Here is a 143,417-nt window from a genome sequence, read left to right on the forward strand (position 1 = left end):
TTTGAGGCACACTTCTATTGGCGGCTGAGAACATCCCTCAGCCCCATTGTCGCTATTGCCAAGGGCATCTTTTGCAGAGAACCAGCTCGTTGTCCCCACAACGGGACAGTGCTGAGGCTGGAGGCGCAGCTGGTGAAGCAGCCCCTGCTTCACCTCGCCTTCGGTGAGCCCGCTTTTGGGAGCAGGCTGCTGGGCCCTGCAGTCGAGATGTCGCTGAAGTGATTCAGGAGTGTGTGTGTGTCTCTGGGACATGTGTGCTGGCTTACAGGCTCTGGAAAAGACCACCCATGGGAGCCGGTGCCATTGTCAATGTCACGGTATCATCATCCCAACAGCATACGGGCTGGTGAATGAGGCTCCAAGGCAGCCTGGCCTGTCTTAGAAACCAAATTAAATTTGGAAGAACTTTTTAAATTAAGAAATAATTAGAGTTCCACTCCTGCCATCTGGTTTTGCATGTTTTTGGTATGAGTTTTCAGTTTTCCCACTGCAGCCGTGGGACTTGGAAAAATAAAAACCTCTTTAAAGAGCTGAGACAACAATTTCAAGTGCTGGGCACTTACATTAAGTATTGTGAAACCTAAATTGCAAGAGCTCAGCACTGCTGACGATTACTTTCAGACCTGTGTCACAGAAAAGGAGCGAGCACACAGCTACCTGATGCTTCACTTTCTCAACCGAAACAAAGATGTTGTGAGTCAGAATGAAATTTTCCATGGAGAACTTTTGCATGGCCATTAATACCAAAAACTGCTGAGTGTTTTGGTTTGGTTTTTTTCCCCTTTGTACAAGAGCCTGTGGTGAGCGTCCATAGCATGGGCTCTGTGGGGGCTGGTTGGTTTGGGGGGGATGGGATGGTGAGTGTGCTGCAAGGAGGAGAGGTGGTAGCTTCGCACACAGGCAGTTTCAGAAGCGCAGCACAGAGGCGGCATCCCTGGACCTGCTCTTTCAGACCGACATGAAGCCAAAGGGGCAAATCATGGCTTTAACAGCCAGCAGGATGCCAAGTTCTCCAGAGAAGGGCTGCGCACTTGTCAGACCCATCTCCCTCCAGGTTACTCCCCAGGGAAAAGGGACATGGGGCTGTGCCCAGCCCTGCCCTGGTCATCCCGGGGGGTTCCCAGCCTTCGCACCAGGGATCATAGAAACATACAACAGTCTGGGTTGGAAGGGATCTTCAACGCTCATCCAGTCCAGCCGCTGCCATGAGCAGGGACATCTTCACCAGCTCAGGTTGCTCAGAGCCCCGTCCAGCCTGGCCTGGGATGTCTCCAGGGATGGGGCATCCACCACCTCTCTGGCCAACCTGGGCCAGATGCTGAGCACTGTGGGCTCTGAAAAGTGGAAAGAGGAGGTGAGAGAAGTCCTTTCTTCTCCTCCTTCTTCTTTTTTTCTTCCTTTTCATGCCCCTTTTTTCCTTTTTCTTTTCCTGGCTGTGGCTGGAGGCCATGGGCAGTCCCATCCCGCAGGCTGGATTTCCAGGGGATGGAGCGTGCAGGATAGCTGGCCTCGCCACGCAGCCCTCCGTGGTGGGGACAGTCAGGGCAGCACATCAAAGGGGCAGTGTCTGCTCCCACCACCCCCATCTCGTGGGGGGCACGCTCCCAGCCCCGTGGCATGGGACCACCCACACCGCCCCATACATCAATCAGCCCTGGCTGAATTTCGCCACTGGCCACCTCCCTGACCCCGCTATCTCCCTCCTTTTCCCCTGGGATTCAAGTGCAAATGCCTCGGGGCTGCGGCTGTACAGTCCGAGCACCTCGAGGTTCACCCAAGGCTGATGTGGGATCTTCTTCCAGCTGCGAGACTGCCATGTCCCGGCTGATTTACAGCAGGAAACATCGACCTGCGGGCTAACAAATGGCTGAATTTTTTCCTTTTTTTTTTCTTTCCCTCCCTTCTGATCAACTATTGCAATAAAACTACTTTCATTTTTTTTCTCCTCCTTTGTCCCCAATCGATGCCCGAACCGCAATATTGGTTAAAAATATCATCTGTGAAAAGAAAAGGCAAATAAATGAGCACATCAAAGGCAGCTGCCTGGGGCCTTTGGGTTGGGAGCAGAAACGGAGCTAGGCCCTGGGTCCATTATCTTGCTGATATCTAATGCCACCACTTCAGAGTGTGAGAATGGAGCCTTTTTTTCGCAGCCGAGCACACTGGCCTCGCTGGTGTTTGGGAGCACAAAGGCCGTCATCCACCCCGGCTCTCAAGACAGACTGTTGACATGTTGCTCTCAGATTTCATTCCTGAAAATCTGGAACTTTATGCCGAACAAATAACATGATCTTTTTCCTTCATCTGGAAAGGATAAAAACAATTGCTGGCATTTGGAGCAGATTGCTCTTTCTTTTCCTCCCTCCTGGCTTTCCTCGCAAGCCCCGACTCGCTCCCCGCAAGTCACAACTCGCATATTTTCATCTGAAAACTTTAAACCACGGGGGGTGAGGGGCGAGAGAGGAGGGGAATGAAAAAGAAGATTAAAAAAACCCCAAAAGATTGTGAGCAGCACCGAAATAACCATGAACGTCTGGCAGCCCGCATGCCGCCCTGGCCCCAACGTGCAGGCGGGATGGCATGAAATGCAGAGTTTGGTGTTTGGAGGGACACAGGCAAGGGCTGTCCGTGTTCAGCCCCCCAGCGCATCCCTGCTGCGGGGTGGATGGTGCCCTGCTGCGGGTTATCTGGTGGCATCCGTGCAGGGCTGGGATGGCAGAGAGGGTTGTGCCTTCCAAGCCCCGCGTTGTGCCCTCTGATGGGCATCACACCGGGGATGGGCACAGGAGCTCTGGCCGCTTTGCTCTGAGGTGGTCTGGTGAGTTGTCCTCAAGCAGCAGGGCTTGAGCCGGCAATCACACTGCGCCCTGTTCATCTGGGCTGCTCCTTCAAGGGATTTGGTTTTGGCATGACGCTGCCGAGGAAAGGAGCCGCATCAGCCCATCCAGCCGTGCTGCCAAGCCGGTGAGTGGTGTGTGCGCTGCCAAAACCTCCTGCCGCAACCCTGCTCGTTCTGAGGAGGTTTTGTTTCCTGCCACCTGTGTAAGCACACACATTTTTCACTGTGTTTACAAATTATTTTGAAATAGCCTTTAAACAGAATGAAGGGAGTGCTTCGGGGTAAAAACAACCAAAACAAAACAAACATTATTTTGTCATTATTTATTTTTGTTAATCATTATATTATTGATACTGTAGCATTGCACAGAACAGGACTGGGACAAACGTCACTCAGCGCCTATGCTTCCCCTGCTCTCTCGCTGACCCATTTTGCCTCCCACGTCCCAGGTGATTTCAAAGGGGTTGGCCACTTCTTCTCTCACCCGCTAACAAAATCCTCAAAGGCACTGATGCGCAGCCCTGCTGTAGCGAGGCAGATGTCTGCAAACGAAGTGCTGGCTGGACCGGTGCCCGAGTGGAAGTGCTTTGAGGGGAATGAAAGGCCCTCGGTGAAGTGCTGGGTGCAGTAATTAGGATCTCTCCCTGTCAAACTCGCACTGATCATCCCAGGCCCTAAGGAACCAACTCTGACCTCTCTGCTGACCATCGCAGTGCGGCTCCATCCCTGAGCAAGCACAGCTTGACCTGCAGCACAGCACCAGCGCTGCTGGTGAAAACCAGCCTCCCACCCCGAAGGAGAAAATACCATTAATGGTGATTCCTGGCATTGGAGGGGACCAGGACGATCTTGCTGACAACTGCAGAGCAATGCGCTCCCTTTTCCCCTGGCCCTGCTCCGTGGGTTTTTAGCTGGCATGAGGGAGCTCAGGCAACATGTAGATATTACTCATTTTTAAGCAGTGCCAATGGGCTGGGTTATCTGCTGCTCTGACCATGCCTCTGTCCCACTCTCTCCTTTCCATGGTAGGACACTATTTCCTTCTGCTCCAGACAGCACTTGGGATTGTTGCCCTCTGCCCCAGGTCTACAAGGACCAAGGCCACATGGCCAGCAAGGCCACCAACATCAGCCAAGGCCATCTCCAGCCATGCCATGCTGGCCATGTTTGCCGAGAGCTCCAGGGCCTGCCAAGAGCAGGGTATGTTTGCGTACAGCAGATAGGCGAAAATAAATATCGGGTTTGAACTGTGGCCAGAGAGTTTTAGGTTGGCCATTAAGAAATGCTTTTGTGCAATAAGATCCTGAGTCGGTAGCTGGGACAGGCTGTGCAGTCTTGATCAAGGAGGGATTTTGAGAACAAGGAGAGAGGGGTCAGCACAAAGTTGGTCCTGCCAGGCCAGGGAGGGAGGCATCAGGTATCTGAAGCTTTTTCCTGTCCTAATCTCTGCAGCTCCGGGCTTCTCTGAACCCATCAGCTGGGTGATGTGCTTATCTTTGGAGTGGGAGACTGCACGTTTAATGCATGAGGCTAACCCGAGTGGACAGGCTGGAGTGTGTGGGCTGGCCACGCCACCGCTCCCAGCACCCACAAACCTCACTCTGCCCCTGTCCTGCCGGTGCCCACCCCGTGCCAGGCTGGCACCAGTACCGAACCAGCTCTTAAAAGGGGGAAAAAAAGCAGCCCAGGAGGTGATGCCTACTGTAAATACAGCCCAGAGCGCCTGGGGGAGGGCTGATCAAGGGACTGCCGCTTGGAAGGGATGGAAATGCAGGAACGACTTGTGGGTTTGTTGCCTCTGTCATCCCCAAATTATGCTATTCATCTTCTCCCCATCCTCCAACTGCTGCTCCCTCCCACCCCGCCCCGCTCCATGCACTCCCGCCCCCTTTCATGTCTGTAAGAAGATTATGCGAGTGTGGATGGAGAATTAAACGTCATGGCTGTAATTCACACCGAGAAAGGCCTGTGTGGGGCAGACACAGGGTCCCCGCAGGGTCCCATCCTGCCACCCAGCCTTCCCAGCAGCAGCCAGCCGTGTCGGGAAGCCAACACCAGCACAGGATGCATGACCACCCGGGGCAGGGAGGACGGGGATACATCCCTGGGGATACTGGGCTGTGGGAAGGGATGTGGATGAGCCGGTGAGGATCCAGGTTGCCAGCCCAGCTTCCAGCATCAGTCCGGTGAGCCATGTGGCAGCCATTGGGGAGACACAGCCCAGGGATGTTCTTTGTGTCCCCGTGGTGGGGCAGCGGGGAGGAGAGGAAGCCGTGGCCAGCTCTGGAATGATGGTGACTGACGTTTGCTTGCTGGGAATCTGTTGGAGAATATTTTTATCCGCTGGGTGTGAGTGTGCTACACGTCAGAGCCATCTGCCACACAGTCATTTCTGGGAGAGCTGGGATGCACAGGCATGAAAATCTGTGAAAGTTAGTGCATTCCTCTGCCCTTCAAGGCTGCGTGTCCCCAAGTCTCCTTCCTGTGCTGTCCGGGGACAGAGCTGGGACAACTTCTTGTCCTGCTGGGGGAGAGACAAGCACTTGCATTCTCTAAAATGGAGATGGTCTTGAGCTCTGCACAGCAAGCCCCTTGCATTGCAAGCCAGTTCAGATACAGGAGGCTGAGTGAAGCCTTTACAGCAGCTTCATTGCATGCCCACCTTGTTGCCCTCGCCCGTAGCCTGTTCCCTCCTGCGCTCTTAGCGCCTTTCCATCAGTTCAGATTGCTTCGGGAAGTGTGCTCAGCACCTCGCACCCTGTCGCGGCAGAGCCCGACCAGCATTGCCCCGTCTTGCAGAAGGCAATGAGGAGGTAACCCCCACTTACCCCAGAGCCGAGCAGTTACTGTGGGAGGTTTCTGTTTGCTGGACACGCTGAAGGAGCCCTAGGATAAAAATAAGTGATAAAAATAAATGGAGACATCAGCCCATGCTGAAACACCGGATCTACTTGCCTTGAAATATCAAGCCGTTGACATCCGAAACCCAGATTCAGAGCAACATTTTGCAACTAGCAGAATCCCCCCATCCTTGTGACAGATGCTCTGGATCAAACACAACCCAATTTGTGGCATTTGGGGTTTTATCAAAGGAAACTGTTACCACTCGAGCCTTCTTTGCTCCAGCCCGACCGCTCTGCCGCAGGAGAGCGAACGCGCCTGGTTCGGGTTTACAATGAGCTGTCTCCTGCTGATGAGCTGTAGCTGGGAAAACATGCCTGTCCAGTTCCCTTTCAACACTTTCTAAACTCCTTGTGGCCCAGGCTTTCCTGCCAGAGTGTAGGATTTAATCATCCTTAATGATAGCCAGCCCAAGGATTGCATTCAGCCAGGTTTTCCTAAAGGGCTACATCTGAAATCTTTATCTGAGTACAACCCCCCAGTAAATTCCCTGATAGATGACTGGAAACACCAAAGGGCTGCAGCAGAACTCTGGCCAGTACCAGAATTAAACTGAACCAAAAGCTTAAGCCATTGTAGGACCCCAGCGGGATTTTTGGATGTAATCAGTACCACTGCTGGGCTTGGCGTTCCTCTCTGCTGCCAGAATTTGTCGGTGCAAGAGGAATGCCCTGCTCCCACCAACCTGAAGTTCAGATCAATCCAGCAAATCCTATGCAGGTAGGAATTACTGTTATTGATTTTTAGTGTAAGCTGATACATCACCAGCATGGACTTGGTTGATACTGGTAAGATTTATACTGATTTAACTGCACCCCCATGAAGGGTTTGTGCCAGCTCCTCTGGAGCAGATTCAAAGTGGTTTTAATTAAACCGATGCAACTTCATCGTGTGGACAAAGGCTCAGGCAGGAGCAGCATGGCCTGTGCTGAAGAGGAGAGGCAGCACAGGGGAGCAGGCTGGGTCTCCTCTTGTTTCTCCTTTCCTATCTTTCCTTCTCTCCAACAAGCTGGAAAGCTGCAACTTTTCCACTAAATGAGATGACGGAAATTTGAAATGCCAAGTTGTGCAAGGCCTGTGGCATATGCTGGAAGAGGCTGGGTGCAGATGCAATGCGGGTGATGTCACCTTGTCTCTGTCTCCTGCACCAGGGACAGTGACAGCTGCACCAGCTGGTCCCCACCACAGCCGGCTCTGCCCAGACCAGGGGTGCACACATCAGTGGGATACGTTGGAGTTCCCCCCAAATAGCAGAGGAGGCTCACAGGTGGGTCTGTGAGTGGGCAGAGCTGAGACGGGTCCAGAAGCCCTGCAGGCAGCATGGGCTCAGCTCCCTCAGCAGGGAGACGAGATGGGGACAGCAGCCCCAGCATCCAGGACCATCCTGTGCCACCAGGGCAGGCCTCCACATATCTTCTAGGGCTGGAGAAGAGACACTGACTCCGGGGACAGAAATAACTAATGGGGAGAGAGGAGAATTTTGGGGGAGGCTGGAAGTCAGAAGTTTTTGCCCTGAAAGAGAGCTTCAATGTCTTTTTAAAACTAAACCACAAGTTTTCCCATCTGCTTTTCTCCATTTTATTTTCTTCTGGGAAGGGGAGACAAGTGGGGAAGGGGAACTGCTGAAGCAGTTTTGGGTGAGGGGGCTGGGGAGGTTCTGCCAGATTGGAGAAAACATTGGATAAGGGGAAAAACTCAGAGACAAATTTCCATTTTGAGAGAGGCTGCTTTCCCATTCCTTTAGAAAAAAAGTTTTTCATGAAAAATTTCAGGCAGTCCCATTGTCTTGCTGCAGCCTTTGATTTAACTACTTGATCAAGTATTCGACAAAACCCTCCGTGTTTTTTCAGGACGTTTCTTAAATCCTGCCGAGGTATGGGATTATGAGAAACAACAAATGGCAAGCTGTCTCTAACCCCACAGACTTTCTCACTCTCGTTTTCTCTCTCACTTTGGAATAAAAAATGCAGTGCTCCCTGCTGAGTTCTCTTTAAAATTCACATTGTCTCTTCAAATAAAGGCTGGGAGGGTGAGGTAGTGCTTTGAAAACCAGAACTCAGTCATACATTGCAGGGCCAGATCCTAGAGGATTATTCTCTCTCAGGACACTTTATAACTTCATGAGAACTTCTGGCCTGGCTTGTCTCACCAGCTCGGTGTGAGTGGCCCCAGCGGATGGCAGGGTGGCTGAGATCCCTCCACCCCTTTCCAGCAGGGTGGCTGGATTTGCCCCGGGAGACTTTTTAAACCATGATAAAGCAAATTCCAGCTGTGGCCCCTGGCATGCCTTGGCCCATTTCCCGTGCAGGCGGGGGATGCTCCCTGCATCCCTGCTGGAGGGGAAGCCCTGCCGCCGCAGGGCCCTCTCCATTGCGCCGGCCCAGGCTGGGCTGCGGTAACAGACAGCGCTTTCTGTTGCTTTTGGTATAATTCCTCGACTGCGGCAGCCTGTGCTGCCCTGGGGCTGTGGTGAGCTGCCGGCATCGCCCCCAGAACGCTCAGAGCTGAACGAACCTCTTGTTCCCATGAGAAGTGCTTGGTGGGGCAGTGTGGCTGTGCTTTGCTGTCAGCGCTCTCTCGACAGGGAAATGAATAGAGGGTCTTTTCCTCTCAACCCACCCGGCGTTTCGCTGACAAAAGCTTGAGAGCAAGGGGGTGAAGCTGGCAACTTCCTTTGCTTTTGTTTCAGTCTGTCCTTCCCCAATGCAGCAATGAGAGAAATGAGTATAATAAAGGAGCATATTGAATGTAAACCACTGCACGTGTATTTAAACAGTGCTATCGCCAGGCCATTACACCATCATGGGGCAAATTACACCGTGCCAAGACAAGGCACTGGGCACAGACATACAGATGCTGCAGCAGGACAGAGCTGCCAGCACAGTATCCACACCCTGGGACATGGACACCGAGACCTCACCATGCCAGACAGGGAACAAAGTCTCCTTAAGCAGACCCTTTAAGTGACGTTACAGCTCCGTGAAATTCTGACAGCGCCTGTCATTCTTGTAGTACCATTTCTGTGATTTCCAGTAAACAAAAGCAAGTAGTAATCGTTGGGCAGAAATCCCTGGTCCAAGGTTCTAGCGTGGCTTGTATACATTTATGCATGTGTCTGTGTGCTGGGCCAAGGTTTGAAGGAGGAAAGGTGGCTGGAGCATTTTGGTGTCTGTGTTCCTGAGGCCTCTGCCTTGTCGAACTCTTGGAAACAGAAAATCAGTGTAAAAAACAGTTTTGACGAGTCTTTCATGCACGTAGTTCAAACCTGTCACAGCGATGTCAAAATTAATCAGCTCAGTGAACCTATTACACCTGGAGCAGAGCTGAACAATCCACAGCTCCAGCTAAGGAAGAACAGCCAACCCAGCCCTTTCCAACCCCTACTAGGGAATTTCTCTTTCCCTTGTGGGGCACTCCGGAGTGGGGGATGGATGGGAGCCTGGATGCCAGGTGGGAACTCCCCGCGGCCGGGGGATGCTCAGACCCGGCTCCAGGCTGGGGCCAGCCTTGCAGGGAGGCGGAGAGCTCGGAGTCCCCGAGCTGGCGGGGACGTGGCTGCGGGCAGAGCCCGGGGCGGCGGTCCCGGGCCGGGCTCCCCGCGGGCGGCGGGCACAGCGGGGCGCGTCCCGAGGAGGGGGCGCCCGCTTGGCGCCCGGCCGGCGGCGGAGGGGGCGGGCAGCCCCGGCCTCCGCTCCGCCTCGCTGGGCGGGCGGATCCCAGCTCCCGATTTTCGCGGGAGCTGCAGAGGCTTGTCCGGGCCCTGCGCGATCCTGCTTGGCTGACGCCCTCCCCGCCTCCCTCCTCCTCCTCCTCCTCCTCCTCCTCCTTCACCACCCCATGTGCTTCCTGCCGGGCCAAGTTTGCAGAGCGCCGCCGCACGCCGGGCCAGCGGAGCGGAGCCGCAGCGGAGCGGGGTGCACGGCGGCGGGCGCGGCTCCTGCGCGGCGCGGCGGGGCAGGCTCGGCGGGGCAGGCTCGGCGGAGGGCCGGCTCCGGCCTCGGGGCGTTCTCCCCCGGCCCCGGCGGCCCCTGCCCGCCCGCACCATGCCGCGGCGGCGCGGCTGCCTGCCGCCCCTCCTCTGCACTTTAGCCGCCCTCAGCCTGCCGCTGCTGCTGGCCGCCGAGCCCCGCGCCAAAAGTTGCTCTGAAGTGCGGAGACTCTACGCCGCCAAGGGCTTCAGCCAGAGCGAAGCGCCCAGCCACGAGATCAGCGGTGAGTTGCGGTCGTCGCCGCCGCCTTTGTCCGTGCTCGGCCCGGGCCGGCGGGGTCCCGGGTGCGCGCCCGGCTCTCCCCGGCGCGGCTCCCCCCGCAGCGCGGGGCACGGCGCGGAGCGGGGCGCGCTGCCCGGCTGGGCTCCCGGCACTCGGCTCGGTTCTCCTCCCCGCGGCTCGGTGCTTATCCCGGCGCGGCAGCGCGGAGCCCGGCGCGCTCGGCTCCGCCGTGCCGGGGTAGCGGGCGGGACCGCGCCTGTTGCCGGCTCCGCTCCCCGGCGGTTTGCGCGGCGGCGGGGCGGGCGCTGCCTGCCCTTGGGCTGCCTTTCGGCCCGGCGGCGGGCGGCCCCGTCCCGCCCCAGGTGCCGCTCTCCCGGCAGCCTGCTGGCGAGGGGACGGAGAAACGGTTTGTCTGCTCTTTTTTTTTCTTTCTTTCTTTCTTTCTTTCTTCCCTTCTTCCCTCCACCTTCGTCCGGAGGTACTTGTGCATCCAGGGGACCGGAGTGCTCACAGCCGGCAGCAGTAGGAAATGGTAGCTAATGTACTCACACCCAAAACATTTTATTCTTTTTGTTTCATCCTTCATCTCCCTCCCAGGGCCGCTGCTTTTATTTCCCCTTCTGAATGACCTACTGGACCGCATTCTCCGCGGAACAAAGGAAGTGCCTTTTTAGCTGGAATCCTCGGAGACCACCAAGGACTCCAGCTCATGCACTGCAATTTTGCACTACTTTCAACAATAACAAAAATGCATGACTGAATGGCTCAAAAATGTGGAGTGTTAGAGGCATTCATTTCAGTCTAGGACACTGTCACAACACAGACAGACCCCGAGTAAATACCTTTAGACTGCTAAGATAGAAGCTGGGGGTAATCTTTACCATTGGTGTGCCCTCCAGATATGCATACATTATCCTTTTCACTGACAAAACTAAAATGATTTCAGTCGGTTGTGCTTTTATATGGTCAGACTAATGATATACGCTTAGCCTACATCTGTTTGAATAAAATTGCTGGTCCGTTTACTTCTCCAAGAAATATTTTAATGAGAAACGTCTGACTGGTTGCAGTTAAAATACTCTCTCCTCTTTACCCTCCCTGCTTCGTAAAATGGTCTCTAATAAATAGGCTTGGATTTGATTTGGGTCCAGCCCTCCTCGGTGTAGGATTAGGACGTGAGCAGGATTCCTCGTAAGTCTGGAAGGTTTGACCCAGTCCTTATTTCATATATTATTGTTCAAAATGACTCGGTGGGCTTTGGAGGATCTTGGGAGTAGGTCATGATGACAGGGCTTCCATTTGAGGCTTTAGAGCAGTTGTTGGTTTGACCCTGTGCTTTTGAAATGAGGGGTCAGAGAAATGTGATGAGCAAGGTAAGATTATTTGACAAAAGGAGGGCTTTCCGCAATGACACGCTGAAAATACTGGCTGGGTTATGTTGCTGTTCCAGGGGCGCGGGGAGTCTGTCTGGCCTCGCTTGGAAAGCAACAGGTCTTGCAAACTTATGTTCTAAATGTCATCCTGCTCTGCAGGGTGTTTCGGAGAGGATGGTGGCAGTCTTTAAAGGAGATGCCCTGTGTATAGCTTTAAAGTGTGGTGTACCTCAAGTGTGACTGCACTTAAAATTAAACCTGGAGTGGGGTGCTACACCTACTGCAGTTTCACATTCCCCTGGCAAATGCACGTGGCTTTGGTGTGTGTGTCACTGTTCGTAGGCTCTGGATCCCCTCTTGTGCTGCTCAGTTGGTATATGCAGATGGGAACTGCTTGTCCCACTCCTGGTTTTTAACTTTCTGAGTGTGTCCTGCTTCACCTGCCAGTGGCTTTGCAGGGTCAACACAGAGAACAGTGTGCTGTGAGCTGGGTGGGAAATGCCACCCGTGATAACGCTGGAGGCTGAAGTCTGACACCAGGGTGAAAAGTCTGTGGTGTGTATTGTGTCTCAAAACATGAGTCACTTGCCAAACCTTTGATTTCAGTTGGTGTTTCAGGTGATAGCAGAGTGGTGTCCTTCAGCTGGGTAAGTGAATTGGGAAGGCAGTTGCCTGGGAGCCTGGCTAATCAGTGGGAACGAGATAAACGTGTGTGGGAAAGAGCTGTGTGTTTGGAAGAGTGTCCCATTGGGCTGATGGTGGCAACTGGTGATTTCTGCTTGATAGTACCTCTCTGTTTGCCAGAGGGTTCAGCAGGCTTTGATGATGATGGGATAATGTAGGAAATGTGGTTACTACTGGCATGAACTCAGGTCCGAAGTCCATCAAATTCTTCTTTGGATTTTTGTACCAGTTTGGTGGATTGTGCTTTTTTCTCCCGCTCTCTTACAGAATTGCTTTAGATCACAGCGTACAGACAGAAACTTCCTAGCGCCTTTCCAAAAAGGTGTCCTGAAAGCTGTGGTAAATCAGTTTCTGTAAGTGTAGTGACTTCCTTGTGGTCCGAGCGGGGATTAATGATCGTACAAAATGCTTTGTCGAAGGGAAGCAGCGCGGCAGCGTGGGCAGCTGTGCCCCTGCACCGGCTGTGAGGCAGCGAGCGAAGCTCACCCTCGCTGCACGGACGTGGGGGCTGTTTGGGGGATTAGCAGCATCTCATGTGGATTTTTTTGCCACATTTATGTTCTTCTGGAGCACTAGATGTGTCCAGCTTTTTTTTTTTTCTCTTTCAAGGCAATGCCTATTCCAGCAATCTTTTTATCTGTACCACTGCTATTTCAGTTACATTTTAAAAGGCTGTTCCTTGTCCATAATTACCCAAGAGTTCCATATAATATTTGTTTTGGACAAGTTTAGGACCTAATTAGAGTATGCATACATGGGCGATGATACCTTGCTGAAGTACATAAGCATTTCTGAAAAGTGCGCAGCTGATCAACTCATTGCTTGCTTGGTAAGAGGTATATAATGTGTTACTTGTACTTTTATGTTAACTTGGTGTTAGAGGTGTAAAGAGATACAAACGGCTTCTACACAGATTTACAGGAGCAGTAAGTCGTAGTCCTTCAGAACTGCCTTGTATTTGAGTGATCTCTAATAGCTTCTGCACCTATAGCCCTGTGATGTAAATGTTGCAAAGCACATGGCAATGGTGAGATGCAATCTTGCTGCTGTTGCTGGAGAGATCAGTGCTTGCGTAGAGCTGATGTAGAGGGTTTGTGAAACTTGACTCTTGATAATGCCTAGATAGTAGGTGGTTTGGGAAGAGCACCAGCCTGTAACTGGTTTTAAGGTTACTTTAAAAGTTTCCTAAGGAAAGGGCACATCTGGGGAAGGTCTCAGTGCTACAGCCTGTAGCGACTCACTTTGTTCAAAAGCTACCTGGGAAGTGTCGTTCCTTATTGAATCCCCAGGTGTCTCGGGGCTGTGGTGGTGATGGAGCAGGACTCCCTGAGAGTGACCATCTGCAGGGGCCACTTACGCTGGTTGGCCTGGTGTGGCTGCAGAAGGAAATGCAAAGTGATCGAGTGTCGGTTGCATGTGGAGACCCACAGTAGGTGGCTGTGATTTAAAAACAAAATACCCCAACATTTCTTTCAAGAGGCTTCTTCTTGCCCTCAGGTGTTAAATGGATGGAAATTCCTTCCCTTTTCCTGCTAATTGGAAGAAATAGATGTTTCTTTTCCTGGATTGAAAAGGCGGGGGTAGGGGAGAGAACTCAGACTTACCTATTTGTGGAAAGCATTATCAATGAACCTGTGAATTTCCTGCAGAAGTGTATATACCTGACTGTGACTGGCACTGCTCTCCTGATTTTGTGGCGGTATGGGGACAGGCTTGAGGGAAAGATCCCCTGTTGGGGAGCACAGAGTGAGCCTGGAGCCTTTGCAGGGAGCTGGGTGCAAGCACTCTGTGTTCAGTCTTAGTAAAGATGCTCGCTGTAATCTTTGTATTTAAACCAATAGCTACATTTATTTGTCAGGAGCTATGAAGAATGATTATTTCACCATCACAGGGGAAATCGCTTGGCCCTTGATTTTGGACTAATGGGATTTTGCCCAAAGTAACTTTGTTTGTGTGCGCTGATGTCCTGCTGCTCACTCGTCTCAGTCATGTTGATGTTTGCCAGCTGGGTGCCGTCACCAATGCGTCACCCAGGTGTGCCACCTTGGTTGGTTGGGAAGGCTGCCTTGTTGGCACTGCTGGTTTACATATAAGCTTCAGCAAATGCTTTCTCAGTTTTTCATGTGCTGCTCTTCCGTGCGGCCTGTTCCAACTGAGAAATGGTTTCTGGATCTCGTCCAGGTCTGTGTTACTTGTGTTGTCTGGCACTGCTGAGCCTGTTGCAGTCCGTTTGCACAAGACAGCTCCTGGGATTTTGGGGATATGAGAAGTACTAGATAATGCCTGGTACTCCTCGCCAGTTGTTTCAAGGTGTGTAGCCACCTGGCCACCAGCTGCAGCTGTTTGCAGTGGCTCTTGTCCAGCGAAGGCAGTGGTCCTTGGTGGGCAGGGTGGTTGACCACCCGCGGGTGGGGAATTGACCATCAGAGAACATCCTTGTGGCAAACGCAAGTGCTGACATGGAAAAGTAAATGAGAGAATCGCTTGAAGTATTTTTAGCTGCTTCTAATGTCATTTAGCAACTGGAAACAGCGGGAGGGGGGAGCTGGCAGGGTGCAAGTCACCCGCAGAGCATCATCGAGCAGCCAGGTGGCCGGCGCTGGTGGCCGGCTGGCTTGGTGAGTGTTGGTGAGACCCGGCGGTGGCTCCTGACTGACTGACGGCTCTGGGCGCTGCTTGCCTGGGACTCTGCTTTCTCCCTGTAGATCTGCAGCGCGGGGTTTTGTTCGACTGCAGCAGTGTGCCGTGTCTTAGCAGCCGGCAGCGTGAAGCATGTGGTTAGCAGCAACTGCTCGCAGTGGTCCGGGCTGAGTGGGAGTATCATTTTCCTTGGCAGACACTTCATAGAAAGTTCTGTTTTTTCTGCCAGAATAAGCAGTCATTACATTCCATGCAATTCATAGTCAAATTATTATCTATTGTTAAAATTGCCTTAATTATCAGATGTTTCCTTAGACATGTAGCTGTTTTTTAAAAGGCTGAATTGAAGTGTGTACATTGTGCAGAAGGCCAGAGCTGCACAATGTTTTCAGTACTGTTTTGTAGTTTCAGGGAGATTTTCTGTGGCTTTCATATGTCAACAGGCTTTTTATTCTCACTGAAATGGCACCGGAGCAAGGCCAGCGTGGCAGCGAGGCGCTGGGTTTGCCTCGGGTCTCTGCCTCTCCCTTCAGCTGTGGTATTTATCCTTGGTACTGCTGGACCCGTGAAGTTCAGGCTGAAGCATCACAGCTGCATGGGAGCAGGAGGTGTGAGATGGTTCTGACGGGACAAGGTCCCACACAAGCATCTTCTGTCTTGGATATGCAGGTGGCACCTGGCCAGCAAGGCTGGGACCTTTGTCAGGAGGCTGGAAGAGTTGCAGGTTATTTGGGATGGTGGTGTCCATCCTCTCAGCCTGCACTGTAGTGTTGGCTCATGCAGGCCCCACCATCATGGTGATGTGCAATGGTTTGCCAACCCTGGGGGCACCCTAGAGTCTGTGTGGATGGAGGAGGAATGCCAGTGCTTCTTGAGAGGTGTCAGACTTGTTCTCACCTCCATTCTCTTAGCTGTTCCCCTGATAAGTAAAGGAGTGCTATGGATGTACCTATGTGTGTGTTGAGTTGTATGGGCTCAATCCTTCACATCTCCTCACTGCGGGTTTGGGCAGCACTATCCCATCCTTTACCTCCTTCCAGAAGAGTAGCGACCCTCTGGGACCTGATTAATTGCCTTTTATTTTTTGGCAAGGACATTCTTGTTAGCTGAGGGGGTCAGGGTGTGTGTCTCCTCCCGGCGGCCTGGGCTGAGAGCCGGCTGCCAGCCCCGTCTCCAGGGCAATAACCTCCTCACATTCCTCAAATTCCTCCGGCTTTCTCTTTCTTTTGAGATTATGAAGATAACTTCCTTCTCCCATTGCTAAGCAATGCAAGGGCCCAGGAAAACTCTCAGATTTCCCCCTTGCTCCCTAAATTACCTTGTGTGGTCCAAGATGCCCTGCAGCAAACAGCTCCAGTGCCCTGGAAGGGGCAGTTTGTACGGTCAGCTGGGGTTTGTGCATCCCAGGAAGAAAGCTACTGCTTGTATTTTTTTTAATTGCCAAGCATTTTAATTAGAAGAGAATGACTTTGTTGTAACCCTGCCTCCTGGTTTGTTAAAGACTTTTCCTTAGTGTTTCATGAAACTATTTTGCCTTTCTAGCAGAGATTTTTGGGCTGTCTGTATTTTTCTTTGGCCGTGCAGCCCTGCAGAGGCTGCAGCTGAAGCACCATGTTTGTTCTGGGGGATTTTCTTCTTGTTTGCAAACCTCTGGTCCGGGAAAGGCATTTGGATAAAAGCAGTGTGCTGGGAAGAGGGGAGCCGCTGAGGAGGTGTCAGGGACTTTGTGTGTGGGGCTGGTGGCAGCCACGTGGGATGTCACCAGGCTTTGCCCTGGTGATGCTGTGGCTACGATGGTTTTCTTAGGATGGCTTGCAAACAGCCATGGTTGGTGCAGACGTCTTCCCCACTGATTTATGCCTTGTGGTCTAGCATGTCTCGTGTCTGCATGGCAAGAAGGATGGGATGGGATGGGGAGGGGCTGGTGGTCCCCAAGATCATCACTTCAGGGGCAAAGTGTAGTGGAGATGATGCTTGAAAAGTGTACAGAGGGGTATGCACTGGGTATGCACCTTTAAGGGCTGCCCAATATTGATTTTCATGTGAAATTAGAATTATAGTGCCTCTTTCCCAAGTATTACCTAATTTCTCCTCTTGCCCGCCCCCAGAAAGCACTCTTATGAATACTTTTTGTTGTTGTTCATCTTTTAAGGAAAAAAAAAAGTTTGTTTGCCGTCGTTCTACTTGTATATTCAGTGGTTTATGCAGTCGGTGGTTGATGGACTTGGACATGTGTGAGGGGTTTCTCACTCCTGGTTTTGGTGTAGGAAAGGTACATGGTCAGCAGAGAGAAGCTGCCCTGAGCAAAGGATTTTGAAAGAGTATTCCTCTTACTGTTTCCAGTTTAGAAGCTGAGAATTGTCTGGATTTTAAGCAAATTCAGATGGGAGCAAACAATGACGAAATGTTTAAAATATGTTTCAACATTTTTGTGGGAATAGGAACTGCTCTTATACAGGCGAGGCTGCAGCTTTCAGGAGGTGAAAATATGTGCCCCTTACACATTGTCAGCATTGTTGCTGCCTTTCTTTTTTTTTCTTTCTCCCTTTTTTTTTTTTTTAAATGCTTATAGGAAATTGGCTTTGGTAATTGAGTTTCTACAGAACCACAACATCCAATAGCTGTTCCTTTCCAGGGGTCACACTTAGGTTAGTTTAAGTAATGTGCATTCAGTTTAACCTCTTGTGGTTTGTAGTGCTATTCTGGAAATTACTGGTGATTTGGGGTGTGTTAGAGTGACAACTTCACAGGAAAACCCCAAATGTCAGGGTGTCTGGTTTTCAGAGGGCTCTGACCGCCTGCCTTGTGAAAACCAGGCACCCTGTGGTACGTCCCTCGAAGGGGCATGCTCACGTTGGGAAAAGTGGTTAAAACCTTTACGGCCTGTTGACTTTCCTTTTGAAGGAAGCCGAAATGACCATCAGTGAATTGTTTACCTATGTTGACGTATAATATTCTCCCACATTGAAGCACTGTGATGCTGCGTAGTTCCGGAGAGCCTGTGCTGGATGTGCAGTGCTGGCTCACATCACCCGGTGTGGCCGGTCCCCTCGCAGCATCTCTGATGGAGGAGCAGCAGTGCTCTGGACCCCCAAATCCTTGGGATTTTGGGAATTTGCAGGCAGCAGAGGGCCAGCTTTAAGAAATTATGAGGTGGGGCTTTAGCTGGGTAGCATTGACACTTTGGTATAAAAAGCTCTGTGTTGCAGGCTGCGATGACAGGAGGTGATAAATCATTCTTGGCTGGTGCTGCAGGTTCTAATAACGGTGTTTTAAAAAGATTACACAGGTTTTAGTACAAACTTTTTGCTTTGTACTCTCTTCTTTTTGAAAAGCAGAGCCTGTTTTGATTCAGCGTTCTTGGAACGTAAAGGAGGAGCCAGGATTTTTACTGGGCTAAAATGCAGCTTTTTTTTTTCCTACAAACATGAGGATCTTGTTGGAGTGTCTTTATAGTCAACTGGCTGGCAGTATCCCCTTTACAAGGGAGCTTGCTTGTTTGTTTTAAAGGTAACTTTGTCCTCGGGAAGATGAAAGAGCAAGCAGCTTCACCCAGCTCCACTGGGCGCTATTGGAAAGAAATTTGTGATGGGAAGGGACTTTGCGTAATAGCAATAAGGAGGGGAAAAGTAACCTCCTGCACCCTCCCTGGCTTTCCTTGGCCATTCCCATGGGAGGACAGGGCATTTATGTAATCAAAGAAACCAGCACAGTTATAAGTCTGATGGAGAGCAATTCCCCTACCAGATGTGTGGTCACCCAGGAGCACTTTACCTTTTCTCTGTGTAGTATGGGGCAGATTTTTTTTGGTGGTTGTTTTTTCCCACCTGCCAACCTTTGGGTGTCTAAAGTGTGGTGGCTGGCAGGTTGTGGAGCACAGGGTGCAGGACGGGTTGTCAATACATCAGTGACAATGTCCCTCTGCCAGGGCAGAGGCGCCGGGAGCAAGTGGCCAGCGTACAGATCGGAGGCCAGAGCGGTGGTGTCGCTGGTTTGGTTTGGACTGGAGGAAAACAAACAGACTTCCTCCTGAGTTTTGGCTGGGTTCGGAGATGGAGCTGAAGGTGCCATAGAACTGTATGCTTTTCTTCTTGGTGGGGGGAAAAATGGCTTTGATAGCATCTGCTAATGATTCAGTGCTGTTTACATAATAATTGTGGTTTGCTTTCATTAGCTCTGATAATGAGATTGCTTTCTTCTAGTGCAAGCACTTGCTGTTTGGTTTTACATGCTCCTGCCCCCCAAGCGTGGTGTGAGGGCTTTAAGCCTGGCCTGGCTTCCCTTCCCTGGCTCCAGGCGTGGAAGAAAGCTCACAACTTCTCATTGCAAAGGAGAGGAAGCGAAGGGGGCTTGTATCACCGGGGCAGCTTCTGAAAGACCCAGGTAGTGGTTTGGAGCATCATAGCATCTTAGAGTTGGTTTCGAATCCATTTTGGGTGATTTCTCAGTACCGCGCTTATCTTTGTACTAAACTCTTGGATTTAGCTATTGGCAAGGAAGGGAATCCGCTGACCTGCTTCCACTGGGAGGAAGATAACAGGTCCTTTTGGCTCTGAGATCCACTGCATCAGAAACACTAATCTGTGACAGCATACATCATGGGTATTATTCATGTATGCAAAACTACTGGATTAACTGCTGCAGCCTAACCTTGGTACAGTGCGTGTTTGCTTCCCATGTCTGAGGAGCTGTGGATGGTGATGTTGCCGTAGGACACGCTGCCAGCACCTGCCTCCTCGCAGCATCTCGCAGCATCCCGCCATCTGTGCAGCGGTGCCGGGGAATCACACCCACCGCTGAGCTCTTATTAAATAAATAATGGCATTGGGAGGAAAAAACAATAGCGTGAGCACTACCTTTTGAAAAGGTAAGGTTGTGTGTCTTTTGTTGTGTGGTGTTCGCGTGGGTGTTTTGGTTTTTTCTTTTTTTTTGGGGAGGGGGGGGTTACTTTTTGTTGTTTGTTTTTGTTTTTTTATTCCTTTTTAGCTTAATGGCGGGTGCATTATGGTTTTGGAGCAGCCCTGATGGCAGAGCCATGGCTGGCACAGGACGGGTCCCCGCTGGGCAGGAGGGTGGCGGGCTGCATGTGTGGCTTTGCAAATGCCACTTGCCCGTCCCAGGGGACGCACACCCTCTCCCCTTCGGCTACAAGTGACTGTTTCTTTAGAAACATACCCCAAGTCATTTGCTGCCAGTGGTAGATTAAGGGTTCAGCTGCTGGAGGGAGGGCCTGGGCAGAGGATGAGTTGACCTTCTCCTTTACAAAACAGAACTCTTTTTCTCCTTGGGCTGGGGAGGGTAACACTGCTCTGGGACACATGGCTTCTGCTAATTAGCGTGAGTTAATTGGGACTGGCTGGAGAGCTGTGGCTTGGTGGACAGAGGAGGCTTGAAGGGCTGTTTCTGCTCTGTTGTATCTGGCCTGCCAAAGGGTTGCAGAGATCCCGGTGGCAGGCACCTAGCTAGCAAAACCCTGTGTAACCCAGCTCCATCCTTTATTAAAGGCTCCTTTATACCACTTTTTTGCCGTAACCCCCACCAGAACAGCCAGTCTTTTCAGCAGCCTGATACCTCCCTTACCGGGAAGGCTCCTGTGCGGGGAGCAGCCGGGCTGGCACGGTTCTGCTCCAGAACAGACCCAGAGCTGCTTTGAAAACACTGTCTGTGAGTGGGTGAGGATGCCAGGAGAGCCTGGTGCTCCGGGTCAGCCCGAAACCAGGGATGAGTCCGCTTGCCAACCAGCCAGCTCGATGGGATGCTGAAAAATAGTTGTGGCGAGTAGGGGTTAATTCCTAGGTATCAAAATATGCACAAAAGGTTAAATGAGACTTCCTCTTTGTCAATGAATTACGGCTTTAAAATATTTGCATTCTTTCCTGAAAGATTTAGGAATAATTATATAGCACTCAGGAGCAAGGCATTGCCAGATAAACTTAACAACTCTATAATTTGTACTCGAGGCAGGGTTTCCTGTAAATGATAGCTTTGTTTAATGTTACAATACTGCTTCCAAATGTTTGCCGCGTATGAATTGCCAGCTAAACTGGACTTGTGAATCTGAGAGAGTATTTGTTTGTTTGTTATTGCAGACAATAAAAAACTGCCGTATTGGGCTAAAACTTGGCATCTCCTTTAAAACTTCTAGGCATCCTTCCCCAGGCAGGTTTGGCGGGGTGGGCAGCCTGTGTAGGGGTGCAAGTGGCTTTCCGACTTATCCGTACAAAATCCCTGTGCTGCTGTAGGATCTCCTCCTGCTTTGCATTTTTCTTTTTGTGGGGTTGGGAAAGGAACGCTGCAGTCGCAACACACATACTTTATTTCCATTACTCAAAGCCGGAGTCATGCATAGTTACAGCCAAAGACACTTCAGCAGCTCTGGGGATAACAAGATAGCTGACAGACTGGAATGCGGATTTATCAGGGGTAAAAACTGGCAAAATTCCTTATTTCTGATTCTTCTTTTTAAATAGACCCTTCGTGCTCCTGTTGCATGAGCCCCACCGTGAGTTTTAACCCCTTGTGTTCTCCCAGCTGTGTCTGGGGATGTGCAATGGAGCCGCCCATATGTCTTCTGGGATTAAATTGCTCAGTCCCAGTTAGTTCCTGGGTGTTGTTTTTAAACTATGAAGCACTTCCAGAAATGTTTTCAATGGGTTTTTATTTTCAAGTGCGAGCCTTTGCACCAGATGTGTGTTCGAGTGACCACAGAATGTAAATTTTACTGTATGTTGCCTTTGGACTGGCAGTTTGGGAGGCTACCGGGCAGTTAACATAGGAGGATTGTGCCATGAAATCCGCTTTCTTGGGATTTGATTCATATTAATTTATTTCAGCGCAAATCTCTTTATTGGCCTCAGTTACATTTTGATGTAGGGCTACTTTTCCTGTGCCTTCGTTAGGACCTGGAAACATTTGTATTGCTGTGAGAAATAGGTCATCTTTGGCTCTATGGCTTTTCGGTAATATATATATATTTTAATATTCTGAGACGTTAAGCAATTTCTTTTTGAGGAGGCAAGTTACAGCAGGACAAGCGCACTTGGAAGTTAAATAGATTAAGTGAAATCCCTCAATTCCAGGAGCTAGGTTCAGAAGGCAAGTCAAACTGTTTAGGGAAAGAGTTTCAAGTTAAAATTTAACTTTTCCTCAATTGTCTGCAAGCAGCTCATGGTGCAGCAAGACCTGCCTGGTGCCAGCCCAGCACAGGAGCCCGCCGAGAGGGCTCTGATGTGGCCGTCTGTGGGGTGGGTGGATTTGGAGATGGTGGTTGTGCCTGTGGTTGTGTGTCTCGACCGGCAGAGAACCAAGAGAATTTCACTTTTTTTATTGGAAAAGGAAAGGATTGCTCAAGGATTGCAAAACGCTTTGTTTTGGAAAAAATGTCATTGTTTGAAAATAGCATCAGAGCAGGAGGGGGGCAGTTCCGAAGCCTGCGGCAGTCTTTAAACTGTTTGTACATGGGGGATCTGGTGAAGCTTTGAGGCTTCAGTATCAGCTTGGACTTTTGTCCCTGCCTCTCCCTTTGGTGTTGAAGGATGGGAAAGTTTTTATTTTCTTTTTTTTTTCCTCTCCTTTAAAAAAAATAAGGAGTTTAAAATAAGGAAAGTCTTGACTTGTGGGCAGAAATGCTGATGTCTGCCTACACTGGAAGTATGCAAAACCTGGTCATGGTCAGCACTTGGGCTGTCGTGGGAGGGGTGCTGGCTCCTTGGTTCTTTCCCCTCCATGTGCTCTTTGCCTTGTTCCCGTGTTTATCCCTTTGGTTGTGCCCCAGCCATGTGGATGTGAACCAGCGTGGCCGCTCACCACTTTGGTGCCGTGCTTCTTGGCCTCTTTTATCCTGGTGCATCTGCAGAACAGGCTCATCCTCACGGTGGGAAGCTGCTCTGGTCACAGCCCAGTCACCCACTGGAGACACCCAGCCCACGTGGGAATGCCACTGATGGCAGCCCCTGTGACAAAGCCTTGTCTCGGCCCTGCACACGTTGCTTCGTGCCTGTCTGCTGTGGGGACTGCCCGTCTCTCCCTCAATTTTTTTATAGTGTTTTTGCTAATTGAGGGTGCTGAGATGGTGCTGCAGTGGCAGCAGGGAGAGTGGGAACCCTTCTCCCTGCTTGGGAAGGAGTTACACAACTGGTAAATGCCTGCCATCCTTCTAATTGACCATCCTTTCCCTGGGGCTCAGCATGCTGGGGGCTGATTACCTTCCTGCCAGTGGGTTTTGGTTGGTACCGCCTGGGAGGTAAAGGTCCTGTTTACACTCACTTCTCCCCGTAGGTTGCTCAGGGCCACGCTTAAGAAGACAAAATAAACCCATTCAGTGCCCACCAGTACATCCTGGATGTGATTGTCCCCTGATATGATAAGATGCTTTCAGCCAGGAGTGTTGTTTTTCCGCCCTGCTGAAGCGGAGGGCACGGTGCTGGGGCAGCTGTTTGCACAAGCCCAGCTGCTGTGCATGAGAGGGATCAAAATTTGGGTCTGCAGGCAGAAGGTCTCTGTGATACCCAGGCTTGAGACCTCCCAAACTCGCTTTTTCCAAAATACCAAAGAAAATGTGACCTTGCATTGGCTGGAGGGGAGGAGGCCTGCCTGGATGGGTGTAGCGTCTGCTGGTGGCTGCAGGGGACATTCAAGCTTCGAGCCCCTTTCTAGGCTAGGGAAGGGGTTTGGCAAAAGTAGAGGCAGGGCCTGGGTGGTTTGTCTTGCACAGACAGCGTGAGCCGTACAACGTGTGGGATGGACAGAGCCACCTCAGATGTGGGAAGGAGAGACGCGGTGTTCCTGTGCAGGGCAGTGCAGCCCCGTTCCTGCTGCCGCTGCCACTGCTGGCTCCTCACTGAGGCCTTGCTCTCCCCATGCAATTAAACGTGTTTGAAAGAAGGGTAGGAAAACCAAAAGGGTTGTTTTAAAGGATGCAGTGACCTCCTGTGCTCCCTGTGGGCGCTTGTCCTCTGCAGTTGCATCCTTCATCTGGGGTGCTGCTGTGCCTCCCGGGAGGATTTTGCTCTAACTTGGTGGTGTGGAAGCTGGCTTGCAAATTGTTGAAAAGATGCTGAGATTTATCTATGCTAATGGCAGGAGGAGGAGTGCCCATGTGAACCTGCTGGCAGATAAGGCTGGTGTTCACAGCTGTGGAGGGGAGGGGGGTAGATAGGGTGTCCTGGAGGGGGGCGAAGGAGGAATTTTTAATTCTGTGATACCCCTATCTTAATCCTTTCTCCCCTCTCTCCCACTCACTCTGCCTTGCCTCTTCCAGGGTAGATTAAACTACTCAGCCTCGCCTTTTCCACAAATACTGGCAGGCTGCTGATCCCAGGCCTGGGGAATACATTGGGAGTCTGTTCCAGCAGCGGGATGGGTTTTTGGACATAGGTCGCGTTTTGCTGGCTGAGCACAGTGCTTTGCTTGTGTGAGCTGGGTGGCTTCTGCAACAGATGCCCAGGCTGTTTAAAAAAAGAGAGAAAAAAGTAAAGCTTGGTGGGAGTAGCAGGCAAAGGCTTAAAAGCGCATTTTTCAGGTGAAAATCTTATTTACAAACCCAGCCATAGTCTTAGCTCAGATATGGCTTGTTCAATGGGAGATAAAGCTGAGACGTGGGCGGTGTTGGTGATGGTTCAGACTGTCACCGGTGCTGGGGGGTTGCACTCCTGTCCCAGTGCCGCTGCTTGCAATAGATGTCCCCGGGTGAGGATGCATCGGGCTCTGCCACCATGTCATCTCCTGGTGGGTGTCCTGCCTGCTGTGCCCGGGGTGAGGCAGAGCTGGGGTTGGTGCCTCCTTGCTTCTCCAAGGCCTAGAAAGGAGTCTGCTTGCCCCCCCTATCTTTTTTCCAGGGGCGCTAAGCCCAGGGCTGTGCCACTTGCTGGAGGAAGGATTTCCACCCCCAGTTTCTCTCTTCCCTCCCTGGCTCCTAGCTGTGCATGGTGGCCCAATTTCAGGGGCATTTCAAAGGTTTTGGGAAAGTTATACCTTGGGTTTTTGGCACTGGACTTCCCCGGTCTCCTGTTGTGCTGCTTATTTGCCTTTCTCAATGTGATGTTTCAGGCTCAGCCGTGTGCGTTTTTGGAGGTTTGACTTACTTACATGAACGGTTCTCAGAAAGTTCAGCTGAAAAGCAGCTTTTCTTCCTGGGAACAGCCAGGAACCACTAGTGTGTGATCTTTGTGTATAAAGTTGTCTTTCTCTCCCTATAAACAGTGGCCCTAGGATGGATGTGCTGTGGACCTGTTTAGATTTAAATCTGACCCACCTACTTATTTTCAGTGCTTGGCATCCCCTTTGAGCAACGTGTTCTTTCCTGCCTTTTGCAGTAACACATGGTGTGAGTTTTTTAACCTTTAAAATTGGAAAGTCCTATCAAGTTGTGGTGAGCTGCTGCAAACAGGAGCATATGATTTTATTTTTTTTTCCACCCACAATATCATATACACAGATTGCTCCTTAATTGCCCATGCAGCCTTTCTTCTGATGGCTTTACAAGCCAGGACCTGATAGGCACAGAGTGCCCATCGTGTGTCCTGCCAGCCCCTGGTAGCTCTGTCTGTGGGAGCGGGTGAGCTGGGAAGCACTTGGGTATGCCTTGGTCCTCCAGCTCCAATGCAAGAGTTGCTGGGAGATGAAGCTCTGCTGGCTGTCCCTCCTAGAGCCCTTCATCTGAGCTCGTTTCCCCAACCCTGGTTTGCATCAGATTGATGTGAGCTAATTATTTCTGAACCCCCTTTAATTGGTGCCTCTTTCTGCTCCAGCTGAAACTGGGAAATTGTTTCTACAGTTGTGAGCAGGGGGAAGACGTCAGGCAGAGCAGCATCACCCCTGGTTCCCTCCCAGGAAGGCTGGATCGAGGTGCTGGCAGCAGTGCTGGGGTCACTGATGAAGCAAGAAAAGCCTTTGCATGCTTTTGTGGGCAAGGCTGAAAAATGCAATGTGCCACAAACCTGCTGCTTTACTGGGTGTTTGCAGCATGCATGTGTGTAATGAGATGAAGTGCAGGTTCCTGCAGATAAACTCAATGTTGACTTGTGTCTGTGATCCTCTGGAAAAGCATCTCTGGGTTGATGGTAGTGGCTCCTCCAGACTCTTGTTCTGGAAAAACTGTTCTGCAGTGGGAATTCCTGGCTGAAATATTTGGCCCAAAACTGGGAGAGGCTGTGGAGAGGGCTTTGCGTTGAGCGAAACTGGGGGGGACAGCCATGGAGCTATAAGCATGGAGCAGTGTGGGTGCTTTGCCTTCCCTTTGGTGCCAAGAATGGTCTCTGTGTTTCTGTGAAAAAGCCTTGTGGAAAACTTTCCGCTTATAACTGAAGTCTCATTTATGTCTGCCCAGGACTTTTTCTTGGACTGAATTTTATTTTCTAAGCAAATGAGACTTTTTGGTCCTTGAGCAGCAGGGAAAAATACCTGTTCCATCAACTTGCAGTCCCGCAGCCCTTGTGGAGCTGGTAGCTGGTGGGGGTTTGTGGCGAAGGAGATGGTTTATTCAGCAGGAGCTGTGTAGGGCTGAGCAGGGCAGTGGGCAGTGGAGCTCTTCTGAACTGTCTTAGTTTGTGAGCCTTCAGAAAATTAACTTCCAGGGGGGCCAACAGCCCCCTGCAGTGCCTGCGTTAGGCCACTGCTGTGTGTGTGTTTCCATGGACCCTTACAGTTGTCCCCAGACCACAAACCGAATATGAAATACATCATAAGAGCCAAACTACCTTGGGGGAAAAAAAAAGCGTGGATGTGAAATGCATTTGAAAATCTGGCCTTTTGTGTATCATTTTTTGGAGTCTCTTAACCTGCTCTAAATTCTTAAGTTATCTGGGCTGTTAGTGTGCTTGGCAAGCTCTGCAGGCAGGGAAAGGGCTTATTAATGTGGGCTTTTACATAGATGAACGTGGTTGTGAAGTACTATTGACACATGGAAATGTTGGTGGATGCTTAGAGAAGAATCAGCTTTTGTGATAGCTCTGTGCCTGTTCCTTCTTTTGGATATCTTTACAAAACCCAGTTGTAGCAAAGCACATCGTTTAAAAAAAATGCATATTTCTGTGGCTTAAAAAGAGAGAGGGCTGGAAAAGCAAACCCCAAAACACACACACACACCTCCCCCTTCTTACTAAAAGTTTTGCACACATCGGAAACAAAAGCATCAGCATTTGCTTGTCAGAGCTAATAAAGTTTGCTTGGATCTTAATTTTTCTGCTTGATTTCACAAAGTAATTGAAACTTCCTTTTTGCTGCAAGGTCTTTTTTTTTTTTTCTCTCTCTTTAAAAAATATTCTTAAAAGAACATCTTTTGGTCAGTGAGTTGATGGAATTTTGCTCAGAAGGGAGACGCGGTTCAAGCGCAATGAACGCCTGGTCAGCTGGAGCTTATGGGACAAATTACTTGTGTCTGCAAGTCATTCCTCCAAGTTGAAAACCACCTAGACCAAATAAACCTTGAACTAGAGGTTTTATAGGAGCTTTTGAGCATGTAAGTGAAGCTTTTGTGATGGCAGTGATCTGATAAAACCTTAAAAACCAGGTTTCCCATAAAGAAAAGTAGTAGTTCCACTTGAGGTGATAAAACCCACATCTGGTAAGCTTTGCTTGCTACCTCCTGATGACCTGTGAAAGAGCAAACAGTCCCCGCTCCAGAGGAGAGGACGCCAAACTGCCAATGCCGTAGCCTTGCCGTGGGGTGGACACACCAAAAAAAGCTCATTTGAGTGCAAAACCGGTGGGTTTTTGAAGAAGGAGCATCTTCCAGCTCCCATTTGGAGTTGCATGACAATGGTGTGTTGCTGCCTGCCGGCTGGCACAGGGAGCTTTAGAGCTTGGGATGAGGAGGGGCCGAGGTAATTGAAAGCAAACAAACAGCGAAGACAAAAAAAGAAACATAAAACAGCAAACCCAAAGCCACAAATAGAAAACAGACCTTCCAGACTGATTAGTTCAAATTTGTTTATTTGAAGTCCCAAAAGTTCGTATTGTTGCTCTTTTGGGGTGTCTCTCAAATTTGGCAATATGTTAACCGTGTGTTTTCAGATCGGCTTTTCCCAAGACGGAGCCTGTTTTTTGGTGTGTTGTTGTTGCTTTCAACTTTAAATTGAAAGGGGGATGTCAGGCTGCAAAGACTCATTTGTAATCTTGACATGCAGGTGCTGCTCTTGAGAGAATTATACTCTGCACAAGTTTTGTGGAGGGTTTTCCTTGGGCGTGTTAAAGAACAGTGAGCATTACGACAAGTTAACGACCACTGCTTTTCCCCCTCCCCGTGTCCCTGTTGGAAATAGGTTTAGGAATACTGATGCACTTATTGGCTTTGGGAAGCAGCAGAGACCTGATAAAGTCTGGTTTTACTTTTGGCTTTTAGGGTGTTTTGGACTGGAAGGTGCTTCCTACCTTCAGTAACAGATCGGTGGAGCAGCTGTAATGTATATATTTTTTACAGATTTGGTTGAAACACCTCTGAGCGCCCGGACAGAGGAATTATAGCTCCATTCTATTAACTGTTGGCTGTTAATGAGTCAGGTCTAAATGCCTTGATTGTGCCTGAGGTTTCTAAGCTGAATCCTTTGCATAGCATTGGTATGGCAAGAATGCCTCCCAAGGACAAGCAATGGCTTCCCAGTGCTTCTGCTGTGCCTCCCCAGGAAGGAGTAAGTACATTTTGGGTCATGCTGATACCATCTCGTGCCTTGGTGCTATCAAAGGGGGTGGAAGCTCCCTGCTGCTCCCGCAGCTCGGCTCTGATGTTCTCTCACATCCAGGCACGTTGTTTATCTTTAACCAAAGGCTTGGATAAGCTTCCAAAATAAATGTATGTAGTAGTCCAACTCGGTCTGCTTTGGCGGAGGTTTTCTGGAGTGACTCAAACGTTATAAATATGAAAGTAGCTAGACTTCAAATGCTGCTTTTGGATGAAGTTTTTGTAGTTGTCTCCTAAAGCAGCAAAGGGGAACCTTTGCTTGAAGGACTTTTTTTTTTTTCCCCCTATTTAACCCCTCCCCCCTTTCTCTTTTCATCTGCACCCTTCGTTCACATCTTCCTTCCTGATTAAGAGCTAATCAGCGAAGATAGATGAGTCCGGGAGCGTTGTGGCCCTTGGGACCGTGTGGCTCTGGCAGGTCAGGAGCCGGGAGGCACCGCGGGGTCACCGTCAGCGCCGCGGCGGAGGCTGGCTGAGCCGCGCTCCAGTGCACGGAGGAATGCGGTAACAGGATTTAAAGGAAACGTGCAGAACTAACGAGGATTAAGGCTAATTGTCTGCCCCATTCCTGCGAGGGGCAGCAGGATGTGGCCATGTGGGGAGCAGCCCTGCTCTACAAGGGGAAGGTCTCATAGTTGGGGTCTATTTGTTGGAGGACTTGGGGGGGTTTGGTTGGCTTGGTTGCTGTATGGAGAAATGGAAAATAGTGAATGGCAAAGAGGGGGGAAAAAGAAAAAAATTCTTCCATAAAGACTTCAAGGCTGTTGGAGCAAATATTTCTCTAGGTGATGGGAAACTTCCTACAAGTGAATGATTCTCGCCATGCCTGGGCTCTGTTTTTGCTGGTGTTGCACAACTGTTGCTTTGTACAGGGAGCTGATGGCCCCAACCTGCTGAATGCTCCTCCTGGGGCTGAGCTAAGGCTGGTATGAGGCCTTTTGTTGAAGGACTTTGTGTACCAGTGAGTTTGAGAAATAGTGTGATGCTGTTAGAGGTGCTTTGGGGACCTTACCTCTCCTTGCAGGTCAGGCTGGTTACTTAGGTCTTGCAGAAAGGCAATGGTGTGTATCCCTTGGCTTGAATAACAGGGGTTTTGGGCCGTGAAGGCACTTGGAGTTGGTCCTCAGCGAGCCAAAGGGATGTGAAACACTGGCTGGAGCTGCCCGTACATTAAGTGGGACCCAAGGGAGCTGGGTGGCCAGACTAAAAGCAATAATGACATTGTGTTTCTGTGTTTTGGGGAAGATTTGTCTCTGCCTGCAAGGAAGTGAAGTTTGCGTGTGGCCCAAACGGAGGATGGAGGGACAATGCCCTTTGGTGCCCTGGGTACCAGCAGGACCCTCTGGGCTGGCAGCACCCTGACAAGGGCAGATGGGTCTTGGGCATGGGTTGTGCAGGGGCAGGAGAGGGTGTCTGATTTCCTAGCATGACTCAACTCTTAGATTATAGCTGGACTTTGCTATACCTGAACTCTTAAAGCTTTCCATCTTTTCTCGTTTATAGTTTCAATTACCAGCAGTCGTAACTCCTGCCCTAAAAAAAAGCCCAATCAAGCAATATTCTTGCAAATTGAGAAAATGGAGTATTTCTCCTTGGTGCAGAACTTTAGCTCAGTTTTACTCCCACCCCGAACGAGGACCCTGGGGACAGGTGGCCCTGGGTGCTGCGGTGTGGGTGGCTGGTGGCACACGAGGCAGCAGGAGGGAAGGAGAGGAGGAGTTGATGCTCTGGTCCGAAGTCTGAGCTGCCTTTTCAGGGTGGGAAGTGCCCTTGGCAGCTGCTTGGGGTTGCATGGGTTGTTCTGTCAAAGCAAGGGGAGCAAAAATAAACCTTCTGTCCGTGTCACCTAGGACTTCTGAGTGGCCCTGGCTTGTCCTGGCTCTCTGCTGAGCCTCTGCATGCTGCTTACTGTCCTTCCTGCCCAAGCCACCCAAGGCAGGGTGAAGGAGCATGTCCTTATGGATGAAAAGCATCACCCTGCCAATTTCCAGATATTGGGGTGTGTTTGTACACTGCCTTTCAATGTAATTGTTTGCAGCTTGGTGTTTTGGTTTGGTTTATTTTTCCCCCTTTCCTTCCCTTTGGTGTAAAGTTGGTCTCAGAAGTGCAGCAGGTTCCTCAGTGCCTATTTTGGATCCCACAATAGGGAATTAATCTCTCTGGAAGTTAATTAACATCTCTCGTGTTCCAGTTGATAGAAAACTGTTTGTATAAAGCCCAGGGTGTTTTTTTTAAATTTTTATTTTAAGTTGAAAACAGGAAATTGTGGCTAAATTTCACGAGCTTTGTTTCTTATGTAAGGAATTAAAAACATCTTTAGGTTTTGGGCCTTTTTTAAAAATTTTTGTTGGGGTCATAGCTGCCAGTTCACGTGCCTTTAGTACTTTTATTCCTGTTGATGCATTTTTAACAGGTGGCAATGGCCGCTTTGTGTGATGGTGCATGCTTGGTTTTGTTTTTGCAAGCAGGAAAACTTTACTTCTGTCTAGCCCCTGTGTAGCTGGAGACATTGGAAAGGTGGTGTGTTTGGAGAGCTGACTGCACGGACACGGTACCAACACATCAGGACCGTGGTCCTTGCCTTGATATGCACTGGTGCCACCATTTGGGATTATTGCAGCTTTCCATGGTTGTGCAGCTCTCAGCTGGGGAGACCTTTATCAGACAGAGTGACTCCACGAAGCCCTGAACACCTTTTTTGGATTTGTTTTGGTCATTTGTTCCAGAACACAATTTGTACCAGCCCCAGAATCACTGGGGCTGCATGACCTCAAAACATTGCTGAAGCTTTCGAGGTTCATCTACTGCCAAATCTGGGACTTGCCAGCAGATGACCGATCCGTTGGCACGAGTAGGTGAGCCTGGGTGCATCTCACAAGAAACTACTGTGCGGCTCTGAAATGTGGTTTTGTGCATTGACGCTGGAATTGGCCGAGTTCAAAAAGGAAAGATGGGAAGGGGGGGGAAATACTGGAGAAGTGTTTGCCTGCCTGCGTGTGGTGCCTTCCCGAGCTCGTGAGCATCCCGGGGGTGCCCGGTGCGGGGTCTGCGCCGCGCATGGGGATGGGGGCTGGAAGTGGAAAGGGAAAATGCTGCTAAGAAGGAGAAAAATTACAGGTCGAACGACAGCCTTTGTGGCAGAATCCGTATTGGTTAGAGCTGCTTTTTTGGCAAATAGCCCCAAAGCTTTATGGGGGAGAAAAAACAAACAAAAAACCCTTCAAAAACAAACATACAAAACAACGACAAACAGGCAGGTTTTCTGGATTTGTTTCGCCCTCTTAATGGGGAATTTGAGGGAATAAATGAGAAATCTCACAAAGAAAGTGTCTCCAAGCCAGCTCTCTTCTATTTACTGTTCCTTGTGCCTGAGACTCCACTAATTCTGTGTATCTCCTGTTTCCAATGGATTCTCTCTCTTTTTTGTTTATTTTTTGTACTTGTGGGGTTTTTTTGGGTTATTCTTGTAAAATCTACTGGATTCTGTTGAATTGTGAAGCCTGATCACCGGCTATGTGCAGGGGGATTTTTGTTTGTTTTTTTAATTGACCTAAATTTTTACATATAGCCAGAATTACTGTCTTCAAGTGTTAGGCTTTCTAGCTGCTCTTTGGTGGCCCATGGAGGGCCTGTCTCAGCTGTCCCGGCAGTGGGTCTCTTATTCACCTTGTCTGTCTGTCCTCCTCACCAGAGAAGTGGAAAAGAACAAAGATAATTTTCAGCATAACTTGTCCATTGTGTAACACCTCCCATTTAAGGCAGGTAAGCAGAGACATGTTATGAAAACTCTTTCACGCCTAAAGAATTCAGTGGTAATAAGGAGAATTTGCATTTCCCAAGTTCTCACTCAGCAATGTCAAGTAGGGTTTTTTGGTTTTGTTTTTTTAATTAAGAAACAACTCTTGGTTTTCATTGAAGGTTGTTATCTTAGCTAGAGCCAGGGAGAATCCTCTTGTTAGCCAGAGCTATTTTACTTTCCAGGCTTGCTTAAATAATAAGTTTAATTATGTAGTATTTTTTTTCCTTGCCTTATTTGTATATTCAGGTCTTTGTGTGGTTTCTTTCTCTTTTGATGTTTGTAGAAATGCATTATCTTCATCTGTCTGGTTTGTGTTTGGTGTGCCACTAATTGACTCAATATCCTGTTTGTTGGAATGAAAGCATGCTCTATCATGACGTATTTTTCCAGGGTGTAAAAACTCACAGTATTTGGGCCACCCTGTTGGGAAGGAAATTGTTGGTTGCACTGTGGAAATGAAACAGCGATGGTATTTTTTCCCTCAAGTGAGTAGGTTTTAACTTTAAACGGACTCTTAAAACCCTGCTGGAGGTGAGATCCTGCCTACTTCTCGCTTGGACGTCACCTGCAAAGGACATAGTCCTGGGCTCAGATGTGCTCTAGAGAGTTTTGAGGTTTGGTTCTTGGGGATGTCCACCTGAACCTCTCCCTTGCCCAACCTCAACATGAGAACTGGGCAGGAGGGGACCTGGGTTGACTGGTGATACTTGTCCAGGGTGCTCTGCAGAGGGGAAGGAGGTCTTTGTCTTCTCTTTGGGGCTCAAGAGCTGTGTTAGGAGTGTGGGAAGTGCTCTCCTGATCTGCCCCTGCCCTGGAGGGATGTCCCAAAATCACTCTAGTTGGCCTCAATGGACCGTTTGCCCAGACTCGGTCCTTCAAGGACCTGGCTCCATCATGAGCCCAAAGAGGAGCTTTGTGGTAGTGACTTGGACGAGTGGAAGGCAAGAGCTCTTTTTGTGTCCTAAGTTGCTCTTTCCAGTAGAAAATTAAGGTTCCTAATGTGCGTTTGGCTTAATGTACACACATGGATATAAATCTCTCTTGTTCCCTTCGGGCCCTGACCCTCTTGGCACTAAATTTGGGAACCTGGAGCTGTCAACAAAGCAAAATGGAAAAGTAGAAGCCAGACAGACCTTGGTTGTGTATGGTATTTTAAGTAACTGTAGGTACGCGCTATGGAAATAATTAGGATTATTTGTTGTGTTGAAGGGAGGTATGTCACTGAGGTATTGTGTGCGCTGGCGTTCCCCGCGCCTGCAAGATGGATTAGCAGCTGAGTTAACAGATGCAGTAAAGCTCGACTGAAAATAGTTCACTGTTGTTAAGCATAGGTGAAAGGGCTTTGGTGTGTGTATCAAAGAGTGTATTTTGACTGCTTGACAAGTTTGCAAAAAGAAAAAAAAATCAGTATTATAAGCTTTCTCTGTGAGTCTGGGGAATTTTCTGTACCGTTAGAGTCATCAGCGAAAAACTGAAACGCACATTGATTAATAACCTAAGTGGAAGCACAGGGGAAGCAAGTGGCTTCAACATTAATAAGGCAAATAAACCATTTATATAAAATGGTTGCTAATTGAATGGGGTGTTAAATATGCTGCATGCTGGCACATGCTGCCAAATTGCGGTACTTCCATAATCCCACCAGTCAGCTTTGGAAGCTGACTGCGAGTGAGGTTGTCTTCTGGGCTAAAACCACCTGGGGGGCTGGAAAAAAGGGGTGCAGGTGGGGACGTGCATCTGTTATGGTTGAATCCAGGACCAGGGCTTCTGTGGCTGGAAGATGATGCTGGTTGCCAATCTCCACAGTGAGGACCTGGGTTCGGGTACGCGGGGTGCTCGCGCTCTCTTCTGGTGCTTTTCGGGTTTCAGATCCCAAGGGGAGTTGCAAGTGTTTGAGGAGAGAAAGAAAGGGAAGCTGACTCTGGTTGCATGATGGTGGCCTTCAGAATGGGAAACGGTTCATATTGGAAATGGGGTGTGTAATCTTGTGTCTGGTGGTAGATGTAGGGAGGAGGCTGCACAAAGCACTTCTGGAAGCGTGCAGTTGAAATAGTGGTTTGGGCTGGGATCATCGGAGGAGGTACAGCTCTGAATGTCCCAACTCGCTCTGAGCTGCTCTGACCAGAGGGTACCAGCAGTGCTGGATCGTTCGCAGGATGCGAGCTTAGAAACTTCTCTGCCCTTGGTGGGGGCATCACCTCCATTAGCAGGACATCAAGGCTGTTTTGCACATCTTCCTTCCTGGCACGTCACCATCTCCCCAGTAAAATAAACACAAGTGCCACAGCAGCACCCCTTTAAAAGCAAGCAGGGAGGACTGACAGCTTGGTGAAAAAGAAGCTCTCTGATAAGAGCCATCAACTGAGAATTCAAGTTTGCCCCTTACGCCCAGCAAAAACCATGTGTTTTAGCAGTGTGTGTGTAGGACAGCCTGGGGAGAGGCAGTAAGGTCACTTTTTTCCCCTCACTTTGGTGTTTGCGGCTTAGTGTCATTTCACCTGGGAATATTTATATGCCAAGATGCATATCTGCATTTCTGTAGTGCTTTTCATTAGCGAATATCTAAAAGCAGTATGAGCAGCGCTGAGAGTGACCCAGCCTTGCCTTGGGGTACAGGGACTGTTGTGGCTGTGGGTTGTGACAAGAGCCTGTAGGGGTTAAGGCAACACGGTTGCAGATGGGTTAGAGCGAGAGCTCATGGGCCATTCCTGTGGGTGCTGAGCATCCCCAGCTCTTTGTAGCCAGGAAAACAGCAGGTTTGGGTATTTTTGGGTACAATTAAAGGTGATCCGATTGGGTGGATGATTTGGCAGCCTTGTCTGTCTCAATGACTCCACCGGAGTCGATCACAAACTCGTGCTTTTCTTTCTTCTTCTCACCCCTTATTAACGTGGGGCCGGAGCAGCGGAGCTGTGCTCAAGAGTGATGCTAGTGTTTCTTGTCATCTTTGTTGGGGGTTTTGTAAAGCCTCGGTAGCATGTCAATTATATATGATGGGTGGAAGCCTAATATTCTGTGATAATTAGAAGGCAAGTCTAGTGTGAAATCGGATTAGAGCCCAGCATTACAGTCCAGGATTCCTTTGGTAGTTGGTTCAGAGGAAGTCATAAAGCTCTTTTAAAGATGACACAAGCCAATGTGTGCTGGAGGGAAGAGGCAGAGCAGAGCGCGAGGCTGAAATGGTGGCCCCCGCTCACCCTCCCGTTCTTCACCAGCCCAGCTTACCCCAGCCTGTTTTCTCATGTGGGAGCAAAGTCCAACAGTAACATCTCAGACCATAAACTGCTTTTGGCTGGCTCACCAAGCTGCAAGGAAGGGCTGGACTGTGTGCGGGAGTGTCTTAAAGGAATTACCACCCCGCCCCCCTCTCCGCCTAGCAAACCACTCCTGAAAGTTCAGCTAATTCTGCAGCTCGAGGTATGAACTTGGTCCAGGTGAGGAGAAGCAGGCTGGGAAGGCATGTTAGACATCTAGAAACAACATATTGAGAAGGTCTTGGAAAACTGTTTGGTGAAGGGAACTGCTTGTCAGGATCATGGAGCTCCCTAGTTTGTGCTGCACACTTACTCATTTGATGAAAACTTGTTTTCCAACACATTGCAAAATAGGTACTTGATTTGGAAGAAACTCTGTGTGCCCAGAGTCTGCTAAATGTGGTGTTTCTGTAATGGCTTAAATCATAAGTTTGCAAGATTACCTTTCTGAGCACATTTCCTTGGATGTACAGATGGTAACATCGTGTACCATTGCATTTCTATCTTTAAACCACCTCCTCCGTTCCCCAGAGGTGTGCTGTTAACTAGCCAAAGAGCAAGCTTCTTTTGTAATTTTGTCCCTTATTTATCTCTCTACATCCATATGTAATATAAAATAAAGTCTTGCTGCAACGAACCATGGGAAAGATCTGCTGCAAATCCAGGACTAGCTGCAGCAATGGTGTGCATATGTGGTAGATATTTGGAGTCTTTCTGTGCCACTTAAGCTCTTTTTGCCATGCAGCTCCCAACGTGATGATTGCATGCTCTGCCAAACAATTCAATAAAAAACCTAACTTGAAAGGAAGCTGTGGCAGAGTTCTATTTTTTTTTTTGCTCTGCTCACATGGTGATAAATTACAAAAGCTGCTGAGTCTTTAACGCTCAACAGTAGATGAAGAGTTGCCTTGTATGGGCATTGTTTGATGAGTTTTAGCTTGTGAAATAATTATTGCCGAATGTGTCCTCTACAGCGGGTGCACACCATGAGTGTTCTTTGCATAACATACATAAACATTAGATCTATGTTTAAGTGTGCCTAAATACTTACGCTTTTCACTCGTTTTCCTTAGAGGAGTTCACTGCCAGCTGGAAAGATGAAGAGTGTTGTCTTTGGTCTTGTCTCTAGGTCGGTGTTTTCTGTGTGTGTAACTGGTCCATGCTCAAATGGACAGCTGGCAGTGCCTGCTTTCCAAGCTTCACCATCTTTATCCCCCTGCACACCATGGTTGTACCACTGTTGTGTTTTGAAGCTGTTGTCCGATAACGCTATGCTTTGGGGTCTGTCTGTGGAGGTGTAAGCAGTTTCCAACACGGCAGCCGCATACTGAAGAGCCCTGTGATGGATCCACCACCCAAGCAGGCAGTGGGATGCTGGCATGTTGCGTTGTTCCTCCTGCAAATTCAGGGGTGGGATGAGTCCCATGGATGGATACTGAACGGATCAGCTCTGCCAGCTGACTGAACATGAAAGCTAAACATGAGATTTCTTGGTAACTGTGTCAGTGCCTGTTGCTTTGCTCAAGTGAGGATATACTCTCAGGGATGTGGAAGTGTTAAGGACAACTTTCCTCATGGGGAAACAGGGGCCCACAGTGTCTTCCAGTGACTTTCTATTGGTATCTCCTACTGTGGTGTAAGAAAACTGCAAGAAAGGCAGCTCACAGCCCTAAACCTTTTTATTTGGTGATTGGTTTTGTTTGTTTGGTGGTTGTGGTTTTTTTGTTTTGTGTTTTTTTTAATGCCGGGTAATACAGTGCATCCTTCTACGATTGGGACTGAGTAGCCAGAGGTCCTCAGCCCCAGACAGAGCTAATTCTTGATCACAGGCCAAGACCACATAGTACTGACATGACTGAGAAATATCTTCCATAATTAGATTGCTTGGTCATTCATTTTTGAATGTCTGAGTTGCATTTTGGAGCGTAATTTCTTAATAATCAACCAACTGGGATCTGTTCAAGCTTGATTTACTATCAGTAGTGTTCTCCTTGCTCGGCTTTGCATGTGTGTCCCAAGGCGGCACTGTGCAAATCTGGGATGAGGGGAATCAAAGAAAAATGATTTTACTGTGTAATGTTAGGGGGGTGGTAACTTTAGTTTACAAGTATAAATAGATACAAAAAATATTACTTGTTTTTGTGAAATACATTGGGCTTTTATTTTTTTATGGTAAATAAATTGTAGGAGTTGTTAAAAGCACCGTTTTAGGATTCCAAGGGCATCTGTGGACAATTTCAGGAGCATCTTCAAAGTATAACTAGGGAAAGAAATCCCACTATCAGTAGGTTTGAATTTGCCAAGTAAGGTAGAGTTTTACCCCTCCAACACAGAAGAATGGTGAGTATGTGTGTTATAACCACCAAACACAGGCATACGTCATGGAAAATGGTACTGAAATAATGAAGTGCATCTGAGGTAAAATATTTCTAACATACTCCTGCTCCATAAGAAATTTTGAGAAAAACACAACTGCTTCAAGACTTTTGAAATTGTTTTGATGCCACAAAACTGTCGCTCTAGCTGTAATTATCATTTCGCTGCTGCTTGTTTCATGTTGTGTCAAAGAGCCTTAGTCCTGTATTGGAAGCAGAGCAAAGAGATTCAAAGTGAAACAGAGCGGTAGCACTCGGACACTTTCTTTTTTTGATGCTTGCTGGTAAGGCAGGCTCATAGAGGAGTCCTCAGGTGTGCTCCAGGATGGGTTTGGTGGGCAGGATGCAAAAATGCCTATTTCTGTCTTTTAAATGACTTATCAAGCTAAATGGAGCTGCATCCTTCAGTGCTTGCACCCCTTAATGCTCCTTCTCTGAGATGCGAAGAAACAGGCTCCATGGAAGAAAAATGTATCTGTAAGGAGACAGCAAGATTTTGCAGTGTTTTCCGAAGGCTGTGCCTAAGCTGTGCTGCTTCCCATAACAGACTTTGAGCTTTCTGTAACTCTAAAGCAGCGGATGGTCTTGTGCAATAAATTAGCTGTGGCAGCATTATCTGTCGGTCAAGGTCTCTCTCTAATGCCAGGGAAAACAAACCCTGTAGTGCAAAATGGAAAGTAGATTTAGGAGGGGGGGTTCTTGGGAATTATTTATATAAATATTTATCTATATATAATAATATATTTTTTAATGGTTTTTCAGTGTCTGAAAGGAGAGATACTAACATTTCTGGGTGAGAAAATGATGCAAAGGTTCAATAGCTGGGCAAATGATGTTGTTATGAGATATTACACAAGGCAGGCAGAGCAGCAACTGCTTGCATTAGTCACAGGCAGGCTATGTTTTGCACCATGCCAAACCTGCTTTTTCTCTAGACTGCGTTTGATGCTCCAGCAGGTAGGATGGCTCTTCAGTAAGTGCATGGTTCCCGGCCTGTTGTGAAGAGGGGGGCTGACAAGTCCTTTGTAGCTCTTGATGTGAGTCGCTGAGTCTCTGAACCTCTGGTTGGAGGTTGTTGGTTGCTTCCAGGGTGTGAGCACGTAGGGAAGAGCCTTTGCTGCTCCATCTGCTTCCTTGGGATGAAGGATAAGGTTTGGCAATGGGGCGTGAAATAGAACGCAGCAGCTTACAGGTAGACTCTGTCTTTTGAAATACCACCTGACTTGAAAGGATGATTTTCTCATCATTAACTGCTTGTTTTGATCACATCTTCAGCATTGACAAGGATTTGCACAGTTTGCTCAAGTTTGAACAGCTTTAGCATCAACAAACCTGCCTGTGATGGTGCTGCATTGTGGGACCTGTCGTAGAAGCTGGGGCTGAGGGTTCCTATGAAAATAATTTGTCTTGGGCCACAAAACTCACCAGCAGCATTTCACTGGTGGTGCTAGACAAGGTCAGCTTCATCCTACATTGCAATGAGATGCTCTCAAAGCAGATTATATGGGGTCAGGTCCTGTGTCGAGATTGTCTGTGAAATTCTGAAATGCAGCTATGGTAGATACTGAAGCACTTTGGTTGCTCTGACCAAGCTAGATTGAGCCAGGTGACTTTTAGGAGAGAGTTTTCTTTCAGAGTGAAGGAAGAAAAATCTGTTTGAATTCTCCAAAAACAAACACTGAATTTTTCCCAGGATTATGTCAGAAAACTGTAAAATGAGGAGTTGGTAAATACAGAGCTTTTTCGTGAGCTCTTGCATAGAACAAATAGATTTTAATATCTGTGATAATGTGCTTCCGAGAGAGATTATTTCTCCTGTAATAACTGGAGGTGAGGTGGTGAAGAAGAAAGGATTTATCTGTACCAAAAGAACCATTGCCATTGATACTGTGTTGTGTATTAACTGAATGAATTAGAAGTAATTAAAATTCTCAGCAAAATCTTTGTGGAAGATAACATAGTATGTACAGGTCAATCTGCTGGTTCTTCAAATTACGCTGTGCAAGATGAGTATCTGTTTATTCCATTTATTAAGTGAATAAATAAGACACTTTTTAATGTTCTTGCAGAAGGGCAAGGCAGGGTGTTCACATGTGTTGCTCTAGAGTTCCTCTATAGAATCAGGTTTTGTTAGGCCAGATACTGGTCCTGAATTTGCAGCGAGGGAGGGTCTCCTTGGGAGATGATGCTGCAGGTCCTTGCAAGCCAGCGTCTTTGCCCTTGCATAGAGAATCCTTTTAACTTGGGATATTTTCTTCTCTGCTTTTCAGGTGACCACTTGAAAGTCTGCTCACAAGGCTACACATGCTGCTCTCAAGAAATGGAGGAGAAGTACGGTCAGCAAAGTAAACACGACTTCAGAAATGCTGTCGTAGAGCTTAGCAATCACTTACAAACCATGTTTAGTTCCCGATACAAGAAGTTTGATGGTAAGTGCAGAGACCTTGAACTTTCTCTTCTTGGGATAAAATGTAAAAAATCCCCATCCTGTTGTTCTCTATGAAGTTGTACTACTCTGCCTCCCCCTTTGCTGGGGAAGTTCATGACTCCTGGCTTGTCTTGCAATCCCGTGAGAGAGAAACATTTGCTGATTATGGCTGCTTTTTTCCCAAAGAGAGAGATCTTTCTTTCTGATTAATCTTGTCAAAAAAACGTTTTGCTCTTAATGTAAGATTGCAGTTAGTTTTGTTGGTACATCTCTGCAGTGCGTGTAATTGTAACATGGACATCTTGTGGGCCCGATCAACAAAATTCCTGATCTTTCCCAGTACGTTGCGAACAGACAGGATTTGTATCCATCTCACTTAGCCTTTAGGACTAACTAGAGCGGCAGATAAATACAGAGCTGGTTCTGTTCCGAGGCCGAGGGTTCAAGTGTGATGCAAGGGCAGGAGCAAAATGAACAGAGTCTCTGCTGAATTGCCATCGCTCGAGAGACTCTAACTGCTGACTGATAAGCAAATGACTGGTCTTGGTGTTGCCTTTGGATCTGCAGTGGTGTTTTGTCAGCCTGCACCTCCATAGGCCACACTGGGCTCATGGGAGTTGCAGGAAGGAATTCCCAGAGGTGTCTGACTCACACCCTTCCAGCGTTGCCCACCGCTCCGTTGAGAATGCTTTGGTACATCTCTCTTGCAAACAAGGGGAGTCGATGCCACAGCATGGGGCACAGCACCCATCTGAGGTCTGAGCAGCATCTCTTGGTTGTGCTGCTGAGCTCCTGGCTGTGGCAGATCCCATGGGGTCTGCAGGCACTCGGTGCTCCCGGTCACTGCAGCCCCTGTGCCTGGGCATCAGGTTCCTGCCTGGGTTGTCCCTGTTGGCTGGGGAAGCGAGGTGACACCCACATGCACGTGGAAATAACTGAAGAGGAAAGTGGACTGGCTTGTTGAGGCTTTTGTTCTGCTTGTACATCATCATCATCACCACCTGGTAGCAGAGAGCAATTCCACTGCACAGCTCCTCTAGGCCTTTTTCTCCTCTGTTTGGTCACTGATTCAACGTGGGTTTTCTACTAATATCCTGAAGTCTGTGTGTTGAACCTCCCAGGAACTTCCTCTACTTTACTGTAACAGGTAATAGCCCCTTTCTTTCAAGAGGTATTGGCACTCAGGTGAGCAAAAAAGTCCCTGGGTATGAAATTGCAGTGAGTCAAAGTGGAATTACGTAATCATCTTGATAGCATCTAAATCAACTAGCTAAATATTTCCCTCTTAACCTCTGTTGTCTCTACCTGCTGGTACACCAAGGGGTAATAGAGAGAGAACCAAAGTGTCTAGACTTGCAAGCTTATTAAATGCAGAACAAGACACTTAATGAAATCCAGCCCATAGATAAGCTCTTTCAAAGAGACCAGAGGAACTTCACCTTAGATGAACGACGAGGCTGTTTGAAATGCTGCATTGAAAACAAAGAGCATGCACGGTTCGCTGTATTCCCTGACGCGGTGCAGACGTATTGCAAGGCGTGTCTGCCCGTTCGTGGGATGAGAGATGGCTGCAGGGCTGCACGATGGCAGGGGATATTAAGCTAAGCTGAGCTGGATATCTGTCAAAAGCACAAAGCTTCAAAATGGGTGAGCTTTTACAGGAAGCTCTGTAGGAGCTGTTTTGTTTGCGCTGTGTGGTTTTCCCATCAGCCCCTCGCAGTGTGCCCTGTGCTGGTCTCATCCTGATCCTAGCCCTGGGAGTCCTGGACAGGCAAATCTGGAAGGGGATGGGGTGATCCTGTTGCTGGAAGCTGGGTTTGCTGTGCCCAGCCTATCCCTGAGGGGTGTTTCTCTGCCCTGTACGAAACTAATGAAGGAGAATTAGCAACCTCCTCAGCAAAGCCTAATGGCCACGTCTTTGAACATTTGTGAATATCAAATCTCAATCTTCATTTGCTGCAGACAAAGCTGATGTAGGGTGGCTTTTTTTGTTTGTTTGTTTGTTTTGGTTTGGTGTTTTTTTTTTTTTTTTTTTAATCTTACCTGGGGTGGAAGCAGAGATTAACTCATTACCATCCTGCATCATTTACCTCTTGGAAGACTTTTAATCGTGATGCCTCTTTCCTTCCAGCCCCATCACCTGGTGACACCCCTCTCAGCAGCACTCTTGCTGTGGCTGGGGCAGGCTGGGGAGTCTCCTCTCTGAGGTTTTCAGACCCTCCTGCAAACATTTTGGAGCGCCATGCCTGATAGTTGTGTTGGTTTGTTTCTAAGAGCCTCCTACTGACTGACAGGCTGATTTGTAGTGTGGTTATTTCCTTCCTTCAGTCCTGGTGCTTGGTCACTGGGTTGGCTGTGGTCTGTTCTGCCATGCAGCTTTGAGTTTTCCTTGTCCAATGTAATTGTTCCCCCTTTTTTTGGGTGTAATGTGCCCAGCCATGAGGAAAGGGAGATGATCAAGACCCATGTTTGAAAAGCGTGTGATTCCTTCCAGAGCTCTTTCTTTGCGTGGGTCCATGCTCTGATTTTAGCATTTGCAGCTCTGTAGAGCTTCCTCATTGCTCGTAGCTAAATCTGTTCAGATGAAAATAAAGCAGACACAAAATGAGCTGCGCACCTTCCTCTGTTTAAGGAGAAATGCTCTGTGCTACAGCTGTGTAGAAGGACTGAGTAGAGTTATTGCAGAAACTGAATTCACTTCACTTAACTGGTCTCCCAGCAAGGCAAGCGAATGCTCCTCTTGCAGGCTGACACATCCCTGTGCTGCGAACAGCCCCTCCAGGGTGCAGCTCAAGGAGCAAACTGTGTCCTCCAGCTCTTTCAGAATCTTTGTCGCGTGTTCTCTGGCTGCTAATCTCTCAGCCTTGACATTCAGGAGGTCCCAGAGGAGAGGCGGACCAGTGCTGCCTCTGTTATGTGCTTGACCTTTGCAGCAGTTGCTGCTGCAAAAGGACAGTAGAAGTGGTGGCACATCCCTTGGATGGATGCTGGGATGCCCCGTGGCTTTTGCATCAGCTGTTGCTGGAATGCTGTGTGCTGTCGGAACTGTTGCCAGAATTGCTCTGATCCGACACCAAAGCCGTACAGAAATGGATTATCTCCTCTTAATCGGGAGCATGGAACAAGCTGCTGATTATCTGTCCCCAAAGGGCTGGCCAGAAGTCATTTGGGCTCCTAATGCATAACGTGACCGTGTCAGATCCTCCTGTGCACGTTTGGTTTGCAGACTCTGGGGGAAGACTAGAGCTTGAGAGTCCTGTCTTTTTGATATCCTGTCTAAACATTTGCTTATGGTACAGCTATGTGTGCTCCTGGGGGTCTCTCCTGTTGTGATTTAAACCACTAGCCCAATCCCAGTGTGGCAATGAGATGTATCTTTTCAGCAGTAAGGGAAATGCTTTTTAAATAAAATAAAAAATACCTTGGGACTTGTTGGATACCCCATTGCTAGATGTTTTAAGAGGTGAAGATTTGCTGTTTTTTTCTGGCATACATGTTCTCAGATTGCATGTTTATTGAGAAATTAGTGAATGGGATTCTCTAGCCATGTAAGCATCTCCCTCCATGATAATGACAGCCATGGGAAAACCACAAAGGTGTGTGACTGTGAGGACATCTCATGCCACAGAAGCAGCTACAGCAGTCAGGGAGTGGAGTGTTTAAAATCTACTTTTGCCTTGTCTCATCTTCACTAGTTAGTGCCCTTGCCTTCCCTCTGCAAGCAATGAATAACAGTAATAGGATTTATGGTGACATTAACACTGCATAAATGGTTGGTCCCATTTATTAAACTCCAGCTTTCACCTCTTTTGACCTTTTTGGCTGAAGTTTTTCCACGCCAGGGTCTGTACTAGCCAAGCAGTGCTTTGGGGAAATTGCTCAGCTGTTCTGAGGAATTAGAGCAGGGACGGGACATAGCTCATAACTCTTCTTCAGCATTTCCGCTGTTGTGTTGCTTCCTAGATAGGATGTTCTTAGTTTTTTCTTATTTAGAGGCTGCTGAGCTTCTGCCCTGTGGGGCTGAGTCCAACAAGTGACTGTTTCTTCTCCTGCCCCTGCATTTAACAAGCACTTTTGCTGTTGCACTTAAACCATGTCTTGTCCCTTTCTTCTGCACCCTCTGGATGGAGGTGAACATGAGATGGTCTGTCCCCAGGCTGGGCTGGGAGGAGGTTTGGTGTTCCCAGTGCCCAAGAGACAGAAGGATTTTTACAACGTGGTATAGCCTGAACCAGCATCTGGGAAGCTATTAAATGTTAGAGTCCCATCTCTGGTCTGTTCCCCCTGAGATGTCCGTTAGTGTTTAAGATAAAACAAATACAGAAGTGTAAAACAAAACCCTTTTGGGACAATGAGTGGAAAGAAACTGAACTCAGAGCAGCTGGAGGTGGCCAAGGGTCCCTGAGACCTGGATGCATGAATAACTTCCAGTCATTGGGTTGTGGCTGAGTTTGAGTGTCTAGTCTGGGGGGACATTGGCCAAATACCTTCCAAACTGCTGAAACTGAGGAAACCTCCCCCTGTAATCTCTTTCATTTCTGAATTTAGATTTTGTTGTTTGGATACCCCTTGCCTTCCAGCTGCTGTCTCCAGCTAGGAGTTAGCAGGGATGTGTGCTGGGACAGGGGGATGCGTGGCTGAGAAATAGTAATAACTAGGAATGACGCAGGAGGGACAAGGGAAAGCTTTTTGTGCTCTCCGCTGCTCTGGGCTGTGTGGAGGCAAACGGTGAAAGATGAGCCCCGCAGGTGCCCAGCCCACCGCTCCTATAGTTAGAACCTGGCAGACCATGGGGATGCTCTGCCTTACGGAAATAACTGCCCTTTGGGGACCTTCATTTCACATTTACTCTTTTATTGGAAGCTGCCTGCAGGAGCAGAGTCCTAGGGCTTCATCCTTCTTGTGTGCCAGGGTCCCCAGGCACCCAGGACCATGGGGTGAGTCCTGTCTGCTGGAGTTCTGGGTGTTGTGACACAGCAGGAGTGCTGAGAGTAGAGACCTGGTTGGACCTTCGATGCTTGCCGGGCCAGAGTCATGTGGTATTTGTGCATCTGAATAAATCTGTGCAATGGAGAGAGCTCTACCATTACAACCCATCCTCCAGTGAGTGAGCTGATGATGACTGCATCGTTAACATACAAATAATACAGTGGTTTTGTCTGTCTGCTGCCACTCGTGTCTAGATGAAGGCGCAGCCTTGTTCTTCCCTCTTCAACCTTATACCAAACCTTATATCAACCAGGGCAGAAAACAGTGGGAAGGTCCCTCCAATTTTACAGTATAAGCAGTTGCTGAGAGCCAGTCCTTTAGACTTAGTTTCAGACCTGTTCTTGCCTGGGTTGACGAAGGAGTGATTTATGAGAAGCAGGAGGGAGCAACCACCAACACACTTCTGTTAGGAAATCCCACTTGTAGGCTTTTGTTTTTGCTTTCCCACTTGCTGCAGCAATAATCAAACAAATTGTCTGCTGTCTGTACACTGGAAGTTTGTTTACTTTATTTTTCTTTTAACTGGCTCTTCTCCATCTGGAGATTTTTAAGGGGGTGCATGAACCGCTTTGGTTTTAGTGTTGTTTGTTGAGAAAGGTGATGGTTTTCTGACAATGGGGGACCAGACCTCTGTTTTGGGAGCCTCAGAAAGATCCTGTTGTCAAGTCATCCCAGAAGGAGGAGATCTCAAAGTGGGGGAAGGCTCCTGTCCTGTAGGTTGGGGTGGGGAGGAAGAGAGACTAGATTTTGTAATTGAGCAAAGGCTTCAGTAACGGGCAAAACCACTTTGCGTATGGGCTTGGAGGGATCAGTCAGTCTTCTGCATCTCATGTCCAAGTAGTTCTGCTGTTAAGATCACAAGCAAACTGTTTTTGCCATTTTGGGTTTTTTCCCAAAGCGAAGATGTGGGCAGCACGCCTTATACTTGGCTACAGGAAACGTGCCGGGTGCTCTCTGGTTACTAATTGCTGTCAGCCAGTCAATGAGCTATTGTTTGTCTGTTTAAAATTAACTCTCTCTTCCTCCTTCCTGCACAAAGAAGCCACCTAGCCTATGCATGGGCTCCCATTGGAGGGTCTTGGGAACTGCTCCTCTGGATGCCCTTTTTGTTGGTGGTGTTTTGGGGTCCCACGAAGGGCTTGGGAGTGTGATATTGCACTAGTGCAGAGCTGGAGCTATAAGTGTTAAATGTACTGTAATGTCTTAGAGTCCAGCTGTTTGCATGCTGGATGAACAAATAAGAGAGGTGGCCCTTGCTGGAAGAGCTCTCAGTGCAAACATAATGAGATGAGGGGAACTGAGGTAATAGGAACAATATAGCCACCCCCACCATTCAGCCTCACGAGTCCTCCTCAAGCTCTGCAACAGCTGTTGTAGGAAGGGAGGCTTGGAAAAGATGTATGTGTGAAATACCTTAGCCAGTGTCCCAGAAAGCTCCACTGAACGGGGCTGTGGAGGAGGCAACTTGAAGGAACTTGCTTTCAGATTTTGTGGGTGACATTTGCTGTTTCAGGGTGGAAAGTTGGTGTGTTGGTACCAAACTGACCTCAATCAGCAGGCTAAAGCAGCTGGGAAATTGTAGTTGTGTTTGAAAGGCCGGCTGAGGTTGAAGAATGAGTGCGGTGAAAACTAGATGGGGTGGAGAGTGGAGGGAAGAGCAAGCAAATGGAGGGAAAAGAAGCAGCAGCAAGGGAGGTGTGCTGGGGAGCATGGCCGTTGAGTCATGGTCACGAGGAGGAGGATGGAAGCACTGGGGATGAAGGACCTGCTGCTTGAGGAGATGGCGGCTTGGGTGCAGCAGGGAGAAACCCACTATAGCCGACCCAGAACGGGACGTGTGAGCAGTGACAGTCCCTGAGAGCGGGAATGAGGAGTCTGCAAAGTCTGGACTCATCCTCCTGCATGGGAAACGGCAGAGCGGGATGGACCAAGGGCATTTCTGCGGTTGCCGCTTTCCTAATTCGTGGGATGGCTGCTAGATGCAGCAGGATGTGATGTGCTGCTGTGTGATTCTTGAACCACAGGTGGCATTCTCCATCCTGTTTCTATCCCCCTCCTCCTTCATTGCTTCTTATTCCTTTAACGAGCTGGGTCTCCGTGAGATGGCAGTGGTATCATGCTGTGTTTTAGCTTCTTCCCTGCTCTTCTGGGCTCCTGCCAGCCCCAGGGTGCAGATGAGGATTATGTTTTTGCGCCCTCAAGAAACAAGAAGTTCTAGGAATCCGTTTTTTTGGTGGTTGTTTTTTCTCCTGTGAGGCTGCAGACCAGTTGTTATTGTCTTGAAGCCTTTCGCTAATCAAGCGAAGTTTGGGGAGATGATGATGTGCCTCCCAGCTGTCCAAGGCTCATGTGTTGGGGCCGTTGCTGTGACACTGGTGTGATTTGAGCCTGTACTACTTCACACTCCGTGGAATAGTTCTTCCCATGTCGGTAAGTGCTAACACATGTTTGAAAACAGGACAGAGGAACGGCTTGTGGATTTGCCCTGCCCTTCCTGAGTTCATATTCAATAAATGTGTTAACACTATGTATTCATCGGTTTCTCAACACTTCTGGAAAAAGGTTGTTAAGCTACAGTTTGTTTTTCCCTGGTGGAAATTACAAATGTGGTTTATGCAATAAAGGAAGTGAAGGTGTATTAAAAGTAATGAGGCACATTTAGGAAAAAAAACCAAAACAAAACAACTTTTTCCTTTGGAGTAGGTGGCACAGCTACGCATGGCTTCACCTTCGAGGTGAAGAGAGCTATGAAACGTGTCTCTTTTCCTCCCAGTTCCTTTTATCTGTCTGGACTGAATTCTGCTCCACATGTTAGGAGCAGCTGCAGGGTGGAGTTTGCATCCATAGATGCACCTCTGCAAAGGGCTGGGCCGGTGCTGGCCCCTCCGGCGCTGCCTTCGGGGCTCGGCCAGGAGCCCTCGTCTGGGAATCCATCTTGCTGTTGTGGACATTTTATGAGTAAATTACTTTATGAGAAAATATAATTAATCTCTTTGTGGTGGTATTCTCCTGTATACACTAGAAAGCATAATTGTCTACACAGGCAAGCAAATTAAAGGTTTCGGTAAGACAGACGGCCCTTAATTAATCATAACCTGGACAACATGTTAAAAGTATACCTGAAAAGCTGGGTGGCGAATTATCTGAAACTAATTAATTGTGCACATAAAAATTCAGCATGTTGTGTGTTTGAGCCTGGTTTTATTTGTTTTTTAAGGTGTGTTGAGTAATTGAATGTCTACCTGGTATCTGTTTGCATAGTCAATTTGGAAACCTCAAACAGAGTAAGGGGAGTTGAAAACACAGCTCTAAACTAAGCAAACCTTGTGCATGGGAAATATAGCATGTCCAGTGGCTTTTGGGAGAAGGGTGTGTGGTAGTTCTGGTCTCCTTTTGGAAGGACACCAGCACACCTGAACATGGCCAACAAAAAGGCATCTCTAAGAGAGCACGTTGGCTCAATGGCCTTGTCAAGCTCTTGGATAAGATTCTCTACCTTTTTTTACATGGCAGTTAAGGTTTCCTCTGCTCTAAAAAAATGGTGGTTTTTTTAGTGTTGACCCCTGGGTTGCTGATGGTTTGACTCTTTGCAGTTGCTAGAAGAGGAGTGAGCAGGATGCCACGGAGCTGTGCTTCTCTCCAGGAAACTATTCTCTGAAATAAATGCATTTCATCCCTGAAGATCAGGAACATCAAGGCAAAACTTTGCACTGCTAAGGTGGTCAGCTATGGCTTCAGCCCTGAGGAGTCCCTGCCCGGGGCACGGCTGGAGGGCCAGAGGACGCTGGTGCTTGGGTCCTGCCGAGGGGCAGACGGTGGCAGCGGTGGCAGGAGGCAGCTCAGGCCTGGCAGTTTTGCTGCTTCTTCTGTCACCAGCATTTGTAGGGCAGTTGCAGATCTACCTGTGGGTGAAAGGGAACATGCCCCTTTGTATTCATTTTATTTTCAGGAGCTGCCTTTGATTTAGGTTGGACTGTGCCTGCTCTTAATATGTCTGATAACGTTAGCAGGAGGAATGGGGAAACGTTACATCCCTTCTTACTTTAAAAAAAAGATATTTTCAGATGAGACCTGTGAATCCAAGATCAAAAACAATATTAGGTATGAAAATCCAGGGAATTGATATATTATTGTCTGAGGGTGGAATTTGCCCTGTGCCTCACATTGGGTGGAGCGATTGTGTTTCTGTAAGTACCTAATGTATCCACAATTTGGGAGAAAGATTGTTTTGAGTTATTCTGGCAGTGAGAACTGATGTCATGTGGAAGCACCTTGGGGAGGTGCGGTGCTCTCCTGTGCTGGGTTACTGGCAGGGCTGTTCTGCCCTCAAGCTGTAGATGGGTAATACATCTTATTACCTGAAAAAAGGAAATTGCTGAGTAACTATGGTTATGTTTTCCCATTGTGCTCTTTTATGGAAGGGTTTGTTCAAAAGCAGAGACTTTTTTTGCCCCAGGACTCCTGTTGCAGAGAAATACCAGATAAGCTGCATCCAGTCTTTCTTACTGTTTCATGACATCTTTAGGTTTTCCTCAAGTGTTTAGCACTGAAATTCTACCCTGAAATTAAAACCTGTTAGAAGAATAAACAGAGCCCATAGCTGTAGATTGCCTGACTGCAGATTACTGCCTTTTTTTATCTCTAAAAATTAATTGCATTGGAAATGTCATCTTCCTTTGGACGTCAAAGTCTGTAGTGTCCACAGAATTTATTTTGCAATGCAGACAAATTTCAGACTTCCTTCTTGGCATTAGGAAAGGTTTTGTGGCTCTGGTCCGGCTCTGCAGCTCGTCTGTGCTCTGCAGACAGCAGCACTGGTACCCTCGCCCCTGCACTCGTCCTGAGCATCATCACCCCAAGCGATGAGATGACTTTGCATCAGCGGGGCATAGATGAGATGGGTTGAAGCAGTAAAATGTGGGCTTGCTTCTGTACCAGGTGGGACCAGAGCTGGCTGAACCACGTTAGCCCCAGCGCCTTGTCTGATGATCCGTCCTCTGCCTGTGAAGATTAAACAGAGCAAAGGGGTGATTTTTCTCTGCATAAGCCAAACATGTCTCCACACTCTACTCTTAGCTAGGAGAACTACGGAGACCCTTAAGCCACATGCTGCTCCTGCGGGTCGGTTCGCAAAGCCCTTCCCGTTGTTGTGTGTGCTTTTGCCTGTTTGTTGACAGAGGGGCCAGCTCTTGTTCTGGGAGTTTAAACAAGATAACTGGTAGGGAAAAAGGAGCCCACCATCCTTCAGGATAGAAGTGTCTGGTAGAGCACTGGCAAAGTATGATTTGTCATCTGTGAAAAATGTTTGCGTTTGACAGCTTTTCACAGGAAGCCTGTCAGAGTGATAATTTAATGAGTACAGATTGCTTGCAACACAGCTGTAAAACGTGCTTTTACAGTGCTGTAAAATAAGCAACCGAGGCCTTTGTGTGTTTGCTTTGTTTGAGAACAAGTCAACTTCTAATACAAATGAAAGGTGGTCATTTATTTTACCCAGCAAACAGTCAAGATGTAAGAGAGGAACCTGCCATTTTTCTTCTTGTGGTGGCAAGGTTAATGCTGGGTTACATTGGTGTTTGCTAATCAGCTTGTTTCTGTGAAGGGGAGAATTAATATCTAATTAGATGTAGGGAGTTACTAGTCAGATTAGCATTTAAGTAATAAAAAGGACTTTTGGGCTTTCTTCTCTTCCTTGCAGACTTCTGTGCCCGTGATTTGCACAAAGAGAAGCTTAGTGTTCCTTGCTGTGCCCAAGCTGACTTCTTGAAGGAGAGACAGAAACTGGGCATGCAGGCTTGTAGTATGCCAACAGCTAGAGTAAATCATATATATATGTGTGTGTGTATATATATGTAAAATTTAATCCCTGCTGCTGACCAAGTTAAGAGTGCTGATGCAACAGCTGTGCATTGCACGGAGGAAGATGTCAGCTAGCTGCCCTGCATGTCCTGCCACTGGGTCCATCCTGTCTTGCAGGTGTGGGGTGACCCCATGCCCTTGGTACCCTGCTCGGCATCCCTCTTGTGCACCTTCCCAACTGCATCCCTGCCCCAGGAGCCTCAGGGTGCCAGTGAGGCCACCCATGGGCCAAGCCAGTGACAGTCAGCAGGACATCCCATCCGGCACGGTTTGGGATGCAGACACGTGCTGGCAGGGATGCTTTGCGGGGTGGGAGCGTGGGTGCTGACTCCGGGCTGCAGACACAGCCTCCTCTGTCCTCGTCCTCTTCTTATTTGGAAAGTGGCACTTGAGAAACGGGTGTTTTCTACCTCTGAGAACACTGGCTGGTGCTTGAGCCAGGGACCACAGCTTTGCTTCATGCCTCCTTCAGCAGCATCGTGTTGGGGCTCTAGAAGTGGCTGGTTTTGGTGGAAAGTTTGCATTTCATTTATTTACATTTCTTTTGGGCAAGGAAAAGCTGCTGGCTGGAAGACTGCGGGTGCACAGGTATCTGCTGCTAATTAGGTTGCAAATTTTTTTGTTTTCAGGATAATTAATAAATATACCTGGTTCTAGCCCACATGAAAAACGGCTGAGACAAAGTGCTCTAAAGCCTGGCTACAGTTTATTGAATTCCCGCTTTAAAGTGTAACCAATAAAATGAGTTTGGGCAGGAGAATAAATAGGTTATGGTAATATGGATGTATTAATTGAGATTACTTTCCTGGCTCAGAACATTGGTTTGGGTTCCATGAATGTAATTTCAAAATCTAATTCTTTTTGAAGAGGTTGCTGATGCCTGGCACAAAAATATTTAAATGAACAACTTATTTGGTGGTACTAAAAGGTCTGAGCAAAGGAAGGAAGTGAGCCTTCAAAATGATTAAGTGAATTAGAAATTAATATACACCAAGCTAATCTCTATAGTATAAACTCAACAGAAAAAAATCTTCCTGGAGAGGAAATGCCAGTCATGGGAACGAACGTGGAGGTTCCTGCTGATATTGGACAGAGGACATGTCGGGTGTTTGAAATCAATCTCTTCTTCCCTGGATCATTTCTCTTGTGCTCCTAAGAGGCTGCATTATATACAGCCATGTCAGGCACTGAGCCCCATGACTTTGTTTGTCAGGAACTCAAAGAATGTTTCAGTTTTTCCAGAAAATGTTTTCTGTGTTAGGCTTTGTTTGTACTGGAGCACTTTGAAGATGAAAATCTGAACTTCAGCATACTTTTAATACGTTTTAACAAGGTTTAAATTCACACTGGGCCAAAATATTATCCCCCTACCCCAACAACTTCTGGCTCTAAACATTACTCCTTTGAGGATTAAAAAAACCCACAGAGGAATGTTTTATTAAAAAATATTTATTAAATATGAGTCATGGAAAAGCAGAGGTCGGGCTCCTCGATTGCTGCTGACATGCAAAAAATAAGATGCTTCCTTGCCTGCGCTGTGCATGCCAGTGGAGAGGCTGTGCAGTTGGCTTAGTGGACCCTCTCCCTATTTTTAAATTTTAATTTAACTCATCTATGCACGATCTCCAAGGCAAAGGCTTTGCAGTGGGGTCTTAGCTTAGACCCAAGGCTTTAGTGGGACGGTCTTGACGGGGGATGTTCTTTAAGCTGACCTGGCAGATGCATCCGGTGTGCCAGGTGTCATCAGGTCAGCTCGTTATCAGTGTTGGAGATGTATGTGGCACTGCCAAGATGTGGTGACAGTGTTTTGGCAGCGGCTGCCCTCTGGCACCGGGCTGTCTGGTGCTCTGGGAGGGTGAACCAAAGTGGAGGTCTGCTTTTCCAAAGAGGTGAAGCCCAAGGGCCCCTCTCCGGCTGCTGTCATCTGAGAAATCTCTTCGTTGTTCTTGTGCCAGGTGTTTAGCCCTTGGATTTTGAGAAAATTCTGGCTTAATTGTGTGAGAATTTTTTGTACTGCCAAAAATCTCTAAATCCCAGTCTGCAATCAGGACCAATTAAGTGATTAGAGACAGGCCTTGCCCTGAGAGCTGACAAACTCGCAAGACAGAAGAGAGAACCTGCAGGTAGATTTTTGGATTTGTTTTTAAAATGTATTAAAACTTGTTAATTTTTTGAGTCTGGTTTATCATCACTTCAGAAAATAGATTGACAAGAACTGAAAAGACCCATTTGTGCAAAATGGCTGTTTAATGAAAGACCACTCATTTATTTTGGGTTTTATTTTTTAATAATCTTGTGCTTTGAAATGACTTTTTAAGATGGCTGAATGGTAACATAAGAAATTGTGCTGGGTTGGCTGAGACAGGGTTAATTTTCACTGAAAGCTGAGGGGAACACAGCCAGGAGAGCTAACCCAAGCTAGCTTATTTTTTCTTCGCCCCTCATTTTGCTGGCTTTTGTCATGGTATTCCAGATGTGCATCAAAGCAGATTTCACTCATGCAAGCCTTCCGATCTGGAGAGAGGGCGACAGGGGTTGGTTTATGAAGAGAAAAATTCTGAGATAGACAATTTGTTTGAAAACTATTTGGGAGTCCTTTAACCTTCCATTTCATTTTGGTGATGGTCTCATTGCGCTGAATTTTCCAGTTAAGCAATGGCAATGGTTGTAGAAGTGTGTGAGCACAGAACCAAATGCCCCTATTTACCCCGTCTCCTTACTCTTTTCTAGAGTTCTTCAAAGAACTTCTGGAGAACGCAGAGAAGTCTCTGAACGACATGTTCGTGCGGACATACGGCCGTTTGTACATGCAGAACTCGGAGCTGTTCAAGGACCTCTTTGTGGAGCTGAAGCGGTACTATGTGGGTGGCAACGTCAACCTGGAGGAGATGCTCAACGAGTTCTGGGCGCGCTTGCTGGAGCGCATGTTCCGGCTGGTCAACCCCCAGTACCACTTCACGGACGAGTACCTCGAGTGTGTCAGCAAGTACACCGAGCAGCTGAAGCCCTTCGGGGACGTGCCGCGGAAGCTCAAGCTACAAGTGACACGAGCGTTCGTGGCCGCTCGCACCTTTGCGCAGGGCCTCGCTGTCGCGAGGGATGTCGTGAGCAAAGTGTCCGCGGTGAGCTCCATCCCATGCTTGTTCCAGCATCCCACAGACCCGTGATGGGTGGTAGCATCTTTCCCTGTTGTCCTGGCTGTATATTAAGGGTGTTGGTGGTAGTTGAGCACAGGTGGGGCTGAAGTCCATCTATGTGGGACTGAAGTCCATCTATGTAGGCTAAGCTGTTGCATGGCAGAGTCATGTTCCAGTGCTGCAGCCCAGCAGCAGGGATGTTCCTCAGATTGCTGTCTTCTTGTCTAGGAAACAGCAATGAGCAGGAAATTAGATACCTTCTGCAGTGGAAATAACCATGTTTGCTCATCTAATGGCTGTATCTTCTTAACATTGCCTTCAAATTACAGCGAGTCATGGATGCTCTGAGCATCTATTATGGAGCAGGTGATGATTTGCTCCTTGCTGCCAGGCACGAGGAGAGGCTGAGCATGAGCAAACAGCACTTTTATGATAACAGTGAGCCAGAGCCGTATGCACAAGGCAGGAGCCAGTTGTACTTGATGCCACACACGTAGCATGAGTTAGACCTCAGGCCTTTCTGGTAAAGTTGCTTTTTTTGGGGTCAAACAGATGTGACATGTTGGTCACTTAAGCGTTTACTTCCCTCTTCTTATAAACCACTTTAGAGTGGTTTAAGTGGGGTGACTTTTTCTTTTTGACTTGAGATTTGTCTTTAATTTTAGTCTGAGTTCTATGATATAGGGAACAGGTGTGGTCAATAATCCCCTTAAAGTGGTTGTGTAAGATAGCAAATATTAGTGATTTCCTTTTAACAAACTCAGTTAATTTCCTGTGGGCTATAGAAGATTTAGTATAATCATTTAATCGGGCAGAGAAAGGTTTACTCTCTACCTGGTTACAGAGTCATAAACCACCAGATTGAAAGGGCAGGCAGTAGTTTGAATGACCTTAAGTTCCAGGAATGGGGAGAAAAAAAACCCAACTAAAACAGCCAGAAAAGAATAGCTGTTTGGACACTCTTAGAAGCAGAAAGCAATTTTGGAGGCAGCATAAGCAGCTTTGTTAAGTGAGATAATAGTGATGACTCTTGCATGAGACGTATCTGTGTGCTGCTGGTTGAGGATGGATGTTGTGAAGCTCTGTGGGTGACACACGGGGTCCCTCTTATGAGACCGCAAAGTTCTCCAGCCTTGGGGTGTAGATGATGTGGGAGGAAGGGTTGGTGCTGGGTGAGGCCAAGCGTCTTATCTCCGTACCAGGTCACTGGCCAAGCCTGCCAACCTCTTGACTGTGGTTTCAGATTTGGTGGCTTGTGTTTCTGGCCGTGTGGCAGATATTGTAGTCAGGGGATGGGGTTTTCACTGCTAGAGAGTGCAGATGAAGTATTTGGGGAGGGGTCCATCTGCTAAGCCCCAGTGTGGTTTTTGGGAATGTGCAATCACTTGATAGGCAGTAAATGTGCATGAGTGGGGGATTGTGTTTATGCTCCATCTGCTCAGAATTCATCAAAACGTCTCCAGACTTGACACGGGACCACGAGGGCTACGGTCTCCGCATCTGTTACAAATCAGAGTCGTGAACCTGAGGTGGCGTCGTGATTTCTCTTTCCCTTTTGAAGATTCTCAAGTGTAGAGTTGCCTTCAAGTCTAGAATTAATTGCTTGAGTGTGGAAGGTTACCCAGAGACCCACTCAGCTGCAAAAATAGCTCACGCACCGTGGACGATCACAGTTACCACACTTTCCACTTCACTTTCACAAGTTGCGCTGGAGATCCTGCAACAGATGGACTTTTTGAAGGGGTAGCAAATGTCCCTGCTGCTGAATACCTAAGTTTTAGTTGCAGCTTAATAATAATAATAATTATAATAATAATGTTTTAATCTCATTCAGTGGAAATCTAATATTGCATTTCTGCAAGACACAATGGGAAATTCTATACCCGAGTTTAAAAGCTGATATTTTTATGCCCGATGCTTTGTGGTTGTGTTTTGGGGCTTCCCGCATTATATATAGATTAGCCTGGCTTTGCTGAGCTCTATATAATGACTCTGACTTTGCTTCCTTATTATTTTTACTCAGGAGTTGTAGTGGGATGACTGCTTATACCAGGGATTAACTTGAGGGATAAACCTTCTTTTCTTCTTTATGAAAAAATGTCCAAAGCAATGCATATTAGTTTTACTTTTACTGTGTTTTGTAACAAGCAAGTTAAAAGTGCTTAATTGAAAATCCTCAGGAGGAGAAATACAAACTACTGCGAGACCCAGCTGCTTCTTACTTTCCTGGGGTGCTACCAAGAGAGCGAAGAGCACTTTACAGTAGAACAGCCTTGATGACTTTTTAATGATCCTTTATGTTTTTATATCTTCACTAGGGATGTGTATTTAGAAAGGTATTGCTCTTGCATGAGTTTGGGAGTAAAGGGGGAAAGAAGAGGGAATATTGAAAAGCTGCAAGTAAGCATGATTTCTGAGCCAGAATGCTAGAAAGTAACTTTTAATTTGTCATTGGATGGATCAGAAGCTGTGTGCTGCTGCCCAAACGCACAGAGAGAAAGCACAGGCTTTTTTCAAACCTTGTCTGAACCCCACAATTTTGATGCTAAGGTCTTCACCCCTCAAATTCCCTCCTTTGGACCCCAAAAAAGTACGGAACTCTCCAGATGTATCCTGAACTGCAGGTCCAAGAAGAAAACCCGGGATGCCGTTTCTGCCTGCTGGAGATGTGTCCTGCGTCTGAGCTGGGGGCCCCCAGCCCTTCCCTCCATCGCCCGCCGATGCCTGGTGCCTCCTCTCTGACCTCCCTGCCCTCGCCTTCAGGAGATGGAAATCTGCCCATCCCCTAATCACTTGCTTGCCCTCGACAAGCACTATAATCAGCCGGGTTAAATTGCTGCCAGCAGTGACATTTCCTGCCCCTCAGCCAGGGGTGCAAAAAAGGAGCAAATGCAGGGCAGAGCCCAGAGTGACCAAAAAGAGGTGAGAATCTACAACTGGGAAGTTCTCAGGCTTCAGAGATGTTCCCTTAGTTAATTACATGTGATTAAACCTGCAGCCGAGAACAGGGTCATGACACCTTTAGGGGCAAAATGCCCAGCGGCTTCTTGGGTGCAGGTCAACTACAGGTATGCGGTAGAGGTCCCTGTTGTGGGGGGAGAAGAAGGTGAAGTCAAGGACTGAGCCCCTGGCAGTGTGTTGTAGGGTCAGGAGGACCCTGCCCAACCCAAAGGCTGGGAGGTGAGGTCTGGCTGGAGGCCAGTGGCGGAGGGGTGTGAAGAAAATGCGACATCAAGTCCCTGCATTAGCATTACCATATCTCTGCAGGGCTGCAGCCAGGGACGTGTGGATGGGATGTTGCTGCAGTTGCAATGATTGTTCTGGGGTTCTTTTACCACTTTTCCCTCTTGCCCTGGTTGTCTGCTCATTTGAGGAACTACTGGGAGCTCTGGAGCTTCTTGAATCACCTGCCTGACAAGCATTTGTGTGCTGAAAGCCACGTGAAGAGTGGTTGCCACCAAAGCAGCTGGGCTGCTGGAAAGGGGCTTCCAGCTCGTGCTTGGGAACCCTGCCTGTTTTTCCAGGACAGGCAGCAGCTGCAGTTGTATGCAAGAAACGGTGTTCAATTTGGAAGTACAGGTATGAGCCATCTGAAATAGTGCACAGCTTCATGTGAGGAATACATCTGCCTTCTGCTGTTCTCAAGAGATGTTAACATCTGCGAGGAAGCTGCTGGGAGATGTTTGCAGTGCGTGCAGGGGGCTCAGCTTCCTTGCTATCTGCATTTCTTCCCTAATGAAGTGTGATGATAGCATCCAAAGAGGGAATCTTCTTCAGACCGCTGAGGGAGGAGAATTGCAGAGGAGGCAGGCAGGTTATTGCCTTCCCACAGCCACTCCAAACCTGGAGTGAGAGCCTGGTGGGTTTTTAACCCCTTTTGTTCTGAGCTGCCTCATCTCTAGTGAGACATCCATCAAGTACAAGGTGATGAAGCTGCATAAACCAACCCACCCCAGGCCTGTGGATCTCCCTTACTTCTAGCTGCATCTCCGGAACCATGGTCCTGCCCTTTTCTGTGTGGATGCTGAACATGGACCAGACATCAGCTTAGGAGAAGTGATGATAAAAATAATTTTTATTAAGACCTATATCATCAAAAGTATTAGGGCACTGAGCTCCTGTTCCAGTAAATGTTATGCCCCTCGTAATTACTGTTTGAGGACCTGAAAGTTTTGTCAGAGAGCAAAGGTCCAGTCTGTCTTTGTGTGATCTTTGCCCTTGGTTTGGCTTAAGGGGAACATACCCTTAATCCTTTTTCAGGAAGAAATTCATGTTGCTATATCCAACAAAGCTGGGCACCCTTTGGGTAAGAGCAAACTCTCACAGAGAAGTGACAGAAATGAAATGTGTTCCTTGCATCTGTTGAGAGGAGAAGGGCGGCAGGTGCCGCTGCTTCATGGGGAACTGAGAACCTGCCAGAAGAGCTAAGGAGCCTTTTTAATGTTGTGGAGGGGCCTCTGAAGAAGCAGTGCTGTCGAGGCGGCAGATTGGAAGGCATGGGGGCGAGACTGAGGGGCTGCTGTGCACAAGGACGATGCCTTCCACGTGCCAAGGGCAAACATCAATGCAGAAAACAATACCGAGCACTTCTCCACATCAAAGATGACCCTGAGAAGACCTGCCAAGAATGTGGCTGCATCTGCCTCAGCTCCAGCCATCTGAGGGTCTGCACTGGCAGAGCCTTCAAAGCACGCTGCAGCGGCAATCATCGCGGATTTAACGGGCTGCGAGGTGTGCGTGGATGTGGCTGTGGGGTTGGAGCCGATGGCATCACCAGGAGTGTTTCAGTCTGCTGGGTGTTTTTCAGTGTGTGTTGTTCTTTTTCTTTGCCTCCCCCCACACTGTGGTTCTGCTGCTAATTTTGAAAACAATGTGAGGAATAACTGAGGAAGTTTTTGAGTGTAGCTGCCAAGATAAATGTTCTGGCTGTTTTGCTCCTTAAAGCAAACAAAATGCTCCTAATTATCTGCTGTGTCTCTGGGCTGGGGAGAGGCAGGTGCTTTGGAGAACAAGCTTTGTTTGAAAGGTGCGTTGGTGTTGAGGACACCAAGAGCAGGAGATGCTGACCCTGGCATCTCTCCATAAGCGTTTGGTGCAAGAGGCGTCTGCCTGGCACTGAGGTCCCCTCTGCCTGGCATAGGCTGGGGGTGCCATGGGGGGAGATGAGAACATGGTTCTTCTCTTTTGACATGTTAATATGAAGATGGAGCAGGTTGAGTGGTGTGATTCTCAGGAGCTCTGCTGTTCCTCTCTGGCCATGTCACATATGGGGAGGGAGCTGTAAGTAGGAAATTGAGCATAAATATACTCTTGAACATTTCCTTACACAGAGGTGAGTGTCCCCAGCAGGATAAAGCTGCAGCACACATCACCATGGGTAGCAAATGTCTCCGAGGCACAGAGCCGTGCGGTTCCCAAGTATCGATCCTAAATGTGCACCCTTGTGCAAGACCTCAGAGGCCAAATCTGTGGTCTAACCAGATGCTTGCTAAATTATTCATGTGCTAGTACCGGGCCAGAAAAGTTGGTTAAGTGCGTAGTTAATTCCAAAACAGTTTTGTTGGAATATTTGGGGTGGGGAAGCAAACCAAGAGCCACCCGAGTGATCTTCTGCTTCACAGTGAGCGGAACATCTGGACCAGAATGTGTCAAGATGATGCTCTTGCACAACACTGAGTGAAGGAATCAATGATGCAAGTAAGGTTGTGTTAGTCCCAAAAATCAATTATGCTTCACTTGTCTAAATTGGCTGCTTACCTGGAGTATCCCACAGTCCTTCAGTCAGCTTTGAAGTTAGATTTTGAAGTCATCATCTTTCCGTATCACTGAGAAGTTACTCCTTTGTTCTTCTTTATGCCCTAATTCAGTGTTTTTCTTTAAAACGCAAACAAACAAAAAGAACCCAAAACCAAACAAAATCCAAACAAACCAACCCCACAAGAACACTGTATAAATCAGAAGTAATTTCACTGCATTTATTTTCAAATTGCTGGTTTTTTCATGTTTTTTGGCGGCTGTGCTGCTGGCATGGCAACACTGTTGTTGTGTAAGCTTGGAAAATAAGCAAGCCTGAGTTATCAGTGTTATTATAAATAGTTATTAAAGCTGACAGGATTGTAAATGTTGCTATTAACATTCTTAATGTAAACTTGAGGGTAGAGTGAGAGAATAAAATGTGGCCATGGCTGTGTGGCAGCTGGTGGGAGCTCCCCACAGGACCGGCCGTGGCTGGAGCTCTGTCATCCTTCCTCAGATATTCCTTGCCTTGGGAAGGAGGGGAGAAAGAAACCAGTTGCTTCTCTGAACTTTATCTGCTTGCATGGATTAGTTTTTCCTGAGTTTTGGTGGCTTTGTGGTAGGCTGCTGACATTTTACTTGGTAGCTGTGTGCTTTAACGGTGAAGTTTCTACCAGATATGTGCATCCAGATGCAATTGCCAACGAGTTGGAAAAGTCTAAGGACATAGGGCAAACAGTTTCCTTTATGCAAGACTCCAAAATGGGTTGGATATAACAAGGTACCAACAACAACAGCAACAAGATTTTATTTTATGGAGAGCATGTCGTTTTTACAAGAGTGTGATTGTACCTTCAGCAATTAATCTAAGTTGCAGGGTATCTTAACAAATTTGGTATGAAACATTTGGGTTAAGCCCAGAATTGTTTGCTCTTCACTTAATTTTTGTGGATTGTGTGCAAATATGTATTTGTAAAGAGCAAGCTTGATACGAATGTGAAGATTGGTGCCAAAACACATCTGTTAGCAGCTTTTAATCTTCACGTTTGACAAAGCATATAGACATGGACAAATTGTAATTTACATGATGAAACCGCAGGGTGATGGATTGCTGCAGCGGTGTGGAACGCCATGGAAAGGAAATAAATTTCATAAGATAAAAGGAAGGGGTTGGAGTGCATTTACTTCTATTATAAGCTTTTACAGGGTTTGTGCACTACATCGTTACTACTACCTGGGCTCAGATCTACTAAAGTAAATCCTCTTCAGCAAATAAAGCTTTCTTTGCAACTCTTCTTTATTAGAAAGGAGATTATTTGATTTTGAGGGTCATTCTAGAGTAGGGTTTGAATGAACTTGAGTTGCTTTCCAAGATAAACACAACCCCAGAACAAAGCATATCTGGGTTTACTGTTACATACAGTGATGTTTTAAGAGCTTGCACCTGGTGTGGCAGAGCAAACATGAAAAGCTTGTGAAGAATTGCCCATGCAACATATGGCACAGCCCAGTGACAGATCCAGAATTGGTCTGGACTGGGTACAGACCCCTTGCCAAGGGTTAAGATTCTTCTTGCTGTGATACGCAGCAGTTGAGCACTTATCCCTGCTGTAATGAGGTGTAATTGCTCATAATCTACCTTGAAGCTCTCTCGTAGAGCTGATCTCTGCTTGTGCTTTTGTGTTGCTTTCTAACACCAAAAAATGCCAGATCTGGACTGATAATTTCCCCTTCATTGTCTTCACCTGCACTGCAAACCAGCAGCTTCCCTGTGGGTTACGTACATCACTAGTCACGGCTCAGTTTGACTGTCATTGCGGGCTGGGTTTGTCTTTTCATCACTCCATTTGCTCAGCTCTGTGTGGGGCTTATTGCTGCAAACCTACATAGGGGAGGAAGCAAAACTCCATTTGCTTTTAAAGTCATCCTGGGTCTCTGTTCAAAGGACCTAAATCTGAGTGACAGTCCCTTGTCATCTGCCATGGAATGTGGGAAAGCGGCTTCAGTTTCCCCTACATCTACTGGGATTCATGAAGTTCAACCCCTATGAAATATCAAAGCGGGGTGGATGCTGCAGAATTGCAGGTGCTGGTAGGATGAGCCAGGAACCAACGATGGGAAGGTGCCTCCTGGGTCACTGCCGCGTGGGTGATTTTTGCAACACACTGTCTTCCATAAAGCTGCAGCTTTCCATGATAGGGTTGGAGAAGTCTCCTGCTCCTCATCTTCCTTTGAACTGCTCTAGCACGTGGCTGGGGCTGTCAGCCTTTTCCTAATTTTCTTCCCAAGGAGGATGCAGGGCAATTCTTTGAGGACCAGCAGTGGCAGGGCAGCCAGGATCTGTTGATAAGCCTCAGGACTAAGTGTGGAGGTCCTGACACTTGCCACCAAGTGACGCAGGAAGAGTTTTTTATCAGAGAAATTACTAAACTGGGGCATCCTTCAGAGCTCTGTCTCTGGGTCTGAGATGTTGTTTGGTTCCCTCTTCCCCCCACTGCAACTTTTTGTTATGCAAGGACTGCACCATCTGGATGGCAGATGATACCTTTACATTTGTCTGGTTTCAGTTTTCCTACTAGAAATCATGTGATTTAGCTGGTTTCTGTTGCTTGAGCTCTTCCCAGTGTTTGAACTAGCTCTTCTTTAAAGCTATGATTGCCCAATAGGGAGCTTTCTGCTGGGGCTCCTGCTATGCCTTCCAAATACATACACACACACACACACACACACACACATATGTATATGTGTTCTGAAGCATCTGAATCTTATTCCCCCACCACTGCAAACAGCTTTCTGCATTGAGTCTCCTTTTGCTCAACCAGTTTCCTCATGGAAAAAAAGGAGATGTCAAGTTGACAGAAGAGGTAGATTTTTCTGATTTTTGTTAAAATCCGTTATCTCACGGTTTCATGTGCTGCCACCTGGTTTTTGCACCAGAAGATCACGTTTTGTTTCTCCGTAGCCCTCATGCTGAGGTGGGCTTTGCAACAGTGAGGTCCTCTGTGCACATGTGATACCAGGTTGTCTTTGCATACGTTAATCTCCATTCAGTCCTGTCACCCTCTGCCATTAAGTCACTTTCCAGACGTCCAGCAGATGGGTTGTGGTGGCCATCCACATCTCCAGCCATTTGTACTGAATGACTTCTCTCTTCCTTGAGGCTGCATGTCTGTCTCCTTCTTGGGCACCGTCTTGGATTATACCCTGTTTAGAGCACTCTCCATAAACGCTTTACAAAAAGTCTCTAGCACATTGCTTAAAACACCAGAGACAGCTTCTTTTTTGTCAGTATATCTCTGATCGCATCTTAATTTACTGTTTTCATGTGTGGCTAATTAACACTTAAACTTGCTCTTGAGGGAGCTTCAGTGCTTTAGATGGACCCACCAAGTGGTCGGCACTAGTACATGGTGCTAGAGCTAATGCTCCTCAGACTGACTGGGTGGAAATGGTTTCAATGAATGTTTTGAAGCTGAGCCAGAAAGTGAATCAAACATGAATGACCATGAGTCACTTTGGAAAACAGCCCCGTTGAGAGCTCAGGGGGTGACGTGCCTGCTGCAGACAGCTCCGCTTGCACGCCCACCCGGCTTCAAGGGTCCTCCCAGCCTGTCCTCGCTGAGGGGCTGTAGCTGTCACCTCCTTGGGTTGTGGGGGACAGAGTTATTTAGCATGATGGGTGTTGAGTGTAAATGAACCTGGGCGTCTGTCATGTAAATGCTGTGGTGCAGGAGTTGAATGTAAGATAAAGGAGTCAGTCTCTGCTGGAGAGCCCTGCTGGGCGATTGTCTATGAGGAGCTGAGGAAGAGGAGGAGGGCACGCTCCTGGCGGGTTTGGTGTGGGATAGCAGCAGACATCCCATCTCAGCTGCTTTTTCCTGAGAAATCCTGGCGTCTTCTTCAGCTTGCATTTGCAGTGGGGCTTGGAAAATGCAGCTTTGCATTAGGCGTTTTGGCTTGATGGCCTTGTAGTGCCTTCCCTAATCCCAAATGCTTCATGTCCCCATGGGGTGCTTGTCCTTGCAGCCCAAGGAGCGGTCCCACAGTACCAGGCAGCTTTCTCTGGGTATATCGCAGTGCATGTCATGTTTTGCAGAGGAGGGGGCTGGCTGTGACCCCTGCAGTGACAGGTACACCCAAGGAGATGAGCTGAACCCCTTCATCTGCTCCCCAGATACTGGGGAGCTCTGACTGGGCAGTGGTGGCCAACCCCCCTGCATCTCCTCTGCACAGCTCTGTTCCCACCCACTCCGGGGTAATCGCGTGGGTTGTTGGTGTAGTGGCCAAAGGCTCATTTTCTTCTTTCCACCTTTTCTTCTTTTAAAGGTGAACCCCACGCCGCAGGGTACACGAGCGCTGCTGAAAATGATGTACTGCCCGCACTGCCGAGGTCTGGTGTCGGTGAAGCCCTGTTACAACTACTGCTTTAATGTCATGAGAGGCTGCTTGGCCAATCAAGGGGACTTGGACGCCGAGTGGAATATCTTTATGGGTAAGGCATCATGAGTTACAACTGCACATGAGTATGTATTGATACTGTGTCCCTCACCTGAATGGTTTTTGGGGGTGGCTGTGCTGAGCCATAGCAGGTTTTTTAGGTGCCTCTGAACAGGTATCTTTTACTTCCACATCTCTGTACACAGCACACCTTTTGTAGTTCACATTAATTTCTAAATAAGTGAGACTTACGTTGTGCCGGTGACCCCTGTTGCAGCAAGCTTTAGGAAGATGGAGCTGCCATGTGCTTGTAGATTTGGAGTGTCTTCTACTTACTGGAGCAAGTGTGTTTGCAAGCTGCTTTTTTCCTTAAAACTCGTTATATGTTGTCACCATACAGCTGTCCGTCCCAAAGCCAGTTTTCTTGCTCAGCAGTCTGGGAGTCTCCCTGCCAGCTGTAGTGAGCTTTAGGAAAAGCTGTAGGCCTGTATTTTACATTAAAAAAAAATTGAATGGGACATGTGCCTGAATCTGGTTTTAAACAGCTCATTTGGCGCCCAGCCACCATCCTTTTGAAATGTCGATAGGCCTTACGTGATGCTGTGTGAGTGTTTTTGCCATCCTCTTCCTCCCTCTTCCATGCTTATAAACAGTATTACTCGATATATAAAATTTGGGCTGAAATGTTAAATTCTACCTTGGGTTACGGCTCAGCAGAATTGGCGATGCATCATGTTTGGGGAGCACAGGCAGTAGATAATGTTAAATGTTTTCATTTGTGCTCCTTTTCCAGGAGGTTTGATTTATCTGTGGGCGAGCATCCTTTGGGAGCAGTCGCTTCGCTCCAGTTAATGTGTGATGAAGTGCACACATAAAGTATCTGCTGCTATTGACAAGGCTGGGCTGCTTTTCCCATCCCATCCAAAAAAAAAGGAAAAAAGCTGTAAGAAAGACAATATTTCCCTTTCATTAAACTGTGAGATTAAAAAAGGGAAATTGCTGATAATTGGCGTTTCAGGCTGGATTTAAATCTTTGAATTTGTTTCCCCGTGTTTTGTGCACTGGCTTTTCACTTGGCTGCCCGTGCCAACTGGATGTGTGCAGGGTATTATTTTCAGAAGGCTTTTTTTTGCCTGTGTATTCCATATAGGGAGTTAAATGTGACACTAAATCGGGTTTCCAAGTCATTCTCTGGGCGGCTGACACTCCCCCTCCCCATTCCCCAGCCGTCTTTCTCATGAGAATATTAAGTATTTCAGCTACAATTGTTGCTGAAATAGCTCAAAGCCAGGAGACTTGCAAACATCTAGTCCAAGTAGAAAAGAGGAATCCCATGAAAGGGAAGGGCATAATGCCAGAAAACAGACAAAAGCACAAGCAGCTAATTGCTGTAGGTGGTATGCGGCAAAAAACGAAGCTCGGGGGAAGCCAGCAAGCCCTGTCACACAAGACTGATCAGGGGCTGCATACAATAATTAAGATTATTAAAGAGGACAAAATAAATAAATGCGATTCCAGGTTGGAAGCAAAGCTTCTTGCAGTGCTTCCTCCCCAAGGGGCTCTTTGCCCACTCATTACTTAAGTATGGTATTAAGCTTCGTTATGTTTATTGGCAGTATTTGCTTGGTTCTTGCACTCTGGGTTGATTCTTGCAGTGAAGTACGGATACTGAAAACTTAAGCTGTGCTTTCTTTAGGCAGTTTGATAACTGAACAGGTGCGGGTTATGTTCCAGATTTTGAGTTCTATCCCAATTTGCCAATTAAGACAAATTAAATTAAATAGATCTGGTGCTTGGGACAGAGCATATGTCACAAATATCCTCTCTGTATGTGTGTTTAACGCTTTAAATAAATAGTGATTAAAAATCCCACAACAACAAAAAAACCCACCTGCATGGGCTCGATGCTATTTTGCATTGTGGGTTTAAGTACTAAGTTATGGCAATGATTTATTATGCGTCAAAGCCAGGTTCTTAACCTAGCGAAATAATTTAAAGGTAGTTAAATGGCCAACTTGCAACAAATGCTGCAAGTATATCTGAATTTGAGTGCGTGTGTGTATAAAATCTGCATCTGCGTGTGTTAGTGGGTCTATGTGTAAGTCACTCACGTAAAACTTTTCCAAACTGGGATGTAAAGTTTGTAACTGGCAAAAGAAGACTTTATACTTCCTTACTTGTGAAAAGTACTGTTTAAAGTTGTGGCATATGAAACAATGACTGAATCATACTCTTTTTTTCCCCATTTAACGATCTTTAAATTATTTCGCCCTCTATTCCTGACACAATTGTACACCAATTAGGCAGGGGTACACTTTGTTTCAAGCGAGCTACAGGAAGGATTGGAGCTTTCCTGAATGAAGCCTTCGTTTCCATGATTTGATATTTTTTTTTCCACAAATGTTTGCTCAAAAATAGAGAATTCAGGCTCCATATGCATATCTGGAGTACTACTTTGTGTGCAAAGAGTTTTTTTTCCTCCTTAAAAAACATTAAAAAGATTGTTGTTAATGAATGGTCAAGGTTTTTCCCCCTGCTTCCCTCCCCTTTTAAATCAGATCTTGGGGTTAAGACTGAAAACTGCCTTTTGTTCTTCAAGTCAGACAGTGAGGCTGAAGATGTGGGTTTCTGATTATTGGTGGCACAATGAGAAAGAATTGCCTTCCTTCATGAGAGCGAGGTGCTTTGTCGCCAAGGATTGTCTCAATGCCAGTAGCAAGGACAAATGTATGCAGGAGGAAAAGGGTCTTTGAGGGATGGTGCTATATGGTGTGGGTTGGTTCCCCTCCACCCCCCCGCCCAAATCCACTTCTGTCTCCCCATCACAGGGAGGAGACAGTCTTTGTCATGCTGTGTGTTTGTAATAAATGGTCAGGGTACATTTTTCACTCTGCCAGACTTTTTATTTTCATTTTCTGGAGCAGGTCTGAACCTCCTCCCTATGGCTTATAAATATCAATTATCTTGCATCAGCGCTGGGGCAAAATAATTGATATTTATAGTCAACTCCTCTCCCCCAATAATGGAAAATCTTTCTGGGAGATGAGTTGTCCCGAAGCTTCATTTTAGGTGTGGGTGCAGCGTGCCTCCCCTCCGCAGGCAGCGTTATCCTGAGCCCAGCCAGCCCTGCTAATGTCAAATGAGGCTGCTGGGGACATCAGCCAGATCCTGATGGGAGGTAAAAGTTTGCAGGATGCCCCCAAAATCAGAACTATGAGTGAGGTAAAGCCCTTCAACACTGCCTTTTTTTTTCTGTTTTACCTTTTTAATGAAAACTTATTTCATTTAGCGCTGCTGGCCAGGATCTATCCCAGCTCCAGAACTCCTCCAGTTGAATATATTCTCCAAGGGCAATTATTACTTTCCTTATCTTTTCTCGCCAGCTTTAGCAGCTCTGCTGGAGGCCGAATGCATTTTCTCTATGGGCAGTCAAAGCGGAGGCTGCATTCCTGGGCTGTGATACATGGAACGCCATGGCACCCCCGCTAACAAAGGGCCCAATTCGCTCTACATTCCCATGGTCTTGTGGATGGCCTGCTCGGCTCAAAGTTTACAAAGACGCCAAACAGCCAGAAGAATTGGGGTTTATGTTTCCTTTCAGTCTTTCACAAACACTTTATTGATCTGCGGCCTTTCCTGGCCACTCCGGAGAATTAAGTAGTTACAAAATTGAATTATTTTTCTTTTTTCTATATTTTTTAAAAATAATTTAAAAGTGCGTTTTGTGTGTTTTATTATCTGCCTATTTGTAATTTTTTTATTTGAAACAAGCAGCTTCCTGCAAACTGCGGCGGGATGTTCTTTATGCGCGTGTAAAACCCCAAAAGCTTTGACAATGATGAACACATTTAAGTTGTGCTCCACTTGTTTACAAAAGTCTCCATTTGGTAGCACATCAAAAGCATTTTTCTCCCCTCCGGCACAATGGTATATTCATGCTAGCAGTCATTACTCAGAGATTTGAAGCATCACTTTATTGGAGCCCACCACAATACAGTCTAAGACTCTTTGTTTCATTTGTTATTACCTTTTTTTTTTTTAATGCTTTTAGTTCAGACCTGTTTGTAATCCCTGAGGGCTGAATTCCAGCCATGCCCTGCAGCAGCTCGTGCCTGCAGGGCGAGGGGCTTTCCTGGGGGCTCCAAATCCCCCACGGGTTCACCCCTCAAACGCCAACACCTTGGCGGAGCTGCCCGAGTCCTGGCTGACGTAAATCATTGGAATATTGAGTTGTCTTTAAAAAGTGGATTTACAGGCTAGGAAGGCATCGGAAGTTCATGCGGGGAGTTTGGATATTACTAGTAGTCATAGCGGTAATTATTATTATTGTTATTTATTAATACACAAGTAGCTTGATTGTGTATTTGTCATCAGTTTGTGGTTTTCTAGTGTGGTTTGACTTGGGCACTAAGGCAGCGCTATCACTGAATTATTCAATATGTGGAGTATCTTTATAGGGCATTCACAGGTAGCTGGAGCCCGCAGTTGTTTTCTGCTTGTTGAAAGTACCTTCTGTGCTTAGGAGGGGGATGAATGTCATGAGAAACACTTTTCAAGAGAAATTAATAGACCAGCTGTGAAATGCCCATTTCTGATTAATGGGAGGGAACAGGCGTGTCCTGGGGAGCCAGAGCAGCTCCTCGGGATGAGGGTTTCCTTGGCTGTCATGCCTCTTGCGTCATGCAAACTAGGAAAAATTGAAGAATTAAATGCAACAGGAAAGTTATGAGTTTGTGGCAGAGCATCAATAAGTGATGCAGGAGAGGAAACCAGCAAGCGGGGTGCTTTGGGATTGAGGGACTGCAGTGAAAACGAATGTTAAATAAAGGTTGTGATGGGCCAGAAGAGATGAGTGCTTAGCACCAGGTGTGAACCTGGAGGCACCTTCCAGGGGAGGACCAGAGAGGGGCCTTAAATGCCAGGCAGATGAAAGCCTTAATGCCAGTAATAATTTCCCAGAGGAAGCAGTGGATGTTCCAGTAGCTGCTGAGTTTAATGATGTATTTGATGGGGACGTGCATGTCAGCACAGGAAGAATGACCCGGTGTTGGCTGAGGGACGTTTCCATCTCCCCTTGCCTAGAGATGTGCCACATCTATCATTAGTGCAGAGCGTTTGCCCTTGTCCTATGTTGTCCTTGTGTAGATTGTCCATGTGATGCCAGAAGGTGCCATCTTTGGGCTTCCCCAGGCACAGCAAAGCCTGTAGCTTTCCAAGTAAGGGAGAGATGGTACCAGTTATCATCTTGGGGCCTTTCGCATTGATGTCTTGGATTCATGACTAGCATGAGGGAGCCAGTAGCTTTGAAAGCAGTCTTGAAAAACAAGTGACACAAGGCAACCTTTAATAAACCAGCATGGAGAATGAGGGTGTTAGTAATGCTGGTTCTAATGGGAGGAACTGATTACAGGCTGCCCGTTGACAGGCTGCGGTGACTCTCCCTCCTTTAACAAGGCTTTTGATGTATGAGAGCCTGTGGCTTGGTGCTGGCAGCCTGTAAGTGCCTGGTGAGGTTGTAGACTCTGGGAACGGAGCAAAATATTTCCTGGAGATGTGCGCTGGTCAGAAGCAATGTTGTTGTAGTTAGTATCCGTGTGCTCAATCTGTTATTCTTGTTATCTGTTATTCTTGAAGCTCCTCCATTCAACGCCTTAATTTCTCTCTTCGTATTAGATTCGATGCTGCTGGTAGCAGAGAGGCTGGAGGGTCCCTTCAACATCGAGTCAGTCATGGACCCCATTGATGTGAAAATTTCAGATGCGATCATGAACATGCAGGAGAACAGCGTGCAGGTGTCTCAGAAGGTAAATGGGCCAAGAGGACATTTGGGCTTTATTTATCCAATGTGTTTTATTTCCTTATTCTTGTCAATATGTTTTTTTCTTTAATGCCCTCTCAAGTTTATATAAAGCTGATGTGTTATTTTGGGCGGGGGCTGGAGCCTGGAGAAGGGAGGCTCTTGTGACCTCCTATTTCATAAAACTCTTTCCCTACTCTCGCATAGGTTTTCCAGGGATGTGGCCAGCCAAAAACACTTGCCCAGGGCCGGACTGCTCGTTCTGTCTCCGAAAGCGGTTTCAGCGCTCGTTTCAGACCCTACAACCCGGAGGAGCGGCCGACGACAGCCGCCGGCACGAGCCTGGACCGACTGGTGAGTGCCTGGTCCTGCCGGTGCTGCACAGGCGCTTCGCACCCACGTACCGCAGCTTATCATTTTCCCGTTTGTAATTTATAGGGTTTCTTATTATTCCTTGGCTGTCTTAAACTCTCCGAGGGGTGTAATCTGCTCATGGCTCTAGATGTGAATTACCTCAACGCTTCTATGTCAGAAAAGTGCCTGTTTTATGGGCTTGGCTTATGAGTAATATGGGATTGAGGAGCGCTGTTTAATTTTGTATTAAAAAAGTAAATCAACCATCAAAAAACGCAGCCTGAAGATCTGGCCTATACACGTCTGTTGTGATAAAAAATGCCTTTCCAGCTTCACTTCTAAGGAGCATTTGTTATTCTGCATTATGTTCTATGTTTCTTTTTTTCCTTTTATTTAATAGGTAACTGATGTGAAAGAGAAGCTGAAGCAAGCCAAAAAATTTTGGTCATCTCTCCCTGGCAACATTTGCAATGATGAAAAGATGTCTGTAGGCACTGTCAACGAAAACGAGTGCTGGAACGGGAGTGCCAAGAGCAGGTTTGGCAAAGCTGTCGCCCCCGCTTAAGCCTCTCCCTCTCACCCCAGCCTTTCCTGCTGTACCAGCCCCTCTCCCCAAACCCTTTTCTCCTCCAGGAGTGACCCCAGCTCTCCCGAGACGGCATGTTGCCATTACCCTCATCTTTTTTTTGAGGTGCGAGAGCTTAAATGCAAAGCTAAAGGCTTGTCCGAGCTCTACGTGGTGGTTTGTTTTAAAGGAGAGAACTGAGTCTTTATATCCAGACAACAGCATCTCTCCTTGGACCCAAACTGGTTGCTCATGGGGTTGGGAAGGTGACTAAATCCTGCATCACAGCCACAGAGCAGGGGTGCTCGTGTTGTCTGGCAGCACAGTTGCCCCAGTGCCCCCAGTTGGTGTTTCTTGTTGAGCAAGGGCAAAGTGATGGAGGCGGGTGACAGGCCCACTGCTCTGCTGTGGGGGTCAGTGGTTTTCACACTCACTTTCTATGGAAAAATAGTTACAAAACTTTTTGTTGTTGTTGTTTGGATGTTGTTTTTTTTTTTTTCTAAAGAAGAAATTGCCAGCACATGAATAAGCCAAAGGTTTTCTGTCATATGGTTTATGTAACTGCTTAACTTTCTTTTGGAAATAGAAGTTTCTCTTTTTCTGTTTACTTACTGAGGAAATAAGCAAAATCAAGATGTTCCATTTTAAAAAAAAAAAAAGAAAGAAAAAGTCATCCAGGATTTTCCAGCAGTTTTTTCCAAGTAATAAGTTTTTACCCTGGATATTTTTGAGACGCAGGACTGAGCCATACTGCAGAAATCTTGCACTATGTGTGCCTGAAACTCTGCCTCGCTCAGCCAGGGTGACGGTTTGGGTCTCTACAGTAAGAAAAGGTTGTGCCCTCCCAAGGTGCTGTTTATCAGCAGCTTGTGAAGAGATTGTCATGGCAGTTTTCTCCAGTGTGTGAGGTCCAGTACCAGTAAGGAGGCGAGATGGAGATTTAGCAGCACTGGGCAAGGAGGCGGGGAGGCTGGACCTTGCTTACTGCATCCTCTGTGCCTTGTGCAAGATATTTTACTTTGCTGTTGCAGTTTTCTCTGTGGCTCAACTAAGCTACTGGTTCAGTAATTTTCCGGACTTTTGTCTTTCTGATAGCTTTGCAACATATAATATTGAACATAAGCAAACAACAGTAATAGTAATAGTAAGCCTTCCCAAATATAGGACAGGGTTTGGGCATGCCCTTCAGACATACACTTTTATCTCACTCCTTTGTTTCCAAGATCAGTGGATTTCTCTTTTGTGATACTGATGTTGGCCTCATAACTAAGAAAATTAATGTTTTCTTCTGTTAAACGGTGATTTTTCTTGCAAGTCAAGTAAAGAGATAGGGGAAAAAAATGTCCTGTCTCTGCTCTGTAAGGTGATACTCCAAATACCTTTTTCAGGAGACTTATTCTCTGTTGGGTTTTGTTGCTCATTCTCTTAAACCATGAGCCTGTCCATGCGTTCAGATGTGCGGCCGTGCAGACCTGAGCACGCACACCGTTGCAGGCTGAGCAGCTTGGCTGTTCTCCGCTTCGATGCGTGAGGTTACGTTATCTCGTCTTCAACATCACAGATGTTTCTTCTGCTGGGGTTATTAGGGAAATTGCATCTCATGGCTGCATGGTGAGAAGTACACATTTAATCCCCTAGCTTGATGGTTAAGGTACATCATGCAAAGCCAGAATGACACTCTTGTCTCCAACAGTTACTATATGTTTCTCTGGAATAACTATGGCCCTAAAGGTTGTCTTCCCAAAAGTGTCACTTAACTGGACATCAAGGCATCTCAGCAACTTGTTTTACTCTGTTGCCTTCAGTGAGCTGATTTATGATGTTGTAAGCCATTATTATTATAAACCCAGGGTCTTCCTTGTCTTTTCAAATTGGGGGCAAAATTGTCTTTCTCCTGCCTTTGTGGCACAGGGTATATGAAAACAGTGCTTAACATCACATGTTGCCCAGGTTGCAGGGTGGGGAGATGGGGTAAGAAGACGAGGAAAGGCTCTGTGAGGGTTCCCACGTGGGAAGATCGTGTGGGGCTCAGGATATCACCCAGGCTGGAAGCGGGGGTGACATCGGCATGAGACCCCACCAAGCTGCAACTGGGTACCAACAGGAATGGTTTCTTTTCAGGTATGACTTCGCAGTGACTGGCAACGGCTTAGCAAGTCAAGTGAATAATCCGGAGGTAGAAGTTGACATTACAAAGCCAGACATGGTGATTCGCCGGCAAATCATGGCTCTGCGGGTGATGACCAACAAGCTGAAGAATGCGTACAGCGGGAATGATGTCGACTTCATTGACATAAGTATGTTTGCTGTTGTTTGCCTTTTTATTTTTCCCTTTTTAATCTGATTTCATGCTAGCAGGAGGTACCTGGTTAAGCTTCAGCTATGGATACATGTGTTAGTAAAGAGGGTGGGAACTGGCATCTCTGACAGGCTGTGCAAGGAAGGTCATTCCCATAGAATCACAGAATAGTTTGGGTTGGAAGGGACCTTCCCAGCTCCCCCAGTGCCCCCCTGCCATGAGCAGGGACATCTTCACCAGCTCAGGTTGCTCAGAGCCCCGTCCAGCCTGGCCTGGGATGTCTCCAGGGATGGTTCATCCACCACCTCTCTGGGCAACCTGGGACAGTGTTTCACCACCTTCATTGTAGAGAATTTCTTCGTGTATCTAGTCAGAATCTCCTCTCTTCTAAGTTAAAACTATTACTCCTTGTCCTATTGCAACAGACCCTACTGAAACGTCTGTCCCATCTTTTTTATATATATTTAAGTATTTTAAGCACTGAAAGGCCGCAATAAGGTCTGCCCAGAGCTTCTCTTCCCCAGGCTGAACACCCCAGCTCTCTCAGCCTGTCCTCCCAGCAGAGCTGTTCAGCCTCGGATCATTTTTGTGGCTCCTCTGGCCCCTCTCCAACAGGTCCATGTGTGTCTGTGCTGAGGACCCAGAGCTGGACACAGGACTCCAGGTGGGGTCTCACTGGAGCAGAGCAGAGGGGCAGAATCACCTCCCTCCACCTGCTGCCCGCGCTGCTTTCGCTGCAGCCCAGGATATACTTGGTTTCCTGGGCTGTGGGCACACACTGCTGGCTCCTGTGCCATCCATCACCCTCCTTGGGCAGACTGTGTCACCCCTCACACTAAAAAAGTGTTTCCTGATGTTCAGAGGGAACTTCCTGTGGCTCAGTTTGTGCCCATTGCTTCTGGTCCTGCCCCTGGGTACCCCTGAAAAGAGCCTTACTCCATCTCCTTTGCACCCTCCTCCCTTCAGGTATTTCTATACATTGGTGAGAACCTCCTGAGCCTTCTCATTTCCAGGCTGAACAGTCCCAGGCTTAGCTCAAGAAATGGGTACCTCCAAAACGAGTCAGAAAGCGATCATCAAAACATTTTTCACAGCATAGTTCCAATAGACTTCATCCCTCAAATCATGTGTTTGGATGTGGCAAGCAGCACACTAAAGTCTCATTAAGCAGAGAAACCTGCGCTTGCATCTCATAAATGTCAGAACATCCATGTGCTTGCTTTTCCCCCCTGCCCGCCGCCTTCTGCAAGCGCAGCCGGGTGCTGCGGCCGGAGGACGAGCCGTGTCTGTCTGTCTCCCGCAGGTGAGGAGAGCAGCGGGGAGGAGAGCGGCAGCGGCTGCGAGCTCCAGCAGTGCTCCCCGGAGTTCGAGTTCAACGCCACCGAAGTCACCGGGAACTCCAACAAGAGCGATAAGAACGTGAACACTTCTGCCGCTACCAGGAGCGGTTTATCACAAGCAGCCTTGCTCCTTAGCATTTTGTTCTTGGCCGTGCAAAGACAATGGAGATAATTGTGCAGCATGGGGGCGGGGGGGGAGGGAAAAGACTTTTATTACTGGAGTTAGAAGGCACCTGCTTTCACTTTTATACCATCTAGGGACTTTGCTTTTTAAGTTAATGGACAACAGTGTACAGTTTTTACTATGTTGCCGCTGGTTTTAAGATGAATTTTCTTTTTTCCCTTGCTATTCTGGGAATAACAGGAATGGGAACTACCAGTCTGTCCCATTCACCGAGAGTCCATGTGAGAGGTGGATAACAAAAATGTATATACAAGCCTGTAGTTAGCTCTGCATTTGTGTCTTTATCACTTTTGTTTTAATTTTATTTTACCATGTTTCTTACGAAAACAAAAAAACAACCCCAGGGTCCTCTCTTGGCCTGTAACAAGTATGTGTTTCTGAAATGAGAAATATCTGTACAGAAGCAGCTTTTATTTATCACGTTATCTTACAGGAAGAAAAAATAATTGCCCAACAAGCACAAAACATGTTTCATGCAGTTAACTTCCCATTTATCTATGTTATGTTAGTTGCCTTATCTGGAAAGAAGTGGAAGTAATTTGTCTTTATTATGCGGTAAAACAGAAGGGGAAGGCAGAGCTGGTCAGTGTGCCAAGTGCCCCGTTTGCGTAGGGCGCTAATGCCAGGAGCAGGTTGTACTTTCTTGACTGGAGGTTCGGTTAAATTGGAAGAGAATACAGAGAAGTGATGCTGAGAAGAGTTGTCGTTTGTTCCCTGGGATCCTTGCGATTAGCTGTAAATCCTGTTTGGTTGGAAGCAACTTGTCGTCATGCAGATCCACCTGCCAACGTGTGTCTTGTTTGCAAATTTTTAAGCTGAATGCTGGATTATTACTTTTTTTTTAAAGGAATACGTTGTGGGAGGGGAGGTGGGGGAGTTGGGTTTGTTTTTGCAAGAGTTTTGTTTCCTCTCCCATCAGGCAAAAGGGAAGGAGTTGCAGGCAGATTGAGGTGGGTGCAGGCAGGAGCTGGCAACTTGTTAATAAAAGAAATGTATATTTTTAAAGAAAAGAGATGAAATAATTTTTAAAAGTAATTTAGGGAAAACAAAGTCTTCGAAAAGACTCAAAATTATTCTGCATGTCTCCTCCTGCTTTAGGTAGTTTTTTAGGTCTGGCTGGATGCTGGGATCTGGCCGGGAGAGCAATCCAGAGAGAGAGGGTTTGCTCTATTCTGCCCTTGTGTTGTAAGGATAATTTTCTATTTTTATATTGAAGCATTAATTACTTGTTAGCTCAGGGTCAGCATTATATTCAACTTTATTTTCACACCAAATTTCTGCAAAGCTCTAAAGACGGGGTATTCTTGGTTAGTATAAACAATCCTGGAGGCTTAATGTTACTAGAAGTAGCCAGTTATTTATTAAAACATGTTGTTAGTAGAATAGGGATATTCTGGCTAGATTCTTTTTCTTTAGAAAATAAATCATGGAAGCATAAAATTGAAAAAGTTATAAATTTGTGTGGGAAAAAACGGATTGTAAATAGCTAAGTTGCCTTGCAAGGAATTGGAAAATGTGCTGATACTTAGAAACTACCTCAGTTCTGAGGAATTTCCTTTCTAGCTTTGAGTGCTATTACATTTACTTGGTAGAAGTGAATCTGGTCTCCAATATGTAGCTGAAAGAGTTATCCCTATAGACCTTGTTAGATTGTTTTTAATTTAGAAGGTTGAACTACATCCAGCTGTTTTCTTTCAGCTAAGTTCCCTAACAAAACGAATTTCTGAATTAAATATTGCTGATGGTTTCCATGACTTTTCCTGATTTGTTTGGTTTCATGGCGTTTTCTGATTGCCCTTTAATTATTTAAACGGTTCTAGCCATTTGAATTTTAATCCTGAAATAAACAAACCTTAGATGCACTATCACTGAAAATACATCGCAGTAAGGTCTGACTCGGAGAACGGTGGAACAAAAGCCCTTGTGTTCGGAGGGGCTGACTTCTCCAACATCTCCCTTCTTGGCGTAAGTGTTCATATGTAAGAAAGGTGCTTGTAAATTCTCCTGCTTTCAAGTGTTTCTGCTTAAAATATTTATCGTTTCACATCTCATTGCTTACTAATTATTATTCCTTAGTTTGGTACAAGCCAACAGTGCAAAGACCTGCCGTGAGTTTTAAGTGTGTCCGGTTGACTTTGTTAATAGCACAACGATCCTCTACTCTATTAAGGACAGATTTGTCACCTGGGGCTACAGGAAACAAGAGTAAACACCAATGTAGGATGATCAAAAGTTGTGTTCCTGCTTTTATTTTTTGTTTGCGTGTGAAAGTGGCTCTCTGATGTGAGCTTGTAAACTAAACCATGCAGGTAGGGACAAGGGATGCTGCTGGTTTTGAGGATAACGTGCTCCCTTCCTTCAAGTATTTATATTTTTTTGTCCACATAACCATTGCCATTATGATCATGTTTTAAAGAAAAATTCTCATACATAGATTTAATAATTAAGATTAATGGTAACAAGCTTCAAATGCAAAATGAAGCAGAGAGGTGGTGTTCTTGGTGGCATGTGAGGTGCCATCTCCCAAAGAGTCGGAATTAATACAGCCCTTGGAGGGACTGGGTTGAACAGCTCTGTGCCTCTCTTGCTCCAGTGTGCACGAATCTGTGCTGTGACAGCCTCCCCGATGGCACATGCAAGCTGCTCTGGGTTCCTCCAGCCGAGCAGCCTCCATATTTACACTTCTGGAAGCAAAGAAGGGGGAAAAGGAGAGAAGAATCAGATGCTGGTAGTCAGAGGGTCTCTCGTGTGCTGTGATGGGTGGTGCGACCCTAAATCGGGACAAATGACCACGGCAGCACGAGGAGTTGTCCCGCAGGGTCCTGCTGAGCCAACCCGGGTTTTGTCCTCCCGTGCAAGTTGGTGTGTTAATTCTGGAAGGTGCAACCTCAGTGGTGACTTCTGAGACCAGATGGTGAAGTTTCCGTCGCCATCCTCTGATTGCTTTAGCTGGATGTAAGAATTGCTGGACCAGGCAAGACCTCTGGCATGGTCCTGCCTCCTTTCCCATGGTAGCATCTGGCGTCAGATATTTTGGAGCAAGGCACATACAAATCCCTTCCATCTGTTTGGGTGCTTTTAATTATTGTGTGTCACCCAGTACCTGCTGCCCCTGTTAGTCACCCTCCCCCCCAAAGCCACTCTCTTCCCTCCTACCTTCCTGCAGCCACCGATGTGAATGTCACAGTGTCCCCCCATGGTGACGCCAGCACTGGGGGCTGCTGCCCTGCTCACGCCCTTTGCTTGCCAGCACAAAACGCAGCATTTCTTCTTGTCCCTGGGAAGGCCCGTGCCACCAGCACATCTCCACGGCCGGACAGCCAGGTCCTGCCAGCACAGCCAGTCCTGGGCCATTCTGGGGACCCTGAGGACCACAGATGGTGTGTGTGGAAGCTGGTGGGCATGGCTGCTGTGGAAAACCTGAACCTGGATAAATCCATCTCTGTTGGAAGAAATTAACTCGCACTCTTTTAATGCTGCTGGCTTTATTTTTCCATGTAAGGCAAGCTGATTTTCTAAGATAACTGCAGAGTGTCATTGCCTCAGCTCTGATGTGATGACTAGTGGCCGCCTGCCTGCAGTGGTCCGTATGTCAATACAGTGATACCTGCAGGGCTGGCGGGAGGGTGCCCTGTCCTTTGCTGCTTTTCTTCCTTGGGATGCCACCTAGGGCAAGTAGTAATTTAAATAAATGCATAGGAGGAGGTGAAAATTGATGCAGGAATATTGCAATCCTCCTCCTGGCTGGTGGGATCTGTGGTGACCTGAGCTGCTACAGGGGGGACTCACAGCCAGGAGCCACCCCGGGAGGGTGATCAGCCATCAGCTGTCCCTCCTGACTCTGTCCCCTGTGCTTGGGGGTTTCAGTCCCCTCCGCAATGGTGATGTAGTGCTGTGCTTCATGGCGTCTCTAAGTGCGTGTGATTTAATGGTTTAAGGTAGCTGCAAGGCACGTGTTGGTTAGAGATTGTGCAATACTGGCTTTTGTAGGACCACTTGAATATGAACCAGCCCTAGCAATGGTTTTCATTTCTTGATGATACTGTTTCACATATCCTGCTTTCTGGGTTTGGTTTGCCTTTTTTTTTTTTTGTAGTGGTTATTTTTTAATCCTCTGGTGTGGTTTGTTTGAGGTCTGGTAACAGTGTAAATTGCCGGGGAAGACACAGCTCTTTATGGGCTTGCTGTAATTCTGGGTCAAGTGTGCTTAAATTGCTGTAATTTGTATCTAATGGATTACATGGATTGAGAGCCCTTTTATAACTACTGGAGCAAGGAGGGGCTGCCTGCCCTGGGAGGAGGGGAAGATACCCTGGGCATGGCCCGTCCCTTTGTCCCTCTGCACCCTTCCCAGTGGTCCCTTGTGCTCCGCAGCCTGGCGGGAGCTGGGGCTGTGCCAGGTGCAGAGGGGACAGGCAGCCCTGGGGAGGAGGCTTTTGTTAAACCTGGCAGGTTTTGGAGGATGCTGACAGTGCATCCTAGTGTCGTGTTGCCTTCCTCTGTTCAGTGTCCACGTGCTGTAGGCTGGGTGCTGGCGGAGATGCTTTGTCCTCCCTGAATCTGCTCTGCTATGTTGGCCTCTGCCCTTTGGGCTCCTTGCAGCCCCCTCCCAATGGCTTTGCCCCATGTTTCCTTGCTGCCCTGGCTGCTTTTCCCCTGGTCTTTGCTCTTTGTGGTGGATCCTCCTGTGTGTGCCCCATATCCCAGCAGGAGCAGAGCAGGAATGTGTCTCACCCATGGACCTCGGTGGCCTCCCCTGGAAGCCATCTCTGTTTAACTCCCCACCAGATTTTGCTATAACCGTTAAAGTGGGAGTTTTTGTTTAAAAAGCAGCTCTTAAAATCAGCAAACCTGCCTCAGGTTGTTAGGCATTTCAACAGCCAGGTGATGTCTCCATCTCCCTGATGCCTGCATAGAGGCTAAGTGGGAACAACTTCATCCCCATCACAAAATCTGGGGTGCCTGTAACCTAGTACAATCCCTCTACATAGCTGTTCATCCTCCCTGCTGCATTGTCCCCCGCTACATGTGTCATTAATTCGAGTAATCTGATGCAAATCAATATGCTAAGCCCCTCATGAATTGGGTTCCTGATTTATACTAATGAGACTTAAAATCTTGGGGAAGGTTGAGGGTATTTTTTTCTCCTCCAAAGGGCTCCACAAGCTATTGTCAGCCTCACAATGGCTGGCCCTTGGCTGGGCTGGTAATTGCCTCGTGACTGTATTTGCATCAACATAATGGCGAGGATGTTAGCAGGAGTTAAGACATCTCATCTTTTCCTCTGAACAGGAAAATTCAGGATTAGCAAGGTGGAATGCATTTGCTGGTGGTTGCTGGCAGCCCTATTGTGTAGGGTGGCTGCTCTTCACCTATAATTCAGCTTTGTCGGTGTTTCCATTATAAACTTGCTTTTCTTCAGAGCTTTATAAGCTCAGCCGTAAAAATCAGGCCTGCCTGCAAACTTGGCATGTTGGGAATTGGCCAGGCTTTTATTTTTTCTGGTGGGAAGAACTGATGATTATTTTTAGAAGAAGTTGTTTCGTCTGTGAAGTTTAATGCGTCGAAATGCTGTTTTGGCATTCACAAACCAGCTTTGTTGAAAACCCCATTTAGCATCATCAATAATACAGTAATACCGAGGTTCCACAGGGACAGGCAACTAAAACAATAGCCAAAATCTTACGTTTTTAAAGCTAATTGTTGTACATGTTCAGCCATTTTCCCCATGCCGGTACCACACACGTACTTGCTGTCTTGTGCAAGAGGCAGATGCAAGGACAGTTAAGGCTGTAGGAGGCATTTCCCTGATGCCAACAGGAGGTGCATCTGCATTTCCAGGGTCTCTTTAATGGAGGTGAAGTCACAAATCTGTACAGCAACTGGGTTGCTGCAGTAGAAAAAGTATTCTGGTTTAACCAAGGGCTATTTTTTTTCCCCCCTTATTCTTTTTTTATGGCTGCCTTCGTTCACATCACCATAATGGAGTGTGTTTGTATCAGAGCTGGAATGTGCAATCCTAAATAAAAGCTCTGCCTGTCTGGGAGGGCTCTGGAGGCAGCTTTCAATGTGTGTGTCTACACACCACCCGTCTGATTTTGGGTGAGTGGCCATCCTGCTCTGTTTGCAGGTAAGGAGCTGGGTACCCTGATAAATGCATGGGATAGTGGAGTGAGAGGAAGAAGTGTCTGTCACTTGGACAGTCCTAAATGACTTTTGTTATTTGCTCTGAACCTCCCATATACCAGCACAGACCATGCTGCTTTCATGAGGATGCTTCAGGTAAAAAGTCTCAGAGAATGAGGCAAGGCACTGACTTCTTAGAGGCTGTAGTGCCTCTGTGGCTTGTGGCAAGTGGGAAATAATCACTTTTTATTCATTATTAAGTTATTTGGTTGGTTGTGCATTCAAAACCACTTCAGCATTGAGTAAGAATTTGTTGCTATGAAGCAGTGGTGGGATTTTCAGATTTGAGCAGGGACAGCTGGGGGTCAGTGTTTATGTGGGAGGGTGAGGGCTCTCGGCTGGCCGGAGGCCAAGAGAGTCAGTGTTACCAAGAATCTGTTATCTTCGATAAAGGTCTTCTGGAGCCTCATTGTTTGAAAATAATTAGCCAAATAAATTAGGTGGCTTCTATTCCCTATGTGTTCTATGCTAAGTAATTCTGACATTTGGCTTCCTAGCAGAAGGGATAATGTATGTGCAGAAGATAGCTGTTGTCAGCCATCCCCATGACACCCCCAGCTCGCTGCCCCCTACCTGGGGGGAGCGGCAATGGAGGAGATAGGGGGCTGCACCTTGCAGAGATGATACCGGGCAAGAGAAGCTGTTGGGGAGCCTCATGCTGACCAGAGGTTATGGGGATGAGGTCCCTGGGGAGCTCCTGGCCAGTGGAATGGTGGGCGGGCAGAGCTGCCATTCAGCATCCCTGTGCAAGCGTGCCTTGCCACGGGGGATGCGTTTAACTGCAAACCTTAGAAAAGGGGTAAAAATTCCCTTCCTTGAAGGCGTGCTCCATCACATTGGTGCAGGCACATGGTACCCGGTGAGTTAGAGACTCACCCAGGAGCTTCCAGCATTGTGGGACTGACAGGCAATGGTTAGAAATGAGAGGGAGACAGGAGAGAAGTGCATTGGGCAGCACTCAAGCGGCATCTCTGCCACCTGCTTCGTGTCCTTTCTTTCACTCCGTTGTTAATTTAAAGTACCTTAAATGAAGGTCACCCTCGGGGTGTTGTATTAGCAGCCTCTTTCCTGAGAGGGGCTGGCTGCAGCATCTTTTGACCCACACTCCAGCGCTGGTTCTCTCAGTGACATGGAGCAATCTCCATCAAAAGGCATCAGGATTGCAGCGTTTCCTGGGCTCCCTCTCTTGCTGGCCACCTTTGCAACAAAAATTGCAGAGGCTCTGGCTGACCGCCCTCCCAATGGAGCCGTGCTCACCAAATACGTGGTTCTTACGGTGGCACTTGAACCCTGCTGCAGGGTGAGAGCGTTTCATGTGCAGCTCGGATGGGAGGGAGCTGTAGGTGACAGCAGTGCGCAGGAGCCCTGTTTGTACGTGGGGTTTGTGCTGCACCCTCCAGGTGACTGCAGGGATCAGAAATGAATCTGAGGCTGCTGGAAGGGAAAACCTCCCCCATTAGGATTTGTCCCCATTGCATTGCAAATGGTGGTTTTCTCCCCTCCTCTGTTTTCATGCCCTTGCTGCTCACACCTGAAGCATTAAAGAAGCAGGAGCTCCATCTGTGAGGAGCTGTTAAACCTGTACAATTGTGAAGTCCATGGAAAACTTGAGCAAAGCTACAAGGAAACCTGTATTTTTGCCCTGTGTTAATGGATGGAGGGAGTATTTGGTTGCATCCTTCGGCTTTGAAAAGCACTGGCGGGGCGAAAACCCACCAACACCCAAAATCTCTCCAGCCTCACTGCCACGTGCACATTAGTTGGGTGAGGCAATGCCAGGAGGCTTCCTAGGAGCTGGCAGTGCTGAAGGTCCTTTATGCACATGTAAGCAGTAAAATGACAATAATGGTCACTCCCATGGCTCTGTGCAAGGTTCCTTTCCTCCAGGAAGACGGGGATTTTGGGGACCCATGTAAACAGCCCCGGGGCTAAGCCCTGTAAACCTTGGGCAAGCCGGCACGTGGTGGTGCAGCCGTCCCCCTGTGGCTCAGCTCATCTGTGGGCGGTGGATTTGGGGCTGTCCTCGTCTGAGCCCAGCACTGAGACAGCGGAGTGGTTTTAATGAGAGCACGTAAGTTAAAACTGGTTTTCTCCTTTCAAAATTATTGGCAGACTATGGCTGGCTGTTCAGGTTGCTATTTTAACTGCTCCAAATGTCGAGGACGGCTCAGCCAAGATCAATGCGTAATCCAAAGGAAATACTATTAATTTCAAAGGAATGTGGTCAATATTTAAATGTTTTAGATCTTTTTAATATGTAGACGGTGGTAGTGGTCTAGCTGGGCTTATTAACTCAGCTTTTGGAGCAGTGATTCTATTAGCATGAATTAATGTCTATTAACATTATTGATTTTCATTTATTTTAACATGCAAGCCTGTAATGATATTGGTTGTTTTAGGCATTCTCCGAGGCTGTACAGAGTCGGGAACTGTTGGTTTAAGGCCCGATCCCACAAGCTTTTATCCTTCCAGTTGCTACTTTAAGCCCTGACTTAGCTCCAAGCCTGTGGAGCGGCTCCCGCTGACTCCAGCAACAGTCGGATTGAACCTGCTCCAAGTCCCACTTCATCCAGCCCCTACGGCTTTGTCTGCAGAGAGGCTTTGCTGGTCCTTGCATGACCAAGGTGGATTTAACCCTTGGAGCACACCAGTAGTGACCGTGAAATATCGCCTCTGCTCTATCTCCACATCATTCTGCTAATTCAGTATACAGTGGGGATCCAACCTGGCTCTTACACCCATAACCATCAGCAGTGACAAGTGGGATGGAGCTGGTCTATTAAATTCAAAATCAAGCCCAGGTAGACCAATTTCCCCCCTCCCCTGACTTTTTGTGCCTATTAAACATATAAAAGTCTTGTAAGGTAAAGGGTTTGTAATGAGGAACAGAGTTGTCTTCAATATTTTGTTAAAGGTATGGAAAGCTTTAAAAAAAAAAAAAAAGTTGTCTTCTTTAAATCAGATTGAAGAATAACTTAAGAAAATGATTGGAGATAGACTTGCATCTTACCAAGCTAGAAATGAACCCATTTTTCAACAAAACAAAAAGTTCATAACTCATAACTTTCTTAGCAAAATATCTGTTTTCAATAGCTGTTGAAATATGTTGCTTGTAGAGGTCACACATTCTTAATGAAAGACGTTATCTTTTGGTTAAAAATATTTTTAAAGCCAAGTTATTTCCATTAAAAAAAGTGTTTTAAATTACTAGTGAAATTACAGGGAAGTTGCACAAGAAGAAAATTATAATCAGCCTAGATATATTTTTTGAAAAAGTAGGGACCCAGGAAAAAAAAAAGTCTAACCCCAAAATGCAAAAGACTTCAGTCTGTGTCAGAGAATGCTCTCAATAAAAGGAAACCTATGGCTCCTTTGTCTGAAGAAACCTCACCCTTTGTTCATGTCTAAGAAAAATGGTTCTTGTTACTGAGAAAGTGTTTGCCTTGCATGAAAAAAATGTTTCTGTGGGAGATGTTTTACATTCGAGTGATGCCAGAGAGCCAAAAAGTTGAGCTATATTGGCTGTAAAAAACCACAGGCTTGATGAAGCTGGAACAATTCAGTTGAAACCCTTTGGGGAAAGGGGAGGATTTCCCCTCCCTCTCAAGGCAAGCAGGGATTTCTGCATAATGCTGGACTCCTTTTGGGTGGAGAAAAAAAACCCAGTGCAGGCGATGTATCATCCTGCATGAATGTGCATCACGAGGGCTGTGAGCACAGCTGGGGGTGCTGGTACCCGGGGGCCACGGCCAGAGCCTGGTGCCACCGCCATCACTACTGCACTGGCTGAGAGCACATCTGGACTGCACATCTGGTGCTGAGCATGCCTGTCTGCTCTTGGACACTGTGCTATTTCTGTCTCTATGCACTAGATGGCATTGCCAACTTAGCTAAGGGAGTGCCACTGGCACCCTGATGTCCCTGCTTTCTCCCAGAGCATCCTTTGGGGTCATGCCTGGTGAGCATCCAGGAAAAGGCGTAATTTGCACGGATCCAAGCTCTTGTGCACTCTGTTGATGGTAATTTGTGATTTTTATTGTTTATTTTTAAGCTTCTGTGAGTGAGAGACAGCTGCGGTGTCTGGCACAAGCTGGTGCCAGAGTGCCAATGCTGCGGCATCCCAGAGCTGCTGGTGCCGTCAGCGTGACGGGGACATGGGTTGTGCTGAACCATCATGGCTCTGGTCCAGCCCCAGGTCCTGTTTTTGGGCATTGGCTGAGTACACAGCAAGAGATGGTCTTTGCTGCTGCTTACAAACCCTACAGGTGAGCTGGGCAAGTATGAGAGAGGTTGGGTTGCTGGCATCTTAATGCTGGAGGCATTAGGAGTTCAGCAGCACGTCTTGATTCCCTGCTCAGCCTGTTCTCTTTCGCTGTCTCTGACAAGAGCCTCGCACCCGTCCTCCCTGTCTCGGTTTCTCAGCAGTTGTGTGTGCTAGACTGAGGTTGGTAACACTGAAGCCTCCCAGACTGGTGTGGGAAGAGCATGCACCTGAGCAGTTGTTACCTGGTCCCTTGGGTACGGCAGCTGGCACGGAATGCCTGTAAAGGTCGAGGAATTGTAAACCTGTGAATCTTCCTAAACCGTCACTTGCTCCTCGGAATCCAAGCTTCTTTTCGAGGGCCAAAGGTGCCTCGCTGCTATTCGTGTGCTCTTCTATCCCTCCATCCATTTGCAGAGGGAAAACCAATTAGATAAAATCCAGAAGGGATGCCTGGGGTGGATCTGCTGCACAGCTGTGCCCCAGAGAGCACAGAGCCCATCCCAGGGTGGCTCCTCCAGGGTACCCACTCCACTACACAGCCCTGGGTTGCTGAACAACTTGGGGATGAGCAGCTGGGGCTGCTTGGTGCTCTCTTGAGTGTTTATGCTCCAAGCCTGCGAGCACCTCTTGCCCTGCCAGTGCCAGCCCTGAGGCTTCACTGGGACAAACATGTCATTGTTTGTATCCTCCCTTGCAGTTTCTCTTGAAAACAAAATCCTGAGTAGCATTCAGTTCCTGCTTTCTCAGGTGGTGGTCAGGGAGGGATGTGCTCCCCTAGAAACATCTTGCCATCTCTGGCTCATGTTCTGGGGTGCTCAGGTTGACCTCAGCCTGTTTTTCACTCAGAGTTCCCTTCAGTTGCTCAGGGTGTCTGTACAGGGCACTCGCATGTGGCTGCCGATAGATCGAATGATCAACAAAAGTAGTATTTGTGTTGTGTTAGCATCTCAAAGTATCCGTGTCCTCAGACTTTCCAAGCTGCTTGGCTACGTGATCAGCATTGGTGTTGCAGAAATGCTCAGGAAAAATGTTGAGGATACATCTCCCCCTGGGCAGTGACATCTGCTGTCCTACTGGAACCCCCTGAAAACTAGCACTACAAGAGACTTCTTGATGCAACACTGCTTTGCAGACTTGCAAAAAAACTTCGTGTGTGTGTGTGTGTGTTCATTTGTGGGGAGAGCTGCTCACACCACTTCGGGTATTCAAATTTCCATGGAGAGAGAGCTGGCTGCCTCTCCTGCCTGGGAGATGCAAGGCTTGGAGCAGAGCTGCTCTTGGAAAATGAAGCATTTGTGCTCAGCTGAGCTTCCCAGAAGGAGGACTTTGCCTCACTCTGTTGTTTGGGCCATTGCAGCACAGTCAGCCAGCCATTCTTCTTGTCATTCCTGCATGAGATCTATTTTATATGAACTTGGGCAGGTCACTTCTCTGCCTCTGTTATCCCCTTGGAGGAACAGACAGAAAACCTTACCTGCAGCGAAGACCTAAGATAGCTGATTATGGCAGTTCTGCTGTTAATGTGAGCCAGTGAGTGCCGGATCTCATGCTTGAGTTGCTGAGCAAACCTCCAAAAACTGGGTAGTTCATCTTTTAATGCTGAGCTGCACTGTAATTTTTTTTTTCCTCCTTTAATTTAAGCGAACATACTAATTGTCTTAGTAACCAAAAAATCTGCCATCATAAAGCATATAAATTTGCTGCCCCCACCTCATTTGACTAAACTGGAATGCAATTAACTTTTTGGTATTCCTGCAGACCTGGGTGATGTGACTTGTTGAGAGAACCAGAACATCTGTGTCGGGGACTGTGAGGTGGACAGGAAATGTGTGTTTTTACTGCACTCTCAGGAAAGAAATCGCATTAGATTTGTGTGATCTCAGACCATTCACATTCCCTGTGCAAAATCCAGGCCTCAATCAGTAGCCTCATAGCAAACTACCCATTTCTGAAGGTGGTCTCCAAAAATTAGGTAATAGCTCCTAAATTATCCCAGTGATCAGCAAACCTGTGAGTCCAGGTTGCAAACCAGTAGTGAGAGGCTCCTGATGGGATGCCTGGGGAAGGTATGCTGTGGTTTTCATGTGTATCAGCACGGTAAACTGTTGTAAATGCAGAGCCAGCTCTGTCGAAGTTGGAGGCTGATGTTAGTGCTTTCATAACAGAATTAATACCTTAAAGTATGTTTCAGAATATGTTTGAGACATTATCTGTCTTTCAATGTGTAAGCTCTGTCTTAAAGCTACAGCTAAACCTCTGAGGTTTAGTATCTAGGTGAAGGTTTGATTATATAGGAAGAAAGAAAGAAAGAAAAAAAACCTTAGGCATACAGTACTGAACAGTGGGTTTTATCTCAATTGATTTTGTTCGTAACCTCCTTGTGGAACTTAACAGAAAATTAGATCTCTGCCACCAAATTCTTGAAGGCATTAGAAAACACTATGGAGAAGATCTTACTTTCCATCAAATTCCACTCCACTGACTTTTAAAGAATGCAACTGTTTCACTCTTTATTAATTCCTTCAGACTTTTCCATAGGGGATATTTCTAGTTTTGCAAATAGTTTCCCCTCAACTCAGTTGTGAGTTGGGGGGGAAGAAAGACATTTTGTCTTGGGGAAAATCTCATGTGCTCAGTGGGAGCCCTTCCCTGCAAAGCTGCGCTCCCAGGGAGCTGCTGGGATTTCCCATGGCCGCTCCTTTGCTCTGTGCACTGAGGGCTCAGGGATGCTCTCCCCAGGCTTGGATAACGTGGTTATGCTGTACCACGTGTGCAGGAGTGATGCTGGTGGCTTCCCAGGGTTAAGCTCCCAAGGCATCAGCCAGCAAACCTTCCCCATGCCCCCGGATCACCATGCTTAAATAAGGAAAATTTTAAAAAATTGCAAAGAATATGTTTAGCATTTCTTTTGGCGGGTGGTGCCTTTCCAGCTGAGAAAGACCCCTCTGGCTAAATTTTGATGGCCCTGCTGTTGGCAATGAATGTCCCTCCTCCATCTATGACTGTCTGCACCTAACCTGGCAAGCTGGCTGTCCTTTGAGAAGCTGGCCTTTTTGGCTGAAGTTTTGGCATATTTGGTCCTAGCCCAAAAGATGACTATTTAAAGATATAGTCTGGATCCAACTGTGTAACTTGGGCAAAGGAGAAAGACTGATTCTCTCTCGGCATGGAATGTTTGCAGCTGGGGCCACCAAGCCTGCTTGGGCTCAGGCCCCCATCCCCAGCCCTAAAGCCCAGCCAGACCGGAAGCATTACTGGCATGTTTTGCCTTTACCTCTACCTAGGTGACTTGGTTTTTGGTTTTGCCAAAGGATTGTGGTATATTGTGTGACTCTGGCAGCTCACTGTGTTCAACTGGGGAGGGATGGAAATGGGCTTCAGTGCCAAAGGTGTGGGGAGCAGGTTATCTCCTTGTGCTTTTCCAAAATAGCTGTGTGTGATGCTGACTATGAAGTTAAAATGAAAGATGTCTTGTGGTATGTTGTTGGGTTTTTTTTGTTTTGTTTTGTTTTTCCTTCTTTAAATACATCTATACATACGGAGGGAGAAAGAGTGAGAGACAAGGGTGGAGCTTTTGGCTGGTGGCTCTGGGCAAACAGAAAACTGACCCAGCGGCATTGGTTTGCAGGTCAAGGAAGTTAAATGGAAATAAACCAGAAATATTAAAACAAAAACGAATGGAGAAGAATCATGTTTCCTGCAGGGTTTTTCTTCTCCTGGGTGTGGTGGTCTCTCTTGGCCGGGTGTCGGGCTGAGCTCACCACCGGGCGGTCACCACGCAGCGCCCCGTGACCATGTACCCCGCTTTGTTCTTGGCAGGCGGGGTGGGGTGTTTTATTTAACCAGATAACTTAGAGCCCCAGAGGACTCCAGGCTGCCGTTTATCTTTCTGCAGTGTCAGCATTAGTACAGTATTCCTTTCTTTTATCTGGGATCTTTTTATTTAATAAGTGTGAACCAGAAATATATGCTTTCCGGCTTTCCTCTTGCAAATACCACAGAGACTTGGACTCACAGGCCAGATAAGGGGCAAACAAAAGCTCGGGGGAATGGTGGGCCCTTGCCTGCAATGCTCTGTGCAGGCACAGTCTGGTTTTAACCCTCTGTGCTGGGGAGCAGACCCATGCATCCTGGGGGTGTTGGAAACTGTCTTCTTGAGGAGATATAGTAGTCACGTATTTTCTTCTGGGTGTTTCTCATACCATCCCAGTTTTGCTCTGGTTTTATTTCTGTCTCATGGTGGGCATATCCAAAGCTTGAGCCTCAAAAGAGGGGTGTTAACTACGATGCTGGACAGGCACTGGATGTGAGCAGTGACTCACTGGTCCAGAGCTGTGAGGGTGTCTCCTGCCTCCCACACCACCCAGTTCCCAGTGAGAGCCAAGCTTGGCGTGATGCTCCGCTCCTGGTACTCTTTGCTGCAGCAGGGACCAACTTCTTTTCCGAAGTAGCAAGCAATAGGATGAGAAGAAGTGGCCTCAAGTTGTGCCAGGGAAGGTTTAGATTGGATATTGTGAAAAATTTCTTCACAGAAAGGGTTGTTGGGCTTTGGAACAGGCTGCCCAGGGCAGTGGTGGAGTCACCATCCCTGGAGGGGTTTAAAAGACGTGTAGGTGATGCTCTTAGAGATGTGGTTTGGTGCCAGTGTTAGGTTAATGGTTGGACTCAATGATCCTGAGGGTCTCTTCCAGCTAAAATGATTCTCCGATTCTGCAGCCAGCTGCTGGGCATTGTAGCCTCTGCACAGCCATCTGTTATCTAAGGTATGTACAGCAGCTCCCTATGCACATGGAAGGCTGAGATCACCCCTAAGTTCATGAAGATGCAGCAGGCTGCCTTCTCCAAGGAATGGCCTTGGGGTTTTCATTTGCTTGGTTTTCATTTTCAAAAGCATTTGACCCAATTGCCTGATTCTTGATTCCAGACATGTTTGACACATGGGTCGTTATCCCAAAGACATTAAGCCTTTTTAAGTTTTATAAAAACAAGTAGCATTGTGGTGGAGGGGTACTCAAGCTGCTCCTTTTGGGGAGAAGGTTCTAGTATGAGTCTCAACCTTGGTTAGTTGCCTTCAGAAAACCCACAGGCAAAAACTGCAGAAAACTAAGTTTCTTAAATTATTCACACATCTTCTCTTTCATGAATGTGTACCTGCAAACAGGACCTACAGCTATCTTTATCTCATTTCATTTCACACTTTTTTGCCCCATCTCAAAAATGAAATGTGTTGCAGGCAAGACCCTTGCCTCATGAAAAGACTGACCTGAGAGTAAGAAAATGACAGCAGGAGAATCTGAGTATAGTTGAAGTAAAACCTTAGGTCAAACCTAAATATGAGCGTAGATGTGCTGTACATCCCCAGATGGGACGCAGGAGCGACGCTGGGGCATATTTGTGACTCAGTTGTCTCTGAGCTATTTAGCACTTTGTGAGACGGCACAGAAAGACCATTAACAATGGATCTGCTGCCATTCAGGGCAGTCTTGAGTCATTGTGGTTTAAAAAATAAATTATCATATAAATAGCTGCTTAGGAATCTCAGCCCAAAGACCACAAGCTATTACAAGCACATAGCTTTTTTGGCTTACGTAGCACCATGTCTACTTGTGGAACGTTTTGGCTGCATGTCGTAAAACCGCTTCCTATTAAAAATAAAATTAAAAAAAAAAAAAAGAAAGAAATTATAGGAAAAGAATTAAGTCTATTGTCAGTGACAACTGCTGGTGGTTTTCTAGTGCCTCTCATTCCAAGAAACTGAGCGTGTCCTAACTGGATTTTGCATCCTGTCTTCACTGGACCCACCCTGAGATGCTGCTGCCCTGGAGGGACCGGTACCCCCTGCCCCGGCTACCCAGAGCCACACGGTGATCAGCAGCACCCACAGATTGGGTTTAACACCAGAGGGGCTTTCTGGGTAGTTTTCGGGAAGGATTGGTGGGTTTTGAAAAGGCAGAGGAGAGTGTGGTGGTGAAGTACTTGTGCTCCTGCAGCTGAAGAACACCACTGGGATTTTCTTTCGTGAGCCACCTCCCTGTGAATGGCATCATGTTCTGCTGTCCTGGAGCAAAGCTGAGTATGACCAGTTTGAAGCTGGAGACTTTATAACATGAAAAGGTGCCAAGGCCTGTGTTATAGCCATCTCTCCCAGTGTTATGGACGGTTAATAACAACATTTTTCTTGACTTTATTGGGAGTAGGATCAGATACCAAGAGTGAAAATCCTCTCAAGAAAGTTGTTCTGAGTGAACTCCAGCCAGTCAGCTTGAACATAATCCATCCTTGGGTTTTCCCAGTACACTGGTTCTGGCCAATAAACTGCTTATTTGTTTTGTTTGCTTTTTTTGGTTATTTGTGACTTCCCTTTAGAGGAAAAAGCAAAAGCTGTGAGGTACAGCAGTACCACTGAGGCTGTGGGACGGTGCACGTGGTAATGACCCTTTCAACAGGTTTTTTTCTCAGACATTCGGCAAAGGTTCACAGTCCCAGCACAAAATGTGAGAATGATGTCTGTATCACAAAGGCATTTTCCCAGCATGGCCGAGCTGTGATATGAAACAAGCTGATTTTCTCATGAGAGGGGAGTAAATCCTTGGAAGTGTTATTTTTCTAATGTTTTATTTGAAAAGTCCTAGCATGACCTTTTCTTGATGTTGCTTTTTCTTTCTCTTTTTTCTTTGTAAAAACCCTGCAGGATTGTGATTAGCAAGATAATGAATACCATCTGCTTTTAATCAATTCCTTCCTTTTCTCCCAAACCTCCTAACTTCTAGTATTAATGGAAACAGATTTGAATACTGGAAGGAGCCGCTCTGGAGAGCGCTTGGGTATTTACTAGGTGAAAAGTGAGATTGCACAGGTTTATTTCATGGGGTAGGGCATTTGACAGGTGCAATTTTTCTTCTAGATGTGTTGCATGCCTGTTTTATAAACCAAAATGCATACTGACACATGAGATTATAATTCTGCATTGGAGGGAAATTTTAAGAAGGGAAGGTAACTTCTCGCACAAACCAAAGCTGCTGCCCCAGCTCTTCCAAGGGGACAGCTCTTATTTACTGATACAGTGATACAACTGGGGGTAAATGCGATCTACAAGTAAAGCAAGAAAGCAAAGGGTCTTCCTGGGAGGGAAATAATGCCCACAATAGTTTAAGTGTAACCCTACAGTCAGTTTTGCAAAATACACAACTGCGACTTACAAATACAGCTTTCCTCAGTGCCTATGCATCCATTGTATTAGTTTATCTTGGAAGCTGAAAGAATTTGAATTCGTCTGCTGTCAAGGCTTGCTTTGGATCAGACTGTGGTGTGTTGTGGTGGTGGTTTCATGTTTTGGTGTGCTGTGGGGTTTTTTGTTTGTTGTTTCTTCGTTTGTTTGTTTTCCTCCTGGATAGGAATAAATTTGATTTGTGCTTTCCTCTTAGGTTTGAATCAATCACCCTGCTCTGATTTGTATGCCTGTTTTATCCCCTAAAGGTTCGCATTAACAGGCATTCCTGGGATGTTTGCTTGATTGGGTTCAAGGCATTGTGTGTTCCCATCTGTCCTGGCTGATTACGAACCAGTTCTGCCAGCTAATGTTGGCTGGGAAACCTTTTCTTTTATGCATTGGTCCAAACTGAGAAATCACTGTTTCTACCACAAACACTTCCAGACCTGTTGTGATTGTAACAAGGAGGTCCTGGCTGTGAGTGCTGGTGTTCTTCTGTGCCTGCTCATGGGATGGATGCAGCGAGTGCCGGTGGTCAGGGTGCCATGGGGGCTCTGTCCATGAGCTTAAATTCTGAAAACACAAGCCAAGACAAGAGCAGGTGAGAAAGAGCTCAACAAGGATCCCCGAGGGCTTGGGGATCTGTGGTGTAACCAGAAGCAACGCTGAGTGAAGACCCTGGGTTACCTCCAGAGACATGCGTGGGCCAGCATACACGCTGGGCTGTTTGGGGTGTCTGCTTGAACCAAACCTACAGGGGTTATATACCCATACGGTTCCTACAGGTAAGTTGTATTGTATGAACACCCCCTGTTGGTATATTCCTCTTTTTGAAAACATTGTTCATCTTTTCACCGGAGTTCTGGATATTTTTCCTGCTTCATGCAATACACTTAGATTTTGGGCTGGGGATGGATGATGCCTTTGAACTTGGTCAGGGATATTGCCTCCAATACCCCAAATCAGTGACTGTGGCCCCTGGGTATTTTGAAGGGAATGGGCTTGTTCCCATTGCACAAAGCTTTCTGGGGGGTGCTGGTTGCCACCAAGGGATCCTGCATGCCTGTGCAACTCTCTGAATTAAACCAGGACTTCCACCACGAGAGAACAAGAAGTATAGAGATGCTCTATCCTCAACTCAACATGGGTTCAACCTGGGGTACCCTGTTCCCGCTGGTTGCTTTTATCTTCACAGGGCTGTTTGGTGAGAGTGGGGCAGAGGTATTTACTGTTCAGCAGCACATCACAAGCACGTATGGTCCTCAGGCTTGCGAGGTAAAGCACAGACAAAACAACCTCTTTTGTGAAGAGGAACTGGCTGTAAACATCTAGAAACAAGTTTCCTTGGTAGAGCCTCTTCCCTGATCCCTTGTTACAGGAGCTTTTGGGGTGAGATACCTGAAGCTGCATGAGAGAGATGCATGTAATACTGCTGATTAGCCCTCACAATTGTGGGGGCTAAAGCCTGATGCTACCAAGCAACGCACTCTTGTTCCCTCTCTCACTTTACAGAGCGATGCTGGCTTAACATCTTACACTTCTCCAGGACATGGAGCAAGCGTGGGCTGGGACAAAGCCAGGATGCTGTCTGGGGTGAGGGTGCAGATATTGCTTGAGTGTTACTATGGGTGCCTAACGGTACTTCTCCAATGGAGGGATGCTTTGCTATGTGTTTTACCTTGTCTTGGAGAGCTTTCCCCTTGGAGACCCCTAAACAAGGCGACCACGAGTCACACAATCCTTCTGGAGCTGTCGCTGAAATTCGAGGCTGGATGGAATATGGGGGAGAATAACACTTGGTCCCGTTTGCCTCCAAGAGCATGCGTGCGCTTCTCCTAGGGACCTCTGAGAGGCTCTGGTTACGGTTTGGAGAGGACACTTTTGGGGTGCCTCAGAAAAATGCCATCTTCTTGGCTTGATGTTGAAGACATGCATATGAAAGCAATGTATGATGAAGACAAGGCCACGAGCAGCAGACACGTGGCAGGAGCTCCCCATCCGATCCCTGCGCGAAGGATGCTCCCTATGCTTCCCATTGGCACCCACCTGCTGCCAGCCAGCCCACAGAGGTGTGTGGAGGTCAGGCAAAAATCATAGCTCTTTTTGCATTGCTGATTAAGTGACAGCAAGGGGTAAGGCAGGAGGAAGAGGGAAGAAAAACAGTTGTGGCTTGCCATAAAGCCTACAGCTGACACCTACAGATTGCTCGTGGGGCAGGCAGAACAGCGGTGGCTAAAGAAAAGAGCCCTTACTCTCAGCAGCCATTTCATGTGCATAGACTTAAAAAGCATCCCTGACCACCCCATTCTTCTGCAACTCCAGTCAAGGTGGATGTGGAGCTTGGACGTTTTTCAAATTCTGTATTTCTGGCCCCGCTGAGGCTGCCCTGGCTCACCACGATGTCACCGTGCGGGAATGTGCTTCCCCTGCGCTGGGACATCTCTGGCCAACACCAGATACCCTTCCTTCCTGCCTGCTCCCATGGTGGGGATTATTGCTTTTGGCTTCTCCTGGCTTTGAAAGGCATCCAAAGAGCTCAGCTCTTGCAAGCTGAGAGCAGAGACAGAAAGCCTCTCCCCGCCTCACCTGTTTGTGGTTATTCAGCTCCCTCCCTTCACGCTTTGGCACAAGAATGGCCTGAAAGTAAAACAAGAGGCAAGTTTCCCCCCCCCCAGCTTAAAGCACTGAATGAATTCCAGCCAGCGGGGCCTATTGAGACAGCATCGAGACAAATGTCAACTTTAGCACAAAGAGGCTTAAATGACTGACACAGAAAGGAATAATCTCGGATCTGTTTTCCAGGCTGCTCCCCAGCATAGTTGTGCTGCAGACGGAGACAATTTTCAGTTCCCCGGGGAGATTGTATAGCCAAAAAAAGATACTTGGTGGTGATATGCTATAAGACTGGGTCATGAGAATGGATGTTTGGAATAATGACAAAATTCATTATAGACAAACTAATTTAAGAGAGTGTCTTGAGAAACATATGAGGAGGAAACTGCCACTGAAGCCCTGTAAAGCACAGCTTTATTTCTCATTGTACTGGGGTCTCCCAAAGGCCTTCATGAAACAGGACAGGGGATTATAGGAGTCATTTTGTGGCAACTCTCTGAATCGGTTGCCTTTTTGTTTGCAGAGAGGGGCGACTGTTATAGCTATTTGCCTCTGAATCTTCTGGAAAAAAGTACAAGTAATGAAGGCTCATAAATAATGGCATGGAAATGAAATTATAGCCACCTTCTCCCTAGAAGTGAGAAGCAAAGAGTGTCACAGCTGGTGTCTTCTTGGCTTTGCCCAGACCTTAGTAGCAAAGTGGGCTGAAGCACGGGTGCTGCATCCATCCATGCCAGGCACTGGGAGCATCCTCGCCGCCCCTGCGGCACCTCCCAAAGCAGCCGCTGGTCCAGCTGCTCCTGGCTGCAAAGAGCTTTGATCCCACATCAGCCCCCTTGGGGGATGTTCCAGAGGCTCCACACAGGGTAGGTTTCACCCTGGGATGTCAGAAGGAGCTGGGGAGCTCCCCAGGAAGGCCTGAGGAGTCTGAGTTGTGCAGGGTTAATGAACCCTTGGTCCTTTCATTAGGATTAATGAAGCCTCAGCCCAAGGGGGGTCCTCCCAGGACCTCCATTGCCTGCAGGACTCACCAAAAAAAGTGTATTTACCTTTTGCAATTATTTCTTAATTCAGAGCTGTCTGGTAACAGCTGGAAGCCCCAGGACACATCCCTGTATCTCTGTGGCCAGTGACTCCGTGGTGCGTTTGGGTGGCAAATTGCTGAGCAGGGACTTGGGGCCGTGGCCATGGGCTTCCAGCCAGGGAGAAGGTTCCCAGCTCAAGGGCAGATGCTCTCGCTCTGTGGAAAGCTTTTTGTGGGTTTCTTACTTGTATTCCTGCGGAGAAGAGACTGCAGGACTGTAGCAAGGAGCTTTTAAACTCATGAAACAGCAAATAGCTGGAGTATAACAGGGTGGCATTTAGTAAAAAAAAAAAAAGCCTGGAGAAACTCAAGATGAGCAACTGAATAAGAGGGGAAATAAGGGGGGTTTGCATGCTTTATTTGTGTTCATTAATACACATATATGGGTAACACCTCTGCATACGTGCATGAGAAGAAATGAAAGCATGTCACAAATCCAGAGCAGTGGTTGCCCAGAGTATGTCACAGGAAAGGCAGGAGGATGCTCTGTGTAGCCAGTGCCACTTCACCTGGCATCTGTCCTCTGCTAAGTAACAGCAAACGTGGTCCCAGATTCAATTAGTGAAGAATTAAAGGACTGAGATTCAATTAATGTGGAGCATTATGGAAATAATCCTTTTTTTTCCAAAGAAACCTGCTTTCATTCTTTGCCTCCCCACGGTCTTTAAATCAACATGACAAGGAGGCCACAACGCATTTTGAAAGTTGTTTAGCTTAATATTTCAGGACATCCCAGTGGTGGGACATGGCAAAGTGCTTAAGAACAAGCTTAACAAGCAACCTCAAAGAGGAGTCTAATGGGAGGTCTACTGCAATCTAGCCTTGCTGGGTCTGGAAGAGAAGAGACATAGTTCAAAAAACTAGTATTGGTGGTGTGGTTTTGGTTTTGGTGTGGTTTTTTGTTTGGTTTGGTGTGTGGGTTTGTGTGTGTGTGTGTGTGGTTGTTGTTTTTTTCTTAATTTTTCTTCAAAAGCCCTTTCAGGTTTGGAAGGGCTTGGTCCACTGGGAATTAAAACATATAAAAATATATGTGTGTATATATATATATATATACACACATCTATATCTATCTATCTATACATATATATGTGTGTGCTTTTGTGAAGTGTTGGCTCTTCAACTGCCACTGAGGCTGAGACCTTTGGGGGAGGCTCTGCCTTCTCCTGGGTGGTTTGGGGAGCGGGGCTGGGGGAGCGGGGTGGGGCGAGACAATGCACTAACCTCAGGTTTTCTGACTGTGCTCAAAAGGATTTGCCCTTGCGGGTAGCTCTGATGCGGTGTGGAAAAGGAAAGGGACGGGGAAGCTCAGAGGAGCTGACAGAGGCAAAAAAAGGGTGTGAAATTCATCCTATCTGGTGTGTCTCCTTTGATGTGTCATGCAGAGATTGTGCAGGCGCTCAGATGGGAAGGGGTTAATGTGTTTCTCAGTAACCATTGAAATAGAGGCTGTTATGGTCTATTTAGGCAATGATCTGTTACAATATCAATGGAATTTTCGATGGCAGTGTCTCCTATTCTTCTATTGAAAGCACAATAGCTTTGGAAGTTCACGGCCACGGCAGTCTCAGGGACAGATTTCTGTTCATTTTTCTTTGTTGTGAAGATTTTTTCTTTTTCTTTTTCTTTTTCTTTTTTTTTCAAAGTAAATTAACTCACACAAATGCGAAAGAAGCATCAAGTGTGTGACCTTTACACAAAAGCTTAAGATTTGTCATTCTCTGTCCTTAGCTTATGCCGTGCTCTCAGCAATGCCCTGATACAATATATAGCCCAGCTTGGGCTACCTGGCCATAAATAGCTGCGCAAGGCCTGAAATGACAACGTGAAATCTCCATTTCTATGCTGTTGTCAGCTTCTAACACTTAGAGAAAAAAAAAGTCAAAGTTGGGGATTGGTTTTAGTTGTCTGCCTCCCATGCATTTAGATATAAAGAGACCCTCCCAGCTCGGCCCCTCTCTGCTTCTTTAGAAACCAGGGGCTAATGCAGCCCCCAGGACTGTCTAGAGAGGTTACTCGCCCAGCCTTCACTTTGATAATTGATGACAGTAGAGAAACTAATGATATTTTATTCACCTGTCAAAAAAATTACTTGCCCTGGGCAAGGCAAAGCTAGCACAGCAGAATTTTAATGCTGCCCCTTTTCACCAAAATGCAGTTAGCCCATTTCCCCTAAAATATTGTCTCAAAGAGAAAAGTGCCATCCCACCGAGCCCATCGCTTGACGAGGAGAAACTCTCCCACCTGCAAAGTGCCTTGAACTTTGCATCGGGAGCGTGAAATAGGCATTGCAAGTGTATTCCTGGGGGTCCTGTTGCCTCTGCCCCTCACTGTGTACAGGCAAGCAAAAATCACCAGGGCCTATGGATGTTTTGAAGTGTCTTTCCAAAGAAGGCAAAGTATCTGTAGATCAAGAGAACCCCCAATAACCAGTTGAGCCCTGAATGCTATGAGTTTGGACCAGACAACTTTCTTGTGTTGTATCCCATTTGGGTGGTTTATTTTACTGTGTGCATTTATATTTCTCAATTCCATGTTATTATCATGTCTTTCTTGTCGAGGGATGAACTAAATGTTACCTGATCCTGCAGCTGCTTGTTATAGATGGCTCTTCCTAGACCTTAAAAACTACATGTAATTGTTAGAAAAACTGTTAGTTACCCTGCTTTCTCGTAGGTACAACCGTGTTCATCTGCACCAGCCAAGATGCACCATCTGAGTCTTGCCCATGGTTCAAAGTAAGTAAAATATGTTGGAAATGAGTCCAGCAAAGTCAGAGTCACAGCAGCTGTGGAGACTCTTTTTGTGCATGCTTCATCAGCAGGTCAGCTAGATGTTACTCTGTGCTTATGCCACGAGTTGGAGAGACTAGCTCCACCAGAACCCAGCTCTCCCTCCAGTTTCCCTCTACTGCAAACGGGCTGGGTGGGATGGGATGGCTGTGAGTTAACCAGAAATGAGTATCTGATGAAACAAGGCTTTTTGAGGCACACCAAGCAAAGTGTTGCCTTCTGGAGAGGAACATGGAGAGCAGAACATGAAATCATGCCACGTACGGTGCTGTTGAGTTTGCTGGGGGATGTTTCTGTGGCAGAGCGGTCCAGGCTGTCTCTTGGCACGTGCTCCTGAGCCTTTAATCATCTGCAGCGTTGGCAAAATGTTTCCTCGAGGACACAATTGATAAAGAGGATGAAAAGGGATCTAAATTCCTAGGCAAGCTCAAGCTTTGAAAAGCTGGATTCCCACAGCACAGCTTAAAGTGCAGATGTATGAAAAGTAAACATTTCATCTTAATGCCAGTGTGGGTAGAGCTGTTCAAATGGGTTGCAAACCACTCTCAGCAGTCGAACTAATCTGAAGTACCATTAAAATTCATAACAAAGCAATCCACAGCACAAAAAAATGCTTTTTTCCCACCTTTTTTTGAGCTTGCTGTATTGGGGTGCTGCTGTGGTCTCCACAGGCAAGATGAGGGGCCCCCATACATGCTGAGAGCAGGACCTGGAGGTCCAAGTGCCTCTGCACATGGGCTGAGGGTGCTTTTCCTTCACCCCCCAGGGTGACATTTTAAGCAATGCAGGGCAAAGCAGAGCTGTAACTTGGTCCTGGTGTGACAAGGTCTCCAAATGAGTTCAGATTTACTGAGGACATGATGTTATGATGTCCCTTATCTGCTCAATGTGAGAGTGAAAGGCAACACACATTGCCACCCCCTCCAGCACGGGCCGGTGCTCTGGTGTGTGCTGGGTTAGTGCACAGGGGATGACAGTGAGCAGTGATGCTCATTGGGTGCAGAACAGCCTTTCAGGTGACTTTGCAAGGTTGTACTTCTGTGGGAGCTGTGATTAGAGTGAGAAGTGAAACTGAGGGCTTGGGTGAGGTTTGAATATTACCCTTATATTTTTAGCTTGGCTGACTTCTTTTTTTAATTAGATAACATGACTGCCACTTCGAGTTCAGGGTCTGATTACAAGGACTTACCTCTATTTCACACCAAGAGATTTGTCATGACATTAATCAATGCAGGTTATAAAAGAAAAGAAAAAAAGAGAGACTTAGAACATTTGCAATGTGAAGGCTCCAGTGTGCTGTAATTTCAGCCCCTTCTCTTCCACCTCCATGGAGAATACCAAAAAAGAAATGCTGTTTTTCACATCTCCCGTGCAATTATGGAGATAGAAACAAAACTTATGGAAATGAAAGCTGCTGCATCTCAGAGATGCCAGACTTCATCACAGAGCTTCCACAGAAAGCGTGCAAGCTCCCTCTCTTGAAAATCTCACTTTACTTTTTAAAATTTGGCCCTGGTGAGATAATTACTGTGTTGCTGTTATTGCCCCCTGTAAAATCACAATGCCATGATTTGTTTTCACTGCTTCCATAGAAAATGTTGACATTTCAGCAGAAACTTGAGAAACCAACTGTTTTGCTTCAGAAGAGCAGTCGTGACATCGCAGGCAAGTAGAAGCTTGGATGTGCCCTCCCCTTGTGCTGGGAATTCCCGTCAGAGATGGTGCTGGAGTGTCTGAAACAGCTCACTTTGCTTTCCAGAAGTTTGTTTTTCCAGCAAGAAACATGTTTATATTTTTTCCCCACGGAAGACAGGCCCTTCTCGTGGCGTATGGCAGCAGCAGAGCCACCTGAGATGCTGTATCTGCCTTAGCAGGGGTGCAGATGGACATTTGAGCACCTCCAGCCCTGACCTCTGGAAGTCCTTTCTAGGTGTGTGCTGGTGGACACCACCAACATTCTAATGGAGGAGAAGCACTGCGAGCTGGATGTTGCCTTCATAATGGCCTTGAAATTTTTAATAGTTTTTCAAAGGAGGTAGGATTTTATAACCTTCTTCATAACCTGGTGAAAAGTGAATTATTGAGGTAACAACTCGCCTCACACTTAGTGCTAAGAGTCACTGAAATACCAGTTGGTTTGCGGGGCTGTGGGTTTGCTGTTGCACCTCCCCGAGCTATTACTTCACATTGCCACTAAGTGGCAGTCAAGTAAAAAATATAGTGAAATGAAACTTCGCTGAATAAATATTTTGTCTGGTGTCAACGCAAGGTGCAGAAGCAAAAAGAAAATTTCTAAGCCCTTATTGGGAAATTAAACCTCGGGAGGAGATGGCAATAGCGGAGATTGTAGGAATACATAAAGGTTTGTCTTAGGAGAAGCTGAGTGTGCAGATGGATGAGTTGGGGACCAGATGAATAAATAGTTCAGCCAACTTCTGCCTCCTGATTTGGCCAATATGATATTCAACATTTACAGAGATCAGCCAAAAGAGGGCATCAATAAAGGTGTGCATGGTTGGAGAAAAGGCAGGTGGTGTTCTCTGCCCACAGTAACAACGAACAATGGCATCTGCAAGCGAAAATAAGATTGCCCACACAGCGAGCCCCTGGGTAACGCTTGGCTCTGATGCATTATTAACCATTTTAATTTTTAAGTGGTTTGAAAGATACTCAGGTAAAGGCTCCTGAAAGCAAGGCAGAACTAGGTCAGACACAGAGTGCGCTGGCTTTAATTAGCAACCACGCAGATTTTTTAACCTTTTGTGAAATTCAGGGACCTCCAGTACCTCCCCTCCTCTGCTCTGGAGCCGAAGTGAAGATGACCTCTTCAGGGAGAAATAGTAATTGGAAGTGTCAGTTATCTGAAACTTTTATCCAAAAAGACAGGATCCCGGGCGCTATGCCAAGGTCCTTATGTTTCGAATATTTTTAAATATTTGAAGAAAGGAGCATGGCATAAATTTTAATGTTCAAAGGACTCATGAGATATCTTTTTTATTTTTTTTTCAAGTGTAAAGCAAATAGTAGAAAGGGAAGATAACTATCACAAAGTCATCTAAAAATGCTGGAGGGGGCTGTCTCAGCCACCAGCACAATCTGATGATGTGGAACTGCTGAATTTCAACCAAGGCATCCACTGCACAGCCAAAACTCAGTGTTGCAAATGCTGGTTCTGCATACAGTTTTTCTGACCCGCGCTTCAACTGTGCTTACAGATGCAATGTCAGTCTTGAAGCCAAGGAGGCAGTGCTCAGCCAACCCCAGAGCTGGCAGTGGTGTGCGTGGAAGATATTTGGGATAGAGCGGTGCTGCCTGTGCTAGGCCTATGGTGAGCCAGAGCTCAAATAGGTGTGGGCTGGGCTATGGTTTCCCCTCAGGCAGCATTTCTTGGCTGATCCTGAGCATTCCCCCATCTGACATGATTTCCCCCCTTCCCAGAGCATCTTCATGTGGCAAGTCCCCTAGGGAGGTGGCAGCATCAGCTGAGTGATGCTTTGCCCTCGGATCTGTGCCCATCCAGAGCCTTTCTGAGGCTTGTTTTCCCCTCTCCTTCTCCCCACACAGGGCTGAGCTCACTCTCCTGGACCTCTCATCACCTCCAGATGCCAACACACACAAGATACACTTTTGGTAGGAGGTAACACCTTGCTCCATGCTTGCTGCTGGAGCTTGAACACTCTTTGAGGCATTGATATTAATTCAGTGGGCTCCCTCACACCTTTCTCCCCTTCTTGACAATGAAACTTGGTTTCATTGGTGTAAGTTACACCCAGGGCAAGGGCTCTGCCCCTCTAGGAGCTAATTACTACAAGCAGCCAAAAAGGGGCCAGGCATTTCAAACTCTATCCAGGCTGCTATTTCTTACTTTTTTTTTTTTCTTTTTTTTTCAAAAGGTCACACCAAATGACCATGTTTTTAGCTTTGGTTCCATCTGTTTCCACTACTACTATTATTTAATCTTTGGAGGAGCAGGGGAAAAAAGAAAGAAATAACTTTGCTTCCAAATGTAATGTTTTGGGGAAGATTAAACTATGTAATGCAAAAGTTTGACAGAATGCACAAGATATGCCCAGGTGTGTGAGCTGGCCTTCCCCAGAGGAGATCAGAAAACCATGAGATTCCAAATGTTTTCTCCAGAAGCTGAATGTTTCTGGCACAAACTTGTGCCACTTCCAGCCTGCCCAGGTACAGGGACAGTGCTGGCAGGATAGCCCTGGCATTGGGTTTAGCTGCATACTGGGTCAAGTTGAGCTCGTCCCAGTGCAGCTGGCGGTACCCATTCCTCAGGGTGACGATGCTGTGGCACCCTGGGGGCTGGTTTGTTGGAGGGTCCCTGTGCATAATGTGGTTTGTGTTGCAGCAAGCCTAGCGTTCAAAGCACCAGGCAGGTGGCCACGGGAGCATTATCTGCACTTTGCAGATGGGATGCTGCAGTGTGGCTGGAGCCAAGTCCTGGATGCGGGTGGCGCGGTGCTGGCAGGGGGCTCCTCACAGCGTGCTGCTGGGGAGTCCATCCTGCTGAGATACCTTCTGCCGAACTTTTCATCAAAATCTAGTGTGTGTTTTCTTTGGAGATCGGCAGGGCCCATTCCAGGTGCTGCTCCTGAGCTCCTCTGCTTTCCTGAGGGCTCTTCCCTCTCCTTGAGTCTGAGTTCGCAGCAGCCTTTCTGGTTTTGAGCAGAAACACTGTAGCGCAGACTGATCTGTTTGTTTCTGGTTGCTTCTTTTCACATGCTGATTTAGACATAGGGTTTCCTTTGTAGTTTAGCTCAGCCTCCCATCTGGATCCAGTCAGATGCTGGGTACCGTTCCCCATCAGTGTCACCCCACGAGTCGCAGTGAGCTGCATTCAGTGTCAGCTCTGCAGAGAGAACCTGCAGGCACCCAGGGAAGAACAGAACAAGAGTTATCTGGGACGTGTTTCCAGAGTTGACAGCATCCCATTTCTGACCAGTCGTGCACCCAGGATTTACGGAGGAGAGTGGAGCTTTCTCGGAGTAGTTTGTCTCCAGCCTGTGACATCCACTCAGTCCCCATTTCTCTCCTGAACACATCCCAGGACTGATATGTTGTCCCCCAGCTCTGTTCCTGCACTGTCAGGTTCACTTTGATTCACTGATTGTGTTCATTTAACTGGAAATCAAATGCTTGGCAAATAGCAAATTAGCCTGTGTTTGAATTTCTTCTGCTTCCCACCTAGTGACTCTGCCACCAATTACAAACTCAGATTATCAAATGCTTCTCCCTTAATCAACATCTTGGTAGAAATTGGATGTCTATGAGCAAAGAAACCCTCTGTTTTAAGAGCCGCACAATACATTTCTGACTGTCTTAACCTTGTCAGTGAAGTACCAAAATGGATTTGCTGTTGGAGAGCCTACGGCACTATTCTTTGTTGCTGGGTGCAGAAGGGGAAATTACCTTCCACTCTAAACTCTGCAACTTCTACCCTTTGCATTATGATGAATCGAAATATTCCAAGATTTTCCTTTAAACCTGGAGGTATTAAGGACCCCTTTTACCAACAGAGGGAGAGAAATCTAACTTTAAATGTCTGATTACTCCATTATCTTCAAAGGGAGAGAGTTGTAGCTGGAAGTCAGGCATGTCCTGAGGTCCCTTATTGAAACAGAGCCTGACAACAGAAGGAATAAGAGGAGCTCAAATTTGCTATTACTGGTGCTGAGACTTTGCTCCAAGCAGCTGGAGAAGTGTGTGCACACAAGGGCTGGTGCTGAGGTTCCTTTCCAAACACTAACGCAGGGACACTTGCCATTAACAAAGGGTAAGTACGCAGGATTAAATCCTCCCCTGGAAAAATCTGAGGTGTTCTGCTGAACCTGTTGTGTCCGTGATAATGTATATGCAAGAAGGTCTGGCCTTGAAGGCTTCTAGGTGTATTTCATGCAAGTGTCACCTACTGGTTTCTTTTTTTTCTTTGAACCTGTGATGCATCAGCTTGTATTTGCACATTCATATTTATTTTCAGTGCACGTCCTGTAGCAAAATGGCATTAAATGTTATGCTGTTACTTCATGCAACTGGATTGATTTATATGGGGTTGCAGCAGCCTCATTAGGAGCAAGAATTGTTGCTTCTGTTAATACTCAAGGTTAACTTCTGTGTGTATGTGTGTAGATAATAATGTGAAAATGTTGGTGGGGACTTCTATAAACACCGACATATTGGAGAACTCTGTGAAGTCACGTCAGTTGGCAGCACTAGCTGATCACGTTGGGCAGAGCAATCTCTTGCTGCGGATGCTCCATGTTTCCCCAGCGACAGACCCCCACACATAGGCTGGGAGAAGGTTTACTAAGACATGACAGCATTGAGGAATGGTGGGTATTCATCTGCATCTAATTGTGTCGACAGCACAAGGCCAAGCAGCTCATGCCTAGCAAATGAGATCTAAGCAAATATACCATAGCGCGTGCCTAGTCTTCTAACTCCCACAAGAGCAAATAAATACTAGTGGTTTGGGTACCACTGTGTCTCAAGACCAGCTCCAATCCACCTCACCTTGCTCATGTATCCCCGGGTTGTAGGACAGGCAATAGGGAGAGGAACACATGATGGTGTGATGGCATCTATTTTGGGCAACTATTGCTATGATTTAGGGCAGAGAGTTACATTGTAATTCTCAGCTTTAGAACTTGTTCAATTGACAGCAAGTTTACTTCAGATGCTTTTAATGTGAGGGATGCTGTTGAACTGCTTGTGCTGTTCCCATAAAGTCTTTGTTTTTGCTTTTGCAGGTTCGATTTACAGATTTCCTTTCTCCTTAAAAGCAGTGGTGATATTAAGCCCAGCAATCCTTGATGGATTTCAGATTGAATACTGTGCGTCTTGTATTAATGCAGGCTTGCTGCAAATAAAGGAGGAAATTCATTAAGCATGTGGCGTGTGTCATAAATATTCCATAATACAAGGTGTTAATGTAACGATAAGAAAGGAAAAACAAAGGTGCAGGAGTCAGGAAGTGCTGAGTGCTGAAAGCCCACTCTGAACCTCTGTAACTTCTGTATTAACAGCCCTTCAGATGATAAAGGACTTTAAAAAAAAAAACAAAAACAAAACCAACAAACAAACAAACAAACAAACAAAACCCCAAAAAACAAAAAAACAAAAAAAACCCTTTGAAATCTAATGCAGGTTTTGTGTAACCAGCTAAGTTTGAGTGAAATAGTTAATCAAATGAATGGTGTTTTCAATACTGAAAACCAAGCGACTGAGATGTGACCAGTAATGACTTCAATGAAGCTGCACTCTCTTACTGATGGTGCATATGTCCTTTGGTGTACAATTGAGTAATTGAAGCTTCTGCTTATTGAATATTAACCCAGAATGAGGCACTGTGCTCTGGAACCACATGAAGTATGTGGGAAGCTGTGGCGTAATGCAGTAAAGTCTGTGCTTCCAAGTCTGCTTCAGTTGTTTGCATTGGGTCTAAAAGCACATAACCAAGGGTGTGGAGCATTCAGATCAAACACAGAGAAATACAGCGTATTGCCAGGGTGTGGAAGCCTCTCTGCCAGCTAGAGACAAATATTCTGGCTGAATTTTAATAGGTACATTCATTACTTGTGCAGCTATACATGCAGAGGCAAGGACAGAGCAAAGCCAGCCCAACAAACACGCCTACAGCGAGCCCTGCGGTACCCCGGCACGTTCCTAAGGCACAGCCTGGTGTCAGTGCTCACCGCTCCACATATCACCTGGCAGAAGCAATGTTGTTTTCTCCACTGTGCACACAGTCTTTTCTGTCTTTTTTTTTTCCAGGTCATGTATAGACCACTGTTTTCCAGGTGTTTTCTTGCTGTGGATGACTCTTGGCAAAGAGCCTGGCTCCTGCTGCTCACCCCCTCCCTCCTGCGCTGTCTTGTGACCTACAGCATCGCCTCCCACTGTGACAGCCCTCATTGACTGTTACGGAAGCAAGGAGGCATTTGTGGTTGTTTCCAAAACCTGTAATGATGGAGCAGGGTGAGGAGGTATGATCAACCCTTTGGCAAGCAGCTCCTGCCTGTCAAGGTGTTTTTCAAGCTGGTGAGCATCACTTACAGAGGAATTTGACCAGCCAGAAGGGACGGTGGCACTGAGTAGCTGACTCTGAGGCTCACAGTGTTTATCAGTTTGCTTTCAACTTCCAGATCTGAGCAGCCCAAGAGATGGGCTCTGGGCTGGTGTGTTCAGGTGTCACTTAAAACTTCCCCAGTTTTCCCAGCAGTGATGCTACTTGGTGCCAGGTAGAAATGTCACGATTTAACGTGTGGTGGCTGCTGCACACACGGCGTGAGCAGCAGCACCTGGATGGAGATGTGCTAGAAGGGATGCTCTTACCTGTTTGCTGCCTCAGACAAGTCTGAGCCTGCTGAGAGCAGCCTGCAGAGCCCAGCACTGTTGCAGGAGGGCTCTGCTCACCTCTGGGACTTAACTGTTTGTCCATCCCACATATGCTGGAAGTTCAGCAGTGTCTGAGCCCCGCACCAGGGAGGTATGTTGGATACGGGTAATGTGAGAGCCCAGCTGGGCAGAAGGCTTTGGTCTCGCAGGGTGAGTGTGCAGCTCACAGCACTGCTACGCAGGTGGTGGTACCTCTCCTGGTGTCATTGAATTACCAGGATAACAAAAGTGGTGAAGCCAAAGGAGTGTAGGCCTTAACACGGGGCTGATCTGAGCTGGGTACTAGCTACTAGTCCACTTTAAGCACTTGGTGCTGCTGTCACTGGAGCTGGCTGGGCTGTGCTGACATCCTCTGGTGACACAGTTATTCTGCTGGGCAGGGAGGACTCAGCCACTGGAGCAGGAGAGCTTGGGCTGGAGCACACCCCTTTTAGCACACGGAGTATCTTTTCTGTGATTTGCACTTTGGTTTGTTTGCGGAGAGCCCCTGCAGCATCCGAGGGCTGTCATGCTTTGTGGGATGAGCTCGGTGCTGTGCGGGATTGCTGGCGAGGCAGATCTGCCTCCTCCGCGTGGCAGGGCGAGGGCTCCCCGCAGACGGCTGCCAGCAGCGGCAGACACGCTGCGGGCGAGGAGCTGGGCTCTCGCCTTGTCTCAGAGCTCCATGCTATTAACATGATGTGCCTGGGCTATCCTGGTTGTCTTTGGAGCCTGTGCCAGATCACATCTCAAGACTGACTACCCAAAATTATCTAATGCATTTTGTTTTCTTATCTAAAACCTAGCACTGCCAGTGTTGCTCACTGTTTTGATCCTGAAGCAGCTCACTGTTTTGATCCTGAAGCCTTTTGGAGCCCAAGTGTCTTCAAGACCAAGGTTGTGTTGATTATTATCAAACCAGACAGCAGGGACTGGAGCCAGTGCTGGGGGAGTGGGGAGCATCCTTCCATCCTTCCACATGCCAGAGTCTACCCCAGGCCTCTCCGATCACCCAGGCAGGGTGCTGTGTATTTTTGCACGGTGGTGATCTGACCGCTGGACAAGAACAGGGCTCTCTGCAGTGTGCACCAGCGAATATTTTTCAATTTGATCTCAAAACCGAGGTGGTGGCTGGGTGGCTCTTCAGAGCCAGATGTTTGAACTGCAGTTTCACTTGGTTGAATGAACTTCTGACACCAGTTTGTCTTGGAGGAGACCATGAAGGATCATGTCATGCTATGCCACAGATGACCTAAGACCCCACATCAGCCAGGAGGCCTGACAGCAAGCCTGTGATGACTTAATGTGTTTGATCAGCTTGATTTTGGGTCTAATGCTGGGGTTTTCTGCTGAAGAGCTCAACAGGGCGATACTTAACGAACTGCAGGGGAATGGGGTCTCCTTGTTTCGAGGCTCTCATCAGGGCAGAGCAGTCAGTTGTTTTCATGGGGGAAAGGCCCTTGGGACTTGGGGCGGTGGAGGTCGTAGTGTCTCAAAGCACCCCTGCAAAGCAAGCACAGCGGGAGAGGAGATCCCATCCTCCGCGCTCCCTCCACGGAGCTGCAGTGGGGGTTTATTCCTGTACCAGGCTTGGAGGGGGAAACTGAGATACTGTGGAGTTTGCAGTTCTTGTGTTTTGTAACACTCATCTGTCAGATGAGGAGAATTTTGCCTCTTTGAGTCAACGAGGGAAAGTTTTTCCTGGATATTCAGCACTTTCCCCAGGAAGGCATGTTACCACTGCTCCCTATATGACTATGTCCTATAGCTCCATAGGCTGCCTGCAGCGTGGTGGGCTGGTTGTCTTGGCCTATATTTCAGCATGCCTGCTTATGGAGTTGCAGGGAAGTTTGCTGAGGGGCTTGAGTGCCTAACATTAGAGGAAGAGTGAGGGCCTGTAGGTACACGTACACAGCAGGCATGTGAAGCTGACCCTGACCTTGCAGGGGAGAGACCCTTCGCAGAAAATGTCATTGCATTCGATGGAAGCAGGTGGCCTTGCAGTCACTTACACAGCAGAGATGCCACCTTTCTCCTTTGTTTTTTTCTCCAATAAATATTTATTTCTCTCCACAAGGCAAGAAAAAAACCCCTGTTTTCTCCTGCTTTTCTCTTTGTTGCCATCACTGTTTGACTTTTGATGGTGCTCATGCTTGCTGGATTTGGGACTTTCTTGTTTTCAAATGTCTTGAGGTTACTGAGGACCAGGCGATGAAAGATGACCTTTCCCTTGGGGATGCTCAGCCCAGAGCACTGTGTCCTTTGCTGAGGCGTGAAGGCTCAAAGGGCTGTCGCTCGCTATTGTGTGAGGGGCAGGAGGGCAGATGCTGGGGAACAGCGTGGGCCCTGGACACGGCAGGAGCAGAGCAGCAGTAGGAGCCAGCTGGTTTATGAGACTCTTTGAGCCCTGCCTGTGAAACCAGCCAGTTTCTACTGGTTTCTGTGACGTCTTCTTAGAGTGCAAAGAAATTCTGTACAGCGAGCTAAAATGGTCAGATGTTTTGTGCTCGCAAGAGAAAAGTAGCTTCAGTACAGATTTAACAAGATGCTGTGCAATGTGATGGATAGATACGATGCACTAAATGTGACAAGTTTCTTTGAAAATAATGTTAGAAATCCTTGCTTTATTCCTGGTTTATTGGTATGAAACAAAAGAAAAGAAGATAAATCTGTCTATTGCAGAAGGTTTTCCAACAAAAAAATAAGGGAGCTTTTGCCACATATGTTATTTCTACATAACTGACACTTTCTTTCCCAGAAGCTTTTTGTGTCTTGGTCTTCATTCTATGCTCATATTACGTGGTGGACAAGGGATCTCATCAGATGTCATTGAGTAGTAAAGGAAGAGCAAGGTTAAAATAGGGAAAAGGCAAAAGTGCAGATGGTCCGATAACTTTGCAGAGTGCAAGCTGCTAATTTTAGTAGATCGCTGTGTGAATTAGCAAAGCAGCAGGAATGGGAATGCTTCAGTCCAACTTGCTAAAGTAAGCCAGTGGCCAGGCTCATAATGTTTGTCTCATTCTCTGACCCATGTAGACTCCTTCCTCTTAAAGGACGTTTCTCCAAATGATAATGCTTAACTAATGCAGAATTCCTATGTCTGAAGGACAGTCTGTGATCTAGTCCATTGACTCCTGATTTCATTTAAAGTGCAATTCATTATTTTCTTCCTGTGCTCATTCAAGAACCCATTGTTCATTACTCTTTCATCACTCTATGATTGCAACAATTTGTATCTGTCGTTCATACATTGGCCAGATAATGAAATAATCATTTGTGCATCTACACAGTATTTTACATTTATTTTTCACAGTGTAATTCACTTTGTAGGGTCATTTTATCATTCTGGAACAAATTGTGATCTTGTTTAAGCATTTGCTAGTTGGTAAGAGTCTGCAATTGCCAATGTCAGGACATGTGTATGAATATTGCTGTCTGCAGACAGAATGGCAGTAAATTTATTGCTGATCCTCCAGCTAACAAAACCAACCTGTCTTTTAGGAAGAAGGATTCTGTTGGCCATGATCTTGATCCAAAGTACAGTAATGTTATTGAGCAAAGTCCTGCAGCCTTCCACAGGGTTTGGGTCAGCCTTTCGGAGAGACACATAATAAGAAGGGATAAAATTACCTTAATAAAAATGAAAATAGACAATAATGTAACCAGAGCACAATTATGGCACTATTCAAATGAGCTCCTTTTCTCCAGGAGGTCAGCAAGGTTATGATTTCTAGAGGGGTCAAGAGATTAGGAGGATAAACTAATCAAATAGAAAGAAAAGTGATAGCTGATTGGTTAATTCATTTTTCTTCTGTGAATCTATTTCTGTTCAATTAATTAAAATGACACGTATGTTATACTCTCCAAATATCACACACATTATTATGTAAAGGTTGAGTTAGTCATTATGTTGGAAAAGGTCAAGGCTTGAATTTAATGCTGGAGGGAGATACTGTCTTCCATTCGCTTGTCATAATTACCATCCAGTTCCTATCCTACCTGCTGATGGGATCTCGGCTATGGTTTTCAATGGACTTGCCACAAAAAGTGTTGGGCTTCCCTCCAAGAGCTTCTCCAGAGAAAACAGGATTAGATCAAATAATGCAGTCTTTGAACCCATTGCTTTGGCATGGAAGCTGAGCTGTGTCAGAGGCAGGATGTGTAGTTCTTCTGACTTCTGCCTGTCTCAAGGTATCACCAGAGGCCTCTAGGAGAGAAGATGACTCCTTTTCTGTTGGACACTTTGCATGAACAGCTCTGGGAGATGTCTGGTTGTCTGAGGTGAGGATGCACAGAATGGACCAGTGGTAGAAGAACAAGCAGATACATGGAGGAGTGGGTGACTGTGCAAAGGCGTCTTTGCTTCAGCCCTCAGACCAAATTAACTCAATATCTTACTTCATCAGCCCCATGCTCCTAGATGGGTCTGATTCATGTGAGTATTGATGCACTTGATGCTGCGGAAGCTTATGAACGACCCTTTAGTCATCCCTTTGGCTTCACAGGTCAATATAAAGCAGATATTATTTTTGCTACTGGTCATCAGGTGAGTGTCAGTGATGAATTAACCAAAAACTTGAGCTATTCTCAATTATAAGCCTGGAGTGTTTCCCCACAGTCATGGCTTGGCTAGGAAATAATGTAGAAACAGCCAGAAACATTTGCACATGGCCACCTCTACCAATGCAGACAGAAGAGAAGAAATGAATATCAGCAAGGGTGGGTTTGGTATGAGTATGGACAAGGCGTGGAGACTGGGGTTCCCACCTTGTCTTGGGAATGACTCCCTATTTCAAATTCCTTGCAAAGGTGATGCTCTTGGTGTGTCTTCTAAATGGATGTGTGTGGTTTGGTCTTCAGGGCCATCACTCCAGAACACTCCTCCATTCATAGGCCCTTCCGTCAGGAAACATCAAATCTTCTAGAAATTGAGATGGTCGGATGGATATTTACTGGCCTTGTAAAACAGCCACCGAGTATTTCAGGTTACTATCAAGTGAAGAGTTTAAACATATGCTGTTTGGAACAGGAATGACTGAGGTGCACATGTGGGCATGAGGTTTGCCAGAGACTGTCAACATAAATCTATGGTCATGTTTTTAAATTTAATGCCTTATGTGAGACATTTTATACTTACTTTAATGGCCTAAAAATACTTTTAAAAATATATATATATTATTTTTTTTTAGTTATGCTCCATTAATTGGTGTTTAGTTAACATGTGTAGACTGTATCAGCCATTTTAATAGAACAAGAAAGGGAAGAAATGCTGTAAGACCCGAGCTGGCATCAGATTTATCCAGAGAGAGAAAATATAATCAGAAACAAACTGCTGCAGGATGTTAAAAAATCACCTGCTTCTTAGAGGAGATACAATTGGGTAACGATCCATGGAAACATGAACATTTTAGATTGCGTATCTTCTATTCAAATTTATGAGCAGCTGTCAGAGTGCTGGTGCCCCTTACTCTACAAGAGGGATTGCTCTTTGCCAAACTGTAATGAGCAGATTATGGGTGGTGCTAGGAAAAGTATGGGACTCCTTGAGAAATTGCAGTGCATCGTATTAACTTCTCTCTGATGTTAGCAATTTCCCATCATATTGTATTACCAATCACTGTCACTAATATACCATGAAATTCAGATGTATAATGTAGTGTACGACTCAACCTCTCATTTCAAACGTTTGTTACCCATAATCCTGCATGAGTCATTAGTAATGTCACTGAACAGAGGAAAACTCATTCACTTCTTACAGTGTTTCCCCTGCTGGCAAATAACTGACATATTACACATGAGCACAGTGCTTAATTCTCCCGAGAGCTTTGATTGTGGCATGGTGAAATGTGTGTCTCTTTAATGGGCAATCAGATCTATGTGCAGCCTTCGACTATCCCCAGCCTTGCGTGCCCCACCGGATGGCTGAACAGCTGGGTTCTCTGATAAAGCATCTATTTTCTTTAAATTATTTATCTACTGAAGCATTGTTTGTGGTGTTTTAAAGGCAATATTGTGCTAAAAGGTAAAAATACACCCACTACAAAAGGAAAAAACTTAAAAGGTAGGAGGGCAGGGTCAAAATTTGGAAAAGAACTTAGATTTTTCTTTTTTCTTAATTTTTTCCCCAGGATTTGTTCTTTCTTGCAGAAGTCACTTAAAGGCTTGTGGCCAAAGCTTGGGGACAAAGGTAAGCACCGAGATTCCCCAGGAGCCAGCAGCACAGGGCCAGGAATGAGGCACACTGTTCTCCATTGGGAAATGAAGCACAGATGAAACCCAACTGTTGTTGGAAATGCTCTTTAGTTTTAAGTGCAGGGTGAAGCTCTCAAGGGAGGCTCAGCAGAACGTTTCACAAGGAAAGGAACTGTTTCTTCCTCCAAGAGGAAAAGAGGTGGCTTTAGGGTCTCAATGTACCCATTGGGTTGTGGTGTTCCACAAAGTTTTATTGAACTTCACCATGATGATACTGGGCCAGTTCTCCATCTAGGGAGGTCATCCTGAACCATGATCCCGTTGCTCAGTGATGTGCCCTGCTGCAGCCATGCATTCACAGTTTTGCAGGTGAACTATCCGTCCTGCCAGCAGAAAGATGGGCTACAGGACAGGGCTGTACTTGACGGTGAGCTGCTGATAATCATTTTGAGAGCGTTCATTTGTGGTAGGTTTTCATCTAGCCTCCATTTCCTCATTTTGCTCCTGTGAAAGTCAAATGGGATGGTGTCAAGAGCTTTACTGAGCCAAGATGTATCACACCTACCACTCCCCTTTGCCTCCATGCTAGTTATCCTGACAAATTGTTTTGCCGTGATTTGCTTGGGGAATCTGTTGGTTGTTTCCCACCTTCTTATTGTCAGACTGGACACGTACTGCTCAGTTGTTTCACCTGGTCTTTTGGCAGGTGACAGTTTGTCCTGGTGGGTCTGTGCCTCCTGTGGTGCCTCCTTCACGGCCATGGGAGCGGTCACTCGTGGAGGAGACTGCTCTGGATCCACAGTCTGTGTCTGCTGAATGTCAAAGTCATGTTTCCTTGTGGTTCACCCCGTTTCATGGCTATCTGGAAATGCCACTCTCCTCCTGGATTAGAAATACATGAATACATCGCCTGTTTTTTCCAGTTTCTTGTTTAAATTAAGTAATTCTCTTTACATATTTTATTTTTAGTTCTTAATGGAATATTTTTTTCTTCAGTATTCTTTCATCAAGTCCAAGATCAGGTCAAGGGCTTTATGGCCAGCAGGACATTTTGTTTATGAAGGCACTCTGACAGGTTGACGCTGCAGCGTGTTTGAGGCATTTAAGGAGAAAAACCACGTTTAAAGCAGCAGGTGAAGTACAGGTCAGGCTGAGTAGCAGGGCAGCAGCGGCTCTGTAAGATCATCCACCGGCTTCTTAATTGTGCCTCACCTGGGCTGTGTGGAGGTGACGTTGCAGCTGCACCCCTGGCTTGTAGGGCTGACGAAGCTGCAGTCAATTAATGCTGAAGGCAGCGAGGTTCCTTGTCAATTCTCCAGCAACAGCGTGACAGACCCAGCGGTTCCCACATCGTCAATTCGAGTACTCAGCCTGCCGTTCCCAATTTATTTCATGAAGTGTCTGCAGTCTCCACGTTTGTCACGATGGTGATATATCTATTCTGGTCCCTGAAAGGATGCAAAAGAGGGACATTAGAGCCAGCACAGGTCTGTTAAATATCTTGTCGTCAGGGCATATCAGAATTGCAATTTGTTTTTGAAACACAACTGGCTAAAAATGCTATTTCATGGAGTACATGATGATTAGGAGTGATGCTTGTGACGGTAACATACATGGCATTCTAACTGTTACTCTATATGATCTGTCTGAGTGATGGTTTGTGACCTGCTTGGCACAACAATATTTTTTCCCATACAAATAACCAGACAGCTATACTCAAACGGCAGTTAAAAACGAGATCCAAGCTGCTACCAGTTTAAATCAGGGTAAAGACACACCAATCCGGGAATGATAAACCATCAGTGGCACTATCAGTAACTCACAGTAAATTGACTTTCGCAGGCTGGCCCAGGCTGAGTGTCACGGTGCAGAAATGTGTTATCTGAGAATCCCACATCTGGGTGCCATATAACACAGAGAGCTGGTCAGAAACTTTTAGCAAAACAGTTTCTCATTGGAAAATATTGGTTTATCCAGCCCAACACTTTTGGCAGAGAGTACTAGCTCCTGCAAAGCATGAGGGTTATAGCATTCACCAGTGATGACTTTATTATCCGAACCTTATTTTCTGAAGCCCCAGGTGAGTGCTCAGACTGCTGAGACCCAGCCTGCGCTGGCTTGCTCTCTCTCAATCTCCAGTTCATCAGGATTCAATTTTTATACTTTTTGAAGTTTCAGATCTATTTCTGGCTGCCTCTACCTGTGTACCCCTGCTTAGTGTTTAAATGGCAGGAGGAATATCAAGGAAGCCTTCACTTCAAATTCCAGTTCAGCTCAGCACTTCTGTAAATTTGAGAATTTGCATAAAAACACCAAGTCTCTACTGCGGTGCTAAATTGGGCTTTAGGAAAAAATTACTTCAAAACTCCTCATGAGTGGAATGGAGCGATGCCTACATGCCTACATACCTCTCGCATCTACGTGCCTGCTTTTTTGGTAAAATTTTCTGATCTAAAGCCCAAAGTGGCTCAAAGGTGTTCAGGTAAGCCAGATGTCTAAAGGCTTGTCCAAATGCAGCTGCTGAGCTCTGAGACAGTAAAACTTCAACCATGTGTAATTTTTAGTTATGCATATTTGTTGTAAGTCACATTAGGGTCCAGGTCTCATTTTGCCTTCTAATGATTATTTCTGCCTATTAGAAAGTGGCACCAGAGCTGGTAGGCGTGGGTGAGACCCCGAGGCTGGGCTTGCTCTGGAGCTCGGAGGCTGGTGGGCAAGTGATGCCATGGCCGCTGCACGGGGCTTTTGCAGAGCAGGGCAAAATTAGCTGCAGCTTGAGACCTTGCCAGCACCAGCAAGGGAGCTGCTTCCTCTCCCAACACTTTGTTCAATGGTGGCACTCATTGCTGCTGGAGGATGCGGTGACCAGAAGCTTAAATGGTGCAAAAACAACTAGATAGGTTCATGGCAGAGTGATGCAGCAAAGGGCTATAACATACTGAGAGGCTGCCTATGGCTCAGAAAGCCCAGATCACTGAGTACCATCAAGGCAGCCCAGGCAATTATTGTTGTGTGTTTGTCCTGTTCATGGCTTTTTCTCTATACATCTACAACTACTTGGTGTAAGAGACAAGGTACTGGGCCAGAGGGACTTCTCATTTGAGCCAGCCTGGCCATTCTCATAAAGCAGAAGAAGATGAGTTGTTTTCATCTCTGTTTCAGACAGCACTTGAAGGTGTTACGCCTGTACCGTCTCTTTGGTGAGTGATGTGAGCTCTGAGTGTCTGTGAGAGCCATTTCTGCTATAAAGAACCTCAGTTCTCCATTAGGAGACAGTTCTGAGGAGGCTGGCAGTCACTTGAGTGTCCTGCTAGAGAGCATCGTGTCTGTGCTGGGGGCTGCATGGGTTCAAGTTAGTAAGGAGAAAAGGGGGGGGGGGTAAAAAAAAAGAAAGCAGAGGGTGATTTGGGAATTGCAGTGTTAGCACGAGCTGATCCCAGCAGTTCAACATAATCACTGGAAGCAGAGAAAATCCAGGAGGTTTCAATGGAACTGAGCAAGAGCATGACAGCTGGCAAATGCTAATGTAAGTAGGCAACTGGGAGCGAGAGGTGGAGGGGGGGGTGGTGTCATTTAACATCCCTTATAGAAGTGCCATTGATGTTTGAAGAGAGCCTGTAGAAAACGTGCCCATTTTGCTCAGCCCCCCTCCTGTCACACGTGTGCCTGCCCAGCCCTGCCGCGCCGGTGGGCGTTTCTGTGCTTGCAGAGTCTCATCTAATGCAAAGCATCTCCAGAGCAGCCCCGGTTCACCCAGCCTGAGGAAACCTGATGTCTGGAGTGTCAGCACAGAGGTGCTTACAGTACAGCAGGAGCATCCTCCGGCTTTTGCTGAACCTCTGGTTTCTGCCCTGGGGATGGGGAGGTGGAATCATGGCTGACGCAGGGCTGGCAAAGGGCAGAGCTGGGTGTCCAACCTCAACACACCAGCTTTCTTTGCTTCTCATATGAATCTCTGCTCCGACAGCCTGTTTCAGTGTGTGGCTGCTGTGCTTTTCTGCTGGAGTTTCCCTGTTTCTCACCGGTCACTGGGTTCTCTGGATGCTCGGCATCCGATTTCATTGCTGTCTTACTGCCTGCCTGGACGTTGGGGAGGTCTTAGTCACCACACAAGGCCCAGTCTTTTTTGGATAGTGGCAAACGTGGCCATTTTTGTTCTATTAGAGGTAAATTTCTCACATGAACATCAAATCCGAAGCAATATTCTTAGAGCAGCAAGATGGTGCCAAGCACCCAAGCTGTGCCACAGACAAGATCTACCCCAGCTCGGTCCAAGATTGCATCAGGGCAGCGTGCACAGTATTTAGGCTGTCAGTACACCAGCAATAATGTCCTCTGCGCCTAGCAACATTTTTCTGGCTATTCTCGCTCCAATTAACTATTTAACATTTGACAGCTCAGAAAAGCTTGATTGTGCTCCAGCAATGGTCTATGAGCCTGTTCCACAATCTAATGCTCCAAAATTGCTCCCTGGCCTCTGTTTCCAGCAGCCTTGTCCAGTTCACAAAATAAAGAGCTGGAACAATTGGACCATGTTCACATTCTAACATGAAAATTGATTTTTTTCTGCACGTAAATAATAATTTTGTTGTTTCAAGATAAGCGTTTTTTGCCTTAGAGCTCTTAGTTTGATATTTTCTCTCACAAACACCTGATCACATTAAATATCCATGCTGAACGCTATGCTTTCCTAAAGGAAAAAAAAATGTCAGCAAGCTACATGTGAAGGTAACTGCAAACCACAATCCTTTCTCATTTCCTGAATGGTGTTGTACTGCTTGGAGCTTCAGAGGTATCATTTCCTATCGCAGACCATGTGCAGCCTGGGTTACACTCCAGTAATTCTCCATAGAGGCTTAATATTGAACAGTTACCTGTAATGTTAAAGAATCAGATTTACAGGGAAGTGTTTTGCTTCATTGGCCATGTTAATAATAAAGTTCTGCAAGAAGATAACACCTGGGTTTCTGTAATGCAGCCTTCTTTTGTGCAGGGTATTTCTGGTTTCCTGTGAAATATTTAGTCTTAAGGTTCTTAGTAACGACTTGTATTTGGATGTTTCTGCAGGCATCCCTGAAATGACACCTTACTGATGATAGGCTTCAGGAGCTTGTGGGTGTGTTAATTTGAATTAATTATAGCATATTTGACTTGCCTTTGCTGTAAAATTGACTTGCCTAATTTGCCCAGTAGAAGTTGTCACTATTAAATCCAGAAGGTTTATGATGATAAAGATCTTGGGATTCTGGTGACCCTCCTAAATACTTTAAGAGACCAGAGCTGAAATCAGTCACACATGAGATACCATGCCTGTGTTTAGGGTTGATGGGTATCCTTAAATCCAGGTGAATGCAAAACCCAGACATTTTATGGTTTGATATTGTTCTAACTCAGAAAGTGTGGGGGAACCTCCAGTCTCCTGCTGAACTGCACTAATGGTGGATTTTTGCTTTATGTTTCCAAAACCAGCAGTAGGTGGTCCTGGCAGGGGAGAACAGAGATGTATGCAGTTCTTGTCAGTTCACTAAGTGAGAGGCACGATAGGGACAACTTCATTAAATGACGTGATGGCTCCTGGGGCCGCAGCTGGAGACCCCAGGTCTGGCAGAGCTCTGGGGAGAGCCAGTTATCACATGGCGAAGGACTTGTGCCAGCTGCTTTGGTAAATTAAAAGGTAACAGCAGTTCCCACAAGACTTCTCATCCTCTGGGATACCAGTTTCTTTGGGATGGGGGGAACAGGCTTGTGCTGAGCCCTCTGGCTCAGAGCCACTGGTCCATGCACGTACCCTGGACTGGGAATGCTGGGATGCAGGGGCCCTGCCTATGATCCTTCAAGGGGAAGCTTAATCAAAAGGCCCTGCATTTCTAAGGGTATTTCTTACCTGGTGTGTTGATGTTTCCTTAAGGGAAACATGGCTGTATTGAATTAAGAGTGCTGAGCCAGCAGCCTCTCTGTTTGTGCCTCTTAAATCTAAAAGCTAGGGGGATATGGTATTCAGTGTTTGTGTGAGGGAAAACCCAAAAAAACCCAAACTAATCAACAAACAAAAAAAGGAAGAAACAAACAAAATAAAACAAACAAAAAACCCACCAAACCAAACAAACAACAAACGAACCAAACATAAACACACAAAGAGCAATACATAATCATAATTAAAAAACAACAAAAACAACCAAACAAAAACGCCAAAACAAAACCAACAAAACCAAATAACCCCACCACAAGCTACCATAAGGAAATACATTCTTCAAAGGAGAAAGAGAAAGCCACGGACTGAGGGTCAGGGATTTACCTGGGCGGTCCAGAGAGGTCAAACCTGGGGTCCCAGGTGTCCCCCCCAGGCTGTGCCCCTGCAGAGCCAGGACCTGTTGTGCTGGAACAGCCACCCAGACCTCATGCAGCCCTGTGACAAGTTTACACTTCAACCCCCACACACCCTTTTTTCCTCCTGTGTGAGGAATAAAGAGAGCAGGAAAGAGAGATGAAATGTTGTCAGCAATTTCTGAAGGAGCTCTAATGTGAAGCTTTTTACCTTTCAGTGAGAATGGGAGAATTATATACTGCCCTGCCAAGCCAGACTCCAATATTCTGTCCAACACACATGTGTGGCTAATTTGTCTTTTTATATCGTTAACATTAGGACACTTTACACCAAGTTTAACTCTGCTAGTAATTTGACTTCATTGGTGCTTGGAACACTGCACTATGTAAGATGCATTTTTATAGCTAAGAATATTTTTGCCTTTTTGCATGTTCTTCTCTTGGGCTTTGTCTTCATTAGCCTTTGAGCATGTCTAAGATGGTAAAAAGATCCACTCCCACTCATGAGCAAAGCCAGAAGAGTTTTGTACAGGTCGTGCCACAATTTTGAAAGGAGGCTGATTTCTTGTTGAGACTTAAATACTGTTTCACTAATAAAATGTGTTATTTAATTTCTAATTGGATGTAAATTAACAGCCCTGATGGGAGGTACAAAACGCAGCAATTCTTTTCAGACTGTGCAAGAGCAGATTTGGGGGCTCTCTGCTGCATAGAAAATACAGGGGTTTGCAAATGGGACGTGTTACTTGACAAGCCCTCATGGGTCACTGATGCAACTGTCTCATCCTCAAAATAACTAAATGATATATGGCAGGGAGGTGGCGCAATCTGAACCGCAATGCAAAACTGGAAATGACTTCCTAAATTCTCAGGTTCTTTTGCATGTAGTGAGAAAACTAAAGTAAGAACAAGATTAACCTGTGAATGGGTTAATTAGATCAACTTAAGCATTATTTAAGCCATGTTTTCCATAATAATCAGTGTGGTCCAGCCAAAGTGGGTTTGAAAAGTTTGGCTGCATCATTTTTTTAGACAATTATTATGGATCAGCATGAAATTTAAGGATAAATAGTCTAGGCGGAAATAGAATTGAGATAAAGTTTTGCAAATCAGTTCATGAAATGGAAATGACTCAACGCAGCACGGGATGCTAAACCTCAGGGTGCAGAGATGTGAGGAATGGGCACAGTGACCTCCCTGAGCAGGGGGAGGCAGTTTGCCCAGGCGGTGCTGAGCTCCCGCTCCTCTGTGCCAGGCAGGGTTCCCAGCAGCAGGACCTGGGCAGGCACCTGCTCAAAGAGGTTATTTCTTCCCTGAATCTTGCTATGCTGGGAATTACCAATTAGTAATGATTTTGTGGATAGAGTAATTCCATCTTTCATTTATTGCTTTTATTCGTTGTGTTTATTGCACACCAAGTAATGAACCCGGAGCAGCTGACTGATTTGGGTGAGCGTTTGCTCAGATGACGAAGCTGGTTGTTGATCAATTATGGGTTTGTTGTTCAGGAAAATGCTAGTTTCTAGGAGCATTAATTTCTGTGTGTGTACTTACAGTAGAAAGCAATATGCTCTGAGAATATTTTATTCTAACTAGTTTTAGAAGTCCCCGTACTGGAAAAATGAAACTTATGCTTTCTTTGAAAGTGATGCTTTCCTTGGTATTTTACATTAATTTTAATTATATTATTCTTCCTTTGATGAATCATCTCTCTGGTGCCCATAAACCCCAGAAATGGATATAATCTACTCTGACTACAAGTTTATATGATAAGTTGTTCGATGCAGAATTTGCCTGTTTCTTTTCAAGATTTAATACCTGACTTTGTTTTGCCATTAAGAACATTTTCCACAACTTTACACATAGATACAACCCCTGCTCTGAACGTCCTTCGCACCTGTCAGAAATGCACATAAACATCAGACATCAGTTATCTCAAGATCAAATCAAATAACCTCACAGCCACATGAACTGAATTAAGATAAATGTACTCACAAACCCTCAACAGATTCCACCGAGCCCTGCAAACCTCCCAGTTTAGAATTAGAGGTGGATTTTTGGCTTGCCTTTTCTATAAAATTACTGTATTTTTTTTCTTTCCTATTTTCTTTTGGGTTTTTGATGTGCACCATATTTTGTTTGTTTGAACTTTTAAAATATATTTAAATGTTGTTTTTTCCCTTCAGCTTGGGAGTTTTCTGAGTTTGCATGTGCTTTTAGCTGCCTCCTAAGGGCTGCCCGTCCCCAAGCAGGCGTGCATCCGTTCCTAATGACAATCCCGTTTTCTTTAGGCTTCCCAATCAGCTCCACTTTTGACTCATGGAGTACGTTTTAATTAACCACCCCATTGGCTGCAAGAGAAATAAGACTGCAAATCCAGGCTGACAATCCACATGAGGAAAAACAGTGCAAAGGAAAGCTTGCTGCTAGAATAAAGAACACTCTGCAGCTAAAGCTTGGTTCATAGGCATGAAACAGCAGTTCCACGGCTAATCGCCAAAGGAGCTACACACACACGCACAAGCAAAATCAATATTGTTGATGAATTCCCTCCAGTACAATTAATTTCTAATGACCTCCAGTATTTGTGTGTATGAATGTCAAACAGTAGGAAGCACACTATCTTTCCCAAAAACGTGGCTTATGCAGAAGACCAGGACACCACTTTCTTACTATTGGGGCTTTCTGTCCAAACTCTAGGAAATTTAACAAAATTTAATAGGAAAATGGAGTTGAGTACACTTTTGAATAGCAAAAAAAATATATTAAAAAGTGCTTTTAACAACATCAATTTTCATAATAGTGTTTTGTTGAATGAATGGCTTGGACAAAAGCACTGGTAAATCGCCCGAAACGAGCCTGCCTGACACTCAAATAGCTGCTAATGGTAGGTAGCTCCTTGAGTTCTTGTTATATTTCTTTCTTGCATTTAATCCTATCCTTCTCAGTCCATTATGCAGAAGGACACTGCTTTGCTTAAAGGGTTATCAATGTCACCAGGCAATGGAAAAGATCCGGGTACATTTCAAACATCTTTCTGCAGGTGTCCTATTGAAATTCAGCAGAGGATTGCTGAGGTCGGAAACCTTCAGAGAAGACATCTGGAAAAGTTTTTCTGCTGCTTCGTGGTGGTGAATCTCCCCGAGGGAGCAGAGTTTAGCAGCAGCCGCTCCATCACTAACCACGTAGGACATTTTCCATTTTAACTCCTGTTTTTGCTCCTTTTCCAGGCGAATGATACTTATAGAGTGAGAGCTAAATCTCTCTTAATCTTAACGGTATCTTCGGGCTTCACTGCCCTAATATCGCCTTGTCTCCATCGGGTGTTTCTATGGCAACTCCCTGGGGAGTTTTCCTCTTATCTGGGTGAAGTTAACTGGAAACAAGCAAATATGCTTGAGATTAAGTGGTGTTGGAAAAGTGTGATGTGGCCTTCAGAGTGTGGTCTGGAAAAAAGCTGAATTGTTTGCAGGAAACCTCCCGTGGAAGGGGTTTGAAAGATTTTGCCTGAAGTACACTTGCCCTCCACGGTGCCAGTGCAGACCAGGTAACGGCAAATTTTGCTGCATTAATAATAAAGCATATGGAGCCCAAACTGGCCAAGCCTGGAAGTGCCTCACTGGGGAATGGGATTTTTACAGGCAGTTTGACAAGATCGATAGTCCCCGTTCCAACCAAATTATAATAAACCTGGTGTCATGTCTCATTAGCGGGCTTCTCCGTGTGGTTTCACACTCTGTGGGTGAGATCCATCTCCCAGCTTGTCGTGGGGCTGCCAGGGGAAGCAACACCTTCGTGACCCATCGGATGGTGGGTCTGGACCTGGCATCGCTGCTTGGAGGGGGCTGTACTCCCAAAAGTGGGGCTGAGGGATTGGCCTGGCTAAAGGGATGCTCGAAGGGGAGGGAGGTCTTTCCCTGGCAGTGCGCTGTTGTGGTAGCTTTTCTCCGAACAAATAAACCAGATTATCCCAAATCGGAAGGTTTGTGTCGCAATTCAAAGCCTTCTCACTTCACCCTCCCCTCCTTCTTGTTTCAAGGCTGTGGATCGGACCTTTCCAGGTTGGCATCATAATTTGACCTTAATACAATTTTTTCCTTTGTGTTTTAGACCACCATAGACCAAGCTGTTGGTGGGCCAGTGGCTATTTGAAAGCTGTCAGACCTTTGCTAGCTGGTGAGCAAGTCTCTTTGAGCTTGAGGAGATGTGACCTCCCACTGCTGTCAACCGAGGGAATGGAAAACCTGCCTCCTTTGCGGCACAAGCTGCAGATACCAGCCGGCTCCTTCCCCTGCTTTAATTTTTTGGAGACCAGCCACGGGTTGCTTATCATCGGTTCTGATCCCTAAAGCCGAGGTGCTGATTCTAATCTGTGGCTGCAGCCGGGTTTAAATCTTTATCTGCAATCGGTGAGTCTGAGCGCTGAGTGTGCAGAGACGTTATTAGATTATTAAATCAATGACACTCAGGTTATTAGTCACACTCATCCGCATTACCTGACACTGTAATGATGTTCTATTTTTACTTCCAGCCTGCTAATGTCCCAAAGGAACTGAAATTATGACCAGGAAATTAATTTCTATACATTTGAACAAGAAATAGAAGTATAGGGAATAATCCCATGTCGGCAGCGTAAATCCTAATGGACTTGTTTAGAAAAGCAGTGGGGAAGGAGAGAGGGTTGAGAACCATGTCTTGCATGCAGCCTTTCCTCCGTCTTATGAGTATGGTGGTTGCTAATAACTGGGCCAGATTATTTTAGCTTGTAACTCATTTGGGGCAATTAAGACTCCTGAGCTGGCATTAACGATTTTACTCACTCAGCCAACATGTTCTTGCAGAATCCTTCCACCAGGATGTCGCAATGGGCTTTTTTCCAGGCATGAAATCAAACCCAGCAAACAGAAAAAGACCAGTACATGGCAAGATGTTGTTTATGTTTTCAAAAATTACTCCTTAAGCACAGGCAAGTTATCATCCCAGCCCCCAGGTGAAGTTAAGAAGGGAGGTCAGATCTGATGACGCCTGAAGACTGAATTCGATGTTGTTTCTGTTCCGCCTGACTAAACATCTGCAAGTTGGGAGGGATCTGTTACTGTGGAAAAATACAACAGGAGATGCTCAGAGTCCATCCCCACCCCTTGTCTAGCAGAGCAGAACTTGCATCTCGCTGTCACGGCGCCAAGCCTGATGACATTCAAGAAGCATCTGGACAACGCCCTCAGACATGTGGTGTGAACGGTGGGGTTGTCCTGTGCAGGGACAGGAGCTGGACTCAATGATCCTTCTGGGTCCCTTCCAACTCAGGACATTCCATGATTCTATGAAATGTGGCCCTAAGGGCTCTGCTCCCCACCTGGAAGCCCGGGGGTGGGAGGTACAGGGGCGCAGGTGATGCTGGAGTGGGATGGGGATAGTGCTGATGTGGAGCCAGAAACCCACAGGGAGGGATGGTGGCTGGAAGAGGCGAGTTCCGCGGAGGTACCCGCACACCCAGCCAGCACAGCTCTCCATGCACACACAGCTTTTACGGGGGAAAATGGGGAGAAGCATATGGTGAAACACCCTACGAGGGAGAGACGTTCACACCCGTTCCCCATGCTGCCCACAGCCTCGGCTACTTGCAAGTTTCCTGAGCTTATTGGTACAAATCTCCATATTGCTTAATTATAACTTGGTTATAATGCATATCTTAACAGTGTATTTATTTCATATTTTTGCAATTAATTTCAAAGTGCTCATTGTGCCAGAAATGAAGCAGGGTGACTTTCTGAGGCCTTCAGCTGGGGAACTTCCACTTAAAAAATGGAGAGACACATGTGAGTACTCGTGTGGGTATAGGTATTGTTGGTATCTGCTGAATGCATGTTGCAGGATGCTCTTGATGAGCAAAGTTTGTAGTAGAGTTATAATGAGCTGAATAGTTTAGGTGTAATTAAAAGATGGGGTGAGAACTTATATGGAAATCCTTTTCTCCAAGCTTTGGGAAGCCTGCTAAGATGACATAAACATTTAGCAGCTCAGCTGGAGTACGATGTGCTCTTTGGTTAAACATTAAAGGGGCATCGTCAAGTGGTTTTAATTAATTAGCTAGGTTTAAAATGAAATCAAATCAATTTGGAACACAGAGGCTCAAAATTAAAGTTGTTTTCACCTGGTAGGAAACATCCTTCAAATTCTGACCATCTTAAAGACGATGAAAATTAAAAATGCCTTTAAGAAATTGCATCCACATGGTTCCCTTTCCTTTTTCCCATTTACCCAGAGAATGGCCAGTATTCTGATTATCTGTCATTACTGTAATTGCTATGACAACAATAAGTCTGATTTGGAGCCTTTCAGTCTATGTATGCTACAGCCAGCGCTTGCACAACATTTTCTAGACATGCAGCACCCAGAACCCATGTCAAACCTGGCTTATAGGGTCTCAAATATACTGTTTTCCCTTTTTATTACAACTTCTCATGATGCAACACAGCCCTTACACTAACAGGTAAATAAGGAAGGTGGGGAAATAAGTCTGGTTTTGTGCCACTAATGTGATTGCTGAACACAAGTGGGATACAGGTTTTTTTACACTCAGCCTCCAGTATCTCTGAGCTCTCTGCCCGCTTTTGGCCACATTGGGCAGTGGGACAGAAGTTCTGAAAAACACAAAGTTCTTGCAGGTGTTGTGAAAATCCACAGCTGGAAAAGAGAGAGAACCCAAAGGAGCGCCTGTGCTGAAGGGCAACAGAGCAAGGTGAGGTCAGAGAGTTCTCTGGCTGCTGGAGGAGAAGGGTTTCTGCTCTTCTTCTTGCTGGTTTTGGAAAACAAACGCTATTCTTAATATTGACTTTAAAACAAAACAAAACAAAGTGAGAGTTCAGGCACTTCTCATTAGGCCAGCACAATACTGTAGCTATCTTAGATGCTTTGTTTTAGATTTAAGGGAGGAAAAATCAACACAAACTCCCCATGACACAATAGGCCATAACCTCCGGAAGCTGTTATGGGCTGTTATGCGAAGCCGTTACAGTCTATTGAGTAAATAATCTACAGATTAAAGCTTTCTAAGTACACAGGAACTTGATAGGTAACCAAAGAAGCCATTACGATATGTCATGTCAATAAGAGGAGGATTAAGGTCCGTTACATTTGGTGCAGTGACAGAGTCTATCTGCTGCAAACCGGTGTTAAACAAAAGCGATTGCCTTAAAAAAACAAACAGAAAACCCACAAACCTGCAGTGCAGTTGTGCTCTGGAACTGGGGACCGGGGATTCAGAGAGGGGCAGCTGCTTCTGCTTTAATTTATTGCAACCCAAGGATGATTGTGCAAATCAGTGACTGTGCTCGGTCTGCAGCCCCCCGGGCTCACCTGCTCCAGGGCCAAGGGTGGCTGGAGCCAGAGCCATCTGCCATGGAGAGAGGAGCGAATCGGCAGGTTTGGGGGTGGCTTGCAGTCCTCTTCATGGAAATAAGGCAGTGCTTTCTCTCTGCAGCCTGGGAGAAATGTGATTTCTGCTGCTGCCCCTCAGCCATCCAGCCACCACCCTGTGAAGTGGTGGCAGGGACCCTGGGATGTCATTCCTCTCCTCTTCGTGGGAGCCCAGCTCAGCGTGTCCCCAGGGCACCCTGGTTGCCTCTGGGGACCACTCCTGCACCTCCTTTTCCAAGGGCCTCCTGGCTAAGGCACATCCAGCATCCCGCCTCCCCACCCCCAGCATTTAATTACTCCAGGTTTCCAGTCGCTCTGGTGAGTTTAATATGAGCTATGTAAATTCCTCCCAAGAATGATAGGATTTTGACAGCCTGATTTGCCTCGCAGGCATCCTCAAACTAGCTCATTTTCTCTTCCTTGGAATTTTTGAGTGGTAGGGTGGCATTTGATTATCATTGGCTGGTATATCTGAGCTCTGGGGTTGAGCATAAAGATATTTTAAATTTAATAGGTTTAAGATATCATTATTTCCATGCTGATGAATTTATACTTGTAACCAGAGAAACTTAGAGCATTTAATGAACTTATTTAGATATCATGGTGCAAGCTTTAAATGCAATCCCAAGTATAAAATTAAATCATGTTGGCTAAAAACTAACACCCAGAAGCAAAAACTGAACTGGGTAAATGAATGAATTTCGAAAGACAGAATAAATACAGACATAAGGCACCTAGGGGACAGATTTACTAAGAGTTTTTGCACTGTTTTCAATGGAGCTCGTAAGAGCATAAAAGTATTAAATCTGATTTACTAGGAAGGATTTGTGTAGTATTTCATCACCTGCTTCCCAGTGCCAGCAGCCCCTTCCCCATCTCTCCCAGCCCACTAGCAGAACTCCGTACATGTCGAACCCTCGGGGGAGGAAGCTCCAGTTTTGCTGAGGAGCATGCAAGCAGCCAGAGAAGAAAGAAACTCAATCGTTTGGTGCTCCAGAAGGATTAACAAAGTGATTCTATGAAAATCAATTCTAATTCCAAACGGGTCAATGCAGAGTGGTCTCGCTGCGCTGGATGGATGCTGCGCAGTCACCCACGGGACTGTCCTGCCCGCCCTCCCCAGCGTGCTGGGGTTTGGGTTTGCTGAGGCTGACACACCCCTCTCTGGGAGCTCTAAAATGTCCTTCCCAGCTTCCTTGTGCCACAGCTTTTCTGAATATCTTTAAAATCTCACAAACTCTCAGAGTTCGTGCAAAGAAAATGTCCCCTTGTTAACAAGGGAGACTTCAGTTTTCTCCATAAAGAGTTAATCATGTCATGTGGGGTGATGGCACACAGGCCAGGTTTGGAAATACCTTAAGTGACCTTTTTTTAAAAATCTGAAAGAGTAAGAGAACCCAGGTGAGGAGAAGCCACTCTTGATTTACTCCTGAGGACCTCCTTGAAGAGGTGAGTACTGATGAGCTACTCCGTTAGTGACTGTTACCAAATTCAGCATCCCTATGGAAAGAGATGTCCTATCACAGCTACATTTCACTTTAAACAAATAAGCTAGAGGAGAATGAGGACACAGGTTAAGAAGAAATTAGAAGGAATTAAATTACAAAATTAAAAAAAAAAGAAAGAGAAGTTGCCTTAATGCTACCTACAGGCAGAGATTGCTCTTTTAATGCTTACCAAAAGCGTGCAAATGTACCAGAAAGCAATCCAGCAGGGCTGAACAACAGAAGAGAATCACCAAAAGGACTCAATGGGACTAAGCCTCCACTAGATTAATCTTCTGTGTACTGAAAACAGGTAGGAAACCAGGCCTAGGAATGAAGTCCTATGTCAGTTTTTACAGTGAGCAGAAATTAGAGTAGAAATCCTGCAGGAACTTGTGCTGGACACTGTCAGCGTATTCAGAAATGATCTGGAAAATGAGCAGTGAGGTGGCAAAGTCTGCTGGTGACACAGATATAGCCAGGCTAGCCAGATCTAAAGCAGAGCTTTGCAGAAGTATCTTAGAGAAATAAGTGGTTGGGCGACACAAAACTGGCAGGTGAAATTCAGTGCTGGTAAGTGCAAATTAATGCCCTTGTTGAAACAGGTCTACCTACACTTACAGAATAATGGGTTATGAATTAGCACTTACCCTTAAGCAGGAAAAATGTGCTGGAGCCTTTGCGGCTGCTCCTCTCCAAATGCTGGCACTGTCACTGCCCCCCCCCAAATCCTGCATGGCAGAAAGGCTGCAGGAGAGCTGGAGAATTTACGGGGAAGGCAACAAATCTCATTAGACATGGGCACCAGCCTCTGTGCTAGGAAAAGCTCAATATGTTTAGCACTCTTGCTTGGAAAGGACATGATTGAAGGGAAAAGGGTAGAGGTCTGCGCATCATGAGTGATGTGAAGGGGGACAGGGATGAGCGTTACTCGTATTGTAATGCAAGAGGGAGAGCGTCAAACTCCTGGTTTGGGGAGGACTTGTTACTTTATTTATTAATTTACTTTGAAGCGCGACACTCAGCTGTATCGCTGAATGATCAGCCGCCAGTGGAGCGGGTCAACAATTTTCCAGCAGAATAGTTTTCTGAGCCACTTTCTGTTGGAAAATGCTGATTCGATGGTATCAAGATGCTCTGTGGGAACATGTCAATGCCATCAAAGCCGTCAGCAGAAGCCAGACATCTGCCCGGCCTCTTTTCCTGCTGCCCAGCTGGCTGGCTCCCTGGGACAGCTGGGCCCCCATGCCGCAGCCAGCAGCCCATTTGATTTCTCTTTATTTCATCATTGCCCTATATATATTGCATTTTCCCCTCCATTTTAATCTTCATATTCTATATCCAGTGTACTTACAGCATTAGAAAATCCCCCATTACCTACCAGAACATCGTGTGTAAAATCAAAGTGCAAGTCACCCAATCAGAATAATTTATATTATAACTTAAATGAGTCTAGACATGCCTTTTAAGATATAAAAATACACAAATCTAAACAACACATGGAGTAAAAAGTTGCTTTTGTTTTTATTTGTGTCTCATGTCAAATATATTAATGTAAAGTCATATTTTATGTTGTACAAAGGTTGAGTCCATGAAGCCAAAATGATACTTTACATTTGAATCTCTTTCTAACTCACTGGGCTAAATGGCAATGGTGTTTTTGTAGGATGCAATTTCAGAATTTCACTCCCTGGGCAATCTCAACATTTTGCTGTGTTTGGTTGCTTCATTTCACAGATGTTTCCATTAAAACCAGGAAAAATGGACTGGGTGTTCTTTCTGTTCAAATGAAAGTACTTGTTCTTAACTTGACTCAAGGTTAATGTATTACACGAAATGCATGGATTAGATTTTAAAGATAGACAGAAAATCAGCCATATCTGGGGTAAAATGAGTGAGCAAAACCCTTCCCTAGTTAACACATCACTGGAAACGGGAGCAGGATAAACTGTATAAAACACCCATCTTCATAATCCAAGATGGAAAGAAATGAGAAGAAATAGATAACTTTGTGAGCTGGGAGGATTTCCAGCATTTTTGTTTTGCCTGCAACAACTAACAGCTGCAACAGAGCAGAAACCTGCCCCCAGGTGAAGGGTGCCCGTGCTGTGGGTGAGGTTGTCACTAGTTGCGGGTGGCACCAGCTCTCAGGAGATAACCAGCCCTTGCTCATCACGAGATAAGCAACTCCTTTGCAAGTCTCAGTGTGCTTACTTTCATTTGAAAGGCTTAAGTTTGGTCCACACAGTCACGTGAACGACTGGAAAGGTTGATTTGGAGGTTGTTTTTCTGGTGAGCTGGTGGTGCTGGAGCAAGTTAGTGCAACTCCCTGGGCTGCAGGAGGGTCTCTGCCCGGTGTCCTCCCTGCACGGCAGCACTTTGCCACCAAGGCCACCTCTGACTACAGCTCAGGTGAAAGCAAAAACGTTGTTTCTTCCAGCAGTGTCTCTCCCAATGTTTGGTGTGACAATGAGTCCAGCTCATCCTGCCTATGAGACTCTTCTGCCCCTGGAGGGGCCCACGGGGAGCTGGGTGATGGAGATGATATTTCAAGTAACAGATGGTAAGACACCTCACTGTCATCCCCAAATCCTGTGGTCCCCACCATCACTTTTCTCTTCCTGGGGTGATTATTTTCAATAAACTTGAACACTTGGCTGAGATAACTTCAGCACAGGGAGCCGCCATGCCACAGGCCACCATTAGCAATTAAAATTAGATAAACAATTAGCCTGTGAACTTGGCACTCAGACCACTGCTGCCTCCCCCAGCTGCTGTATGATCCGGTGTTCCCGGGGTCACCGCGGTGCTGGCGGGTTGGGATGCGGTGGGATGCCTAGAGGAGGTGCCAGCATTGGTGAGGGGACTCTGGGCTATACAGTGTTATTTATCATGCCTTCAGTTTCCTTTTCTTCTCCCCTTCTTCATCAGGGCACTGGAGGGAATAGGAACATGCTATCTAATTTCCTAATTTTCCTGTCAGCTTTCTGGCTTTCAAAATGATTGCAGCAGAAATCTATAAAATGAGGATGAGGGAAGCAACCTTAATACCATTGTAAATCTCCAAAATGGATGCAGAAACACAGTACTCAAATAGGAGTAAATAAAAGCAAGGAGACATTCATTCCAGTTTTCTCCTCTGTAAACCTACTGGCAGCTTGGAATTATTCAGAAAACAACATTTAACTGAGAAAAAGGGAACCCTGTAAAATAGTAAAGATTATACCATAAAGCTAAGCACCCGCCATAAATCATAGCTGGGAACATTGCTAAGTTATAGGAACCTGCAGATGGCTGTCATTAAAGGGAAAGAGCCTCTCCCAGCTTGGCAGGCCATGCTGCGCCGTGGTGTACAGCTACAAATAGAGCTGCTTTCATGGGGGAGCCACAAAAGTGGTTTTAAAATAGGAAATTCAACCAGAAGCTGCATGAGCTGTTCAGCAGGACTCAGGCTTATTGAGAAAACACAGTGGTAGTTTCAGGCCTGATTTGCAGGAGACTCTAATAAGTCTCCCCTGTTTAAAATAATACAGCAGTAGTTTGTCAGGAGTGCACATCGGAGGTGAGAAGAGCAAGCACGGAGCTGCTGGACCAGGTGAAGAGGTGAGGATCCCGTCTCCCAGCTCGTGTTTGGGAATGGGTCAGGACAGACCAAAGGGCTCCTTCCCGGCTCTGCACACATTCCTGTGTGCTTGCCCAAGGCATTGCTTTTTTTTCCCTTTGGGATGAACTCATCCCAGGTTTCGATTCAAGAAACAGTGGGGAGATGCTCAAAACAAGCCTGCAAAGCTGAAAATAGCACACACCGGCTGCTGCTTCGAAGATAAAGATGTCACCAGGTGAGCTCCTTTAGGATTATATATTAAGCCACACCATGACGTAGCACCAAGACACTCTATAACCCCATGGGACGGTGAGGTCTATCTCAGCCAGGCATCACAGACGTGCGGGGACATCAGTGCCAGCGCTCAGCCGTGGGCTGTTGTGGGGGAAGTGGGGGTGACCCTGCTCTGTGGTGGCTCCCTGGGATGGGCTGTGCCAGGCACCACTTCCCAGAGGCAGATCACACTATCTGTACTCTTGCAAGAACCTCTGTGGAGGTTCTTAAATCTTAAATACTGCCCAGGAATAGAAGCGTTGCCCACAGCAGTCCCGCAGGCGGCGGTTCAGATGTAGGTCTAGCAATCAAAATACCCTGTGTGTTACCAGACCTCCATGAACCTGCCTGTATTTTGAGGTTGGAAATGCTTTGCCCCTCTCAGTGACACTCACCAAGCTCATGGTTTTTCAAGGTCACCATCTCCAACAAGGTCAGGAGCCTTTCCTGACACAAAACAGCACAGAAGCCGATGATTTTTAATTCCCCCTCGCCCACTATTTCTATTGTACTGTTCTCATTCTCCTCATTCTCATTCTCTGCAAGAAAATCAGCTACCTGCAGGTGCTGGCAGAGGCTTGCTGGGCTCACTGCTCCAGTACTACCCAGGCTCCCTGTGAAAGCTGTAGCCACAACGCTTCCCAAAAACATGGCCAGGAGGAACTGGATGGCACAGTATCTTTCTTCTTCCCCGTCTCTGGGTGAATCGAGAGCTGCTCACTGAACCTCTAACAACCATGTTTAGCTCCTTGTCACAACATTCTTTTGTGCTTTGGCAGAAAAGGCATCACCAGCAGATGCAGTATCTTTCAGTGCTGGAATTGTGTTTGTTTTACTGGGATTGTACTCCATTTATCTGGTTGCAAAGGGACTAGGCAATTTATATTGGCAGCACTGAGCGTACTGAGATTGGCAGTGGTTGGGCACTCACGTCTTGTTACCCAAGGAAAGTTCAGAGCATACTAATTTATCCCACTATGGAGCAGCAATAGAAGAAATGTACAGTTGGTATCAATCAGTCTTACATTAGTAACACTGTAAACATTTTTTCAGATGGTAAAAGATCCAATAAATCTGCTTTATTCTGTTCCATGGTAAGGTCCAGTTCTTCCTTTCCATAATACAAACAGCTTCCAGGTAATGGAAAGGATATTGCATTCACTATTCACAAATCACAGTTTGACCTACTATTTGTAATTTTCAGTGCCTGCCTTCTTATGCAGTGTTCATAAAATGAGATTAGAGTGATTTACAATAGTGAGAGATGGAACAAGACTAAGAGGAGATGTGACTCATTAGACATTATCCTGTGGCTGTTGTCACGCAGGAAGATGTGCTGTGATTTTCCAAAGCAGTCCAGGAGATTCAGATATAGCTTTGAGGGGTTTCAGCACCAAATGTCTGTGTTCCATCTGAAAACCTGACCCACTAGCCCTGCTTTTATCTTGGGTAAAACCAACCAAGAAATTCAGATTGAAGGCTCCCAAAACTCCTTTCTGACCTACTGGTCTTCTTTATAATATTGCTCTAAGATGGCATCCTTTAAATGTTGTGTCACTGAGCTTTTCAAAAGTGAAAAAGATACTTTTATTTGTATTCAACATGGAGAAATTATACTTTGGTTGTAACTTAGGGTGCCTCAAATATTAGCTAAGGTGCTTAGCTGTTGTATCTGGACTTTAGAAAGAACTTGATTGCCTGATGGCCCAACCAAAAATACTCTTGTCTGTTCTTTCACAGGTATGAATGGGGCTTCATCAAGCAAATGAAAAAGCAATAGGAAGGACACCAAGAGGTTTATTTTAATGAGCAAGGAAATGAACTCCAGCAGAAGCCAATGCCCTCCTGGCATCATGGATAGTACTGGGAATAGGTGAGGGTAAGTCATAGCCCCCAGGGTTTAGTATCTCCTGCTGCTTGGTTTTGCTCTTCTTGAGCACCTGCATATTTCTGCCAAACCATTTAGTGCGTCTCCCTAAAAAAAAATAATGAAATTGCTTGTCAAGAAGCAGTACTTGCTTCTGTTCTCTCGGAGCAGACAGGATCGGTAACAAATGACTCACATGCAGTAATTACACTCTATTTCTTCCTATCTTGCATTGATTATTCAGATGTAGAAAGAATAGTTCTCTCTTGAATTAAAGAAAAGATCTGAAGATCCAAATATTGGATCATTGGTTTATTTCTTTCTTTTTTTCCCTCCTTTGTTTTTCAGGTGTTGTTTACAGCCATGGTATAGTGAGGAGATGAAACATTTATAAACAAAGCCTCCTATCAGAGTGCTTGTATTTTATGTTTATTTAAAGGACAATTTTTTGCCACCTCTTTGTATTTTAACAGTCAAAATAAATCTTGCATAATAATTCAACTCCTCTCTGCTGCCTGTAATGACTATCTGCATTTTTCTGATGGATGTTTGTATTTGTTTCCTATGATTTACATGACCTGACGTCTCATATAATGAGCTTCCCAGTGCAAATGCCATTTGTGATACTCTGTGCAGCACTAATCTATCATTTGATGACCTTACAAGTGCTGGGGTCACGGATTCAATCAGTAAAATGTTTCAGGATGTAATTAATTAATTTCCCCCTCCCCAGTCTACAACTGTTCACTTAGAATTTGATGAAAGCGATGTTTTTTCATAACACTTCTTCAATATATACAGTTTGTTTGTGTAATCAATCATGCGAAGTTGGGGAGTTCTTAGTATTCATGGCTTTATCTTTTTTGAAACTTCCAAATGTTTATTTTCCAGCATAATTTAATAGTTTAATTAGACAAACAACTAGCTACTGTACTTCTAAAAGTACACTCAGGTTGTGATTTAATAATGTGGTTTTGCCTTTACGAAAGCTGGGCTGGATTGCACTGTGTGGGCAGCAGAGCATCACTGTGTCCTGTGTCAATCTTGCATGAGGCTGAGCTGTGCCATGGCCTGTTGCAAACCATGATAGATCTGCTGGCTCTCTGCTTTAGGCTTCTCATCAAACAAAGAATGGAGTCCAGGGTATCGGCTTGGCCTTTAGCATCCTTTGCTTGTGTGCAGTTGCTTAATAGGTCATGCAGATGCCACAAGTAAGGGCTGCAGGTGATGGTCCCTTGCACAGAGCCACAGGATTCTCATGCTGTGGTTCGGGTCGTTTCCAGGAACCCACACAAAGCAGCTAAAAAACCCCCAAGGCTTAAATTCCCTACCCTGGGATTTGCATCTTCACCAGAAAGAGTTTGGGACTTGAACATTGTCACCCACTGCAGCAGCACTGCATGTCCTGGTGCCACTGTCATAACGTCTGTCTGTCTCAGCAGCCTGGCTTTCCAGCAGCCCTCTCCAAAAGAAGGGGATGAGCTTCCTGGAACCTGAGGAACATCGCAAACCTCAGCTCTCTGCTCCTCCCACAAAGACCAGTTTGAGTCAGGATCTCTCTATAGCAAAATGCTTCATTTTTTGACAACTCTCACCCTGGTGATGGGAAATGCAAAAATCCAAGTTTTTGCTGCTTTCCTGGAACGCTAATTAAAGATACGCCAGGGTGAGGTGCTGTCTAAAAGCCTGAACTGTGTAGGTGAGACACACACATTTCCCCAGCCCTGCTGTATGTTGTAAAGGGTCTGGCATTTTATCTCTGACTTTGTGCTGTGTTTTGCATATTTTTGTTAATAACAGAACAGGTGTATTTTTGTGTGCTTGCAGCCATCTTTTCACCTAATAACGTGAATTTCTAATTTACAGATGGCTCCGGACCCGTCCTGCAGAACTCTGCTGGGAGAATGAGACGCGATCTTTGCCAGCAGCACTCAGGACTAAGCTGCTGAGGCAACTTGGAAGGAGCAGAAAGCCCTCGGCGGCTTCACAATGAATTCCCTGAGGTGCTGTTATTATGTTAACAAGTTTTCTTTTATCCTATCAAGGTCTTAGGGAATTTTTTGTTGACCATTAAGGCAAAGCAAGACAAAACATGCTGAAATGGGGAACTGAATGCTTATGGGTGGAAATCCGGTAATGTTATGATACATTTTCTCTTCAGGTAAAGTTGATTGTTTTTGCAATCATGCTGCTTGGCTCACTGAAGCCCAGGAAAAGCCTCAGAGGGAAGCTAGAAATGTGGGAGAAAAAAATAAAAATTGGGAGAATATTCCAAATCCATCTGATAAATTTGACTTGGAAGAGGCACAGGAATGTCTTTCAGGGACAGCAGCCCTTTGGCACAGCACAGTAGAGTTTGAACATAACACCGGTGGCATGTCCCTGAGGTTGGTGTCTTTTGTGAAGGGCATCACACAACAGCAAAAGAATGAGGGGCTAAACCAGTGCTGGGAATGTGTTATATGAGACCCAGCTGGGAACCCCATCTCTGCTGCTGGCTGTTTGCTGGACCAGGCTTATCCTGTGTGGAGCTGGTCCCATTTCAGCATGGTGTGTGTAGGGGAGGCCTTGGGGTAGAAGGGTGATGGGAACAGAGGCTGGGAGGTGGTTCCCTGACATGGCTTCACTTGCTGCTCCACAACCTGCTAGAATGATCTCTTTCTCACAAATGATGGGTTTTTTTCCCACTGTTTTGAATGCACTGTCAGCAGTAACTCACAGTGATGATCAGTTGGAATAATGGACTGAGGTGAAATGGTGTAGCAATATGTTTTGCTCATAGTCTGTAGCCATTACTTTGATGGAAACCAGGCAGGGAATGCAGCGGTCTGACGTGCTTGAGGTGGCATCTTAGACCCATCCAACCCCACAGTGCAGCTCATGTCTGTAAACACGTATGTAGGCTTTTGCAGAAGGCTTAATATGTTATTTCTCTGGGAATTGGTCGTATCCAGCATGAGATGTGGTCAATATTGAGAATAATACATATAGGTCTGCTATCTAGACCATAGCCATTACAGTGGGAGAGTCACTGTTGCTGGACAGACATTTTGCAGTAATATTTGTTCTCTGCAGGATCTGGGTTTTCTTTGAAATGTTAGAGGTCAGGAACGACTAGTCCCAGCTAAGAACTAATTGCCTGGAGCAAAGTTTCTCTGTAGTGAGAGAGTATGGAAGTAGCATCTGAAACTACAAAAAACTCGCTGTGCTTTTTGCTCTATCAGCAGACTTTAATGAAATTTTGAAGGGGGAAAAAATTGCTTCTTGGTTTAAAGCATGAGCAATGTTATTAATCTCTGCAAAGGAGTTTTATAATTGAAACACTGATGCAACAGCAGCTTTACTGAATCAAATGATGTCCTAACAGTATCTAACATGAGCATATATGAGGCTGCACAAAGCTACATTGTGATTGTAAGAGTTCCCAAAATTGTGGGCAGGTTGAAAATTACGGCTTACACTCTTAGCTAAATTCAGTTCCTTTAAAACTGGGGGGGTTTGCCATTCTTATAGAACATGGTTTCTGCATGATACCATAAAGACTCAGACTGTCCCATGAGGCCACAGGTGCTACAGGGGTTGTCTTTGGTAGGTTATTGGCATGGATTATGGGGCCTATTGGTAAAACAGCATTGGCTTGTGCTGTCATTTTTATCAGTAACTTTTAAAAGAAAAGTGATTTTTCTACATATACTGAGAGTGTCTGTGGTCTTGGGCCAATAGCTTGAAGTAGGAAAGACAAGAACATTCTCCATACTGCTCTCTCCCTACAACCTCTTGGCCAAATTGTCTATTTGAAAGACAGCTTCTTGGCCAGGTTAGCTTGAGGGCCTCACAGCCATGAAAGAAGCTCAGCTTTCCCAGCACACCCTGGTCTATGTGTCTTATTTTGGGTTTTGCTCTAGTTTGCTGGTTTTGCTCCAGTTTGCGCAGCCCTCGGGAAGCCATGACCTCACGTGGCTGGTGCGCCTGGGGAGACCTGCTCAGATCTGCTCTCTGAAATGCAGACATCTAATGGTAATTTCATTCTGATTTCTCGACATTATCTTCTTCTTGAGGTTTCAAAAAACATTGTGAACAGAGACATATAAATTACTAGTCTCAGCCTGTGCCTTTCTGTGTGTGTTTCTGATTAATACACGCCAACATGCCTTCATTATCACTCTGGTTTGTACTTATCCGTCAGATATGTAAAGCAACGCCAATATCAGATCATCTCATAATCTTATCTTCTTCTTCCCTTCATTTGAAAGCAGGTAAATGTGAAAACAAGGTAGGATATTAAAAACAAAGCAAAAACAAACACCCCCCCCACCCCGCAATAAATGACTTTTTAAATAACTATTTCCTTCCCTAAACAGGAGCACCCATGTTCAAGTGGATGAAAAATGCAGCATGTGCTCTCCCTGCCTCATTCTTTTCATCCAGGTCTTGGGGAAACTTTATGAAGATGAGAGGTAAAGAGGAGATGGGAACAGAAACCCATCTTGGAAGGGAGAGCTGGGAGGTGGCAGGGAGCTCCGGGCTGGTGGGAAATGCAGCAGAAGATACTGCACGGGCAGGCGGGACCGGCAAGCTTTGAAATGCTGCCATTTCTCTTTGGCGTTACCAGATTTCCGCCTTGGCTGTTTAGGCCTAGCATTGCTCCCTAAAAAAGTGCATGTTTCACTTGCCAAGCAGACATTTCTCCATGAGAAAGGCAGGGCAGGAGAACCAGACCTTCCCTGGTGCCACAGACCAGTCCTGCTCTGTAGCACCATGGTGGTTTCCCAATGTAGATGAGCTCCAGTTCGGATCCCTTATGGGTGCTTGAGAAGTTCTTCCTTAAGGTTATTGAGGAGCACCCAGTGCCACAGAGACCCACATTTTGCTGCAGTCTCCTGATCCTGAGAGCTTATGAAAAACGACGACCTGGTTGTATCGACTGGTTTAATATCTTCACTGTATATTTATGGTACACACAGTCCTTTGTGTGCCTTTTAAATGCTACATTAAAATACAGAGTGGCATCAGCTTTAAAGAGTTGAAGCACAAAAGCTCCTTTCCGGCTCTTGTCTCCTATCATGAAGAATTTGCAAAACTCTCAGGGAGGCTCTTGAATTATGGCTCTTCCTCTTCCTCATGATGCATGGAGAAAATAAATGTATTATTAATCTGCCCACTGTCAGAGATCTCTGCTCTCTCTCTCTCTCTGTCTGTACACAGGGAGACAGATTGACAGGAACAGCAGATGTATGCAGAATTGCCTAGTGTGCACTCAGGCTGGTGAATCACCAAATGTTGGGGATGATGAGATGCTTGGTTTGAGCTGGGGCTGCAGAATCCTGAAGGAATTTGGTGTACCGAGGTAGCTGTGAGGAGCATCTTGGTCCTGGACCACAGCATCCTTCAGATGTTTGCAAGAAGTTTTTCTTTGTTTATTTTCAAAAGTCTGTTGGTTTGGGGACAGCCAGCTTGAGAGCTGGTGAACTGCATTTTCAGAGGAGGACAGTCTTTCTGAAATTTGTGTGTGCATTGCCTGCAGGGAGAGGAGCAGGAGCTGGGTGCAAGCCCCAGCACTTGGTGAGGATGCCAGGAGCACTGGTCTGAAGAAACTCAGGCAAATGGGACATCTTGTCCCTCTCTGAGCTCCTTGGGGTGTGCAGGGACACGGGCTGCTCTGCACACCCCCAGCTGCACAGCTGCGTTCCTGCTGGGACTCTGCCCTCTTTCTGCTCCAGACCAAACAGCATGGCTCTGTGCCGCTACCTGCATCTGGGAGGGGGTGATGGAGCTGGGCTAGGGCCTCAGCAAGGGCTTGTTTTACCTTTGGAGACTGAGAGCCAAGGCGGGAGTGGGCAGATGTGAACGTGCCTCTGTCATTACTCAGCCCCTGTGGGATGCATCTCTCCCCCGGGGGAGCCCGGCAGCCCAGAGCATGGCAATGTATGCCCGCGTCTTGCCGAGACTCCTGCCGAGATCTGCCTTGACTTCCAAATAAAGAGGCATTTAGTCTGGATGTGTATGCATAGGCTTTCCCACAGGGGCTGTGAGATGCCTCGCTTGATGAAAGGGATTGTGCTCATGAAGGAAAGAGCCTTAGGAGGCAGGAATGGACTTGCCGAGGCAAAAAGCCTGGACTGGAAGGTGATACTTAAATTACTATGGGTGTGGGTTACTGTCAACACCCACTGGGTCCACTCATGGAGATGATGACCCTTGGCCACGCTTTGCTCAGATTGTCCATTCTCCTTCCAGCTCAGGGTGCTGGGATGCCCAGCAGGAGATGGGGTGCTGGCATATTTCAGTGACATCTGCGGGTATCATGGCAGGGGGGGTCTTGTTTGCTTGCTCTGCTCTGCATCTCCTCCCCATATGGACTAGTTCCTTCATCTATGCATAGCTTCAGTGGGAATGTTCTCACTCTCAGATGATATTCAAAAGGAACTGGTTTCATAGCATATCACGCAGCTCCTTGTTGATTTGTTTTTTGCAGCTCTCTGAGCTTAACTGTAGAGCATTACGTCTTCTAGAAAGCCTAGATTTATCTACAAGAGGATAACCAGCATATCTCACCCTCCTACTCCCCCAGATTGCAACATTCTCTATCAAAAAGCCTGTTGGAGTATTTGGGCACCAAGCAATGCCATGCAGGAGAGATGACCATGTATGTGCCATACATACGACATGCAAGGCAAGCGGCATCTACGGAGCATTAGCATCTCCCAGTGCCAATGTAGCAGAGATCCTACCACCTTCTCAGCCCTCCCTTTGGTTATACAAGAATTTTGGCTTGCATTTCTGGGTTCCTGAGGACAGAAATTTTTTCCTTTCCTGGGCCAGAGTATGAAGCTCAGTGTGGGACAGTGGTTACAGGACATCTGGTTGCAGTGGGCTTAGAAGAGCCATGCAAGGTATTGCACCTTGCCCACTGTACGCAACCCTGACAGCAGAAAGGTGGGAGAAAACCTGTGCTTGCCACATGAATTGGTAGTGCCTCTTTTATGGCTCAGTTCTAATATTTTTGCTCTGTTATTCTGCTGGCGCTTTGTTAATTCTGTCTAGCACTTAGCAAGGCCAATCGTGCTCCTTATTTCATGTAAAGAAATTACTATTTTATTCCAGAATTACCATTTCTGTTTCTTCCTGTTTTCTGAATCCCTTTGGAGGATGATCAAGGTCTGTTCCCACCCTGAGGTGTCAAGAGGGAAGGTCGTTTGTATTTGTATGAGCAAGTTAACACTCTGGAGACATGTATCGATGCTAATTGATTTCCTGTCTCTTTTCCATGTCCAAATGATCTGCTGTATCACCGCTATAAATATCAATAACCTCCTGGCTAAAAAACATGGCACAAAGTTGTAGCCTTGTTGCTGCCTGTGCAAAGGGCAAGAGGAACACCAACAGCTGATCATCTTGTAGGTCTTGTACACTACAAGTGTCATAAAGAGGCAAACAAAACTGTTGACCCTGTGAAAACAGAGGTTTAGAAGGAATTCTACGCATGAGGAGTGTAAGAGCAGTGTGACTTGATGAGGACCATTTAGAAGCCCTGTTCAATAGGTGGGTAAGGTTGACAGATGCCTGGGCTTTGCATTTGATGAGACCTCTCTGATAGTTCAGTCTGACCTAGAAATCCTAGGGAGAGCAGGGTCCCTCCACTGAGTCTTGCATTAAGCCAAATTTCTTGTGCTTGTCCAAGGCCATACCTATTATTTGATATCTCTTGAAGTAGAAGCTCCAAGTGCTAGAGAATTCACCACAGCCTTTGAGCTGGCAGGTAATTACCTTCAGTATTAAAAATGAGGTTTACTTTCATAAAAAGCAAAGACTTGGGAAGGTGTGATAAAAACCTGTGCTCCTTGGTTTAGGTAATTTCTGAGGGATCACACAGTAGAAGGGGAAATGCAACTTTGTCATAAAATCACTGTGAATTAGCAGAATCATTTTAACAATCCTAACAACAATCCTATATCTGATACTCATCCAATTAATGTCGAACTGATTTCCTGGCAAATAACCATCACTGATAAAATGTTGAGGGAATTCTCTGCTAGGAACTGGGTAAAAGCTGTTCTGCAAGAAATAGGTGGGCAGTAAGGTAGTACACGGTCTCCGTCAAGGCAAGGTTTGTGAAAGTGTGCCATGACTGGCTGAATCTAATTTTGCAGTGAAGGAAGGGCCACCAGAGGCGGTCGTGGTGTTACTGTGCAATTCCAAACTTAGTAGAGATGTTTCCACAATTATGTCTCCAGCATGGCACTTTAGGGTGACAAAGCTGGGATGTGTGGCAGCTGTGTCCCACTCTAAGAGCACCCAAGGAAGCCCCAAAAAGGAGCTATGTTTTTTCAACATGATAAGCAGCACCCCATTTAAGCAATTTGTGCAAAAATTGTCCTGATTAATTAGGATGGACAGAAATGTTTAATCTCAGAAATCAGGGACAATTCGAAGGGCCAGGAGAAAAGCCCTCATCTGCCCAGTGCTCCAGGAAAGGTGAGTGGCATGGACAGGGCTGTGGCACTGGGTCAAGTAATAAAAGGGCACATTCTTGTGAATGAAGTGCTGAAGGAAGGTGAGATAATTCATGTCAGTCAATGCAGGACTGTGAGAACATTAACATGATGATGTTTTCTCATTAGATTACACCTGGGGTCAATAGAAGCGATAGTATTGACCTAGTATACATAGATGTCTGTAAGCATTTATAATTTTGTAGTTTTTTACTATTGATCAAGAATGATATTTAGTCATTAGGGAACATATTGAATGGTTTAAAGAGTGGTCAGCCAATATCCAAAATGAAAGCTGTTTATCTAATTTCTTGTTCCTAAGGATCAGCTCTTGTTCCTATGCTTTTGGTAATGT

The 143,417-nt window shown here is 46.5% G+C and overlaps 1 protein-coding gene across 1 annotated transcript; it reads left to right on the forward strand.

The window, feature by feature from the left end:
- Positions 1-9,577: 9,577 nt before the first annotated feature.
- Positions 9,578-74,864, forward strand: GPC4 (glypican 4; the record flags this gene model as incomplete). Its single annotated transcript, XM_080352439.1, is given in 10 exon segments — positions 9,578-9,685; positions 9,688-9,952; positions 40,022-40,180; positions 53,758-54,149; positions 64,227-64,392; positions 70,011-70,141; positions 70,342-70,488; positions 70,889-71,025; positions 73,175-73,350; positions 74,656-74,864. Coding segments are annotated over 10 exon segments (1,890 nt in total).
- Between the last annotated feature and the right edge of the window lie 68,553 nt (positions 74,865-143,417).

Source organism: Nesoenas mayeri, assembly GCF_963082525.1.
Source record: "Nesoenas mayeri genome assembly, chromosome: 13".
NCBI classification, from domain to species: domain Eukaryota; kingdom Metazoa; phylum Chordata; class Aves; order Columbiformes; family Columbidae; genus Nesoenas; species Nesoenas mayeri.